This window comes from Anguilla rostrata, chromosome 7 (assembly GCF_018555375.3).
Source record: "Anguilla rostrata isolate EN2019 chromosome 7, ASM1855537v3, whole genome shotgun sequence".
NCBI classification, from domain to species: domain Eukaryota; kingdom Metazoa; phylum Chordata; class Actinopteri; order Anguilliformes; family Anguillidae; genus Anguilla; species Anguilla rostrata.
The window spans coordinates 9,974,949-10,089,715 of NC_057939.1; the positions used below are offsets into that span (position 1 = coordinate 9,974,949).

Consider the following 114,767-nt stretch of genomic DNA (forward strand, 5'->3'; position numbering starts at 1 on the left):
CTCCACAATAACAACATCTCTGTGTGTGACAGAACGCATGGGGCATTTTTAGCCCTCTAAAAGTGAAAGTTCTGAAAGACGAGTTGAAAATGAAGTAAAATGTTGAGTCACGGGTGAGGCTGTGAAGCAGAGAGATTCCAGTTTCTCTCACTCGGGTGCACTGGCTGCTTTAGACTGTTCTGGAATAATGAACTCAGCCCAGTTCACTGTGTGTGTCTGAGGTTGGAGAGGGACTATGCTGGAAAGCCTGAACGGGAAGCGAGCTCTGGGGAGCCATCACGCGCTCGTGACGACGTCCTCGCGGACGTCCGCCAACACCCCCACTTCAGCGGGCCGGGCGCTGAATTCCTCCGGAGCCAGACGCTCAGGTAGTTTTAATTACCGCCGCTCCTGACAGTGATTAATTGAGAAACTGTGACTAATGTGAACATCAAGTGAACCTTTTTTTCGAAGCCAAAAAAAATGCTGCGCCCAGGATACCTGTCTAAATATACACCGCACGGGAGAAGAGCTGATTCTGCTCTGGCACACATTCAGGCTTTCTAACTTAAAGCTGAAGGACCACAAAAACAAAACAAACAAAAAAAACTACATAAGCAACTTTTTTTCTTGGATCGCAGTTACTTTTATTAATCAAGCATAAGCACAACTTGGGGAAGTGATCTTAGGATTGTTTAAGTTTACATCCAAGAACATTTTTATAAACGAGGCCCCTGAACTTTTCGCAGGGTGGAAAGGTTTCACTGTGAATTTAAGCTGCAGTAAAGTATACTCTGTTGGTAAACACAGTGAAACTCAGCAGGGAGTGGTCTTTGCAATGTCAGGATTCCTCGCCATCCATTTTGGAACTCCACAGAGCGGTGGTGCTAACTGGGGCATAGACACAGATCACATGGTTGTGTTTCCGGATAATAATGGGTCACATGTGGCCTGGTCTTCTGCTTCTTCCTGATTGCCCACTGCCAGGCTGCATGACCAGCTACATCATCAGATGGCTCGACAGCAACTTGCGAGTGAAAACAACCTGAGATACACAATTACTACCCAAAAGATGGACAGCTAGAGGGACAATGAACAAGTAAAGGACAATGAACAAGTAAAATAGTGCGAAGAAGAAGAGGAATTATTATTACAATTATTATTACTATTATTATTATTATTATTGCAATAAATAGAAGCAATGTGTATATCTGTATTTGCACTGATTCTGTAAGGGCCATCAAAAATGATCCAGTTCCCACAGTATTATTAAAACTAGCACACAGTCCTGTTGGGGAAATGGGAAAGCAGTGCTCTACACAGGTTTATATAAGGTCACATTTTTATATATAACTTATACAAGTCTTCATCCTGGAGCCCCTCCTTCCATGCTTCGTCCATTTCACTGCTGGTTTTTCCTCATGTTCAGTAACACAGAAGCAGGGATAATGGTGGGTAACTGACACCCTCTCTTTGATTGGTTCAAATCAGTCAATCATTAAATAAGAAATTAGCTTAATTGGTTCCACGCGGGTTGAGAGCATTAGGACACTTCGCTTGCATCTGAGCCTCTCGAAAAGACGACAACCAGCACTGTGCAGCTGTTTTTCCGTATTTATTTCAGCATTACATCACAGCCACACCAGGACAAGACCAGACTTTATCGTTATTCAATATAACAACAAATGAGCTTTTAAGTTCCAATTTTTGGTATACCATTTATTCTTTCACAGAACATGAGACCCATGAAAAGATTGAGTGATAAAAACAATTTCTCACAAGTACTTTATTTAAAGTAAAAAAAAAATTCACAAAAATCTAGGGTGCACCATTTGGCATTTTCCTGAGAAGAAGAAGCTTAGTGGTCACATTTTTTCATAGACACAGAATCTCTCAGTGGACTGAGGCCATACAAGGAATACGTTCAGACCCACTGTCAGTCATCGAGGTGTCAGATGTCAACCAAGTCCTCTGTGCGAAGCAGGATTGTCTGCGCTTGCGTGGAACATCCAGTCAAGGTCCAGCTGTTCAGCCATTTTAATCACCAGTCACACTGACATCATTACCCCTACTCCTAACCTTAAAGGGATCGAATCCCTAACACAAACACTGCACTTTGCTGCAAACTCAGCTGACATCTTCTGACACCGATTCCTTTTGGTATGACACAAGGGAACCAATCAATGTGTCCTCCAAATCCTCCCAGAGATTAAGGCCTTACATATAAACACGTATGTTCAATTTCCAAAACTAGAATTTTTGGAGCAATTTCTTTAAAAAATTGTTTAAAAATGTTTCAATAATGACACAGACGGGAGCTGTGTTCGTGCAGTTCATTTCACAAACCAATGTTCCTCCTCCTAGGACTGAATATGAAATGAGTCTCCATACTTGTTTTAGAAAGTACACTAAAGTTTTGTAGTCTCGTATAAAAAGTTACATAAACGCAGTAGTTATGTAAAACATTTTTGTAGTGCAATCAAATTATTCAATGTTTATTTTTTATTACATTGCATGGCTTTTTTTATTGAAACCTGATTCTCACTGTGGGTTAAAGAGTTACGGAGCAACTCGTTAAACAAGATAGAAAAGGGACCGTTAAACTGTAGATTAATAAAGTAAATGCGAAAAATGGTAATCAAATAAGCACCCTGGTTTTCCCATGATATAAAACACCCAAGCGCATGTGTGAAACCTCATTTAGTACCACGTGAAAATCATTTCTCTCCAAAAAACGAATTTTCACAAATCAGCAAATAACCTGCTAATAAGGCCACTGGATTGCACATGGTCAGCAGAAATATATAAAATACCAACATATATTCATCAAGCACATAGACTCCCCTCCCATGCATGCATGAATCAACACTGAGCCCAACGCAGGCCTTACTGTGAAACATTAAGCCGCGCGATGTCGTCCACATTACAAAGTGTTCCGGAATGATCTTCACAGTGTGCAGAGTACTTGGATATCAGAGGCTCCCCTCAATCCACCTTTCTCAGGACGTACAGGATTCCGATGGTGTCGATGGTGACGAAGGTCTTGAAGTCAGGTGACACGTGAATCCCCTTCAGATTGGTTCCCGTGGTGTAGAACGTCTGCAAGGCCTCCCCGGTCTCCAGGTCCCACCACTGAAAAAACACCAATAAATCAAGCAATCAACCTTTCATTTGTTTAGAAGCCCCTGAAATTAGACTGCCACCATGAATAGAATCAATTTGAGCCAATGTGGAAAATTATCCTGACCACTTATCAGGTGAAGTTCTGGGAAAGCAGCAGATGAAATAGAACAGAGCATTAACACAGTGAAGCAGAATAAAACGCACAGTCACGGTTATACTCATATGAGACGTGTACAGAGTGCAGCCCCTGATCTCCACCCCCTCAGTCCCAGTCATTCGGTGTCTCAGCAGGTTCCGTCTTCCGACTTCCGACTCGATCGCACTCTAATTAAAAACACCCCGACGGATTAATTAACTGCCCACCCGTCGCGCGGTCGTGTGGCTCGGCATCGCCATGGTGATGGATGAAACGTCTCGGCGGATCTCCGGCACGGGTCAATGAGCTCCCCGATTAGCCGGAATCAGTGCCGTCAGAATGGATGAATGGAGGATGGAGCACAAAGAAATAGCCGAAACAGTCCAAGCGTCCGCTGAACCAGAACAGTGTCCTCTGCTGGCAGTTCATCAAAGGCACCGGTGACTTGAATGACATTCCCTCACACACAGCACATTTATATTCCCTTCCCACAATTCCCTAGGTGATACCCATGTGTCTGCTGCAGGGCAACCTGCAGTGCGGAAGATCAGAGGCTGGGCCAATTTAACTGGGCCTTTTTCTAATTAGGAAGTCGCAATGGTTAGATTCAGTATTCCAGCTAGAGAATGAGGTTTCATGGTTAACAGACGAAATTATCAAATGTGTGATCCGAAGAAACGCAACAATTTTTACTCTGAAACTAAACTCATTACAAAGAAGTCAACATTTTTGCACCGAAAAGCATGCTTTTCTTCAATTAACACATTTCTGGAGATAATAAGCACGAGCAGCCTCTATTTTTTTGTCTGACGATCTGCTACTTATCACTTAGGGTGCGCATTCTTTATTTAACCGTATAAACCAATCAACAGCAATTGTGCTCAAAAGCAAAATAGAAATTCTTCACATCTGCGAGTTACTGACAGCACATTCTTTCATGCTTGAAGAATCCTTACTCTACCATCTTTAATTCCAGCAGTGTAATTCTGTCTGTGTCAGCATTGCATGTTCAGTGAGAAAGGGGTTCAGCAATTTCTCTGTCAGTATGGGGACGGCCATGTGATCACAAAGCTCTGGGTTTTGAGGGAAACCTTCAACTGCATCCATCCATTAGCTATACCCGCTTATTCCTGATCGGGGTCGCTGGGAGTGCTGAAGCCTATCCCAGCATGCACTGGGCGAGAGGAAGGAATATACCCTGTACAGGTCGCCAGTCTATCGCAGGAACCTTTTAACTAAGGACAGGGCAACTGAAGCACTTCACATAATGTCAAGTTGTAAAAAGACAAGTGATTTGTAATGGCTCTTTGACCGAGGTTCAGGTGGAACAGAGCGACTGCTTTTGCATTTTTGCTGAGTTTCCACAGACGTGCTGCAGACACCCCGTGACACACCCGTGACACACCCCGCTCTCTACGCCCCTACACGCCAGCTGTTAATAAAGTGTGAAGGTCTTGAGCTTGAGCAAATTTCAGTTTTTTTTTTTTCTTTTTTCCCTTCGGTGCGAGCGTGTGTGAACACTTTCTACAACGTCCCTGCAGGGGTGAACCGTCTCTCTGAGTCTCCTTCAGGTTTAAATTTATCTGAAATGACAGAGACTGAAGATGAAGTGATTAGGCCCCTTCTCGTGGTTTATGAAGGGCAGTAACCTCCTTCCAGGGCAAACAAATTGGCTGATTTAGTGCCCATTCTTCTTTGTAAAATCACTCACAGTAACAGCTAAATGAAAAAAAAAAACCCCAATATATTCAGCGGCGCTGTTTATGTTCTGTACGTGCTTTTGTACTCACACGTTAAAAACTGACACGTACGTACATATACTAGACAGCGCAGAAAGAGTTCGGTCTCCTCCAAGACCTTCCTGCGGAATTTGTTGCTGCACTAAATCTCCAATGCTGAGGTACTGCAGAAGGCAGGCTAAGCGTACTCTTCCAATAAGCTGTTATTGTGGGGGGGGGAAGGGCACAGCAGAGGACGTATTAAAATTCCGGGGAGTCTCCTGTTCCATTCCACAAAACAAACGGCTGCTTTAACCGAACTGATTCATCCATTCATTATTCCGATGCGCACAAAACTCAAACACTGATGGGGCGTGTTGGGGGAATTACGGCATCTCCTCCAGCAAGGATTTCATCTGAACTTCAAGTGCCCTCTCGAAAGATGTTTGCCTGAGCTCCGCAACACAACATCTCTCTGTGGTGGGTCGGGAGCTCGCACCCTGAAGCTGACGGGTTCGAAACCTGTGTGGGACTTTTAAATGCGAGCCCACGAGCGATGCGTTTAAACCCAACCGCGTGAGCAAACATCCAGCCGCACAAATGCGCGGCGTGTGGAACGTAAGGGCGTGCAGGCGGTCCCTCGTGGCCGCGTATCACGCAGCTGGCTGTGCCGTATTTGCTTATCTGTATTCTGTGCCGTATCCTCTAAAAGCTCCGCGCGTGGCCTTGGATAAGGTCACCCGCTAAACTAGCAATGTGATGCAAGGTAAAGCTCATTGCATGCAGCCGGGAAGTTCCTCCCACCTTTTTTCCCCTCAGTGACAGATTCCTGAGCACGTGGCACATGTGTGGCCTGTGAGTGTGAGCGTGAGGTGCACAGGTGTGAGGGATCGTGGTGAAGTGTGAGAGGTGTTTCTGGTGAGTTGCGTGAATTTTAAGGTGTGGGTATTTCTGTGAGTTGAATGTTGCAGGTGTGAGGTATTTCTGTGAGTTGAATGTTGCAGGTGTGAGGTATTTCTGTGAGGGACTGCTGTGGGTGTGAGGTATTTCTGTGAGTTGAATGTTGCAGGTGTGAGGTATTTCTGTGAGTTGAATGTTGCTGGTGTGAGGTATTTCTGTGAGTTGAATGTTGTTGGTGTGAGGTATTTCTATGGGTTGAATGTTGCAGGTGTGAGATGTCTGTGCATCACCCCAACACAGGAAACTGGTTTCTCACTTGAACATTCCCAAAGGAGCAGAATCACTGGAAGGAGGGTTAGTCAGCATCCTGGTGCAGATGCAAGCGCCTCAGTTCAGACCAAAATGAGGCCACTGCTCCATCTTCCCTTATGACGCGCAGAAACTGCAGCTCTCGCCTCCCTGGTGTCCAAGTGATTCATTAATCATAGATCTGTTCATGCAGATAAATGTGTCTCATTTGCATTCAACCAGTTAACTATTACATTCTGTTCAGCAGGGCAGCTGTTACCCAGAGACAGAGCAGTGCGCCCCCTATCTTCAAATAGAGTGAACTCACTCTGGACAGTGCGCCCCCTGTATAATAATAATCTGTACATTATTTAATTTCGTGCTAACGTGGTCATTTTCTATTTCTAGGTTATAATGACTTTTATCCATTTAATAAGGACTTTTTTCCATTTCTAGATAGAAGCAAACAAACAAAAAAACCCACTAAGGATCCGTACAAAGGCACGGCACTCTGATCTGCAACGTGCACCACCTTATGCTTCGCTCCTCGCCGGTCAGAGGGGAGTTAAACGCGAGGGGCTTTCGGGCTTCCCCGGTTCAGACCGACGCCCCCCCCCGATCTCGAGATCCCCAGCGGAGTGCGGGTGTGCGTGCGAGGCTCAGCGTTACGCAACCTGGAGATGCCCTAGAAGTGCCGGCTGATATTTAATAATTCATAAGGCCCGGGCCTCCTCCCTGCTCCTCCGGCACCGCGGTCTCCCCGAGTGTTTTTCGAGCCGCCCGTCATCCGCCCTCATTCCCGACGCGCTCCGGGAGCGGGCCCCGACTGCGCTCTGTCCTGCGGCGAAGGGTTGCGGAAGGTTCCGGAAATGTTAATTGGTAAAAGGGTACTCGCAGGCTCAGCAAGGGGGCACTGGCCAGTGAGACCGACCAATGACTGTCAATCAAATACCTCCTGCCTGCCAGAGCCGCCCATAGGTGGTTTGACTGCTGTGACATGCACTGTAATAGCAGCACGTCTATGCTCCTTTGTATGAGGAGAGCCAAGAGGTCCATGGCCTTGCCAAATACATTAAAAAGTACATTTGGATCAGACCAGAGACACAAATTCTGGATAATAAAGGGCAGTCAAATACTGACCCAGGGTCTTATAAAGCACCCAGCTCTTCCTGAGCAGACACCCTACTCCTCCTGTTGGCCCACAGCCAGAAGAGGGAACAGCTCCAAGGACAGGCCTCTTTTGTATTCCTCCCTCCTCTCTCTCTCTCCCTTTCTCTTTCCTCCTACTCGTCCCTTTCTTTGCTTCCCACTGTCCTCTTCTGTTCTCCCTCAACGTTTTAGTGCATTGCTCTATTTTTAAAAAAAGGAAATGAGCAACAAACTCTGGGCACCAAAGAAAGGGGAACGCTCATTGAAAAATGGGCCGCCATCGCCGCCAACTACACTGAACTCAAATTGGTGGTGACCTTAAGAAAAGGCATTCATTACCGAAAAGGAAACTTCATCTAGTTTTAAGCGATGCGAGCACAAACTTAATAGTTCCTTGGCGCAGCAGGTAGGAAGAAACACCTGCCAGCCATTTGTCAGTAGCAGCACAGGTAGCAGGAGAAAGCCAATGCATTTTACACAATGATACTACATGAAGCTGAATGTAAACAGGCCAATAACCTTGTTCAAGGGTGCAACAGCAGAGTTCAAGCCAAATTTCTAAAACCTGTAGCCTTCTGGTTCCTTCTTATTACCAGAAGTAATGCATCAGTACCAGTGGAGATTTAGTTGGAAGGAACACGAACACGCATACAGCAGCTAGACAGGGTGTGCTCGAACCAATTTGTTTCTTCACTGAAAGAATCAAAATGGAACCTTTTACTCAAACGTTCCTGAAACATGGAACGTGAACAATGATCACATGACCACTGCCCCTACTGCCCTCTTTGCCCATACAGCTGATTATGGGTCAATCCCAGAGATAAAACCTTATCTTGGGAGAAAAAGCGGAGTGCTTGCGGGAAGAATCCATCGACACGGACACGCTCCAGTTCTCCAGAACGAATTCTGTTTTTTGCAGATGCGAAAATTAGATTAAAACCTCGTTCCCTGAAAGAGACTAATTCAGGTGGAATGTGGACAAACATGAGATGTGGGATTACTTCAGAAAAATCACCGGGCCATCAGTGGAGTGCAGTGGTCTAGTTTAGATACAAGTCAATAAAGCCCAGTACTGAAAACTGCCAATCTTCAACCCAGTTAAAAACTGAGAGCTTTGCACTGCAACAGATTTCCACCCTCAAATTTAACAGGTGAACTATATAGTTGCGCATAATGTCACACATTCAGTTTCTTTTTAAAAGAGAGAGGGACATCCTCCATCCTCCGTTTGGATTTTATTGGTCCAACTGCAAACTATTTTTGAGCGAGGTCTGGTTTTTGAAGGGCAGGACAGCCACTTAAGAGAACGGGTTTATTTTCGTAACAAAGTTACAGCACTTTCTTTAAAAGGTAAAAATGGGGCGACGTTTTGAAAGCACTGCAGGGCAATTCAGGTTAAATCCATGGACCGCAGAGGGTGACAAGCACAAAACAAAGCATTCTTTGTTCTTTTTTGCCTTCCGTTTTTAACTGGATAGGAATTTTTCTTTTCTTAAATCTCTGAAATAGGCGAAGGGTTATAGTAACCATATATCACCGGATGGATATTGTTACGAGGATACAGAGCAGTATTGTTTTTAAATTTGGTTTGTATGAACAAAAGGAATACAATATATTCCCATTTACTAAGAAACTGTGGTATGTCTGTCCATTGGCTAAAAGCAATATTCTTAAATACAGAATACTGTTGAGGTGTACAGTTAGCCCTGTCAACCAATTTAAAAAACAGGAGTTGATTTGATCTAGTTGGTTGGTGTTTTCCATTTTGGATGCACTCAGTGCTTTTGGCTGGAAACCAGTTTTTTTTTGCTTAACATAACTTGCCAACAGTCTAGCAGAGTCAGATGGGCTGTTGGAAATTTACCCATCACCAATTTTCATTTAACAGTAGCTATAAAAGGATGCTTTCCTTGAGGTGATACTGTACCCTAAAACAAAAGCTGTTTACAATAAAGACAGGGCACTGTTGTTAGGGCCAGGGTTCCCTCTGCACCCAACTCATAGCCAAAATGTGCATATAAACTCCCACTGAAGGGTTTCTTTCTCTCAATTTTCAGACAAAAACCAACACTATGCTAGTAGATTTAATGACCCAGATGTTCATAATTGTGCATTCTCCCTTCTCCAGAGATCCAGTATCCACATAACAGGTTTGACAAATTTAAGATTAAATACATTAATCAAATTTCGTCTAAAATTACACACACAAGAACGCAGTAATTGCTTAATCAATCAAATTAACATTAATTGCTATAGCCCTATTGTGTCTATACAGAAAGACACATGATACTATGCTACTACAGCTCTGTTACTGACATTTTTGACAAGCTCCTGAAATTGCTACTCGCAGCTATACATTTACAACTAAAAGGAACTTTTTAATTTATTTATTGATTGACAGGTCAAGCTTTTAAGTCGTAAAAGGTTAACCATGTCCGTTTGTAATTGTGTAGTGGGGGAAACGTAGCCAGAGAGAGAGAGAGAGAGAGAGAGAGAGAGAGAGAGAGAGAGAGAGGAGAAGCGGGTAAAATCAATAGCGAAGACAGTAATGCACAAACATTTTATACGGCGTTGAAGTCTGAATGGCACTGTAAGCTCTGAGCGTGTTGCACCCGGGATAAAAGCCAATAGACCCACACTTAATAACACAGGCAGCACAAGAGCCTGTCACTCAAAGACTTACTGAGACTGACAGGGGATCAAGGGGATTGGACAAAGAGAGAAGGGGCGGAGACAGAAGAGGGGCAGAGAGAAGAGGAGAGTGGGGGTCAAGGAGAGAGAGAGAGGGAAGAACAGTTAAAAGAGCAGAGAGTGAAAAAGATGGGGGGGGAGGGGGGAAATATTATTTCCAAAGAAACTTCAGATCAGTGTTAAATCAGTCCCCCATGTAAAATGTTTGTGTGTCAGCTGGTCTAATTAGCACTAAACTGTGCACCGGAAATTGGATAAACATCTTATTGTGCGTTCCAGATAGACTCCCAGGCCTTAATGAGACACAGAGGGCTTAGTGGAATTATCTCTCAATGTAGCGCACTGTAGACGCAACAATTCCCAGCTCCATATTTCAGGCAAACAGTGAGGCATCTGTTCGATGCTCTGTAAACTCGTCGAGTGTGTTCCACATCTCGCAGGGTTGGGCGATGCAGCTGGTGTGGGGAAGAAGTGGCACACGTCCTATTGAAATGGGAGTTCAACATTGGAACGCAATCAGAGTGGGCTGAGAAATACTTGATAATGTATTCAACTCTTTTCAACTGAGGATTTGTACCACTGCGAATGTGCGGAGAGAGACCGAAGTCACACAAACACACTGTACTGCAGGCCTGGGGGAGAAGATATCTTACCCGCACACGCGTGCACACACAACACACACTCACACACACATACGAGCACTCGCGCACACACACACACACACACATACACAACTGTGTAGGGAGCAGAGACAAAGTGTTAAAAAGAGGGGAAGAGAAAGAGGGAGGGAGAGCAGGACAGAACAAAGGGAAAGAAAGGGAATAAGGACGGAGAGAGGAGGGGAGGAGCGAACGGCGTGAGAGAGGAGGGAGAATGCACTGGAGACGGCAGCGAGCATGATGCACTTCCCTCATCCGCCAGCCCGGGACCGAGAGAGAACACAGAAGGCCGTTTTTTTACCCTAATCACGCGCACGGTAATGCCTTTCTGTTATTCCAGGCGCCTGAGGAGCCATCGCCCGCCCCCAGCCCCGCCCCCCCGCCCACCCCGGGGCAGAAGCGCTGATGTTGGCGTCACCTGGCGCTGGCCAGGAGCGGCGTGATCCCTCACAGCCTCGTTAATGCCCTCCCGGAGACTCTAACGACGTTAGAGGTGCGCTGACGAGCAGTCAAACTCGCCCCGGGAGAGAGAGAGAGGGAGAGCGGGGGGAGAGAGCGGGGGGGCATTAAACAGATTTACGATCGCCATGGCCACCACCGCTCTGGGGCTAACGCGGCGCCGGCCTGCCGCATCAGCACAAAACACCGCGCCCGCCACCGATCCGCTCGCTCCCCCAGCCCCCCCCCCCCCCCACCCCCCCACCCCCCCACCATCCAGGCTACGGGACGCTGCCCATTAAGCCAGACAAAACAACAGGACGCCGGCGGGAAGGAAAACAAGGAAGTAACGGATTTAAACGCCCCGGCGTGCTTATTTATTCTGTTTACGCTGCGGCCGAGGCGCCCTTGATGGTGCGAGAGCAGACGGCTGACGAGGCCGCTGGACGGCCGGCCCTGCCCAAACCCTGCTGCTCTGCGTGTGGCTGTGCCACGCGGTCTGGGGTCGAGCTACATCCAGGCTGGTGCACGGCTGGTAACGGTCTCATCCAAGGAGGGAGACGTCTACCCTTCCCAAAACCACAAGAGCATCCTCTAGGGGGTCTAGTGCCTGTGGTGGCTGCAGCATACATCGCGGAAGAGAACGGAGGGGGATGAGGAATCCGGAAACCCTGGTCCGGGAGGGCCTGGTTTTCGTTTTCACCTTGAAATCAGCAACCGATCCAAACCCAAGAAACCAGGAGAGGCGAGTTGCCTGTGCGATGCACTGCTTCAACTGACCAGTTTAATGCTGAGTTACAATGAAAAGGAGCACACTTCTGAGATCCCTGGAGGAAGTAGCCAGGAAGTATCCACCAATTACAATCTGCGTTGTTGTACTGCTTGTTACCAATGTTCTCCATGATCGGTGCAGCTCCTTTGTTAAGTAGAGTGAAGTCATGACTGTGAAGCCTTATCTTGATTCTATTATTCCAACAATATACTGAAGGCATTATTACCACACTTCCAGAAGGCATTGTAACCCAATTTCTCCATCTATTCTGAACACTCCATGAAGTATTATTTCTCATTTCCTGTGTATTTTTAACATTTCAGTAGGCATGAAGTAATAATCCTTCAGGAATTTTCAACATAAATGCAAGAATTGAGAAACACTTCCTTTATTCTATGTCCCTGACGGCATTCTACTTCATTTCTGTATTTATCCGAAACATTTCAGAATGATTATTACTTTATGATTTCTGGATTTCATAACAAAGGAAGCAATTTTTGCATTTGTGTTGAAAACTCCAGAAGGCATTGTTACTCAATTTCTGCATATATCCTGAACGCTCCATAAAACATTATTACTCATATGTATGCTGAGCATTCCAGAAGGAATCTGTGCTGAACAATTCGTAAGGATCACTACTTGCTCACTGTGTGGGCTGAACACAGTCTCCCAAAGGAATTTTAACTCGCTGTCGGTGTGGACCATCCCCAGCAAGACTACTGCTCGCCCCCTGCTGGTAGATGAAGAGCATTTCAAGTAACATTACTACTTGCTTACAAGGAAACTGGCATGGTATTGAGTCAGCAATACGGACACACAGTAAGTCAGGGAACTGGGCTTGTATTCCACCTTGGAACGGCAGAGGTTGAAGGCAACTTTTCCTGTAAATACTCAGCTGCTCCATAAACGAACCACATGAAAAACGGAAGCCACATACACTGGCAGCAACAAGGGTGTCTGCTAAGCTAATAAACAAAAAGGCATTGTTATAAATGGCTCAGTGTGTGGTGTGTGGTAGTTAAAAACTCAACACCAGAGGCTCGGTGAGTGCTCTCCTCATTTCGCTCAGCGCTCTGAACGGAGAGAGGAACGCTGGCGGCCGGTTAGCGGGAAACAGACTCAGCGCCAGAGCGGCAGAGACTTGAAGAGCAGGAGAAATGACACCAGACCCTGCGTGGAGGCCCACTGCGGCTGGCCGCACTGCAGCTGCACATAAAACGGCCCCTGAGATACTGTCGGGGGGGGGGGGGGGGGGGGGGGGGGGGGGGGGGGGGGGGGGGGGTGGGAGGGGGGGGGGGGGGGGAGAGACAGAGAGAGAGAGAGGAGAGAGAGGGGAGAGAGAGAGAGAGAGAGAGAAAGGGAGGGAGGGAGAGAGAGCCTGACCTTTAGGGAGGTGATAACCTGCCTGTGCACAGACCTGTCTTTAATGCCAGACCGTGACACACATCAGGCCACAGTCTCCTCACTAGAGAACAAAGGGCTGTTTTTCCACAGGATAACCGCACACACAAATCTTCCACAGAACAGAAAGCGATGTCACAATGAACGAACTGCAAACGCAGCTTAAAAAGACAGCAAAGGCAACAGAAACCTATTTGGCCCTTACTCGTACTCTGATTGCCCTGTCACATGACCGCAGGGCCCATCTGTAGTTCTTCTGCGCGCTATTACAGCTCACCGCAGGTGCAGACCACAGAATCGGACCGCATTTCCCTCGCAGGGCGCTGACAGGTGCTCAGGCAGACCGATCGATAACCTACCGTCACCGCCGCGGAGGCCAGCGAATCAATCATCATTCATTTCCATCCGCAACATCCACACCGACTGATCCATCATCACAAACCACTGCATCATCTACACGGGCCGGCCCATCAGTCATCGCATCACTGCGCCCACTGAAGGAAAGCCTCTCTCCAGCCTGGCGGGGAAGAGACCGCGCTACGCGCTACGCTACGCTATGCGCTGCGATGCCTCGCAAAGCGCTAATTTAAGCCTTTCGATCTCGTTAAAAAACAAATCATTCCAGCGCGCTCGTTTGCGCTGAATTTCTCCAGTCTTTACTGACGACTGCCAGAATAAACACTGAATAATCTTCATAAGGTAACAAGTTAAACCTGATGGAAAGCAAGAGAGAGGAAGAGAAAGGAGGGGATGCAGCGGGGCGAAGGAAGGAGAAAAAAAATAAGCGGGCAGAATCGTTCATCGTGGATTAACTAGGCGGCGAAAACAACGAGGTTCCTTTCAGAAATAATCCGATTTTTCTCGGGGGGTGAAGAGGGGCTGGGTGTGCAGGGGCAGATCGATCGCACGGTAACGCGAGCTCACCGGAGCATTGCAATGAAATCATCTCGACCCATCGCTCTCAGCGTTACCTCATCGGGTTATTAAGGCGGCCAATCGGACGGCGGCTCCCCGTGACCTCGCGGTGACCCGTCCTCCCGCGTCGCCGGCGGCATCGGAGCTGGGATTTACGGTCCCGTTTAATAAAAGACACGGAGCATATCCCCGGCGCCTCTCAGAAGATGAACAGCGGGAATTAGGCGCTGCCAGAGGCCGTGATACTGGTCTAGCGGTCTCATTGATATGCTGCGTCCAACGTAACCCCAGCCAACCGGCTTCCCTGAAACGAAACAACCGCGTAAGGTTCTCGCTGACATAGAATCTCATTAACCACGGTTAATTGGCCAAAGTTCAGCTGCAACACCAGTTTTCTGGTGTCTCTCTGACTCTGACAAGCTACAATGACACCACACTGAATGGAACATCCGTTTACTGGTCTCTGTGACACAGTGCTGGGTCATAATATCTATTTACTTATCTCTCCAGCAAACATGCTGGATGGGAACATCTGTTTACTGTTACTCTCTGATATACCAGCAAACGGAGCTTGGTGTAAAAATGGTCCAAGGGGTGTCCACGCTGTGTAAACTATTAAACTCTCCAACCTGCTGAGTCACTCAATAAAACATAAAACTGCTGATGGTCTCAGACACACTATTTGGTGGCACCTGTTTGCCAGAATGTAATACCCATCTGCTGTTCCCCTTAGCATCCAGTAATGGGTGCAACCGATACTAATGTGTAGATAATTCCAACCCTCTCTGCTGGGTATACTATCTTGGCATAAGCGATCAGGTCTTTGTCTGGGTGTGTGTGTGCGTGCCTGTGGACGTACAGTATGTGCAAATGTTTCCCTTGTAAAAGTGTGTAAGCATATCTTTTTCCGGGGGGTTTATACTAATATTCTGCATCCACTGAAACTCTTTATGCCAGTATTAGTGTCATAGTGATTAATGTTTCTCTGTTCATGGTCACGTACTACATTTTCCACAGACAATTTCAAGGTTGTTATAAGAATACATATAATAAGATTGTGGCCATTAATTCGATCATAAACCTTCCAGGAAAGCATAATGTTCCCAATGCTTGGCAAAGCGCGGTCTGAAGTCCTGAAAGATGAAAAAAGGAGTTATTAAATCTAAAATATATCCCTGCCTCACGGTTAGCGGCTAATGTATGAACCCGACTCCTGTAATTTAGTTTTAATTGCACGTGACCTTTGCTCATCAATCAAATACACTTTGGCACGCTCACAAATTAGACAAGACAACCAAATTAGATGGAAAATTCTGGAACATTCAAAGCAGACCACAGTTTAGATGATTTTTCTGTACTTTTCAGAGACAGGGGAAGCCATAAAACAACGCAAAGAGCGGCAAATCAACATAACAGCTCACTAACTGGAGTATGTAACTCATACAAAACAGAGCAGACGTACCACACACACCTACCAATACATACGGAACGCAGTTTCTGGCCTGAAGCCAATGACAGGCGGACATGGGACGGTCATATGGAATGATGTCACTGCAGTTACACTGGTTTGTCGATTTATTTGAACTGGAATAAGAAGCCAGTTTATTACTGCACACAGGGCACAGTGGTGTTGTTCTCACACAAGCACAGGGGTTATGATTGGACTCTAAGGAGATAAGCTATACATTGTGCATTTATATAAAATCACTAAGGAAATGCATTTACTGTATGTCAGCTAGCACTGAACAGGCTAGCATTTTCACAAGCAATGCAGAAGCATTCTTTTTTATTTTCACTGGCGATTCGAGAGATTTCTTTCATTTTCCAAAATTGTGTCCAGATGGGACTTTAATACACAGGAAATAAACCCCGTTGGCATTTTAAAAATACTGACAGCACAACTATTGCAGGTGATCACCCCTATATACAACCCGTCCCACCTTAAATGTAGTTTGTACACTATGTGCAAGATGGTGGTCATTATGTTCTGACAGGAGAGGTGGCTGTTTTGTTTGAACTATTTTTGACTGGGCTGTACTCTTTTAATAAAATATGACCATGGCTGGACAGCCCATGCGCATAAAGAATATCTCCTGCTCCCTAAGCTGATTTCTATGAAACGCCCTTGCTGTGTGACAGCTAGAACTATTTGAGCTGCCAACTTTGATTTGAGGGGGCTGGCCAACCGCCTTAGAGGACTGTATGTGACTGGCAAGCCTGAGGATTGGCTTTAAAAAAAAAAAACCTGCGAAAGAATTCAGGGCTCTGTGTATTCTTGCAAATCGGAAAACAGAAAACTGTCATATTTGTTCTTGTAACGGTTCAAAAACAATATTTTTGTGTCCTAGCCAAGGTAGCGAAATAGCCTTTTGTCAGCCCAATATAAAATGTGTGTGTGTGTGTGTTTGCGCCTACATGTGTGTGTTTGTGTGTGCGTGTATGTGTATGTGTGTGTGCGTCTGTGAGTGTGCGTGTGCGTGTGTTTGTGTGTGTGTTTGCATGCATGTGTGCGTTTGCGTTCTGAGAAATAAATAGCGCAGTGTGATGCTGCCAACACCGCTGAAAAGCCCTCACCCACCCCCCCCCGCCCCACCCCCCTCCACCCCCCTCACAAATCCCCCCGCAGCCCGTGTGAGGGATGTGAAATGAGCTTCTCCACACCGGCAGAGCATCCCGGGCTTCGGTGTGCGGCGGAAGCCCCCGCGTGAGCGGAATGTTCCAGAAGGCAGAGGACAGATGGGAGAGGTGCAGGAGAGAGAGCGCGCTGTTCTATTTGTGTTTCCCCTCTGCCGCGGCTCTCTCTCTCTCTAATACCGTTTCACCAAACAGACCACGCGGCCAGGCCTCGGCTAACTGACACCAGAGCCCCGGCTCCTTCCGCGGTAAATACGGTGAAGGAGGGCGGGCGGCGGAGACGGGCCGCGCGGTGGAGCGAGGTCCCGTTAGCGCTGAAGAGAAGCGCACGGGGGGAGAGGCGCGGGGACTGCGCCGCGGATCAGAACCGAACCTCCCGATCCCTCACAGTCTGTGACAGGACTCTCTAATGCGCAGTGCGTCGCAGTCCCCTGCAGTCAGAACAGAGCTGCGCGCGGGATGAGCAGGGAGTCGCAGTCCCCTGCAGTCAGAGCGACGTGGGGACCCGCTCGTGACGAGATCGCGGGCTAGCGCCGCGTCGCAGTCCGCCGCAGTCGGAGCGCAGCTCGAAACAGACAGCGTGTCGCATTCTCGCTGCAGTCAGAACAGATCTGCGCGCGGGATGAGCAGGGAGTCGCAGTCCCCCTGGTCAGAGCAGCACAGCTGCGGCCGCAACGAGCAGCGCGTCGCATTCTCGCTGCAGTCAGAACAGAGCTGCGCTCACGAGGGGAATCGCAGGGAATCGCAGCGAGCAGCGCGTCGCATTCTCGCTGCAGTCACGATGCTTCAGAGCTCCTGTCACACTGCGGAGTGTGTCTCACACGTTCAAGCAGCTCTTCAGAAACTTTCCAATCTTAACTCCGTTCAGAACTAAGCACCTCTACAGAACCAAGTGAGCCAGGGAATTGCTTCTGTCCGTCTCTTAAAAAAAACCCAGCTCTGGGAGAGAAAGACGGATTAGAGCAAGAGTGTCTGCTCCTCCATCAATCGAAGCGGGCCGGTGTGGGTGCAGGTTTTTGTTCCAGCCCAGCACAGAGGGACCCGATTCGACCGATCAAGCTCTTGATCGAAGACCGTGATCAGTTCATTATTCAAATCAGGTGTCAGTGCTGAGCAAACAATACCAGCGCCCACACCGACCCCTTTCGGATAAGATCGGACACCCCTGGATTAAAGTGAGATGTTTGCCAATGGGTGCATTTCCATGCGCACCAACACTCCAGTTTACCCCAATTATAGCAATGGACAGGTTATTTAAACGGTCATGTAACTGCCTTTATCTGATTATCTTTATCGGAGTAAGGTCATAATGTGCATATTCAAAACCCAATAAAGACACCTGCATTTTTCCCGTCTTTCCATTTTTTGGTGCATGTAAACGCGTTACTGTCATGTCATTCGTCTTCTTCATACGCTGATTATGGAATTAACGAATCATATAAACGTGGCTATTGGAGAAAAACTCATATTCATGTTTGCACAATCTAATTACTGGCATAAACCGATTATTCCCAATAACCGGGGTACTGGTGTGCGTGTAAATGTAGCACGTAGCTAATGCTAACAGCAGCCGTGGAAGGGCGGAGCCTCACCTTGATGTAGCCGCCGGTGGACACCAGCGTTCGGCTGTCTGGGGAAAAGTGCAGGTCGGTCACCCAGCCCCCATGCAGGGAGTCCAGGGAGTCCTTGTTGCCAGGGGAACAGATGCGCAGCAGCGAACCGTCCAGGGCGCTCCAGAGCTGAGGGAGATGGGAGACGTGTCACACACAACTACTACTTCCTGTGGACCAGATTCTTTATCTGTAAATGGTGCCTACAAGCCAAATGCTTTGCATACGCTATTTATAAAAGACAGAATGCATAAGATGCATTTCTCGCATGAAAACATGCTTATTGCTATAATTTATTATTCTCTTACTAGTGGTCGCTATGCCGACACAGTGCTGATGATGTAGACCAGGAAGTCTTGTGACACCAGTCACAACTTTCAAAGAGGCTGAAGCATACTTTTTCCTCTCAGTGATCAAAGGGCCAAGAGTTTGTCCCTCTATATCCAGCTCAATAGCACTGTTATAGCTTCTAGACAAGAGAAGCAGACTGCATCCTCCAAACCAGGCTAGCTCACAGCATACCTGTCATTGGTTAGCTCAGGAATGCTAACACGTATGAGGCTGTACTGATGAGACCTGAAGCAGTGACAGGATACAGTTAGTTACAGGTCCCTAACGGCCCTCCCTTCACCACTCGTCGCATCCTTCCTTTCTTCCCTCTTTCCCTTCCTCCTCCCGTCGCTCCTCTCCCGGCACTCACTCGGATCTCGCCGTTGTCGTCGCCGGTCGCCAGACGCTTGCCGTCCCAGGAGAAGCGGCAGCTGCGGACGCAGTCCTGGTGTCCGTTCAGCTCGTGGAGGAGGGACCAGGACTCGCAGCTCCAGATCTGGGGGGGTGGAGGGGGGGGAGGGCACAGAACAGGGCCACGATCTGGAGAGGGTTGGCATGGGACTCAGGTTCACCACCTGAGGGACAGCTGACAGTGATGGGCCAAAACAGAAGAGCTTAAATTCCAGCAAGCTCAAGCTTTTAATTAATGACCCTGTGCAACTGCTTTTTACTTACTTAAGTTTCAATTTTAATGATATTATATAATTATGATTTTTTACAGGGTCATTAAAACTCAAAACACCACTGTAAACATAAAAAGACCATATTCTCAAAGTACAGCCCCAACCTCACCAGTCAGAGGTCAGATAGATGAGCATAGCTGATACAAGTCAGACAGTACAGTTCATCTTCATTTCCTACCTCAGTACAATGATTATGTCACGAACATCTCAAATCAAACTCATGTCTCATACTTTTTTAGGCAATTGATAAAGACCGCTGAGGTTGCAATTTATTCTAATTATTTAAATAAATTCAGACAGAGCTGGCTGATCTCCATTAGAAAAGCCAGTGGTCCACAGTCGATTCTGATCGATCCATTGTTAAAATACTGTACCGCATGCATAAATGAGAAGATTCTATTCAACTGCACAGTGCATGGCATAATTGAAGACAACACAGAAACTTTAGCTGGGTTCTTCAATTCCACATTAAAGACCACACTCCATTATGCTATCCAGAGTACTGTAATCCCTCCACCTATTAGCCAAACCTAAACACAATGCATAGCCCAACATCTCATCCAAATAAAACCCAAATTCTCAGTCATTTCATTTAGCACATTGCCAAAACTCCATTATTCAATCCAAGTAAATCCTCAGACCTTATTATTCAAACGCTAGCACAGTCCAAAGTCCCATTGATAATACAAGACAGTGACGGACCATTTTCCTATAAGCAAAATGCGCTTTCCAAAGAGGACAAATCACCCTGTTAATCAAAAGCCTGACCAGAATTGTACAAAACCTTCCATGGAACCCAGAGTGGGCGTAGACAGAGCACAGATAAAAATCTGGGGCCACATTCCAAAACATTTTATCTTAAAACTAAGAGTTCTCCAAAGTGGCACTTAAAGTTCTTATTTAAAAGTTTTCTTAAAACCTTAAAACCTATTCACAAAACCAACTTTTACTAAGGAATGGGGAGAACTCTTAAGCTAAAAGAGAATGGGTTGACCTCATTGCTATGGATGACCTTGTTGCTATGAATCGTGTTTCATGAACTAGCTTACTGACTATGCCCACAGTGATTGGTTGACAGGGGATGGGTCTGCGTCAGCAATTCACCATAGAAACACCGTAGCGGGATGTGCAAATCACGTTCCCAGATTCAAATAAGGATTTTTACGTTAAAATGTAGGCCATGCGTTGTTGATTTAACACGAAACCAAAAATAATATACTGAGAAGTAAAGTCAGTATGTTTAGCTAAGTTTCAGCCTCTTACATGTATGGCAGCTCGTAAAATAATTAGCGGACCAGCATTTAAATAGCCTTTTAATTATTAAGAATTATTAAAATTATAAAAAATTTAGAGTTTCTCCTAAATCAGCAAGATACGAGCTACTTCTAGCCTGAAGGTGTTTGGTGAACACAGCCCCTGATGTTCCATCTGAACAAGCGAACTGCATTCCCTCCTCAGCGCTTAGCAACAGCGATCTGCGCAGGCCGTCCGCACGAAACGGTCTCAAAGTCGAGCAAAGTCGAGCTCACAGCAGAGAGCGGGCGGCTCTGCGGGCGGCTGGCGGAAGCGATGACGTCTGCTGGCGGAGGAAGCGACGCTGTGGGTGGCGGCCTGAGGTAGTGACCATCGCAGGCTGAGGTAATGACCATCGCTGGCTGAGGTAATGACCATCGCAGGCTGAGGTAATGACCATCGCAGGCTGAGGTAGTGACCATCGCAGGCTGAGGTAATGACCATCGTAGGCTGAGGTAATGACCATCGCTGGCTGAGGTAATGACCATCGTAGGCTGAGGTAATGACCACCGCTGGCTGAGGTAATGACCATCGCAGGCTGAGGTAATGACCATCGCAGGCTGAGGTAATGACCATCGCTGGCTGAGGTAGTGACCATCGCAGGCTGAGGTAGTGACCATCGCTGGCTGAGGTAGTGACCATCGCAGGCTGAGGTAGTGACCATCGCAGGCTGAGGTAATGACCATCGCAGGCTGAGGTAATGACCATCGCAGGCTGAGGTAGTGACCATCGCAGGCTGAGGTAATGACCACCGCAGGCTGAGGTAGTGACCATCGCAGGCTGAGGTAGTGACCATCGCAGGCTGAGGTAATGACCACCCCAGGCTGAGGTAATGACCATCGCGGGCTGAGGTAGTGACCATCGCAGGCTGAGGTAATGACTACCGCAGGCTGAGGTAATGACTGTGCAGTTTCTGTTGGCTGAAAGCCGATGGTGGCGGAGTGTTGGCGTCTGGACGTCAGAGACACGGCTTTACCTCCGAACAGAGGCAGGCAGAAAACCCACTTCCGAGCATCATGCAGCAGCACAGCTGGGTGCCTGTGGAGGGTGTTACTCTCGCCAGCGCATCAGAGAAGGGAGTTTCACCCTGTCAACCGCTTCCCCGCTCGCGTATGTACAAATACGAGCGCCCCGCATATGGACAACCAGACGCATCCAGTGTGATTCAGTCAGAAGCCCGGTGTCTTGTGCTGGGTGTCATCAATATTCATGAGAATTCAGCGCTAATGCCACTTAACAGCTCACACTGGAAGTGTTTTAAAGATAGCAAACAAAAACGGGTCCCTTATTTCCGCTGTTTAAATGCTAAGCGCCAAGCAGTTTCCAGGGAGATGCTTTTTCGATATCTTAAATTCAATCGATCGTTCCCCTCTAATAGGTCGCAGAGAATTCAAATGCCCTGCTGCTCTGTGGCAGGGCCATTTACCCCTCAATGTCATTCCACTCGATTTCACATTTCTTACATCACACCGAACCCATGGTCATACCCCTCTCTTCCAGAACACACCCCCCGGGCCCCGCCCCACCCCGCCCCCTCAACCCTTGATTCTGTCCCACAGAGAAACACCCACCAGTGGGACTATGTCGCTAATGCTAACTCAGGCCGTTAATTCCACATCCCCCCCCGTTCCCGCCGAACCCGCGTTACCTTCGCGGTCGTGTCTGCCGACACGGTGGAGAACATCCGTCGGTCGGGGGACACGTCACACGACAGGACGGCTCCCTGGTGGCAGGCCACGTCCTGAATCTTCTCCCCGCTCGCCACGTTCCACACCTGGAGCGAGGGGAGAGGTCAGGCAAGCGCGTTCTGAACACCAGGCTCTGTGTGTCATCTTCACACTGATCGTATGTATCCACACACACACACACACATACACATACACATACAGGCTGAGCAGCACACAGTGCAGAGCCACTTCTGCTCTTGAGCCACTCCTGGCCCTGACACTCATCCTCTCTGATCACATGACCTTCACCTCCAACTGTCAGCACTGCTTTCTGTACTGTCTAATAGAAGGAGGGTTGGGGGAGTTATGGTCCTGATGCTACCTCCAGTAGCGCAGCCACGTTCAACGGGAAGGTGTGGAAGGAAGAGCACACCTCCGCTCCCAAAAATAAAAAAGCAGACGTGCGAGCTGACTGCGACGGTTGTTAGCGTTCTCTCGCGCGCTCGAAATGAGAGACACGAGACGAACAGAAAAAAAAAAAAAACGGCGAATCGGCCGTTTCCTTTTATGGCGCCGCTCGGCGCCCGGTTGCCGTGCGCTCCCCACCAGACGGCAGGAAGAGGGCCCATCTGGCCGCGCGGCTCCGCCCCCGCGCGCGAGCGCGGCGGTAAAAATAACCGGGCGATTCGCGTTCCCGGAGCTCTGACTGTAACCGTCACGGTGCAGAGAAGCAGAGAGGAGCCCCCGGTTATGCTCAACACTTCAATTTTTTAATCGGGAAGGGGCTCCCCCACCGGAAATGATCCCGTCTTCTGTCAGGCGAAAGGACAGGAAGAGCGGCTGAGTTCCCTCAGAGCTCAGGCTGCGCGGTTTGCGCGTCGTGGGGAACGTGGGCTTGGAGTCCCGTGGACCTCTGTGTTGTTCGTTGCGTTTCACAGCTTGCAAAGCAAACAGAGGGAGTTAGACCGACAGGCTGGTCTCTCCTCGGCGCTCCAGACTGCAGGGGCACTGGGCACGGCTACAGCTCCTGTGCCACCCATCTCCTCCGTCAGACGCAGCGCTAGTCAGGAACGCAGAGAGCCCGCCTCTCTCTCTCTCCCTCTCAATTCAAATTCATAATTTAGGTTACGTTACTGCATTATATATATAATATGTAAAATAATAATACTATTCAATTAATAATAATAATAATAATAAATGTAACAATATATAACAATAACGGCAACAATAGCATATCAATAAATACGCACATGTTTATGTTTGGGGTGACAGGCTCAAAGAGTCTCTTTCTCTCCTTCTATAGGGAGGAGGTGTGCCTACTGTGGATAAATTTCACCCTGAGGAAGTTCTAGCATTTATAATTAAAGTCCTTGTTCAGAGTCTGGTTCTTAGTGCTGACTGAGCACTGAGAAAGCTCCCCTCAGAGTTAATTCACACACAAGGTCAAGGCCAAATTTCTGGATCTTAAAAGATTCAACACATTAATGGGATAACTTTCTTTCTCTGAGGAAATTTAGAACGACATGATCCGGCCCCTCACATCGCTCAGCCAGTAACAAGTGGGGTAAAGTTGGAACAGAAAGTCATCGAAGCCAGTAAGGACGCAGCGTTCCCGCAGCTCGTCTCCAGAATTATCACAGAGTTGCCGTGCGCCCACAACAACGCAGCAACATTGTGTGAATTCCACACGTCGGCGCGCAACTCCGCACTTGGCACCTCCGTCTAACGTTCGCACGTTCTCACCCAGTTTTCCAGAACATTCCACACTGCACCCGAGTCTCTTCCTGAAATTCACCTGCAAGTGAAGGCCCAAGCACAAATCACCAGATTCTGCGTCAGACAAGGGTCAGAGGTCAGGGCAGGGACAGTGGGCGAAGTTACCTTGGCCGTGCCATCGAAGGACCAGGACAGGAGCCGAGGGGGAGAGGGGGACGCTTCTTCCAAAAGAAAGAACTTCCTCACTCGCTCGGTGTGACCCTTCAGCACCATGCACTCCCCGGTCCTCCACTTCCACACCTGCAGGGGGAGACAGAGAGCACGTACCAGTTATAGACCAGCAGACAAAGAGATAAGTAGACAGACAAGAGAGGAAAAAGAGAGGAAATGAGAGAAAGAGAGAGGGAGGGAGGACCTACCCTGATGGTTGCATCCTCAGATGATGTGATAAGTGTGTGTCCATCAGCACTGAACTGACAGTGAAGCACTGTCTTTGTGTGACCAGAGAGGGCGCACAGGAGCTTCCCTGAGGGCACCTCCAGCACCTGGTTAAAAAAGAGGTGAGTTAGAGAGAGACAGGACAGTTACACCTTACACAGGTACAGGTACAGATATAGAGAGAGAGGGCGGGAGAGAGAGAGAGAGAGAGAGAGACAGGGCAGTCATACAGGTACAGAGAGACAGGGCAGTCATACAGGTAGAGAGAGAAAGAGAGGATAATTACTTATCCATACTTTCAACAAGCAACAGAAGCATGAAATATGAGATGTGACAACAGTAATGAAGGACCGAATGTCCACCAGGGAGTGACTGACACAGAGAGAGGAAGAGCATGAGACAGACAAACAGCACAGAAAAGACTGACAGAGCGAGAGAGCGAGCACGAAAGAGGGAGGAGGGAATTGCTGTGACTGGATGACAGCAGTAAACAGCATGGGATGACCCATAACTACCATAAATCTGCTCCACCAGCTTTATGTGCAACCTTAACTAAAATAAAGCCTCTGTCTAATGAAGGATCTTTGCTTTTTGGTAAAACTTCTAGATCACCAAACACGTTGGTTGCCTCATGTTTGGTACTGGAAGCGGTCTATGAGCGTACAAACTGTTCCGCAGCTTCGTCTGATCACAAACGGAGGAACAGCGAGAGTTCCCGTACAGCTCAGTGATAAAGCCAGAGGACTGTTCTCTCCCGCTCCTCCAGTACGAAGCCTGCAGTCGGCTCTGGGATAATGGATGGCGTCTGAAGTGAGGTGGAGATGTTAGAGTGTCAGATCCACGTTTCAAAGGGGAGAAAGATAAAGGCTTTAGAGACTGTGTGCCCTGCTGTGTCTGCTGTGTGTAGCAGACAGACAGACAGATTACAAAAAGCCATCTGCTTCTTTCTAGCCCTACTTCCATAACTAACTCAGTACTGCAGGCTACACACGCCATGCACAAATGGCCAAACACACACACACACACACACACATATACACACACACATATATATGGGGTGTACCCCACCTGTACCCTGCCTGTCTCTAGTCCTAGTGCCATGATGAACCCCCAGTTTGGGTTCAGAATCTCCAGGGCCCAGCAGCTGATGCTCCTCAGGACCTGCCTAGCGCTCATCCTCCCTGCCTGTGACAGATAACAAAGTCACATCCCTTATACCTGTGAGAGATCACAGGAAGTCACAACCCTCCTGCCTGTGAGAAATCACAGGAAGTCACATCGCTCATACCTGTGAAAGATCACAGGAAGTCACATCCCTCCTGCCTGTGAAAGATGACAGGAAGTCACATCCTTGCAGCCTGTGAGAGATCACATCCCTCACAGAAACTCCTCATTATCATCTGGCTTTTTAACTCAGTTAAAAGTGAGATGAGATGACATTGCCAAGATGCTCTGACATCTCACTGCAGCCCCTCCCTTTTCTCCATCCCTCTCTTCTCTCCGTCCCTGTCATGTCTCAATTCCTCTTGCCTCCTTTCCATCTCTGCTGTTATCTGTGGAAACACTCGCAAGTTGTCAGCCCTGGTGTGGTTTACGGCTTTGTGATAAAGCTCCATCTACAGCCTGTTTCCCACCTGAAATCAGCACAGACCGTGTTTATCACCAGAGCTTCCCAACAGAAAGTCTGCATTCCAACCTGCAAAGCATCCTTCCTGCCTACATTTCATGTTACTATCTTTCCACAGGCCATCTTTCTCACCTGCGTTTCATGTTACAGTCTCTCTCACCTGCGCGTCACGTTACACACCACAGTTTTCAACGGCAGCTGAGGAAACAACCCGACTGTTTCTCACCTGAACTCGAGGACAAAAACAGTCTGTTTGCCACCTGTGCTGACAAACCAAAAATGGCTGTTTCACACCTGCAGTTCAGGGAGCACACCATCTGTTTCCCACCTGTCCTACAAAACAGCGCCCGTTTCCCATCTGTGCTGCAAAACCCAAAAATAGCCCTTTCTGACCTCCCCACCAGGCTGATCCACACCTGCGCTGGACAGACAAAATGGCCGCTTCTCACCTGGAGCTCAGAACACCGACCATCTCTTTCTTTCCTGCACTTTGGCCACAAAACGCCTTCCTCTGTAGCCAAGAGAGTCTGGCACATCTAATGGGTCTGCAGGGAGACAGGGTTTGCCCCAGGCTCCCAATAGTATTTCTAATATTAATCCCCGGACATTTTCAAGGACACTCAAGTCCATTTTTGCATTTCAGGGACCTTATTTGTACACGAATAATCTCATGCTGAAAACCCCACAATTACTTATCAGTTACTTATTGTGCTTTGGAAAAAACTGCAAAGTTAAAAATTGGTTATCCATCCAAAGTGATGAATCAAAAGTCCCTTCTGTTTTATACAAGTTGCGCACGTCAGAGAAACAATCACTGCAGTACTGTAAGAAGCCAGACAGTAAATTCTGAAGTGGTAAGTGATTCACTGTTGCTAAGGGGAGCCAGAACAGCGACGATATAAGAATACTAGAAAAAGGACGTTCAGAACGTACACACGGGGACAGGGAACACATCCCTGTGGGGTGTCGCCGTTGGATAAGACAGTGAGAGACATTCTTCCGTTAGTTCTGACAGACTGAGGCCTATGGCCTGAAAATCCAGGGAATTAAAACAGGAAAGGGATTAAGACTAAACCATAACATGTCACTGAATGGTATTCAAAGCTAAGCTGAAGAATGAAATTTCAACATAGTGCCATAAACAGTCAGTTGTGGCACAACCAGTGGAATAACGCACAATGACAAGTGATTAACTAAATACCCTCACGGAGTGCAGAGCAGAAAATGACTTTAATATATTTAATCGGATTTAACTTCCTGAGTTATTCAAATGAGCCAAGAACACCTACTGTAACACGACAACACTTCACAAACGAAGCATAAATTCGTTTTTAAAAATTCAAAGACAGAAGATTTAATCCTGAGTAAAAAGTGAAACCATGAAAGACCTTCAATCTGATAGTAGTCCAAAAAGGACATTTTTGAGAAGAGGATGGTTCTAGAAGGTGAGAGTAAATAGTGAAGGGTGATGGATGAGGGGGACAGTTCTGTTTCTGAGGGGGTCGTGAGAATGGAACAGGTGATCATGAGCGTTGATGAGAGAGTTAAATCTTGAAATGAAAGTGAGCTATAAAAGAGGAAGATGAGCTTTAACAGGTGAGGGTTAAATATTGTAGGTGAGGATTAAATACGACAGTTGAGTGTTAAATATGACAGGTAAGTGATAAATATTGCAGGTGAGGGTTAAATATTGCAGTTGAGTGTTAAATATGGCAGCTGAAGAAGAGCTATCACAGGAAAATTGTATGGCTGCGCTGTGTCGGGTGAGGTTTAGATGTGACAGGTGAGATGTGGCAGCTACTCCAACCTTTACAGTTCCGTCCTCACATCCCAGAACAGCGGCGAGCGGTTCCCGACAGAGGCACATGCAGCGGACCCGAGATTCCTGCTTTTCGGACCGGAACATCACCTCCCCTGTCCTACCATTCTGCACCTGAGAACAACACACACACACAGACATTCACATACACACGCACCTGCCATCCTGTTGTGTACCTGAAAATACACCATCTTGTTTGCCTCCTGAACACCCATCTGTACACCTGCCAGCCACATGGGCAACACAGAATGAACCCCTGACCTGCACATGGTTTCTGTTGTCAGCGGCAACCACTATGACATCATCCTGATTGAAGAGCACATCGCAGTCCCTCTTCAGAGAGGCAGCAGAGGAGATGTGGACTCCCTTTGTGTCCCATAGCTGCACAGAACAGGAAATCAGAAACAGGAAGTGACATAATTGCTGGAATGGTCATGGAAAACAGCTCCTTAGTGTACAAGTGTGAGCCCCTCTGATGGAGAGAGGGATTAGAGCACAGCCCTGCTCTTGTTCAGACCCAAGATGTGGAACTTTTGAGGCCACAACATCAGCAGCATCTGAAAGAGCTACAGAAAGGAAAAGAGAAAGCAGGAGGGGAGGAGGGAGAGATACAGTCAGGGAAAGAAAGAGAGAAGCGAGGTGGAGGAGAGAGTGAATTATTCATCTTCCTGCCAGACTGCGTGTGGCTCCTAAGGGAAGAGGTCTCCTCGTTGGACAGGGGAGGACCAGAAATGGATAAAGGGATGAAAGAAGAAGAATGCAGGATTAATGATGCTGAAGGGAAAACACTGGAGGGGAGAGGCGGAAGGGACGCTCTGGGTGCTTACCCTCACTGTCTGGTCATCGGAGGAGGAAAGCACGAGCGATCCATCGGGGGAGAATCGGACGCAGCGGACCCAGCTCAGGTGCCCGCTGAACTCAGCCACCTTCTTGTTGGACATGAAATCCCACAGCTGGGAGGACAACACACAGGAGAAAAGCTAAGAGATGCAGCCAGCAATCGACAGACAAACTGTGAGACAACTTGGTGCTGACACCTGAGAATCGCATCAAAGTGGTGGGGGGGAAAAAAAGATCAGAATCTGAATAATATTTGGGGGCAGATTTTGGGGGAGAAAACATTCGGAGAGAACGCATGATCCGAGTGTTGGCCAATTATGGCATTTGTATTCGGCGCCGTCCCTAAGTGTACACTGTGTACTGCAGGCTGTGTGGTTTCTAATGGTGTTTCATGTTGGCTGTGTGACTTGCGCTGTCCCTTCTCTGGGGTTTGGGAGAAGGGATCAACCGAGCGGCGTACCTCCACGGTGTAGTGGGACAGCGCGAGAGCGACCAGCTGGCTGTTAGGGCAGGTGTCGCAGAACTGCACCGTGCTCAGGGAACTCGTCCGAATCTCCGACAGGAACTCCGCCGTCTCCACGTCAAACACCTGCCCAAGGGAAGAGAAAGCCACGTCAGTCACCGTGCCACACACCCTGAAAGGCAACCACAGAATTACACAAGGCGTGCAAAATGGACAAACGGCAAGATGATGCCATTCAAGGCCTTTTTGTAGTTTTTCATCTTCATATAACTGTGAGCAATTTGGTCTGGAAGGATCTTGCAGGCCCTAGCTCCACTAGAAATTTATAAAGTTATACACGTATTTCAGACACCTGCACATTAGCTGACCAGCGAGATACTAGTAGTCCTACTGGAGGTAGTCAGCTATCTTCATGTAATAAGTTAGCTAGTTAATTTGCAGTGGTTTCATAACTAGATGTTTTGGCTTGAGAGTAACTTACTGCCTAATGTAGTATTGCAATGTAAAAGACTGCTTTCAAAGTAGTGTCGTTAGCACCGCTTGCAAATCATTTCCTAAAGCTCCCAGTGCAGTAAACGTTGACGGTATCGAAAAAGACTTTCTTGTTATTAAGCTAAACACCTCCCCCAGAGTTTTCCTACTAGGATAATTTAGGATAATTCCCCTCTCGACTCAATTTTGGGGGCAATTTGTAGCTGTCTTTGGAAATTCTCACAGCAAAACATTATGCTGCATTTGCATGTCAGTACAGCGCACAGTAAGAACTTGTGAAAGAAAAGTGAAACGTCAAACAAAACAAAAGCGCGTGAGAGCGTTTGTTTCTGTCAGAACGTTGGCTCCCTCCACCCCACCACACCCTCTCCAAGCCCAGCTACCCCTCCCCCCCTCCACGCTCCCTTTCATTTTCTCTTTACATTTCGTACTCTTAAAAAGACTTACCTGGGCTGCCCATTCTTTGATATGCGTAAAGCGAAGCTAACACAATGAAGACTTTCAATGCAAAATTGCGCTGGCGTGTGTGTCAGTGCAGCTTAGTGCTTAGGTCACTGAGATTACAACCACATGCCTGAACAACTGCTGTTGTTCCCCTGAGCAAGTTTCTTTGAACCTGAATTTCTTCAGTAAAACCCTCATCCGTATAAATGGATGATATGCAAGCTCTTTATGCCACCTTGTTTAAGGGCATCTGCTGGGAAAAATCAATTATCAAAGCTCTGTCTAACGCCAGGTGGCTTCATAACTGCGCAGGCTCTAACTGACTGCCTTTGTCAAAAGGCCAGAATCTGTACTGGTGACCCGGCAACCATCAGTATCGGTTCTCCATTATATTTATGCAACGTTCAGACACAGATCAGCAATATAAGGGTGTGGTCATATACTGCATGCCTGGAGAATTCAGATGGAAAAGGCACTTTGTCCTGTCATATTCTAATTGTGTAATAAATGTGTATGAACAACAGCTGCGAAAGTGCAATGTAGACAAAAATGAAGAAAAAAACAAAATGCGTTCCTCTTCATCCACATTTTCACCCTTATTTTCTGGGATATATTTTTGCTCATTGAAATGTGTGAAAGGTACCACACGCTCCAGTAAATGTGAGCGGTATAACTCAGGTTTGCTCTGGAACAGGATGAGGTGAGAATTCACACAACTGCCATTCACTTCAGAAACGAAAATAACTGCAGGTTTGCATACGTTAACAGGACTGGGGAACAGCGAGAGAGCCCTAGTACTGGGTGGACCTGTCAGGGTCACCTGGCAGACGCATATATAAACACTGACACTCACGAAGACGGTGTTCCTAGCACACACACACAGACAGGTACAGACACACACAGACGGCACAAAGACAGCATTCCTGGCAGACACAAACAGAAACACACAGACAGGCACAGACAGGAACAGACACTCACAAAGACCACGTTCCTGGCAGACACACACAGACAGGCACAGACAGGTACAGACAGGAACAGACACTCACAAAGACCACGTTCCTGGCAGCGCAGATGATGCGCTTCCCGTCGGCTGACCAGGCGCTGCACTTCACCGGCACGCCCGTTTCCTCCGCCTGCTCTGGGAAGAAGCTCTGCACGTTGATGGACTTCCACTCGTTCGCAGTGGAGACCTCCCACAGCTGGGGAGCAGACAGAGGGACGCAGTTATTCCCACAGCACAGAGACAGACAGACAGACAGACAGACGGGCAGAGATTCTCAGAGCAGGGAAACAGACAGACAGACAGACAGGTACAGAGATTCTCAGAGCAGGGAAACAGACAGACAGACAGACAGGTACAGAGATTTGCAGAGCAGGGAAACAGACAGACAGACAGACAGACAGTGCAGAGATTCTCAGAGCAGGAAAATAGGCAAACAGACAGACAGACAGACAGACAGTGCAGAGATTTGCAGAGCAGGGAAACAGACAGACAGACAGACAGACAGGTGCAGTGATGCTCAGAGACAGACAGCAGGCGGAGACGGCGGGGCGGAGCTCATACCCTCAGCGTCCCGTCGCTGGAGGAGGTGGACAGGTACGTGTCATCGGGCGAGAAGCAGCAGTGGTTCACGGGCTCCGTGTGTCCAAACATGGTGTTCTGAGAGGACGGCTTGTTCACGTTCCACAGCTAGGGAACGGAGAGACACAGAGAGACACAGACACGTCAGTAATCAGGCGGATGTGGGGTCTCGTGCCCCACGCGATGCACCTGGCCGAGGCGCCCCTCACCTTGGTGTTCACGAAGGGGTCGTTGGAGCAGGTGGCCAGGAGGATGCGCCGGCGGGTGTTGGTGAACTGGCAGTGGTTCACCTGCTCCTCGTACTCCTCCTCAAACACCCGGATCAGCGTGCCCCGCTGCGCGTTCCAAATCTGGATCAGTCAACACGTGGAGTTAAACCGGCATCACACACAGACGACACACAGATACGCACACACAGAAACGCAGGCACACACACACATACACACAGAATGTACACACACACACACACACATACGTACACGCACATACATACATACATACACACACATACACACAGAACGTATACACACACACACATACATACACGCACACACAAACACACAGAACGTACACATACACAAAGATGTTGGACCACACAGCCGTTGTGACGTGGTGATACAGTGACAGAGATGAACGTGTACGGTCGTTCCCAGGGCTGGAGGGGTCTGATCCCATGCTCTAACAGGCCCTACCTTAACCTTCTTGTCGCTGGAGCAGGTGGCCAGGAATTTGTCATCGGGAGAGAAGGCGCAGCACAGAACTTCGTCATCGTGGGCCTCAACTTCCAGAATCTTCTCTCCTGAGGTGGTCTTAAAGACCTGCAGACACACAGAGACTTTACCAGATATGCATGCAAATCTGTCAAAGGATTCAAACACACACACACACAAACTAGTTCTGCAGTAGACCCTATTAGCGATGCGGACAAGCAAACGTTCAGAATGCAGCCTTTTTGCTTCCCTTCAGGAGAGTGTGACCTCTAGTGGACAAAATGTACACAGCATGCTTTCTGCAGCAGTCATGTCAAGGCAGAAACGAGAAGTGCAGACGATAAATCTTCTATGGAGGCTATTATGATGTCATTGCTAAAACATTAGCATCTGCTACCGATGCATCAAGAACCAACCAATAACATCGACTCTTATGGTCTCTGGCTGAAAAGGACCAATGACAGTCAACTATGCATTTATCTGCATGAAAAGGACCACTGAAGATCCACCTACAGACTATCTCCGTGGGAGAACATGCTGATGGCCAGCCCACTCTCCATGTCTCACTCATACCTGCACGGTGCTGCCGGACCCACAGGAGGCGATCTTGTGCCCATCCTGGGAGAAGCAGGCGTAGAAGATGGGTCCCTGCTGAGGCTGCACCACCAAGCGAGACAAATTCTCCAGTCTGCTCTTATTTCTGACAAAAAGAGAAGATCCAAGAGCTATCAAGCAGACAGAACATCTCAATAACTTCTCTGTTTGCAGATTAACACCAAGAACAGTACCCAAGCCTTTATCAGTCAGCTTGGAAAATCAAAGACTACCAAATAGCCCCATCTTACACACGTATTCAGACTCAATGGGTTTAAATCAGGCCCCAAAATAATATGTAATAGCGTGCAACCTGGGAATTAAAAAACAACACTTGTGTTTTTACATAATTGCCGAATGTGCAAAGCAAATACTCCAGACAAGCGAATCTTCTTTTCGCTAAAACGAGAACATCTGCCACGATGTTGTCTCTGAGGAGCTCCTTAAACGCTTCAAACCGTTCCGCTTATTTCCGTGTGGAAACGGCTAGCTTCATTAATTCAGAAGCCCGGCTACCCCCCAAAATACTGCAGTAAATTACTGCGTCTGTGCGTGCTCAGCGCACACAATCAAGCACTTCCTGTGGAACATTTTTCCGTGAGGAGTTTTTTCCGTGTGGAAAAGCGACAGCGTGAGAGGAACCCGTTAGCGCTAGCGGCTTACGTCCAGTCCAGGTAGAGCGCCCCCCTAGTGGCCTGCGCCTGCAGCAGGGCCTGCCGGTACACCTCCGAGGAGCCGGGCTGGGACAGGCCCAGCTGCACCACGTCCGGGAGGGGCCGGCGGTCCAGCTGGTGTCCGTTCAGAGAGAGGAACTCCTGGAACTCCCCGCGCACGCCGCTGTTCTGCAAAGAGAGAGAGGCGCTCTTTATCCTGACAAATCGCCCCCCACCCCCCGTCGTCGCCGCGGCAACGGACCGTCCCAGCAGTACATCTCCGACGGAAACGCTCCGTCATAACCGCGGTGGTGATGGACCGAGCTACTATGACCGCACTGATGGACCGCTCTGTCACCGCCCCCCCGAAACGGGCCGTCCCATCATGACCGCTCCATCCCAACTACCGTGACTGATTGTCCCGTCGTCGCCGTGGCGATAAACCACCCCATCCCAAAAGCTCAGATGGACCTTTCTATCATTATCACTGCGGTGCGATGGCGCGGTCCGTCGTTACCTCTGAAATATGCCATCCATCTCAGAACTGCTAAGGATCTCTCCCTGAGTCGGTGCGGGTTCAGAGATGACACAGAGACGGCGTGCCTTCTGGGCACACCGCCGCTGACGTTTCTATCCGCCGAAGCGGAGCGCGAGCGCGAGCCCGCCGAGCTGACCTCTCTGTCCAGCACGGGGCCGTACTCCACGTAGTCGTTGATCAGGTGGGCGGCTCCCATGACCTCCGCCTTGATTCTGACCCAATCCAGGGAGAACATGAGGGAGCACAGCTCCTGTATGAGAGAGAGACAGAGAGCAAGAGACAGACAGAGAGTGAGAGAGAGAGAGAGACAGAGAGACAGAGTGAGTGACACTGTGTGTTATGTGGCACAAATATGGCAGTGTCTTAATGTTGCTGTTTATGTCATATGTGTATAATATGAACAGGACTATAGAACACAGAATTTAACACAAAGGCAAAATAAGCATAAATGGCAATATGGCAATACGTCTTTTACCTGTGTGAGGCCAGCATAGCTCATGTGGTATGCTATGGGTGTGCTTTTACCTGTATGAGTTTGGCATGGCTCATGTGGTATGATACGAGCATGCTTTTACCTGTGTGAGGTTAGCATGGCTCATGTGGTATGATATGAGCATGCTTTTACCTGTGTGAGGTTAGCATGGCTCATGTGGTATGCTATGGCTGTGCTTTTACCTGTGTGAGGTTAGCATGGCTCATGTGGTAGGGCAGGTATCTCATCCAGTAGAGGCACTCTTCGTCCCTGGAGGTGGGCGGGCCCTCCCTGTAGTGCTGCTGATACTGACGCACAACCTTGGTGTGGAGCTCCTGAGCAACACACAGCCACACAGAGGACACAGGAAAATTTGTTACCCTGCCGCACAGTCAGCTACAACTGGAAACACCCTTCTGCACCTACAGCACAGGCAGCTACAGCAAGAGTCCTGTACAGTAACTTATATGGCATTTACATTGTGTGGAAGATATGCCCATGGCATGACTGCTATTATTCTCACCCATTTTCTCAGTCGTTTTCATCCAGGGTGACTTACTGTCTCCAATATAACAAAGACAAACACAGTTTGCCCGGAGGAAGAGGGCAACGAAAGTAAAATGTTTCACAGTGTGAGAGGTCCATGTGTTGTGTGAGGACTGTTTTACACACCCGTTGCTAAGAGAAAGTGGTTCTGAACCGTAATGACCGTGTTATGTGTGTCATACTTGTATGCAGGAGCGGTTCTGAGCTGTAATGCTGTAATGACCGTGTGTTATACCTGTATGCAGGAGCGGTTCTGAGCCGTAATGCTGTAATGACCGTGTGTTATACCTGTATGCAGGAGCGGTTCTGAGCTGTAATGACCGTGTGTCATACCTGTATGCAGGAGCGGTTCTGAGCTGTAATGACCGTGTGTTATACCTGTATGCAGGAGCGGTTCTGACTTAATGCTGTAATGACCGTGTGTTATACCTGTATGCAGGAGCGGTTCTGAACCGTAATGACCGTGTGTTATACCTGTATGCAGGAGCGGTTCTGAGCTGTAATGCTGTAATGACCGTGTGTTATACCTGTATGCAGGAGCGGTTCGGAGCTGTAATGACCGTGTGTTATACCTGTATGCAGGAGCGGTTCTGAACCGTAATGACCGTGTGTTATACCTGTATGCAGGAGCGGTTCTGAGCTGTAATGCTGTAATGACCGTGTGTTATACCTGTATGCAGGAGCGGTTCTGAGCTGTAATGACCGTGTGTTATGTGTGTTATACCTGTATGCAGGAGCGGTTCTGAACCGTAATGACCGTGTGTTATACCTGTATGCAGGAGCGGTTCTGAGCTGTAATGCTGTAATGACCGTGTGTTATACCTGTATGCAGGAGCGGTTCTGAGCTGTAATGACCGTGTGTTATGTGTGTTATACCTGTATGCAGGAGCGGTTCTGAGCTGTAATGACCGTGTGTTATACCTGTATGCAGGAGCGGTTCTGAGCTGTAATGACCGTGTGTTATGTGTGTTATACCTGTATGCAGGAGCGGTTCAGCTCGGTCAGGAAGTCCACCTGCAGGTCGTGCAGGTAGTACAGGTAAGGCCTCCTGTTGCAGTCGCGGAACAGGAGAGATTTGTTTACAAACTCCTGCAGCACGTCCTCCACCTCCTCTGGCTCCAGGTCCCAGAGGACAGACAGCACCTGGCCAATACACGGGACAGATCAGCGCTGGACGCAGAGGGAGAAGTGGACCAGAACCAGAACATACACAACAGAAAAGGGTCATAGCAGTGCTCCTTATGCCTGGTCTTCAGGACACCGAGGGCAGCGTTCCACACAAACATTTTTTCCCAAAGAGGGAAAGAGACCGATGACCGCTGTCTTTGAGAACTTCCAGGGAACTCATTCACCCTGCAGCTGAGCAACCCCAGCACCACCAGCCGGTTTCAAGAAACTGCAATAACAGGACATTCCACTTCACCACCCAGCTCAATTTCCATGTTTTCTCCCCCCAGAGTGTGGGCTATACAGCATCAAATAATCCACTGTGGCTTGCCTGGTAAACCACTTAGATAACCAGACTATCAGGCCTGTGAAGATATACCACTTTATTTCTGTACAAAATGAGTACTGTACCGTATTGGACCTGTGTTTTCGTAGTGGTTCCAATAACCTTTGGTATGCACTTATTGAACATTGCTTTTGGATAAAAGCGTCTGCCAAATAAATATAACGTAATGTAATGTACAACGTGGTGACTGAGGGGGCGGGGTCTCACTTTGGCGGGAATCTTGACGTCCTTCTCCAGCACAGTGAGGTCCCTGTAGAGCTCCTGGTGCTCGTGCGGCAGCACCTGGAGGCTGGCGGCCATGGCCTGGTCCAGGGCCTCGTAGTCATAGGAGGAGGACTTGCGGATGCGCTTGAACTGCTTGCGCTGGAGCTTCTGCAGGTAGTAGTCCCAGCGGTCCGGGAACTCCCGCAGCAGGGCCCCGATCAGGGACACCACCAGGGGGGACCCTGCAGGGAGGGGGGGGGGGGGACGGGGGAGGGGGGAGCCATCAACAAGGAGGGATGGGGTCACGAAGAAAGGAACTCGTAAACGGGTCTTTCAGCTTGACCTTTACATGCACACAAAATGGCGCACAACCAAAGGTTAGAGAGGTGCAAACTAGCGGAGTGTAAATATTAAGAAATTGAGGCGCACGCTCAAGTTCCTCCTTTGCTGTGGTTTATTGACCAACGTTTTGGCAAAAGGTGCCTTCCTTGTGGTCGTCGCTGTGATGAAGACATCTTTTTCCACAACGGTGCCCAATTAAACACAGCAAGGAGGAACTAGAGTGCGCAACTTCCTCTCTGAGTTGAGTTCCTCTCTGAGTTCCTCTCTGGACATTTTATCTAACGGGAATGGTGGGGTAGTCATTGCCAGGTCTTTGTTAGGCTTACAGTAGCACATCTCCTTAAATAACAATGTTCCTCTCAGTCTAAGAACATCCAGCACTACAGTTCCCATAAGCATGCCTCCAAGGGTATCAAAGTCTTCTGTCACAGTAATATACAGTGTTTTATACAGTTATAATACAGAGGAATGATTTTTGGCGCTTTTTAAACAAACTCAGATGTTGGAAGTCTGGCATGACAGTGGTGAGCAGACACAGCTTGAGGCCACAGTGAGAGAGCGAAGGTGTGATGTCATACCCTTGCATTCCTTGACGATGCTGCGAGCCTGCTCAGGCAGCTTCTGCTTCCTGTTCACAAAGAGCGCCAGGATCTCCAGAGCCTTGTCCTCCTCCAGCCCGCTCTCCACCATCACCTCAAACTTCTGACCTGGAGGGAGGAGAGGCAATACGCACACACACACACACACACACACACACACACACACACACACACACACACACGCACACACACGCTGAGTGGTATTAATCATAAAAACTTGAAAGACATGATCACAAACACCGGAGGACTACACTGCACATAACAACAGATCATACACTCGCACACAATGAAACTAGAGAGTGACACACACTGAAGACTGCACAGGTCCTGAGCTGACGAGGCCTGTATTAAACTCCCAGGGCAGAAGAGCTGAAAGAGAGGAGGAGGAGGAGGAGGAGGAGGAGGAGCTCACCGCTGACCGAATCCGGCAGGCTCCGGTCCCGCGTGGTCAGCAGGACCCGGCACTGGATGTCAAACGCCCGGAGCACCGCACTGTCCCACACGTCATCCAGGATCAGGAGCGACCTGAGAGAGAGGGAGAGGGAGGGGGAGAGGGAAAGAGAGAGGGGAAGACGGAGAGGGAGAGAAAGAATGACTTAACATACAACAGTCTCCAATACTATTATGCTCCAATACTAAACCTGTCTGTAGTGCAATATAAGAAATGTATTTATTGCTTTTGGCAAAAAAAACGAATTTAAAAATGTAAAAAACTGGAATAAAATAGGCTCTTCATAATAACATTTCCTGACGCAGTTTATATATAATAAAACCTAAATGCCGATTTGAATTGTAGGCGGTCTTTAAATGCAGTGTTGAAGTTCTCAGTGTTGGTGGTTCTTAGATGGTTAACTATCCCCCACCAGTTAATGAGCGTGTGTGGAACACGTGTTATTTGCATAGCGTGAACATGTGAACGCATGAACACGTGAACATGTGAACACATGAAAACGTGAACGTGTGAACGCATGAACATGTGAACACATGAACATGTGAACGTGTGAACACATGAACACATGAAAATTTTAAAACGTGAATGCATGAACACGTGAAAATGTGAACTTGTGAACACATGAAAACGTGAACATGTGAACGCATGAACACATGAAAACGTGAACGTGTGAACGCACGCGTGTACCTGGGGTACCGGCGGAGCATGAGGAAGCGCAGGCGCTCCTTGGCCTCCTCGACCGAGCCGCGGGGCCTCCTGCTCTCCTCGCAGTCCTGGACCTGCTCCAGCCGGAAGCACAGGCTCTGGATCTTCACCAGAAGCCCCGCCTTGTCCACCTGCCCCACAGACAGCCAATGCACCCCTCCCGGGAAACAGTCTGTGAGAGACCAGAGAACGTGAAAGAGAGCTCCTCATCACAGGGAAACTGACTCATAACGAGACTGATAGACAATGTTATGCAATGAAAACCAGGGACGGTGCAGCTGAACAGAGTGAAAGACCACTAAGTGCTCACAGAGCAGGCAACAAAACAATGATGGCCAGACAAAGATCCACCGTGGATCGAAACGTTGTTTGATGTTTGATACCAATAAAAGACTGATATGGAGTTCTGGTTTGCAGGCTCTACTTCAACTCTAACGACGTTGTGTATGCCAGGGTGGTCGATGTGCGCTTTTCCACATTTTCCCACAATTCCAACAAAACACTCACGTCCAAATAAGCAGTGGTTTTGTTTCCGGAGCTTTCCGGAGTTATATATGAGTAGAATGTGGCGGACGGACTGACGGCCCACCTTTGATGAGGGCCTCGTGCCTCACGGCCTCGGCTGCCAGAACGGACTTGCCGGACCCGGCCATGCCGTGCACGGTGACCCAGCCCCCCGCCGTCTCCTGCAGCTTGTACAGCTTCTGCCGGATCCGGTTCAGCTGAGCCGGCCGGCTGACAAACACCACGGGCCGCTGGGGGACCCCGCCTTCCCTGAGCACGGTGTGGACTGGGACACAGACACACAGAGCACTGAGCACAGCACAGTGTGGACTGGGACACAGACACACAGAGCACTGAGCACGGTGTGTGCTGGGACACAGACACGCAAGAGCACTGAGCACAGTGTGTGCTGGGACACAGACACACAAGAGCACTGAGCACAGTGTGGATGAGGACACAGACGCACAGAGCACTGAGCACAGTGTGGACGAGGACACAGACACACAGAGCACTGAGCACAGTGTGGACGAGGACACAGACACACAAAGCACTGAGCACAGTGTGGACGAGGACACAGACGCACAGAGCACTGAGCACAGTGTGGACTGGGACACACATACTCAGCAGTGTACTGTGCGAAACACAGTCACACAGACTTATCATCCACTGTGCCACACAATAACTGTAACTCCGCCCCCAGCGGGATCTACCACATTCTTCAAAACCCCAGTAAGGAGCCACGTTTATGTGGGTCAGTAATATAAATGCAAGGGTCTCCCTCCCACTGTGCTTAAAATAAACATTTCCTTCAGCAATAACCCACATATAAGCCATGAAAAGAAAAAAAAAAACAGAGCAGATTCACAGAGGTAGCATACAGAGGAGCACCATAGATATCCTATATAGCACACAGACTGCAATGTAAAATTTCACAATGTGGTACACTACATAAAACTCATACACAGTATTATTTAACTTCTGACCACAGCTAGCGACTAACTCAAATCTGAAACACTAGACGCTGATCTAGCGCTCAAAATTCGGCACCGCTGCCTACCGTACGGCGTCCCCCCGTCCGCAAAGCTCTTCTCCCCCTCGGGCGACGTGAGAGGCAGGCTACCCTGCAGCGAGGACGCCAGGTCCCCGTAGCTCTCCCGAATCAGAGCATTGTAGAAGGAAATGTAGGCCCGGTTGTCCTTCCTCAGAATCAGCTCCAGCAAGGCCGTCGCTTGCTCCCTTCTGGTGGGCTGAGAGAAAGAGGACACAGCTGGGGTCCGACAGGGCTGATGGGGGATCATGCACTGGAGAAGTGCCCTGGCTTACTGACAGGATGCAACTAGTAATGTAGTCTACGTAAACTAATCATGAAAAGGTGCACCATATTCAAGCCTTTACATACTGTACGTGTTGATGTGAACTGGAATGATTTTCATGTTCATTCGCATGTGAGTGTAAGGCCTTAAACATGGTCTGTGTTAATGCCTTCTACAAGGTCAGTTTATGAAATATTGAGCACTTCAGACTGAGGCAATCAATACCAATCATTGCCATAGCTTCAGAGACCCACTGACCACACCCCATCCCTTCAGATACCATACCCTGCTCCTGACCCATACTGCACCTGACAACACCCCATCCCTCCAGATACCACACCCAGCTCCTGACCACACCCCATCCCTTCATACCCTGCTCCTGATTTTCTCCTCTTCATCCACAGTCAGCGCGCCATCGCTGACCATGTGATCCATGAGGTAGGAGGCCTTGATGTCCTGCTCCAGCAGGGGCCGCAGTGTCAGGAGACAGCTCCGTGCCTGTTCCTCCATGGCAGGCCGCGCAGGTGGAGCGACACATGCAGCTCACTCCAGAGGTGACAGGCAGAAGAGGCGCAGCACAGCACTGAGGCACAAGTGAGGAAGCAGAATATTTCAAAAGAGCTTCTATGTAGCCTACACCCAGACATGGTAACACTGTCTCAATGGGCAGAATGCATGTATTATGACAAAGTACAAAGCTTAACTTGGCTGGATGGCATACCTGCCTTCCCAATGTATCCACGCAACCTCACCAGTCTGGGGGTTATGGAAATGCAATTTTGTGACTTGACGTAGGCAACCACTTATTGATAGTACTAGATTTTATCTGAAGAATGTTAATATAGACAGCCTTTCTGCGTATCTCTGCAAGCTATACGTTGAGGCTGGACCATAGACCAACACATTCGCAACATGTCACGTGCTATCTTTAATCGAAAGTATGACTTGAGGTTTCGTGACAGTTGCACAATGTTCATGTCAAAATGCGCACCAGGCAGATCCATGTACGTACATGACATTTTTCAGAAACGAAAGCTATAATTAATCACAAGCATGTACGATTAAAAAATAATCATTTAAAATCGGACGTCGTAAATGAGGAAAATAGGCGGACGTGGTTAAAGTCCAAGAGCAACCCTATATCAAACTAGTAGTATGAATCACTTAGATTTAACATTATTTAAAGAAAGAATGCCGCTAGCTAGCTGCCTAGCTTTTCAGTACTTTTTGTTCTGATCTGGACAGTGGCTATTGAGTTTAGCTTACCAACTTCTCAAACTGGACAAGACAGTGACGCAAGCTATCTTTGCTTAGCAATGCAATGATGAGAAATAGATACTTGGCTTGAATAAACCATACACCTCGGTAGAAATCTAGCAACTAAAACAAACCAACCGATTAGCATGGTGAATTTAAATTTCCCATTCCACACTACCTGTGTAACATTAACTTGACGAATTTGTAACAGATAGTCTGTCCACCTAGGGAGTTACAGTATATTCCACGACAACACTATGAATGACAGTTCATTATTGTTTCAAAGACGGAGACACGGATACTGACTGTAAACTAGCCTGAATGCATGATTTGTCTTTTGCTAGTTAACTAGCTACAACTAACTCGTACAGACAGAATAGGCAAGGTGTGTAAGTTACTGTAAGTAAGTTACCTGTAAGTTACCTGCAACACAATAATTGACAACAACAGCTCCGGTAGACAGCTAGAATTTTGCTTTAGACTATACTAAAAATAAAGCTCCCAAAAGTGCCCCAGGAGGATAACTTACGAATATCGCCTTTTCAAAATCCAGTTCTGGATTTCACAAATTCTTTTCCGACACTTGCTGTTCAGATTTGACAAATTCAATATCCTCCCGAATTTCAAACGTGCGCTTCCTTACTCCCAACAAAACAATTTCCTGGTTCCTGTACAGCCAATGGCGTTATATGTTACAGTCACGTGGAATACATTTATATCTCGCGCGGTGCTGTAACCAGGCAGACTTGTGCTGCGCCAGAATAACATAATCCTCATTGGATCAGTGGGTCATTTGGTTATGGACAAGGTAATTAATGGCAGTTATGAACACTAAGAATCTGAAGTTGGAGTAGGCCTATATGTGAAATGTTTCAATTGACTGTTTGCCAAAGCAGTAATATAACCTAATTTACAGTACGTTCATTGTAACAATACAAGCATACGTTTAGACCAATAGTAACAGAACCTACCTTCCATATTGCCTTATGGTATTCCTGATTCAGATATCCTTGTCATCCTCTACTCTTTCAAGTAAATTCTAGCATCATGTAAAATCTCAAGTATTTCAATAACAATGCTGGTGGCACCAGTATCTTAACCAATTGGTTGGCTACTTGACCACCACAAATGCTATGTTGCCTTCTTTACAAAAAAGAGAAACTTATCTGTTAAAAATATATCCCTTTTTATTTTTATTGCATGAGTAACAATTGTGAACTAATTGTTCAACTGCAACAGAAAAAAGTGAACTCACCACATATTCATTAATACATATTAACACACCACAAACATCTTGGAACATTGCCTTGCAAATAAAAGGCTAGAGGGGTTGATAAACAATAAAACCAACACACTGAAGATACTGAAAATACTAGTATTCATTGTGGCACAAAAGTGGAACACTTGGGAATTATGCAAGAGTAGTTCAATAACAATGCTGCTTGTGCCCCTGTGTTTGGAAAATCTCTGTCCACCACAAGCACTAGATTGCTGTGTTTCCATAAAACTGAAAATATTTTAGGTTCAAACATCTATTTCATTTTGATTGCATGAGCAACAATTGTATTTTGCTGCCACCTACTGCCAAAAAGAAGAAGTTCTTTGAAAATGTCAATGGGTTTACTGCCACGCCTATAAAGGATCTATCCATTTTAGAAAAGATAAGAATGGGGGATAGTGGTAATCCTACAAGCATGGTGAAGGAAAGACTAGAATGTAACTGGGCAGACTATCTACAGACTTATACAAATGGCACTGAATATCTCAAAAGTGGAAAATCAGGTTGTGTTATCTATATCCCTTGTCTTAAAATTTGAAGTGGTTTCAGTCTTTACAACCACAGAATGCAGACATACATTCAGACACAGTCTCTGTTCTGATGATTCTAAAGGGAGGTAAATTAGGCGACCATTCTGAGCTCTTATAGATAGAGCTCTTAGTTTTACTACAGAGAGCTGAGCAGGCTGGGAGCTCAGTGGGTTTTTCCAGGTGGGGGCACATGTTGGTGTGGAGGGCAATGAGATAGAAGATGTGGCACCAAAAAAGACACTGAGGAGAGGGGCAGATCTAAAAATTTGCCTTGGGATAGCTGAGCGTAAATCAATTGTGAGGAAAAACCTAACATCTCAATGGCAGAGAGAGTGGGAGAATACAATACACAATACAAGAGAGTATTAAACTAGGCCATCGTTACTCAGGGAATGAAAGAAGGGACCAAGTAATCATGACCAGACTAAGACATGGGCACTTTGGATTGGAATGGGATCTAGCATGTAATTAGAAAGCACAACAGCAGCTTTTTGGGGAATGTGTGGAAAGCCAGAAACGGTGAAACATGTTCTTGTGGAGTGTATTAGACATTCAGAAGAAAGAAAAAGATTAGTCACAGCGCTATCAGAAGTGGAAATTACATGCAGTCACAATGAATGTATAATCAGCCCTGTGGAAAATCAAAATAAGATACTTTACTTTATTATTTTATTTTACTGGGGCCATGCCCAACACAACTGAAGTGCCAGAGTTAGCTCTATAGGTTGTTTTCATCCGTGATCCCCGGGCTAGATAGTAAAATCGGCTTTAGTTTGATAGCCTCCACAGGCTCACACCTTTCAATGTCGTGACAAGTGCTTCGTTAAGCTGTAATTCACATTCCAGACTGCGAGAGGCAGCATTATACCATTATACCATTATATCCAGCCTGCTGGAACTAAAAAATCAGAAGAAGAACAGCAACGGTTGTATTTTGCCGCCATCTACTGCAAAATAAAAGAAGTATCTTGAATAACATGTAAATCCAGAGCAAGGCTTTCACGTAAATTACAGCAGGCGTGACTAAAGCGCAAGGTGAGAACTTCAAAACTTACCGCACATTGATCAACAGGCATACAAACTGCAAACATCTTGGAACTTTGGCTTACAAATAAAAGGTTAGCGAGATGATTAAACAATAAAACAAACACATTGGAGGTAAAAGCTCCATGCTAGTATACATTGTTGCACAAGAGCTGAAGACTTGCGAATTATGCGAAATAGTCGTAGGTTATAACAACGCTAATGTATAGCTACTTGACTGCAAACGCTGCACTGCAGTCTGTCCATAAAACTGAATGCATGTCAGTTTCAAGCCCAATTGTCTTTTTCTGCCATTTACCGCACAAGGAAGGACAAGTGTTTTGAATAACACAATTTTCAGGTAAAGCTAGTTCAAGAGTTTTGACAGTTTAACTGCTTTGGGAGAGTAGCTGGTTGGACCCAATCTATTTTTATACGGTCTATGGACCCAATACTCACAGTCCGACTCTCGTAAAATAAGGTTATACAGGGTAGATTTGGAGCCCCTGTAGTATACCACCATGGATGATGCCCACACCTGTACTAGATCTGACCATTTTAAAGTAGATAAGAATGGAGGATTGTGGCAATTCTATGGGCATAGTGAAGGAAAGACTGAATTGAAAAATGCCTAGACCACCATAAACACGACATTGCTATATTTCTATAAAAATGAACATGTCAGTTTCAAACATATCCCTTTTTATTTTCATTGCAGGAGAAACAATTGTATTTTGCTGCCATCTACTGCAAATGAAAAAATTCTAGTTCTTTGATAGCATTCACGGTTTAACTGCCACACCTGTAATAGATTTATCCATTTCAGAGAAGATAAGAATGGAGGATAGTGGCAATCTCTGGGCTTGGTGAAAGAAAAGACTAGAAAATAGCAGGGCAACGCTCTACAGATTTATACAGACGGCACTCAAGATCCCAAAAGTGGCAAATTAGGTTTTGCCTTCCATATCCTTTGCCTTCACATTTTTAAGTGTAGACGGCTATCTGAGGCGGTTTGAATCTTTACAAGGGAACTGTTAGCCTATCTGGGTGTTACAATGGGTTTAAGATGTGAAACCACAGAAAGTAGTGATACATTCAGACTCAGTCTCTGTTCTGATGGCCCTTATGGGAGGTAAATTAGGGTGCCTGTCCTGAGCTTATGATGATAGAGATCTTTATACACAGAGCTGAGCAGGCTGGGAGCTCCGTGGGTTTTTATGGGCCCTGGCACATGTAGGTGTGGAGGGCAATGAGCCAGCAAAAATGGCGCTAAGGTAGGGAAGAGGTAAAGTTTTACAGTATGTCATTTTAGTGGCTGCCAACAACATCATGGCCTGTATGAACTGGGAAAATGGAATCACCAGGCATGCGGTATAATCCCACACCTACAGGAAGTGTCTGAATCATGGCTAAGCAGTGTCTTGAAATCATGTTAGTTTAATTCAATAACTACACAAAATCCTCACTTTTCAAACTGCTCTAGATATATAGCCCCCTTCAGCTGCAGTAGGAGCACATAGCTACAGAATCCTACAGGGACAATGACAATGGCTAGCCAATCAGTGCTCACTCGCTATGATGCAGTACTTCAACCTACATGGTTGCTACCTCGTTCAGTTAATAAATAATTCACTGAAGCCAGCCGATGACGCCAGAAATCTCTCTTCTTTCTTGTCCTTGATTTTGTCTCAGTCTAAGAAGATATGAGCATTCAGTTAAGCATTATTAACACACTGCAATCTAGTGATGGACAGAACAAAGCTTTCCGAAGCGATGACGCCTTGAAGCGATTGCCTTGGTTGAAGTGTCTGTGTCATGAAGCATTTGACAAATGCCTCTCTGGTGAAATCCCCTGGTCAATAAATCTGACTGTCATTGCTCTTTACAGTGGTGATAAATTATAATGAACACTAAATCAGTCCCAATTCAGTTTCTGAATATTAATGCTGTTGCCATGTATTCTCAAAGCACTCCCCAACTAAGTCTATTCATGAAAGGTACAAATTAAACATTGTCATGATGATGAGATGATGACAATTATCATTACTAAAGTGAAGTAAAAAGGTATTGCGTGTTTCATGAGAATAATCGACCAATACCTCATATATTACCTTTCCCATGCCTGGAAAATGAGAGCACACTGCAACAATGAATTCCAATGATTAAGACTTGTTCACCATTTACTCCCAGCTCATTGTAGCATTGCAAAAGGAAATATATATTCAATAACACACAGGTACCCATATTTTTAATGTTGTTATTCTTATTGGTAGGACACAGTTCTTGTAGGCCTACCCTACGTTTTCAGCTCTACCTTGCCTAATAGAATTGCTACCTTTGATGTAACACAGTTAAATAAAGTGTTGTGCGCTCACGTGTGTCTGGAACTTCGAACATAATTTCTTTATCTTACATTATTAAAACTTGATGTGTATGTTTGATGCTCTATTTATACCTCGATGGTGCAACTTGAGTACAGCAGCATTCCATGGTGATGCTGTAATCTCGGAATCGGTTTACCCCAAGCGGCGAAGCAGAGAGATGTTATTTGAATAAGGCAGGTGCCGGTGTTCTATCGATTTGTCCTACCTTGTCGAAATATCCATACCGGTAGCGAAAATTTACAGGCATAAATTTACAGGCTCACACCCTATCGAGAAATACCACCGCGAGTAAACTGCGCTACTTTAATATCCAGAAAAGTCAATAGGTCTCATCAGAAAATAATTCGAAGATAACATTTTCATTAATTCATCCAGCAATGAATACAGGGTGTAATCCTGATTCTCTAACCAAACGCATGCTGGAATAGGCTCCAGCGCCCCCCCGCGGCCCTGACCAGGAATAAGCGGGTTAGACAATGGATGGATGGGTGATAACAATGAACTGGTTTCGTATAATATACTTGGAGAAAGTTTGAAATAACTTCACAACCGAAATAAAAGTTTAAGAAAAACTAAACACGGATTATGAAAAACATGCAGTTAAAACCTTCAGTCAAAAAACCGAACGTAGGCTAGCATAAATTTGTGGGCGTGCCACTAAGCACGAGAAAAAAGACGGAGGCCTAGTTAGTTGTGATGTGCGCAATACCCCTTGGTAGGACAACTTGATAGGTAGGATGAAATGTCAGAACACCGGTTGCAAATCATGCACCACACCTTCGACGGGGTCTCGTTGGAAATGATCCCATAGGGTGCAAAATACGCCTTACGTTATTAACAGTATCTCTACAAAATCTGAAACGCACTCTCAAATATATCTGACAAAAACCCATGAATTCTGAACCATTTGTATACATTTTGTAAATTTGTGGGTGGGAAAGGGGGGTAGCTGATCTGAAATAAGAGATTTTGCACAAAAAGGCTACCAAAGAATCCCGTGTATTTCCACGTGGCCAACACCCGAATACAGGAATATTTGAGTGATCCCAGATCTGCCATAGTCGACACATCAACAGGTATTGGTTGGAGACATCACCCAAAATAACAGGTGTCAATGACGAACAAAGCTTCGGTTTATGTGATCACGTGATTTGAAGCAAGCATCGGAGCAGGTGCTTCGAAACATCAGTGATTTCAAAAAAGCTCGACACCGTATCGACACGACTGACAGATAAAAGGCTAGAGAGGGGCTGCCAAAAAAAGAGTATATTAGTATCAACACTGGTGGTGCCCGCGCGTTAGCTAAGTGACTGGATAACCACCGCAAACGCTATAGCCTGTTGTTCCTTTAAATTAAACGCAGATACATTTCAAACAAAACCTTTTTATTTATTTATTTATTTATTTATTTATTTATAAGCAACGATTGTATTTTATTGAATAATATTTAGCATTTTCAGGCAGAGCAAGGCTTTTGCGAAAAATAAGCCTGACTAAAGCACTATAGGCGATAACTTCAAACCGCATATTGATTGACAAGCATTATTAACACACTGCTCGAACACTGGCTTACAAATAAAGGGTTTGAGAGGTTACCAATCAACAAAGCGAACAATAAATGTAAATGCAATAGGCTATACAGTAGCCTATAAATTGGCGCAAAAGTGGGACACTTGGGAGTTATGCAAGAGTAGAGTAGCTTACTTCAATAACAACACTGGTGGCGCCAGTAGTTTAGCGGTGCGTTGAAATCACACTTGGATTAATTCTGCTCGGCACGCGCTGTTTCTTTTTTCTTGCTTGAAATGTATTCACCAATTTGGCTATAGGCTACCAAATCCTTATTCTTAAATTGCTCTAGACATTAGCCCTCTCACCTACAGTAGGAATATACACTAGGCTACTTATTCCCTTTATGATGCATTTCATAAGTAAATATTTAGTTCAATTGTGTTATCCGAAGTAGGCTATTTTGACTAGGACTTCTGTCAAACGTATCAAATGACCAAGTGTTACTAGGCCTACTCTCCCCAACAGGCTTACACTTAATGTTATTAAACATGGCTTAGATCGTGAAGCATGTTTAAACATTTCCTGGATTTTTGATATATACCGTAGCTATTGTAGAACATTGGATCTTTTCTGTAGCCTGTTGAGCTACGTTGTCTATTTGTGCATTCGAGACGATTCACTTTGTCATGAATGAACTGAAACAAACCCTTTAAAAATACGCGGTGAGTCCGGATGCCGAAGCACATTTGTCTATCGGAAGCGTAGTCTATTGTCTACAGCGTTTTGACACAAGCACATAGCCAAACAGGCTAACCACATTTACTGTGAAAATACGCTCGCTTCCGCACCGAGGTAACGATTTGTGCTGTTGTGCTGCTAAGGTAGGCCTACTCTTGTTGAGTTTAAAAGATCGTTCGTTCACATGGGAATGTCCCGCTACACGCTGGGTGTTTAATTGCGACGGTTAAGTCAGCCGAAGCGTCTTTGGCTAATAACCCGCCCCTATCTGTGTCATTAGCGGCGCCTTTAAGAATGTAGCTGGCCGCTGACATTGACGAAATTTCCTGGTGTACTGCTTGAGAGCTCACTAGAAATCAACAAGCGGGACTAGTGGACAAGCTTTCCACAGAGGGCAAACCTTCATCTTTGTAGTACCCAACGAAATCAGTCCAGACTGTGAAATAAGCATCGCTTATGATTACCAAATGGTCTGCGCGTTTTGGAGATTAATGTTCGCTTTTGGCTGTGAAGAAGACGGATCTTCGGAGGATTTTTGTGGAAGCGGTCAGCAGGTGGAAGTAGGAGGCAAATCGCGTGCACAAAGCAACCTCAGTGTTAATGAAACTTTGCTACGATTTACGCGCAGGGTAAGAAACTTTGTTTATATTAATTAACCGTCTGATATACTACGGGCATCTATCTAAAGAAAGCAACAGGCTTGCCATATTTTTATTCTGCCAGGATTGTTATGATACAGTAGGTCACTGCGCAGATATAGTCCGTCGGTCGGTCGAAACAGATCGGTGGCGTAGCCTATTTCTGCAAATACTTTGGCGTGTTATATGTTGCTACACGTGAAAATAGTATATAGCCTACGAATTAAACAAGACGCAGGTTTGTCATGTTTCACCAACTCAGTGGTGCTAATGTAACCGGATAATTTCTGCGATAGTTAAGGAAAGCTACATTGTACATCTGTATGCCCGCTTTATTGAAAAGTAGGCTGTTGTAGCCCACATTGAGTCTGATTATAAGCAGATTCATAGTTATGCAGGTATTTCGAAACCCGTTACAAATAGCGGATGGGAGTGTGATTTTGTTTGTACCGTGTGCTGGCGTTATGATCTTAAGTACGCTACTCTTGCATTGAGAGTGAAAGTGGCGAATGCATTTTTTGGGGGGTGGCTGTGGGTCAAGGCTGTCGTCGCGATTGTTAGCGTAATACTTTCCACACTAACTGCCGCCAGTAATGCTAACTAAATCCAACATGGATTTTAATTTTGGTTCTGATGTTGGGCCTACTCAGACATTATATTTTAAAAAATGCATTAAATAAGCGTAGGTAAATTATTGTCAACATTATCATATGCAATAATACATTTCGGCGTTCAACTGAAATAAAGAGCTCTTTGTTGATGGCACCGTTCGGCTAAAATAGTAACAAATGTTTCATTGAACAACAGGGCTTTCCTAATGTTTGGCTCGGGGCGAGTTCACTATTGTGTTTTGAATCGACTTCAAACGGGAAATGGGGACTTCTTGAACTAGATGAAGTTTGATTAAGTAGAGTGTCAAAGTAAATCTTGTCCGTATGATCACATGTGCGATCACACTTGGTCATATGACCATATAGCCTAGTTTTCTCTGACCGGAGTGTAAATTACTTAGCAGTTCTTCGACATCTTACATTTATTATAAATTATGGTGCAATCACGTAACAAGAGAAGGAATCATGAATCATTAAACTAATTTGACAGAATAAGCTGTTACGCTTTTAATTAAATGAAAGTTAAGACACTGACAGGTTCTTTCCGTCCGGTTTTCTCTGGACCAGGAGTCCGCTTGATCACATGCGTGTGAAAATCAATTTGTTTTATTTTCGAGGTACAATTTGGTAAATGTTTAAAAAAAAAAAGTTCCCTTTGTAGAGCTGTCATAGAGCAGTTAACATAAAGCATTTTAGCTGCATGGATCGAGGCCTCGGCCTCTTTGTGTATTTGGCTTGTGCTGTGAATATTGAGCTGTTTTTATTGAATGTCTGACAGCTGTGCCGAAATATTGTCTCTCAACAAAAATTGACCTCCTTTTAACCACATACTGCGCAGGCAGGAGGTGGAAATAGCGAAATCCGGACCTCAGAATCCTACAGGGCAAGAGCTTATCTTGCTTTCTGTTGAACAAACAGGCTTGATTTGCAAGCACACACCACTGGGTGGGATGCTGTCCTCCTGTAGGACACTTACCCCCCAATTGTTATCCTTCATGCTTAATATAGAGTGCCAAGCTGAACCTTCAGTACAGGTCGATTAGGCCTCTAACTGACTGTACTATGGACTCACAGCTCTTGTTCATCCATAGATGTCCTCCTCAAATCAGTGGCTACTACACACATTTTAGCCTTTGCAAAGGGTTGTTACATAACACAAAATACCAACTATTTTAATATGTCCTTCCTATTTCCGCTGGTGTAGTCCTCTTTAGCTTTTTTCCTAAATGCATGTCCGTGCTCGGCTACTGCCTTCAAGCCTTTCCAAGACGTTGCCATGTTAGGATTCTGCATTCTCATTTATTTAATGTTGCCAAAATGTTACCCTTAAGCTGCAAGGGCAGGTCAGGTTGTACAGTGAAAAAACGCTCATCAATAAAACAGATGAATTTAATCTGATGCACGTCTCTGTGCCAGAAAGGGGCCGGGCAGGCATTGGATAATCAAACATTCACTCAGGACACACACGCACACACGCACGTACACACACGCGCACACACACACACACACACACACAGACAAACAAACATTCACTCTGGGCAGGTAGCAGACCGTTCCAAGTCTGCATGCATTAAAAGTGGGGGTTCATTTTCAAGGTTAACTGGTGTGCTTGCCCAAAAAAAAGATTTATTGAAGTCAATATTGTAGCCAACAAATGAACTTGTTGCCTCTCTCTACATAGGAAAGGAAAATGGCACCTTTTGTGTGGGGTGTTTGAGAATGGGGAAACATTGCCGTGGTCCCTGAGGGTGGTTTGACTGTGGCAGTAGATTGGTGTTTGTGTGCTGACCACCATGCACTTCACCCTGATCTCGGGGAGGTCTGTTGCATGCTCCCCACTTGTTCCTCACTGAATTCAGAATGCTCTCCCACTGAACTCTGATTAAGCGGGTGAAAGCCCCACTGCTTTTGATTGCCTTGTCGTGTCACTTGTGTTTTCTCAGTTTAGACTCTTGGCTTGGCCTGACTCTGCTTCGTGTGTCCCGGCCTGGTCAGTTTTTAATCAGAACAGAGGAGGGAATTTCGTGTTAAACCTCTGGATTTGAGATTGTGCAGGCGGCCTGCTGTTTGCTGGTGAAATATGTAGCTGTCAGATTTTTGCTGAAGACCCCAGCTCCCTTGAAATGAGGTGGGGCGTGCCTACTCTCTACATAATGCATGTATATGCACATCTTCGGTATATTTTCTCTCTCAAATGAAGTGTGAAGCCTTGCGTGTATGGACTCCATTGTCCAGGCTCCTTTGTCGACTCCTTTGCCTTGCGCGACTGTGGATAAAGCAAACGGCCAGCCACAGAGGGCTGTATCGCAACTTAAACCGGACGAATGGGCTGCTTAATAGCTTACATTTGTTTGTCTGACACATTATCTGGGCAAAGCAACGGGCTGATTACAGGTCCTTGATTTAATAGGGCTTTGATGCAGAATTGCAACGGCCCTCCTGGAGCTGGGGCCTTTATTACCTGCTCACCATGCAGAGTTCACCTGAGTTCTGTACTGTGGCACACTGAGGAACGGTGTGTGTGTGTGTGTGTGTGTGCGTGTGCGTGCATCTGTCTGTATGCATGCATGCGTGCGTGTGTGTGTGTGTGTGTGTCTGTGTGCACATTACCTTACTGACTCATTCAGTCAGCATTCAGTGGTACCATAGAATAATGCTTATTGCAGTGCGGGTCTGCGGTGTTTTGGAATGGAGGTCCCCCTGTCTGTTCACACATGCCTGGGAAGATCTGCAGGGATGAGGTCCTCGCCGCACTCATCCTCATCCACAGCGTGTGTTGGAATAGCTGGGGCTCCGGGGGTCTGTGTTCTCCGCCCACGCGCCGCCCGGTGTGTAAATATAGGGCCGAGCGAGCGCCGGGAGAGCGGGAGCTGCGTCTTCTCTCTCTTCGGCTGCGCCGCGCGTTAAAAATATGGCGGAACTGAAACCGGAGCCTTTTTTTTTTTTTTATTTACGCAGACGCAGGGGCTGTGTCTCTCAGCCTGCTGCCAGTCCCACTGACACAGGCTCTGAAGCTCCGTGCTGCTGGAGTCACGGGTTCTATCATTAGCAGAGACCTCTGTGTGCGTGCGTGCGTGCGTGTGTGCATGTTTGTTTGTTTGTTTGCTTCCTAGTGCTGTCATCATACTAAAAGGTTGCCTGTGATATCTTACCAGTACATGTATCGTGGCTCTTGCAATCATCATGGTACTTCTTTCTAACAGGAAAACAAATGGAACAGAAAGGTTGGTCACGTATTTTTGGCATTATGAAAGGACCAGGAACTGATCTTTTTTTTTTGTACTGTCATTATGATAAGAACTAAGATCATATTGCAGCAAAAGATTCATGCATGCCTGACAAGCAACAAAAAAGGGAAATTGAATGACTGATATATATTACAGTGTGACAGAAAGCAAAAAAAGGAACAGGAGAAAGCATTGTTTTCTGTTTTTCTGTTAGCATTACAGCCATTAATTCTCTAATCTTCTAACCATAACTATTTCAAAGGATCATACTGTCCTCCTATCTAGATGACTCTATTTTTAAAACAAATTCCTTTTGGCTGAGCTTCTGTTATCATTTAAATGGCCCCTTGACATTTATTTTGAAGCTGTAGGTTCAGTAATTCTTTCAAGCCATTTTTGAAAGCATTCTTCTCCACGCACTTCTTCTAATACAACGATTCGTCCAGTGGCTGCCAAGAACGGTCTGGAACAATCTGACTGGTCTTAATGAGGTATTTTGTTAGTGGTGATGTGTTTATTATTGATGTTTTTAATAAGATGTTTTCCACAGTCGGGGCCTGTTCTGATTGATTTGGTGGGATGAAAGCAGCACATTATTGTCTGTGATTAGTCGTCGCCCTGAACAACGTCTCTGTTCTGTACAGTAGTCTGTGTTTAAAACCCTGGGAATTTCTAAACCAGGCCAGCTGAGCCAATAACGGGTAGTGTTGGTTGCTGCTGAAAACGACATTTTATCTTGGGCGGGGTGTCTCTGCCGCGGTTGTTGTGATTGGTTTGACGTGCCTTAGTTTTGCATGTCCTTCAAGTGTGTCAGTGGGTGTGCGTGCGTGCGTGTGTGTGCGTCTGTGCGTGTGCTGTGTATGTGTGCACATGCATGCGTGTGTGTGCGTGCACCAAACCTTAGTGACTCCTGCTGTGGTCATCTGCATTCATTGGTACCATAGAATAATGCTTATTGCTCTGTGGATCTGCAGTGTTTTGGAGTGAAGATCCTCCTGTCTCCACGGTTACCTCGGAAAATCTGCTTGGGTAGTCTGAGTTTATACCACACTCATCCTTCAGTTTTCTTAATTGAGTGAACTCAGTTTGACAAATGACCACGGTGTAGTATTTCAGGATTTTCACTGATCCTGCAGTATTTGGCACTTCCACTGAAAAATGTCTTGATTTGTTTATCTTGAATAATTCTCAAATCTGCAAAAATATAGATGTTCCATTGCATTCTTATTACACTGGAGACAAAGGATGATGCGCTGAAAACATGCTAACATTACAAAATGTACTAAATGTACTTTAAGTGAACACCAGCTTAGCTTTTGGAAGAATCCTTGATTTATTGTTCTTCAGAAAGACTGAATTACACTGATCACTGCCTGCCATTGTGAATGTGCTTTTGGTCCAGGTGTGGACATTCTGCTGTTGCTGTTGTTCAGGTTCTGTTGGCAGTGCTGGGGGGGTGGGGGGTGGGGTTGGGTAATTCTCCAGCAGTGCTGTGCTCAGAAGGAAGAATGACTGGAGTGGCATGGAGGTAGGGTCTAGTAATAAGGCTGGGAAAATGAATTCGTGGGACAGAAGAGTTTCTAAACTCATCTCAGAAAACACCTTACAAGAACTTTTGGGGTTCTTCTTGCTGCTTCATTCTATCTCTCTCTGTCTCACTCTCTCTTTCTCTCTCTCTCTCTGTCTACCTCTTTCTCTCCTGCTCTCTGTCCTTTTCTTTTGTCGGTCTCTCTCTGATGGTAATGGTTTACATAAAGCCCAAATAGCCTGTCCGGGACGGCATCCAGCTACTTTAGTGGGACAGGTGACCTCAGAGATGGGCACTGCTGGGTAATCTGGGGATTATGAGAGAATGGGAGAGCAATGCCTAATCCCTGCCTAAATGGCACCTCATACGAGACCATAGAACAATAGAAACACGACTTGAATTTATACAGTCATCTTTCTGCCACAAGCTGCATTGCTTTAAAGTAAGGTTTCAGACAGGTGCTGCTAATGCACACTGCAGGTATATATTTTCAGATTTAATCCTCCCCCTCAGATTCTAAGAGATCCAGTCAGAGTGCTTTGTTGTGTCTGTGTGTGTCAGCTGACAGATAAGCTGTATGAGTCAAGATTTACATTGTGTGAGTATTTATCAGATTGTGTGGTGTGATAAATATGATGTAATGAGTTTGATAGGGGATGAGGGAGAGAGGGTGAGGGGTATGGTGGTGTGCTCATTCTCTTTCATTGCAGTCATTCATATGGAAGAATTGGCCCATTTTCTCCTGAGTTAGGGTCCGTGTGTTCAGAGGGTTGGTGAGGAGGATTCCCAAGTGGAACGTCCCAAAAGTAGTGCTATAATAAAGGTGCAGCTTGGGGATCTGTTTGAGACACTATCTCTGGATCTCCGCATGTAGACATACACACACCCGTGGACTCCATGCACACACCACTCTCGCACATACGCCCACCCACACACCATGTGTGCATGCACATGCGTATACACAGTACGACAGACACACACCCTGTAAACATATGCATGCGTGCTAGGCCTGTGTGAATTGCTCTTCAGGGTGGGTATGTGGAAGGATATGCAGTAACTGTTACAGTAATTGTTTGTCTCACAAGAATAATTTCTCTTGTTGATGTTTCACAATACATTTTTCATTTTTTTCATTTTTGTCATTAATGCCAGAAAATTATGCAGTTATGTTTTACGAATATATCACTAAAGGGATAAGAGGGAAAGATGGAGCTCTGAACTCTAGTTTGCTGCACTGGGTATGCTCACAAACTCGCGGAAGATTTGTTTTTGTTAAAAAAACAAACAAAAAAAAAAACTGCCTTATTCCGCTCCAGACGACGGATTGTTTGTCTGACATTCTCTCTGCCTCGGGGTCCGCTTATTGGATGACTCATCTGATGCGTGCTTTCCTTTTCATTTACAGGTAAAGTAATGAAAGTCTGTAGGAGAGGGCTTAAATAATTGAAAGCTGGACTGTATCCATTGTGAACTGACAGCCGCTGAGAGAAAATGCTGCTGTTTTTTCAAATGTTCCTGTCCCAAATCCCAACGTGGTAATGCTCATGTGAGTTTTTTTGTCCTGTTTTCGGTCTTGTGATCTTGTCCCTTTTGTATTTTTTTCTTATATTCTGCAGGAACGCTGTTCATCATGTTAAGATAAAACAGAGGAACCCTGTGTTGAACATGCTCAAGCGCTTGGACAAAATCAGGTTCAGAGGTCAGAAGCGAGATGAGTTCCTGGACCTGGCCGAGTCCCCCAACGCGTCCGACAACGAATGTAGCGACGACGTCCTGAAGCCTCGCCCGTCGCTCCGGGATGGGGACGACCCGAGAGACCCGGTAAGTGCGCCCCCCCGTGGCCCGGCTGAGCTGCGTCATCCCAGGCTGTCCGTGGCTCACTGATCTCAACGGCACGTTGGTGTCACGTTTGGAACAATGACACAGAAATGTAATTCTTGTGTAAATCTTATTATTAGGCTTGCTGTTTTTCAGAAGCCTCTTTTATTAAAGTAATAAAACGCTGACTAGAATTTTTTGGAGGGGGGGGTGGACATTCCAAAGAACGTACTCTTCAAAGGGTTAAGTCAGTGATTGGCTACCGATGAGAACTTGGGAAGGGTTTCTCCCAGGACTGCTTTTGATGTGCAGCATTTGCGCTGCTTCTTCCTGTCGATCTGGTCCTGGGCATACATAGCAACAGAGGGCATCACATATGGGCAGGGTTACTGATGGTACCCTGTCCATGGCCGGTTGCCAACACCTCTGTCACCTGGGCACTCTTCAAGCTTCCCTTATATTCCACATGCAAGTGTTCACCTTACCGCTTGCATTTATGGTATCTTTCTGATGGTGTCTAAATGGTTTTGAAATCTCTGCAAGGCCAACCTCTAGGGATTTTTGTATACTTGTGTTCCAGGATTGTAGTTGCAACATCTTAATTTTATTTCATTGATTTCACATTTTAACCTTATCTCACGAGTGAACCATAAGACAATTTGCTTGATTATATTAACTGCTTAGTTAAGCCTTATTTCTCTTATCAGCGAAACTGTTTGGTAATTAGTAATGAACTCTTAAGTCCTTTCCTTAGAGCTGTGCTGTAGGCTAGAGAGTATACAGTGGCTCATAGAAGAACATCCTGTAATTCTGCTGAGACGATTAGTTTGTGGTTGCGTTTGGCGCCCACCTTAGCCTCTGCCGTGACAGCAGTGGCTCTCGGAGGTGATGTCAAAGGTCACCACCGAGGAAGGCCTTCTGGGATATGCCCGCTGGGCGCCAATTGCTCTCTGTGCTCCCGACTGTTCTTCTGTGGCTGCGTAGCTCTCACCAGCTGCGCTGTGAAAGGCCATTGCTGCTGGATAATCGGAGATGTGGAAGGAAAGAACATGGTCAGAGAAGGTGTTTTTCTAGGTGCTGAACACTATGTGTGCCTGTAATTTCCAAAATATGATCTCTGATGAGACCAAATCCAAGTGAGGCTCCTGTGCTCCTAGAATCCTGCTATAATGCCTAGTGTCATACCATGACTTCATCTGACCTCTGACCCTAGAATGTAGCTGTGGAAAGGTTTCCCTAACCCTGCCTGTTCAACTCTGCTTGGTGGCTTTTGTGTGTGTGTGTGCTGTTAAAATAATTTCTCTCTTCATTTGTCTGATCATATCCTTTTTAATTAGAGTCAAAGCTTCAGAAGGAGATGTTGGACACAGCTGTGAGGAAATGGTTTCCATTAAGTTGTTTTTGTTGCGGGAGGGCTTGCTAGTAAACACACAATGGTTATGACACAAAAACATGACCAAGAGTGAGTACTTTTAAGGAGAGATTTGTGAAATCTGGTCCCATGACACATCTGGGCCTATGGAGGTGTTACCGAGAGGCGAAGACATCATAAAGGGGCTGCTTTGCTGCAAAAGCTCTGTACTGCAATGTACCTGGTACGAGTAATGCTAAATTACCCTTATCTTTTCACTCTGACAGTAAAGCTTTGTGGCTGTTCCATCGTGGGCAAATTGTATAAAAATGCACCTTTCTGTCTGTACTTGTTATTGTACCGGGTATTTGTTCATCTGTTCACATTATGTACAGCTTATTGTGCTCTGTCGTCATTGTGACATTCACAACATGGCATTCTGTTATCATTAATATGAAAATTGGAGGGATTGTTTGCATAATGGCTTCGAGGGATGTTCGCCGTTTCTGTAAAGAGTTTCTTCTCTTTTGATTGGATGCCAGAATCACTTGCAAATAAGTGCTTGTCTGTGCTTATTTTATGTAATGTAATGTATATTCTATTGGCTGAAGTCTGCTTTTTTCTTGTCCCTGATACATTGATACGTGTGTTGCTTGTCTATGAGCATGTTGCTATAGGGAATTCCAGTGTCACTTTTATATATTAGTAGGAGCTTCCCCTTTTCCAGTTTACTGGAACTCTTGCCTATCTCTGCTGATTTCAGAAGGCCAGGATTTGCATATTATTCCTGTGACTGAGGAAGTAGCTTGCATACAGAGTTCCTGTGCCTGAGGTAGCTTGCATACAGAGTTCCTGTGACTCAGGTAGCTTGCATACAGAGTTCCTGTGCCTGAGGTAGCTTGCATACAGAATTCCTGTGACTCAGGTAGCTTGCATACAGAGTTCCTGTGCCTGAGGTAGCTTGCATACAGAGTTCCTGTGCCTCTGGTAGCTCGCATACAGAGTTCCTGTCCCTGATGTAGCTCTCATACAGAGTTCCTGTCCCTGTTGTAGCTCTCATACAGAGTTCCTCTGCCCCGAGGCTTGTGATGCAGGATGTTTCATTTTTCTGAGTAAGGGGCCCCTGACCTGTTTGGGATTGGGTTTGTCCTGGGCTGCCGTTTTACACCTGGCCCTTGGATGTGGAGAAAGTGTGGAGCGGAGGGATGAGTCATTCACTCTGTACTCCGGTACCTTTTTTCTCTCCGCAGTGTGCGGGCTTCTCTGTCAGACTCAAGGTCTTCAGCACTGTCTCTCCCCGGAGCCTCGGCTTCCCCCAGCACTGAAACTCAAGCGCAGCGATGCCTTGTCCTTTTATTTCGTTTTATTCACCCGAGTGAAAACGTGCTTGATTAAACAATCTATCATTTAACGGTCTGTAAAATTCGGAAGGTCAGGAGCTGAATTTAGATGCTTGTTTCAGTCATTTGCTACTAATAATTTTCCAGCTATGGTGTCAGTTTTTAGTTTGCTGCTGCATGTGAATTAATTCTATACATTCATATCTATTATGGAGAGACATTCAGAAATGTGGAGATGTGGATTTCTCAATCTCAGCGATCCAAACAAGTGTTCAGCTAGGCAAGTGCACATTGTTTATTATGGCTACAGCATTGTCTCTTGAAATGTAACAAGGTATTTCGGGATGATTGTAATGTATTTCAGGATGATTCCTTGGGTTTGTCTGTACTGCATGGATGTAGTCTGTAGTTGGATAAAATTCCCAGGTGATCCCACTTTTTTGTCCAGATCACTTTGCCAGTCATTTGAAAGCTTGAAATGATTGATGACACTGCTGGTAAGGCAGGTTTGTGTTGACAACCCCTACTAAAGTTGAACGTTTTGAGAACAAAATGGCATCTCAGACAGGAAATCCTGAGTTATGGTGACACCATTCTAGGCATAGTAGGTGATATAGTTGTCACCTAGGGCTTCATCTGTGTGGGAGGGTGCCGCATGAAAGGTTAAAAATTGGAAAATGGAACATGCATTCATCATTGTCAGCAAAATCCCCCACCCCCCTCCCCCCCACCCCCAGATGGTGATGGCTTCCTGCAATCCTCCCTCTGCCCCCACTCCACCCCCCTCCTCTAACTGACGTAGGACAGCACAGAGGCTAAAGCAGGACATGACACCAGTGCTGTACTGCAGCGAGGATTCTCTCTCACTGTCTGTCCCAGAATGCACTGCATCGGTGTCTCCACCCCATGTTTGTTCTGTGCCGTGCTGCAGTGGTTACTTTTAGACCCCATTTCCTGTTCCTCCCCAGTTTACCATCCCCAGCTCTCTCTCTTTCTTTTTCTTCTTTCCTTTCCCCCGCTCTCTCTCTCTCATGTGAGCCAGCCAGTGCCTCCTGTACGCTCCCTCTCTCTCAGACGACAGACAGCACAGTGAATTAGGCATGCTGCAGTTTCACTGCCTGTCTGGATTCTGCAGGAAGTCTGCTGCACTGTGTGTGTGTGTCTGTATGTGTGTGTGTGTGCACTTGCATGCGTACGTGTTCTGTGTGTGTATGTGTGTGTGTGCCTGCATGCGTGTTCTGTGTGTGTGCGTGTGTATGTGTGCATGCGTGCATGTTCTGTGTGTGTGCATGCATGCGTGCGTGTACTGTATGTGCGTGTGTGTGCGTGCATGCCTGCATGCATGTTCTGTATGTGTGTGTGTGTGCGTGCATGCCTGCATGCGTGTTCTGTGTGTGTGTGCATGCGTGTGTGTGAGCACATGCGTATCTGGGCCATAGTGACAGATACCGGGAGACTTAAAGGGAAATGCTGTCAAGGTCTGCAGGTGTTTTGATTCTGAATTACAACTGCCCCCAAATTTCAGGGCTCCACCTGTCTTTCTCTCTCTCACTCTTGCTCTTTCTTTCTCCCCCTCCTCTCTCTGTTCCTCCCTCCCTCCCTCTCTCTGCTGCACATGGAACAGCAGAGTCAGGAGGAATCGTAAATGAGATGACTCAGTCAGAGACATCGATTCATCTTTTTCTGCGCGCTAGTCGGGCTGTGGGGACTGCACTGCTGCTGTTTTTAAGCCTCAGTTCACGGCTACAGCGTAAGCTAGCCGCTCGGTTTGGTGCCTGTCTGTATGCAGATGCTTTTTTTTCGGGGCTTTGCGGTTAATACCTTTTCTCCCCTGCGTGTGTGTGTGTGTGTGTGTGTCCGTACAGGCTGGTCCAGGCGCTCTCAGCATGGCTGCAATCCAGGACTTCCAAAGGAGTGAGACGGACAGGCTGAACGAGGTCAAAGGTCATCTGGAAATTGCCTTACTGGAGAAACATTTCTTGCGTGAGTAACTTGCCACCTGCCTGTGCGTATGCTGGGGGGGGCCGGGGGCTGGGAGGGGGGCGGATGACTGCAGAGATCCCCGGGTTCCTTCCCTGTCAGGGCACTGCAGAGATGCAGGGAAGCCCGCGCGTTGCAGCATCACCGCTCGGCTCTGTTTGAGGGAACAGGGGGGCTGTGCGGAAGCTTCTGGCGCGTTATGGGACTGTCCTGTCCTGAGCGGGGTGTCCCGTTAGCATGCGGTGCGGTATGTTACTCCTCTGCGCGCCGTGCGATGGGTAAGCTAGCCATATTTCAGCAGGCGCTGCGCTAATGCTACATGGCTAAAATCTTGCCGGCTAGCACGAGATGCCTGGACCGTGAGGCTTTTCCTTTCTGGTCCATGCCTGCGCTAACGCTAAATTTAGCTGCAGCTCATTACCTGAACTCTGTGGAGATTTGGTGGGAATGCCTGCGTGGGGCGGCCGTATCGGGTGTTGCTGCTGGATAACAGATGTGAGCGAGGTGCGTTCTCTTCGGGGGAAGACTGCCGCCTTATCAGTGTGAGTTTTGACAGCTGTGGTGGCTCTCGTTCAGGCGCTAAAATTATCTGCGTCTACGTGGCTTAGTGTTGGTTTGCTTGTTTTTCCAAATAGTGTTTGCTTGCTGTAGATACTACATAAGACTCGCAGAAGTTTTAGGGTATTTCTCATTGATTTAGAGAAATTGGTGAACAGAACAAGCCATCCTGATGATGGAAGATAGTAAAATGTCAGTCAGTCTGAGCAGTGTTGAACCAGTATTGCATTGCCTCAGGCCCTATGTGGACAAATGCATTGGGGCGGTGGTGGGCTTGTGAGCACTGGCTAGCCAGCGGCCACAGTGTTGAGTGCTTGTGATGTGTTATGACATGGCGCATGACTTCAGACCGTCTGTGTTGCCAGTGGCAGTGACCTTTAGAGGCAGGGTTACACAGTGCTCCCTCCACAGGATAGGGCAGGTTTGAGGCCTAGAGGCCAGGTATCTAATGTCCTTTCCTAAGAGGCCACACCCACTTCTTCACTGGCATGAGCTTCTGCTGTGCTTTCCATGCGTGCGCGCGCGCACACACACACACACACACACACACATATGCAATATCTCACCTACACACAAAGGTACATTTGCATGCAGGCACAAACCCATTGCCACAGAACATTATGCCTCCTGGCACTCATACTTTTTATTGTGAAAAGCCTCCTGTGTCAAAGCAGCTCTGAAGATGAGACTGCTGAAATTGAAGTCTCTCACCTATACAGTAGCATCTGTGATTCTGTCTGTCAGCACTGCTGTCCCATAAATATACTGTGTCCTCTATGGAACTAGAAGCATGCGCTCTAAACCACTGCAGGACTGAGGGAAGGCCTCTCATTCGCACGTATGCAGGAGGTTTGAGCTGGTCTCTCTTTCTCTTCTGCATTATTCGTAGGTTTAGAGCTGGTCTCTCCCTATATGCTAACTTACTCTCTGGTTTAGAGCTAGTCTCTGCCTGTTTGCTAAATTACTCTTCGGTTTAGAGCTAGTCTCTCCCTGTATGCTAATTTACTCTTTGGTTTAGAGCTAGTCTCTCCCTGTATGCTAATTTACTCTTTGGTTTAGAGCTGGCCTCTCCCTGTATGCTAAATTACTGTGGTTTAGAGCTGTTCTCTTCCTGTATGCTAAATTACTCTCTGGTTTAGAGCTGGTCTCTCCCTGTGTGGTAAATTACTCTGGTTTAGCGCTGGTCTCTTCCTGTATACTAAATTACTCTCTGGGTTAGAGCTGGTGTCTCCCAGTGTGCTAATTTACTCGTTGGTTTAGAGCTAGCCTCTCCCTGTATGCTAAATTACTGTGGCTTAGAGCTGTTCTCTTCCTGTATGCTAAATTATTCTCTGGTTTAGAGCTGGTCTCTCCCTGTATGCTAAATTACTCTCTGGTTTAGAGCTGGTCTCTCCCTGTGTGCTAAATTACTCTCTGGTTTAGAGCTGGTCTCCTATTAATAAAATGTCTCAGTGTAGGAGTGCTGATCTTGGATCAGGTTTTTCTCGTCAGTAACCTAACCTTATCTAGTATAAGCTACAAGGCTAAACTAATCCTAGAACAGTAGTCCTACTCTAAGACCCATTGTGAATACGGGGCCTGGTCTCTCTTTGGGTGCTACAGTACCCTCTGGTCAGAGCCTGTCATGGGGCAGTGGGTGTACTAAAGGGCAGCGGGATATTTTGCTTACGCCAGACTCGTCAGAGACCTCCCTAGTGGTCACTGATATTACTCAGTAAAGAGTCGGTCTCAATTGAGCAGACTCTGGGGAAAACAGTGTGCGTGAACCATTTTAATTGCTCTCTGTAAATAGTTTCATTCTATCGAACATGCACTTCCCAAACCACAATTATGGGCACGCACATCAGTGACATTATCTGGGTGATGTAATTGGGCCTCGGGGAGCCCTTTAGCATTAGCCTGCGTTAGAGTCAAGTGGAGTTGCGTTTTGCTTGATTGTCGAAGATCGTGGATGCTACTGATGCAGGAAAGATAATGAGGAGTTGACATTTTATGCCTGTGGAGTTGCTGAGGTTCATCAGTAAGATTCATCTGGGGATTCTGTGTCTGTTCTAGGCTGGGATTACACTGCAGTCAGCTGTGTCCGTTAGGCTGGGATTACACTGCAGTGAGCTGTGGCTGTTAGGCTGGGATTACACTGCAGTGAGCTGTGTCTGATAGGCTGGGATTACACTGCAGTGAGCTGTGTCCATTAGGCTGGGATTACACTGCAGTCGCTGTGTCTGTTAGGCTGGGATTACACTACAGTGAGCTGTGTCCGTTAGGCTGGGATTTCACTGCAGTGAGCTGTGGCTGATGGGGTGGGATTACACTGCAGTCAACTGTGTCTGTATGGCTGGGATTACAGTGCAGTGAGCCGTGTCTGTTAGGCTGGGATTACACTACAGTGAGCTATATCTTTGTTAAACTGGGACTATATTGCAGCAAACTATTAGGACTATTAGTTTCTGTTAGGACTGTGACTACTGTTTTTGCTATTGTTGCTGGTGCTGCCATCGTTAATTGGACCTCTGGAAACTTCAGGAACTTCTTATTTTATGGTGATAAAGATTTTACAGTTTTTGGGCCGAAAGAGGTTGGTTTTTTTCTTTCCGTTCTTTACCTGTAATTCTGCTTGAGTGTAAGACTCATCATATTCATTAGAAGTCCTCTTGCTGAGATGTAGCCTACTGAGCGTGCACTCCGTCTGGATTTGAGGAATGAAATCGCATTAAATGGGAGAATCTTGCTAATCCCTGTAACATCTTATGCTGTGTCAATTAACAAGCCGACCAGTGTGCTCCCTAATCCTGTCAGAGTAGGGATGTGTAGTTCTGTAACCTACACACTATACTGCTCCACAGCATTGCCAATGCCTCAGAGTCTGATGCCTGTCTGTGGTTTAGTTCTTTCCTGTTTGTGTTTCTCAGTTTGTGTCTCACTGTCTGTAACTTTCTATGCCTCGCTCTATGATTTTGTTGTGCTTCACTGTCTGTACCTGTCTATTAACTTTTCACAGCTGTCTGTGCCCTGGCCCTTGTGTCTGTACCAGTGTGATTCACTTATTGTGCCTGCGTGCATTTTAGTCCGTTCTTCATTTATCAGTATCAAGCACCTGTGGTAACATGTTTACCATAGTCATATTTGTTAACATATTTTTGAATACTCCCCGTTCACTGTTTGCTGTTGAATATTATTACTGCGTGAGGACCTTTGTATATACATCTAAATAATTAACTCATAACCGGATTCATGGATAAGGTGGAAGTTTATTTTTTAAAACCAATTTGTTTAAATACTCAAAACCAGGGGTGTATTTCAGAAAGATCGATATGAACTTCCCTGTGAAATGAGCATCACCTTTAAAAAGTTAAATGCCAAGATCACCTTTACACTAATGTCCCACTGAGCAGCTATTATTGAGTAATCATGAAGCGAGTCAGAGAAATCCTGTGATTATTTCATACGAGCGAGCGCGTAAGGAGCCGGTTCACAGTTGTTGTGGCTGTTTGTCGAACAGACGCAGCCCTGCTTCTACGCTGTAAAGGTCAAGCAGGGACTTTCTTACACGGTTCATAAATCGGAGCCATAATTATAAATAGATTGTTACGTAACCATAACGATTCCAGCTGAGGGGGTGGGTGGGTAACTGACGAAACACCGCCTGTCCAGGTTGATGAGCTTGACGAAAAAGGGGGCGGATCTGAAACACTGAAATCCCCGCCCCGGTGATTATACTTCTGAAGTTGTCTGACCTCATTTGCAAGGATGATTTTCTATAATAGCACACGGGAGTGCGGTACAACCGGTTATGAGGATGCATGTAGACGCTTTAGAGAGTTACTCTGCGTCACGGTGGGAAAGGTTGGCGATGTGATGCCTAACCTGGGATAAAAATCCGGAAAGAATGCAGTCCTGGTGGAGCACCACCTTTTTTTTTTCTTCTTCCTCTTTTCCACTTTCAACCGAGGGCCGATTTGCAGGTGCTGTTGTGGGATGTAGGGAAGCAGAGGTAATACGTGATGCAGTGTAGGTATCTCCGAGCCCCAACATCACGTCAGATAGGCGATGCTGAAAATATCATACGTCTGTATTTTTTTCCAGAGGACCCTGTTGGCGAAATTTTGGCCTGCCCCCCCATGAAAGAAATCCTTTGTGCCTGGTAGGTCTGGAGAACGCACTCGGAAGCTCACGTCGTAATTCCCCCTCGTTGCGCTTTGTCAAACAGACGGAGAGCTTCCTCCCAGAAAGCAGTGGCTTACAGGAAATGGCTTGCCCTTGTGCGTGAGGCCTGAGAAGCCAGTCCTGACCGATAGTACACCCCAGCCTGTCATCTGACTAGCAGACCAAAGTGGACGGGGGCTATCACTCATCCTTTCCCTAATGCTGGTGGGAAGTTCCACATATTTAAACATTTAGGACAAGCGTGGGGGTTCCCCCCCCCATCCCCCCTCCCGGGTTGAGTATGACTCAGGAGGGGTAGCAGTTACAGTTTCAGTAAATAAACGCAGGCATCAGTGGTGTGGCTGAGCCATCTCCCATGTCTGTTGCATGGACATGTACTGTAACTGAGCTATGCAGTATGCTTCATTTGGTTAAATGTGACTATGTTACCTGATGCCAGAAGCTATAACTGGTGTGATGCTGACCTGGATCCTCCTGTAGCCTGTCCGCCAATGCCAAGGCAGTGGGTGGGGGAGGGGGAGGCGCGTGGGGGTCACATGGTGGCCAGCTTGGTCATCAGGGCTATGCGAAATGTCGCAGCGATGTTGCAACCTGATGCTTTTTACACTTCCCAGAATTCCCAGGGAGATTCCCGGGAGATTCCGAATGCTTTCGTTTGGATCAGCGACAGACTGCAGTATCCGTTTAAGGGGTGTGTCAGGGGGGTTCTTGCTGCGTAGCCGTGGTAGAGGCGTTCTGTTACAGAGATGTCCTGGATGGAGTAATTGCCTCGTAATGATTGATGGGTGCATGAAAATTCTATTTAGCTATAAATAGACTGAACAGATTTTAAAAATGTAAAGAAAAACGTAGGCCTATACCCATCCTTCTCTGAGTTAAGGGGGGATTGTGTGCTGAACATACTGTGTTGAGGCGCACCAATTTGTGCTATTTTTGATGGACCCGATGTACCAAACTACTTTAGTTTACGCCCACAACCCAGCAAACTTCTTAACCTCAGATTGTGGTATTTTAAAGTTTTGACAGAGGAAAGTATGGTTTAAGTGCGGATACAGTCCTAAATTTGAAACTAACAGCCTTAATGAAATTGGAAGAAAACCTGTGAATTACAGTCTTCCCGCTTGTGCAATCTATGGGTCTAGTTCTATTCCTCTGTGAAATATCAGGGTACAAATATGGCTGAGACGGTTGACGGAGTGGTTGAGAACTGCTGGACTGTGTTTCATATGAGTCTGATGGTTGTGTGTGCAGGACGAACCATCTGTCTGTCTGTCTCATGTGGTCTGGAGATCTGTCCTTATCACTGAGTATTTCAGAAAACTTCTGTCCTTGATTCAAACCCTTTATGTCTGAATAAAATCAAATGGAAGACTTCCTCAGATTGTAATGAACTATAAACATGCAGTAAGCAATAGTTTGGAGTGAGCTTGCTCTCTTGGGACAGGTTGGGACAGTCCATCTTCTGGGGAGGATCTGAGAAAATGGAGTGCTGCCTGGCAGTCCTTTACTGGTGACGTTAATTTGAGTAGGCGTGGTCACTGGGTCACCTGACTCAGGTGAGCTCTGCTCCTCCATGGGCATACGTGGTAGTGCAGGTGACCCCTTTCTGTGCTGTTGCTGTTTTAGTGAAGGGTGCTAGGAAGCCCCGCCCCAGCTTGGCTCAGATGTTCAAAGCCCTCCGTGTCCTTGTGCCCGAGGGAGTATTTCCTGCAGGCAGAGAACAGGGGCAGCCTGTGTTTATCTGGGGGGGTCCTAGAGCCTTGAGGAGTTATATCAGAACATTCCTTTATATGATTAGATATCCCACTCTTTGTGCCTTTGGAATTGTCCTTCTGGAAGGTTCCGGTCAACAATGGGAGTTTTGCCACAGTCTGCATTGCTGTGCTAGTGGTGGATGTTTTTCTCTTTCGCACACCCCCTCATAAATATTTATAGCGGGACGGTAAATCTTAACACGTTTTTCGCTTCAGCAGTGGCAGAGGTGGAATTGTCAGCAAATGAAACCTGAATATCTGTCTGCCAGTAAGCAGGAATATATACTGCATCACTGTATTGAGCTGTGGCCCATTTAAAAACCCCACACATGATAAAACGGGAAACTGTGTATCTGTAAATTATGTAACCCCTTTGGTTCACCGTGCCCAGTGCAGACAGAATCCTGCAATGTGTGGCATGTTCTTTGGTTATGTACGCGGTCACTCCCTGGACGTACAGGAAGATGTCATGAGAAATGTCCCAATGATTACCTTGGCATGGGGTGGGCATGTCTTGCCTCACTGTTTGTCTTCATTTATTGCTGGAACAGAGATTGAGAGAAAAAAAATAGAATAACAGAAGAAATCTATATTTTCTGCACTTTTTCCAGTAATGTTGCTCGGCACATGAATGTCTTAAACCTTACAATAACCATTACTAGGAATCTTATTACCCTTTTGCCCTCATTTCAGTGACTTTGTTTGAATGCTGTGCGTTTTATTACCAAAATGAATTCCTCTGAACCATTTTTTTACGATTCTTCTAATTTGGCTTCCACAAGTGCAGTAAATTGGTGTTGTAGTTGCCAAGGATGATTTGATAAGAAGGGGCCAATAAGATGTTTTCAAGAGCGGAGCTTATGGTGTTTTATTGCTGTTAGCTGGCTTCCAAACCAGCAGGTCATATTCTGTAGAACAGACTGCAGTTAAAACACTGGTGATTATGCCGTCAACTTCTCTTTGGTGCCTGACAGAAAAATGAAAGATTGCCTTTTTTTACGTCCTGTTGTATTTTTGTTATGAGTTCATATGTATCATTATGATTTGCTATCATAGTCTACAGTACTGTAGGTATCAGTATGTCCTGTAACCCTGTTCACATCCATATACAGATAGCGAACAAGAAAAAGTTAAGGGTTCTGTGGGTTCTGTATGGTGTTGTGCCCAATATCCCTTTTAGACTCATACCATTAGAAGGCCAGGTTGATATCAGTTGTTGCTTAATGGCACTAAGCGATCATTACATTACATTTGTTTGGCAGAAGCTTTTAGACGCCACGATCATCTTCACTCCACTTTATAGCATTACTTTTCCTGTAGAGCGGGGTGTCTTTCCAGATGACCGGTGCCCCTATCCACAAAGCAGGAGCACTATCCCAATGGTCCGAAGTAGGCTACGTGACACAGGTGTTATCTGCACGTGCGACGACTTCTCATTTATCAGGTTCGAAGCCAATCGGGCAGCCATGGGATATTCCGGAAACAACGCCCGAGGTAGCGTTATCCACGTCTATCAGTGACGCCGGAGTTCATTGAGTTTCCCACGGGAGAGTGGTGTCGTGTTCCCCCCGAAAAATCGCAGATGCTGATAGGCTCCGTGCCACCGCACGTACGGGCCGTACCGGTCACATGTAGCGACCCAGCAGCCTATTAGATTACTTTACAATGGCGTGTTTACATGTTTCGTTCATCAACTGAACTGTTCAGTTCAGTGTGCAGTCATTTTTTACAATGCTGGCCTGGAATACAGAAAAAAGTGGTACAAAATGTGCTTCTGTTCGGTTATTACTATGAAAATTGATTGGTGTTCAACAGCTAGGACAATCATTAAAAAAAAAAAAAAAAAAACAATTTTTACTCGGTAACGTTAAAAAAAAAACGAATGGGGGGAGCTAGGTCACGCAGAGCCTTTTAGCACATTTAGTGAACAGGACAGCCCAACCTTTACCCGTTGGCAGGACAACTATGCTCCCAGAGACAGACCCGTGTCTCTACTGCTATAAGGGATGGTTTCATAACTGTATTAAAATTGATAGTGAGACAGGCGCTGGGGTTGGAAACGGGCCGGTGCTGTCTCCCTCTGCGGCAGGCTGATATTGATTTTGTGTCATCGTTGGGCCAGAGTCGCCCCAGTCCTGAGCAGGGAGAAATAACACCCTTTCGGCAGCCAGATAAATAATATATCTCTTATCCTGGGGAGCGCAGGTTTTGTTCGCTGTGATAAATGGAATTCGACTGAGGGTACATTCCCAGGGTTGCAAGGCTTGGCATGGCTCGGCATGGCTCGGCCTGGCTAAACCCGTAATAGAGTATAGCGTGTCCACAGCAGAAAGGTTTTTTTTTTTGTTGTTGTTGCTTTGGGGCTTGTGGCAGGCTTGGCTAACCATGCGCATGATGTGTGGATTCTTGCTTTGTGAAAGGCCTGTATGCAAATTGTTTACTTGCATGACTATGTGGGACGCTCCTGTTTGCCGGTCGCTCCCTGGGAGCCTGCTGGCATGGGCTAGCGTGCAGCTGGGACGGCATTGAGCAGCAGCGGCGCAGAGCCGTCCCTCTGAAGTGATTTCGTGTTGTCAGGCTCCTGTGCCGGGCCAGGGCTATTGTCCTTCTGAGGCGCTGGCACAGGCTGAAAGGGGGGAGGATAGCTTCTCGCCAAATGGAACACTCTGTTAATTGACAGGAAGATCTTTATCCTGCCCCGTACTGCCTGCAATACCAGACTGCGTGCTGGCGGGGAGATCGTCGTGAAGAGACGTTTGTAATAGTGGTTGAACTTCTAGTCAATATAAAACGGCACATTTTTACTAACGTTGTCCAGAAAATACATTTTTTTCCCTCCCTGAAATTTGGGTTTTCCAGGGTGTGCCTGAAGTCACTGGGAGGCACGTTTGTACCCACAGTGGTAGTAACCCAGCTGAAGCACATGCTCTCTGCCGATGTGCTTACCTGTGGGTCTGTTGGTGGCCCAACTCCCACGCTTCCCTCATGTTTGAGCATAGTGGCCTTCCACATCGAGACATTTGTCTTTCGTCTGTATTTCTTTGTGTTTATTTATCACATGTATTCAGTGAATTTGTTGCTTGTGGGTGCATGTAAACTGTGCTGCTCTGTGTGCAGTTGCTTTTGTTCTCTCTTGTGTGTCTTTGAACTATGATTCTTATGTAAGCTTCCAAGTTCTTTTCTAAATAAATATTTTTAAATGATCAGAAGAATGTGGAGCTTGTCAGAGGCAGGCTTGTGTTGGTGTGTTCTGTCCGTCATCTACGACATTCACCTTTCTGTTCGTCTATCTTTAAGGTTACGTGTAGTAGCCATTTTCTGACTTTGTTTACAAGAGAAAATCTAGTTTCTACTGGTTGATGGCAATGTTAGTACATTTTGCCATTTTTGTTAACAATTGAGTATTTTTAGTTGTTGTCTTGTTTTTGTCATAGAAAAATGTCGATGAACATTTTAAATCTAGTTTTTAGTCAATGAAGTTGACAGTACCTGTGCCCCCACTGGGAACAGCACTGCAAAAGTGCTCTGCTGTCAGATTGTGGTCTAAGGTAATGTAGAAAATTGTGTTCTGCAGTTTTACATGTGGTGCTGCAGACTTTGCAGGCGGTAACCATGGTACTGCCAAATGTTTTCCCGTAGCTGCTACTCAAGGAAGAGGGGAGGCAGAGAACTTTCCTCTAAACCGCTAATTGCTACTTCTGTCCCCCCATTGCTCCCCCCCCAGCTCCCCATCCCCCCATCCGCATTTATATAATGGCGCTAATACAGGAGCTTAGTTCTCTTTTTGCTCCTTCATGTGACATAGCATGTTTTTCCACTGTTCCAGTGAGGTCTGTTTTGTTTCAGAGGCAGTTTTACATTTGAAAGGATGTTCTTGGAGATGCTATTTTAGAACCCACATCTATTCATTGCACTCCGAGGATAATGAGTGTGCGGAGAGAGGTCTCCCACTGCTGCCACTAAGACACAGGATGAGCTCGACGGGTCTTTGGCCCGACCTCGATCTCTGAGATCGCGAAACGAGGGGCGACGGGCGGACGTGTGCCGCGCGGACGCTTCCTGTGCGTCACTCGATGACTCACTCCGCTGTGGTTTGAGGGTCTCCAGAAATTGGCGGCTCCTGTGGCAGTTTCAGTGACAGCTCGTTTCAGACTGAGCGTGCGATGGCGTGTATTTGCGGTGGGGTTACAACTTGTTTCATTTGACAGGGTGGCGCAAGAACTACCTCAACGCAGCATTCAAAATGGTTGCTTTGGTTACGTTATTGTAGGTTGCTTAGACACAGCCAATCACTGGTTAAATGAGAGGTAACCATGTTATTTTCTTATTCAGGACTCAGGAACATTGTAGCTGTCAGGGTTAGCAAAATAATTTTAAAAGAATGTGATAGCAGATGAATTTCATGGCAGAGGCTAATGGCTATCTATCTTTGAAAGAAGTATCTCCTTTTAAGGATGAAATCTGTTCTCATAGCTGGCTAAAATCTATTTCTTAAGCTCACTCTAGCTGCCCGTACAGGTTCCACAGCCGGCAGCCATTTTAGCTACAGGTATAACGGCTGAAGAGCCTGTCTGAGTGCAGAGCTGCACTTTGGAGAGTTTAAACTGGCGTTTGGGATTCGGCATGGTGTAAATATACCTTAAGCTGTAGTAGACCTGTTGACAAATGCCTTTATTGTCTTTCTCTGGCTTTTCTTTGCATTACATTACTGGCATTGAGCAGACGCTCTTATCCAGAATGACCTACACAACATTTATACAGCTGGATGTATACTGGTTAGGTACCTTGTTCAAGACCTGGGAATCGAACCCGTGACCTTCAGGTTAAAAGACCAGCTCCTTACCCATTACACTACGCTGCCGGCCCATCCTTTTCTCCCACGTGGTATTGACAGTTGCACTCTGCCTCCCACACAAAGCACCCTGAAGCTCGAGGGCATACGCTGCAGTCAGCCCTGAGTCGTTGTCTCTGTTTACATACTACACACAATGGCTTTTACCTTCTTTTTTTTCAAAATAGCATTTATTTAATCTCTGGCCTTATCTCAGGATGGATAAAAATGATGTGCAGTCTTGTAGCGCTGTAACAACAGAAACGTATGCAAGAATATGTAATCCCTGCTCTCATTGCTTGAACCGTAATAATATTATGATGATGATGATACATTTGTGAGGTGCTTTTCTCTTGCTCAGAGTGCTGTACAGTACATTAAAATGAACAATGCAGAACATAACAAATACAACATTATTAAGAAGAGCAAAGAAATAGATACTGCATGTACAAGAACCTTTTCCACCATGTTGTGATAGAAGTTCACATATCCCCCCTATTGGCTTGTCATGGTCGTAGGCCAGTCTGAAAGGAAATGCCCTGTTAGTTTATTTATTTATTTATCTATTATTATTATTATTATTTGAATAATAATAAGAATATTGTTCTAAGAATATTATTATTGTTGTTATTACTCTCTGTCCCAGCACTTCCTGCATCCTGGCATTCTGTGAGAGGGGTGTGGCCTTCATCTCTGGAATGCATTGATCTCTTGCCTGGGCGGAGTTGTGATGGATCGATCCTTTCTCCAATAGCTGCTGGGGACCTTGTGAGAATGTACAGTGTGGAAGCTGGGGATCATTATTCACATTAATGTCGTGCAGCCTTCGCAAATTGAATATTTGAAAAACTGAACGGCAGTTTTTGAAACGATCTGAAATTCGGGATCTTGTATAAATGCTGACTCACTGGCATTATCTTGTGTTTTGGTGGATAAGGTAATCACAACAATTCGATTCCCAATAAATTGATTTGAAGTTCTTTTGGGTCTGCTTCGAGAATATTCCGAGAGAGAATAAAGAAGTTTGTGTTAAATGACAAGCTAACCCATTTTAATACCATTCCATGCAACGCATTAGTGACCTCATGGTGATGCAGTCTTATTACTGGCATTAACACGCTGCCTGCATGTCAGTATTTATCATCTGTCTCTTTACTGTCTGTTGTTCATACTCCCCCATTTCCACTGCTTGCCGCTCCACCTGTTGGCTCAGTTGGAAAACACTCAAAGGGACACTATGATGACCTTCAGCGTGGTTGCAAACACTGTGTGCCAGTCTGCTTCCTGAATGTATAGATCATCACACTTACAACATTTATTAATTTCAGTTTATTTTATTGAAGTGGAGTGGAGAGAACAATAAGAGTGGATTCATGGTAACTGTAAGCAAAGCATTCGCCACTGTGAACATGGGCATGTGCTTTGTTTGACTCTTGTCATGGATTTTGAATGGGAGGGGATTTATTTGGTTTGGGCCGTGCAGAGGTTCAGTCGGGACGTCCTGCGAAATCCGGGATTTTCAGCTGAATGAAATTCCGAGGCCTCTTATAATCTGAGGCTGCACCGTGTGACCGTCGGCTGCTGTTAACTGCGTCGGGATTGGCCATTTCAGCTGTCAGTTCAGACCGAGCAGTTCAGTTCAACACAAGAGTGTTGCATTTTTATTATTTATTGTTACTGTATCAGAACAGTCCATTTCAGTTTGGTATGGCTGCTTGCTTCAGCTTTTTCCTGTATTAGAGTGGTGCACTTTAATCGGGCAGAACAGTATCCATTTAAGCTTTTAAGTTTATGGTTTCATAATAGCGCAGTGTCACTGAGCTCAGCTCTGGATGAGATTTGATTCTGCTGTTCGCTGTATTGGGTCATTTCAGTTCTGTGTAGTCGGTCGTGGCTGCTTTACTTTATTAGAGATGGCCAGTTCTGTGTACGTTTCTGTTTCTCGATGGTGTTTACAGCCCTTTGGAGAAGTTCAGCCGCAGCTGTGTACCGTGTCTGTAAGGTTCAGCAGTGCCGTGCACACCTTTGGCACAGTGCACGATGGACACACGCAAAACCTGTCACATTTCTGACAGAGGGCAGCGAGCAGGAGTCTGCAGCTCGAACTGCCCCACCCATATGGACAGGAATAACAGTCACGAGAGCAATCTGGACCTCATTGAGTCACTGCCTCTCATCGTCTGTGAGCACTGCGACTCACCGGCTAACGCTAATGCTACGACCGCTCTGCGCCCGTTACGTCCTCAGATTGACTCAAAGTACTGCAGTCGCCCAAGATGCACAAAGAAAGGCCTGCTTTTAGCATTTACAGTGTCTTTGGGTGCCATTTAGGAGGCCATGGGTAAATGTCACACTTATTTTCCCCTGTGGCATTTGAGGTATTTTTCTTTCTCTCAGTTAGTTTTATGATGCTTTAATGTATGCGCCTGTAAGGTGTCCATTAAGACACCTCTCTGTCTGTAGCCCAAGTTTCAATGGTTTCAATATTCTGTTGTTTGTAGTATTGCTGCTCTTAAGTTATTAATAGAGCTTAGCTAAGCACCACTGCTCTTTCTTTTCAGTGCAGGGAAATGCCAGAGTACTTAAAGCATGTTTCTATCGCATTTTCTTTCCTCCATTTTAACATGGCCTTTTGAGGTTGTCAGTGTAAAATGTCATACGTTTTTGCAACGGCGTTGCACTGAACACCAGCGTTTTTTGTGCCGGTTCATGCGGGTGCAGCACAGGGGTCTGTAACCCTGCAGAACTTGGAAAGCCACGGGGCGTGCTGGCCCATCGAAGCGGGCGATTGCACAGTCAGCCCGACTATAACCAGCCCAGTAACCGGCGCAATAGCCAGCACTTCCTATGGCTCTCTAGGATCTGTTTTATTGAGCCCCTGCTCCAGCAGGAGTCAGGCAGGTGTAGCCACTGGGTCAAGCAGCGAAGAGGTCGATGTGCACTCAGAAATGCATCGATGAAAGGGATTGGATTATTCGCCCCATGTGGGGTGCAAAAACAAATAAAATTCCTCCAAGAAATAGGAAACAGAAAAATACACTTTGACTAAACTCGAATTTCAAGACCGATTTCCCACGCAAAAAAAGAAAAGGGAGGAGCCCGTAGGCCTCTCCCATTGGACGCAGCAGGCAGCGCTGTAAGCACCAGGCATGATGGAGGGTAATGAGTAAAAGCTGGGCTGAGTCAAATCGATCGGCCAATCCGCTTCAGCTGTACGTGCCCGTAGGCGATACGGCCGCTGTCCGTGGTCCTGGAGGACTCCCTGGGTTCGGCAAACAGTGGGAACATTACATTACATTACAGGCATTTAGCAGATGCTCTTACCCAGAGTGACTTGCACAACTTTTACATAGCATTTACATTGTATACAGTTATACAGATGGATATATACTGAAGCAATGAAGGTTAAGTACCTTGCTCAAGGTTACAACGGCAGTGTCCTACCAGGGTGTTGAACCTGTGACCTTTAGGTTACCAGACAACTCCTTACCCTTAGCTGCAGCCAGAGAGACGGGAGCTTTCTGCTCTACCACCCCTCCACACTGCCAGTGTGTGTGTGTGTGATACTGTATAAAGGCGGCCGGGCCATTTACACTGGATAAAGGTCTATTGTGAGTTTCAGTAGCTTGCACTGATGTCACACTCTGGCCATATACTGTCCTGCTGATTCATTATCACTTCTTGTTATGGGTTAATGCAGTGTATTGTCCAGGGAATCTCACGTTCTTCCTACTTTTCCATTTGCACTGCTGGATGTTCGCTAAGATCTGATTACGTACTTTCCTCAGGGGTGTGATGGCCGTGATGCTTCTGGGATTTGACCCTCCATCCATCTGGTTGCAAAACTGACTTGCACTGCTAGCCCATAATTAGGGTTTGGTGATTTATAAAACAGGCCCAGTCAGAAAAATGGGCAAATCTTGCTGTAATTATCAGGATACATTGACCCAACCGTTCTTTCGTTTTTCATTTGTATTCCTGCGAGCACGCTAGGTATTTATTGATTGTGCTGTTGCTTGAGTAATACAATCGTTTCCGGAAGAGGAATGCAGTGCTGTTTAAGAAAAAGCAATGCAGTGATGTTGGATAGAGGAATGCTTTGGTGTTTAGTAAAGCAATACTGAGTTTGGTACAGGAATCTGTGGGGTTTGGTAAAGTAATATAGTGGTGCCTGGTAAGTTAATACAGCCGTGTTTGGTATGGTAACTGTGGTGTTTGGTACAGGAATCTGTGGTGATTGGTAAGGTTGACACAGTGGTGTTTGGTAAGGTAACACAGTGCTGTTTGGTAAGGTAACCTAGTGCTGTTTGGTGAAGTAGCACAGTGTTGTTTGGTAAGGTAACCTAGTGCTGTTTGGTAAGATAACCCAGTGCTGTTTGGTAAAGTAGCACGGTGTTGTTTGGTAAGGTAGTACCACAGCGCAGGACTGTGGGAGCTGACCCTCTGGGTGCTCGGGGGAGCGGTGGCCTGGCTGACGTGATGGGGGGTGACGGAGTGTGACCGGGTGGTGCTGATTACGCCTCTCCGCTCGATGGCGGTTACACAAGCGCGGAGCGGCTGCAGCGGGAGCGTGACTCGGTCAGAGTGAGCAGGGTGTGGTTAAACCGCGGACCTCCCCCCCCGGTGGGGTCTTGTGGGTTTGCGATACCAGGCCGGAACGGCTCAGCCACGCTTCTAATAGGTTTATTTGCATTCTTTGGCTTGGATTACTGAGGGGGGCGGATAATCTACTTACTGTAGTTGTACCTCTGGTATAAGAATGAGTGGGCCCGTCACCTGCTGCATGGTCTCACTGTCGTTCAGTCAAAACACCCCTGCTCACCCTGCTCATCCATGCTAGCAAGAGACTGGTCCTGCTCACCCTGCTCATCTCCACAGTAACCATGCTGTCCCTGGTCATCTCCATAGTAACCATGCTGTCCCTGCTCACCCTGATCATGTCCATAGTAACCTTGCTGGTCCTGCTCACCCTGCTCATCTCCATAGTAACCATGCTGTCCCTGCTCCACCTGCTCATCTCCGTAGTAACCATGCTGTCCCTGCTCACCCTGATCATCTCCATAGTAACCTTGCTGGCCCTGCTCACCCTGATCATCTCCATAGTAACCTTGCTGGCCCTGTTTATCTCCACAGTAACCATGCTGCTCCTGCTCACCCTGCTGAACTCTGTAGTGACCCTGCTGCCTCAGCTCATCTCCATAGTAAACCTGCTGCCCCTGCTCATCTCCACAGTAACCATGCTTGTCTCCTGGTGTCTGTAGCTCTCTCAGGCTTGTCCCTGCAGTCAGAGTGCAGTTGCTCAGTGGAGGGCAGTGAGTGTGCTGGAGTTGCCCTTTGTGTTGACTGATTGAAAGGCGGAGCTCTTACAAGGGCCTGGGGTTACTTAGTGGCAGCATGGGACACAGCTGTACACGCACGCAGCCCCGGCGCTAAGCGACCAGCCAGCCAATCACGCCGCTCTTAACCTCTGCTGCCATTCCTGGGGTTTAAACCAGGGTAAAACCCTCGATGTCGCAAACGGCTTCTGCGAGCACGTGCGTCGAGTTTTTACACAACCACGGGAGCACGAGTGAGGAGCGCGCGCTGAGGTCGCGTTTCAGAACTCGTGATTGGATGGCTCCACCGTGTTGCCGTGGTTGCGGTGCAGTGGTCAGGCCTGAGAAAAGCACAGGCTTGGCTTTTCCCCTCCCCTCTCACCCAGTGGCAGGCTCAGCTGTGCGGTTGTGGGGAAGTGAAGCCGTAATCTCGGGGGGGGTGGGGGGGGTGGTTGGAGTGACCTCTCTCCCAGACAGCAGGCTCGTGAGGACGTTCTTACCGCTGAGGCCGCTAACTCAGGCCTGCCCACGTGAATGCTGGGCCTACCGCACTCCCCCTGGGGTCAGGCCTGTGAGCTGGGCTGGGCTGGGCTGGGCTGGGGGCGTGGAACTGGGCTATCGGGGAAAAAACAACAGTGAAGTAATTTTCAGCATATGAACTGCATATACACTGACCGTATTGTGAGCTGATTACAGTAAATCAGTTCATGACTGAACTATAGTAAATAATGAAGGGGCGTGTCCTCACACAGACCGGTTAAAGCCCCACCGAGCAGCGTTCAGCTCACAGCGTTACCGTACCGAAGACCTTCTCTCCTGACCGCTGATGGTGCTCAGGAGTTGCTGTTATTTGTTTGTTTTTATCTTGTGACCGGGAGCGATTCAGACGGGCGTCGGCGTTTCTGGCAGAAGAGACTCGTTTCCCATTTTTCTTCGTTTTCTTGCGCACGTACAGATGGCAACGATTACAGCATGTGTGGGCGTCTTGTGGATATTAATATTTCATAGCAGGTAACAGGTGGAAGCTAAATGAGATTGTTCCCCGGAATATTCTTCTCCCGCTATCCGTCCATTCCACGTACAGCCTGTAATTAGAAGATAATGTAGAAAAAGTCCTCTGAATTATAAATGCGCCATGTCGCCGTGCACCCGTGTCCTTAAACCTCCGGCCTTTAAAGGACTCTGCAGTTTTCCCTTCCTCTTCCTCGCTCTACGCTGTCCTGCTGTTTCTCTCTCTCTCCCTCTGTTCTTCTTTCCCTCCTTCTTTTTCTTCCTCATTGTTTTAACTTTTGACCGTTTTATTGGCGTGACAGAGATGCATTGCCGTTGCCGTGCACGTCCCACACAATGCAATGGAAACTACCCACTCTGAAACCATTACAGGTGGCTGTCATATGCATGCTTACATAAGATGTTAATACAAACTCACCATTCTCTGATATTCATGTCAACAGTCATGGATACTGATGAGTGACTGTATTTTCATGCAATGTCAAAGTTCTGTAGTCATGTGTCAACACATTGTATGTGCATTCTTTTAAAAAAAAAAAAAAAAAAAAAAAATTTTGGAACTCTAGGAAGTGTCATTAATGATTGAGCTAGACATTTACCTTTTATTTAGCTGTTCAAATGTCCACTCTGGCCTGAAGAAAATTCAGTTCCACAGAGAACCAGTTCTCCTGAACTGTAATCCGTTGGACCGATTCACACTACACGGACATTACGTTCTCAAATGAAGCATCGAATGAGATCAGTGTTTCCCTTTCGCCTTGCATGGCCTTAAACTAACTGGACTCTCTATGGCACTTTACCATCAGTATGATAATTGAGTGCACAGGGGTCTGTTATCCGTGCTCTGTAAAGATTCATAAGGACGTCCGAACGTGCAAGTGGTGTTTGACCACGGCTCTTCAGCGACGTCCCTACAATTGCTGCAAATTTGAGTTCCACCTTAGGTACTTAGAGGTGCTTCACATTGAAAGCGGTTTGCCGTTCCCATCGAGAGTTCTGTTCCCTCACAGAAAAATGGCTCCACGCTCCACGAAAGTCTCGCTTTTAGGGGTGATGACTGCTCATTAGCTGCGTGCCTGCCCATCAATTATTTACCACCATTTCCTGGAGCTGTTGCGCAGGGACACAAAGTGAGGGACGTTTTCTGCATAATTTTCAAATAATTTATTTGTCCTTTTAAGCTAGACGCTGTAAGTAGCAGCAGAGTGCTGTAAGTAGACTATTGTTTGCTGGGAGAGCACTCTCACATTTGATATCAGTTTGGACAGTGCGTAGAAATGCTAAAGGGCTACGCTTATGTATGGACGGCAGCCAGGTAAGGCTACTGTACGTGTGACGCTGACATGAACACTGACCCTGAGCATGGAAAGCAAGGTGCTCCAGTGATCAGGCAGGCTCGGCTTCGGTCTTAAAGGAAGCCTCTGCCACTGGCACCTTTAGAGCACTCATCTGCTGAGATTTAGCACCGGACCTTATGAGCGTTCAGAGTAATTACACAGGCCGCCGTTTGCCACGTCCAAGGTCATTTAACGTAGCTGTCACTGATACCAGGGGACGTCTGATAAAGCACTTTAGTAATGAGTTTGTTGTCCTGCGTAGGAGGGTGTGGGTAGGTGGGGGTGTGGGGTCGGGGGGTTGGTGGTGCTTTGTGGGCGCCCCCCCAGAAAGAAAGAGAGCTCACTTTTCCTCGACCGCTTTTGTCCCCTTCCCAAAAAGAACCAGCACCCGCCTTCAAATATTAACAACCCCCAGGAGGGGAACAAAAGGTGAGGACAAACGATCGCTCTCCTGCCACTGGCTTTGGGCCTGGCTCGACATCACCTGACCGCCTGAATTATGCATCAGCCAATGAGACGCAGGGGCCGCCGTGGGAGAAGAATGAGCCCTGTGCAGTTTCCTAAACAGAGGGACGGCCTCTAATCAGCCGCTCGTTCGTGTGAAGCCCCAGACGCAGTCAAGCGCCTGTTGAATAAATGAACTTTCTGGGGGCTGGCTGGGCCGTGCGTTTGCTGTTCTGTTGGACCTGTCGAGGGGGGACTGGGAACTGGGGACCTGGGGACTTCCACTGACTGCAGTAGATATATGACGTTAATGCCTATCTACATGTGCCTTCAGTGTGCTCTATTCTTATCTCCTGGTGACAGTTTCATTACTAGCGTGTATGTTATGCCATGTTTCCATGTTAACGTGCTGCTGCATACATGGGGGGGGGGATGATGTTGAAAAATAACAGTTCTCTTGAGTGAAATGGCCTCTTTCTTGACCTGAATGAGGCTGGGGTCAAAATATTTTATTAAAATTATTTCTATTGTCCTGAAACTCAAATAAAACCAATTGGAACTTATTTAGAAACATTTCAGAACAAGACAATCTGTGCCTTGAACCTTTAACTCATTCAGTGGTGGAAATATATGCTTGCGTCCAGTGTTCAAATATTTATTTTGTTGCTCTTGCATTTTGTCTCTTTCAGAGGAAGAGTTGAGAAAACTCAGAGAAGAAACCAATATTGAAACCCTGAAACAGGAACTGGAAAGAGAGCGATCAAAGAGACTGGACCTGGAGCAGAAGATGAACGAGGTGCTCAAGACCAGGTGAGAGGTTTCTGGGAACGCCGTTAGGATTACTCCGTACTACATTCGGGGTGACGCAGCAACCTCCTGCTCCTGGCCGCAGGCCAGCTGCTTCCCGTTTAAAACTGCTTCCTCTGATCGAGAAACCCGGTCACGTGACCGAGTGACGGCACAAGCTGCAGCAGCGGGGTGTCACCCTGGAGACGGGCCTGCGGGTTAAAAATAGAAACCCTTGGCGGCTGTACGGCAGAGAGCGGGAGTTTCTCAAGGATCTGTGATGCGGTGACGAACCGCTCCATGTGGGTCACCATGGGTCGCGGTGCGTCGGAGCAGAGCCACAGCCGCTGGCCGGTGCCCTTCCGGTCCCGTCTTTGCATAGAATTAGCATCTTAAGTGGCGTGACTGGAGGAGATCAGCGCTGAACGTGACCTCCCGTCAATGATTTCCCAAACTGCGTCAGAACCCAGGGGTGGCTCATGAGGAGGGCTGATGTGGGTCACGTGCAGCAGTTTGACCCTTCCCGCAAACACGCTCTCTAATCAAATTCAATAACTTTGACATATATAGGCTTATAATGTTTTTCCCGTAGTTCAAAATTTTCATATGGCGCCATGCAAGATTTTCATATTGGGACGGCCACAAAAATTGCATTGAGATGTTAAGTTGTTTCAGAGATGGTTTGGAAAGGTCTGCTGACGCAGGATGTGCTTGTAGTACAGGATTATGTGCTAGTGGTATGCGAGTATAACACTGCTACTTTGAACCTGGTGTGTATTGAGAGACAGATGGTGAGATAGAAGCTACCCCACATTTTGCATGCTTGGTGATGCAGAAAAGATGTCGGCTATGCTGGGACAGGGGTCCCCAGCTCCACTGTGAACAGCGCCGCCCTGCTGGTGAACTGAAAGTTGGGCCTGTCCCCTTTTCTCTCTGCTGCAGACTGGAGGACTCGCCGCCCCAGCCTCCCCCGAGACAACAGTCGCCGACTGTGAACGGCGCGGGTAAGACCGAGGAAACGCCGACCTCACTTCCTGCCGACAAACTTCACAGCGCAGAAATGTGTTCCGTTAGACACGTCTGTGTTTTACTGGTGTACTCTTCAGATAATGGGCCCCCAAACATTTTTTCCCCAGATGTATGCTGTACGTACCGGCATTTGCCAGAACAGGGATTCAGTTTGATTAATGGTCTGTTTTGTGCCACAAGTGTGTGCTCTCATATTTTAGAGCACATTGCTGATTGGGCATTGGAGCGGTAGGAGCTAATCTAGGGGGGCTCTGGAAGTTCTGAATCTGTGATTACCAAAATATGGATTTGGACCAAGGTGTGGGTCACGATGTGGCACGAGAGAAATGAATTTATTGTAACTGTAAAATTATGTTTTCTGTTGATCGCGCCTGGTCGACTTCCACAGCGAGCCTGTTAGCGTGTGCTACGCTTGTTTCTGAGCCCGTGCTGTTGTTTTGACATATGCCTAAACGGTTTAAATCCACATTTGAATATATGCCAGGCTGAACTTTAACGAGAGGATTGTGTCGTGGAAATGCATTCACTCATTGGCTGTGAGCTCTGGAAGCTTAAAGACTCTGGAAGCTTTTAAATGGCAGGCAGAGGAGGAACTCTGGGTGCTGTAGAGAGATTCTGAGAGATGGGCGGGGACAGACCTGGGACTAAGGGACCAGGCACGCCGTGGAGGAGTTCCTAAAATGAACCTGTTAGCATATCTACAGCCCGCTTCCCTGGAGGGGCGGTGCGGGGGTTGGTGTGTGGGGGTGGGAGGGTGGGAGGAGGGGTTAGAAACGGGAAGTGTGGCTCAGTAGGACTGTTATGGAAGAGCACAGCAGCAAAAGTGACACTCTCAGTATGATGAATTTGTGTCACCTTTTTTTCTGAGATATTAATGCCTGTTTAATTAGTGTTATTGAGCGGACCAATTAGCTATCAGAATACACTAAGGCCTCTGGAAATTAGAGAAGCTCTATGTCTTTTTTGAAGTGACATATTCACACCCCGGTGACAAGCTCTGGAGACAGAAATGCATTATGGGTGCGATATTGGTTGTTGTTTTGAGGACGATAAGAGCGTGGCGCGTGCTGACGTCAGTGGCCGGCTGGGTCAGCAGTAAATGGGGGAAAGGGTGCGGCAGTGTGAAAACAGAACAGCAGTTTCACCACTGGACAGAAGAAGCTCATTCTGGTAACAACAATGATGTCAGTGTGATGTTTTGGGGGTTGTTTTTTTTTTTTCTTGAGTTGATGAGCTCATTTTTTTTTGGAAGTGGGTTGAAGTTTGCAGATAAGTAATCTGGGGCAGACGGCCCTTTTGTGGCTAAGCAGAGAGTCTCCTCCGGGGATGCGGAACACGTGCGGCATATTTCCTGCCGACGGAGGAGCGGCATCAGACCGCTCCGCGCGCTTAAATTAGGTTAATGGGCCGCGGGCATTAGCGGCAGATCACGCCAGTGAGCGAAGGACGCCGTTGCCGCCGGCCGGCTAAAAAGCCTCTCCTTTCCCCCCCGGTGATGGCAGAGAAGCGGCAGGAGACGCTGCGCTCCCGGATGCAGAAGTGGCTCTACGACAAGTTCGGCGTCTACATCGAGGATTTCCGCTTCCAGCCGGAGGAGAACACGGTGGAGACGGAGGAGCCGCTGAGCGCGAAAAGGTGAGGGGGGGGGGGGGTGGGGGTGAGGGAGGAGGGGGGAGCGGTTACGGCTACCTGGCTGACTCAGCAAAATATAAAATCATTTTAATGGTCGCTGCATTTGCAGAGGCCAAAGTCATTTTGGTCAGAAACGTTTTGATAACGCTGTTGCTGATCTTTTAACGTTTATGTTGAATCGGGGTCATGTTTGAACAGCAAGGGACAAATAGTGTCACACGCCCGCCAGACTTGACCAGTCAGCAGTAAGAATGTCTTTTCTTTTGTTTTTAACATTTTGTAATGCACTAGAAGTCTGTGGAAATTTAATTTTAGCAATAAGCAAACAACAAATGCAAAAAAAAAAAAAAAAAGAATCAAATCCATAATATTGCTAAAAACGGTGTACATCATAATTTGGCACCTTTCTGTGTTTGGCAGAAAGAGATATGTTTGTGCCAATTAGGAATTATTTGTGGCGGGTAGTTATGATAGTTTTTTTTTTTTTTTTTGCGCAGCTGAGCGTGCTCTGCTTTGTTCTGTCAGCTTTTCATTTCCCAAGAAATTCAGACCCTGCTGAAAAAATGTCAACGCACAATAGATTTTTCTGCATGACTTGTGGTGTTTGTAGGTGCCCAGAGAGCTGCCTGTATTGGGGGGGGGGAAAAAAGTATTTCTCCATTGACTAATGAAAAGCTCTGACTGCTATTGAGGCTAGATTACCTCAACGGGAAAGCTGGGCCTCAGACTTGCAGGACATTGTTAAGAGTCCTCTAAGGTGCCTGACGGTGCTGGAGACGTATAAGAAAACGTGTTAAGTTTATTGTTGTTGACGCTTCTCGTTTAAGGAACACGGGAGCTCGGTTGTTAACTCGAACGGCTGATTTGTGCTTGATTTATGACTCCGCCCTCTCACACGGCCTCTGCGGTGAGTAGGCATTCTAACGCAGAGGCTGTGAAAGTCAGCAGGGGCTGAGGACAGTGGCTGTTACCTCATCACACTTGAATGTACCCAGAGAGGCATAAAAACGCTCGCCCGTCTCTTTCTGGTTTATTGCTGACGCCGGCGATGACTTTCTGGGTGCCGTCATCTCGGGGAGAGACGTTTCCATGGCGAGATGAGCTCACAGATGTTTCAGGGCCGTTTTTTTTTTTTGTCCGGCTGTCCCTGGCGCATTACCGGTGACGGCGCCACATCGCTAGCGGTGCTGAAAAAGCTGGAGGCGCCGCGGAAACCTGGAAACTTGTTTTCCAGTGGCGTGTCTGCCCTCTGCTGGTGGGTTTGCCGCACTACACGCGAGGTTTCTCATGCGTGCCAAAAAGGATGACCTCAGTTTTCACGAGGCTGCGGAGCTGTGCAGGTCGCCGCAGAAGAACCCCCGCCCCGTGGAATCATGGGTAGGCCCAGATCTGAGCATGCTGACTTCACTTTCACAAGGAAGAGAAGTTCATCTGAGAAAATCAATGCGAATAAGTTGACCTTGCAGAAGCAGATTGAAACGAAAAGAAGAAATGAGAAAGCGTGCGAGGGAGGGAGGGAGGGAGAGAGGGGGAGACGGGGAGGGATAGAGAAAGCGAGGGGGCGAGAGAGCAGGCGATGATTTCTCGGGCTGTGCTCGAGTGCAGAGTGACTCAGAGCGCAGTGACTGTGATGAGGTCTCACGCCTTTCAGACACACCAGAGGTCTGATCACCCTGAGCACTGTCCTTTCCTCTTTTTCAGATTAACAGAAAACATGAGACGGCTCAGTAAGTATTGTCCAACCTCATATCTGGTGTTCATAACTGCAGAATATGCGCATCATGCCCGCACTCACATTTGACCAATATAATTACAGCTTTATTTTTAAATGGATATTTTCCGAAGGTTATATTTCAATATCTCATCGTCAGTGGAGACTCTAAATTGCACATAGGTATGAATGTGTGGGTGAATGGTGAGTGAATGGTGTGTGTGCCCTGTGATAGATTGGCTACCTGTCCAGGTTGTGTCCTGCCTCTCGCCCAGTGCATGCTGGGATAGGCTCCAGCACCCCCCTGTGACCCTGCCCAGGATAAGCGGGTATAGATAATGGATGGATGGATGGATGGATCTGATCTTCGGCTGTTTTTGAGCTGTGCCTTCAGTGTGAGGTGCGAGGCAGGTGTGTGTGTGTGTGTGTGTGTGTGTGTGTGTGTGTGACGTGTCTTTTTATTTTTGTCTGTTCTCAGAGCGAGGTGCCAAACCTGTCACGAACTTCTTGAGGAACCTCTCGGCCTTATCCAACTGGCACTCGGTGTACACGTCAGCGATCGCCTTCATAGTGAGTGCGCCCGCCCTCCCCCGAAACGGCCCAGTGTTTCTCTCTCTCACGTGTTTCCAGAAAGTTCTACCCAGTTCCTCATCCGGATTTTCAGAGCGCACGAGAACGCGCTCGTGTAGAACACTAGAACACTGTGCGTGCGAGTAAACGTGCGTATGCGGTTCACCTGCGCGGAAAAGCCCCTCCCTTTATTTGCTTAGGGAAAAGAGCACAGTAACCACGCGTTTCTCTCTCTCTCTCTCTCACTCTCTCCTCTCACAGATCTACATGAATGCTGCATGGCATGGCTGGGCCTTCCCCCTCTTCCTGTTCTTAGCCATTCTGAGGTTGTCCTTGAATTACCTCATCGCCAGGTAACATTTCATTCACCCCCCCCCCTCCACCCCTGCCTTCTACCCTTCCATAAACAGCATGACGCTGGCTCTTCAGAAGGAATTTCGATTCAGTGGTTTTATGTTTTGAAGCAGCCTTTGATTGTCTGCACGCAGAGTACCTGCTATGACCCAGAGATTTCATTCCATTGTGAAAAAGAGAAATTGCTCCTGAGTGGGCGGGTGGGGGGCCAGAGGAGGGGGGGGCAGGGCTCATGTGACTGTGACCAATGTCATGACTGAACTGGGGTAGGCTGAGTAGAGTTAGCAATGTGGGGCGGGGGGGGGGGGGGGGGGGTCGCTATTGATCAGTGCTCCTGTGGGGGAGGGGCATTTGAGCGCCCCAGGAAGCTGTCGATTGGCTGGATTCTTTGTGCTGCGTTTGTATCTGAGATGAGTTCTTTAATAAAAGGGTTGCTGTGTTCACACCATGCAATAGCAAACCGCTTTTTTCTCGCTCCAGGGGCTGGAGGATACAGTGGAGTATTGTGCCTGAAGTTTCTGAACCTGTGGTAAGGGCTGTGCCGTGTCACTTCCTGTCTTCTGTGTGCAGGCAGTGAACCTGTGGTAAGGGCTGTGCCTTGTCACTTCCTGTCTTTGCTTCTGTGTGCAGATAGTGACCGGTCATGTGGTTCTGCAGGAGCTCACGCTGTTTGGAAGATCAGTTATTAATTCCTCATTTTCACTTTTTTTTTTTGAATGTAGGAACCACCAAAGGAAGACCTGACAGTATCAGAAAAATTCCAGTTAGTCCTTGATGTTGCACAGAAAGCACAGGTAACACAAAGGTGTTTGAACCTGCTTTTGATGACATCATCTTACAGTAACATCTTATGCACACACACATACACACACACCTGGAATTGAGTGTAAATGTTATTCATATTTCTCTTCGTAGAACCTGTTTGGTAAGATGGCGGATGTCTTGGAGAAAATAAAAAAGTAAGTTAACTATGATTTTAGGTTTAATTTTACATTATTGTTTTGATTGTTAGTTTATTCTAACATTTTATACACAGTGGGCAGACGTGTGTGTGTGTGTGTGTCTGTGATTATGTGAACTTCAACCTCTCACAAGTGCATATAACATGTTTATGTGTCTGTATGTTTGTTCGTATGTGTGCGTGTGTGCGTGCATGTGTGTATGTATGCACTATGTGTGTGTGTTTGTGTGTACTGTGAATGTGTGTGTGTGTGTATGTACTTTGTGTGTGTGCGTGTTTGTGTGTGTGTGCGTGTATGTACTGTGTATGTGTGTGTGTGTATGTACTGTGTGTGTGTGTGTGTGTATGTACTGTGTGTGTGTGTGTGTATATATGTACTGTGTGTGTGTGTGTATGTACTGTGTGTGTGTGTGTGTGTACTTCAGCCTCTTCATGTGGGTGCAGCCTGAGATCACTCAGAAGCTGTACATCGCTCTGTGGGTGGCCTTCATCTCCTCCTGCGTCCTGCCCTACAAACTCGTGGGCTTCCTGATCGGTGAGAGCTCTCACATTAGACACTGCACACACACACACACACACACACATACACACACACACACTTTCTCTCTTACACTTACACACACTCTTTGTCTCTCTCTCACACACACATACACACACACTCACTCATGCACTCTCTTACACACACACACACTCTCACTCATGCACACTCTTACACACACACAGCACACACACACACACTGCACACACACACACACACACACACACCACTCACCTTGACACAGCAGCGTTCTCAGAAGCAAGCACGCAGGCTCTGTGCGCTCTAAACAATACAGCCTGAATTAGCCTGCCCTGCTTGGCTGGGGAAGCATACAGTTTAGGTATTTATATCCCTTCATCAGCATCAGTCCTTCCCCACTGCCCTCCAGCTTATCTCTCCATAGAGTGTTGGAAAGGGAAGCTTGGGAGCTTGCCCTCCTGCAATCTGATTGGTTCTTTGAAGTTTTAGTCGGTGTTATCAGTCATTGCATGAGTTGGCTTAAACTGCCACCTCCATTTGGAGCCCCACCACATCAAAAGACCGAACGCTAGTTCTTTATTTCACAAAGCGCACCCCCCTGGCAGTCGGGTGGACTAATCTCTGGGCAGGTGGTCAGAATGTCTAACCGGTCAGGCTCGTAGTGCCGTAGGCTAAGAGCGTGATGATTGAAGCTGCCTCAGAGCTGACCCAGCATGGAGGGTCTTTTTTGTTATTTTGACTCCTGAGAATCTGACGCCAGGGGATTGCTCCTGAAATTCTCTTTCTCTTCTGGAATCACGGTTCCTGCTTTCCGTCCGCCAGGGCTGTACGCCGGGATCAAGTTCTTCATCATCGACTTCCTGTTCAAGAGCTGCCCGAAGCTCCGGGACAAGTACGACACGCCCTACACCGTGTGGACCAGCCTGCCCACGGACCCGCAGCTGAAGGAGCGCTCCAACGCCACTGTGTCCAGACGGGTACGCCCATCCGCCACGCCCCCCCCCCACCACCTCCCATTGGCCCCTGACACTAAGCCCCACCTTTCTTGCTTTTTTAAAATGTATTTCCATATTTGTGTTTTCAGACTCTGGAGAACACTCTCCCTTGCTTGGTTTCTCACACGAGTCTCTTCCTTTGCATATTTCTGTTTGTTTATTCACTGATTGGATATATATATATTGTTTTTAATCATTTGTGTACATTGAATATTCATCCAGCAGATTGAGGTGCATGGTTGTTTTTGTGTGCAAAATACCTCTTTCAGTAAGAGGAGGACAGAGGAGGTGTAAATATTCCGTCACGTCCTCTCCTGGGTGTGTTTATGCCTGTGCGTGCACGCATGCTGTGTGCATGCTGTGTGAGCGTGTGTCCATGTGTCTGTTTGGGGTGCTGTTGTTTGTGCACGTGCACTCGCTCGCCATTGGTTGGTGTGTATCCGAGCGAGGGCGAGCGTGTGCCGTCTTTGGAGACTAACTTGGGGGTGCACCTTCGGAATGGAGCGGCGCTCGCGGTCGTGGTGGCCCGCTTTCCGCACCCCGTTACCCCCCCCCACCCCCCGGCAGTGTGCAGTGGCCCCAGTCTCAGGGGCCGATAGTGACTGTTACATGTGTGTTCTGTTTCTCTCTCAGCTGTCTGGCTATGAGAAGGTAGGGTCCCCGGTGTGCCTGTGTGTGCTCTGGTCTGAAAGTGCCTGCGTGTGCTCCACTAGCCCACGTCTGCGTGTTTGTGTGTGTGTGTGTGTGTGTGTGTGCGGTTAGAGAGACCGTCCTCACAAAAAACCCGACTGCGCATGTCCGTGCACAAATGGATCGAAACATGAGCTTGCTATCGCTCGCTTGCTGACTCAGCGAGTTGGGAAAATAAGGGGCTTGCTGAACGTACCCGCTCAGGCCTGGCTGGTCGCAGAGACTCCAGCAACTGCACAGAATGTCTGAACCCTTTGGCCGCGGCCACATGAGAACACAAGTCTGTGGAGCCATTCTTTAGCCTCGTCCGTCGGCGCCAGAACAGATAATAGGGCTGGGATTTCAGCTATTTTTAAAGCCATCGATGCGTTGAAAAAGCCACGATTGGACAGGCTCATTTGTGATACAAAGAGAAATTAACAAGGACCATCCTGCATAAATTTTTATTGCAGGACATTTTAATTATTAATCACTCCTTTTGATATGAAGTACACAGTTCATTAGCTTTCTGGAAAGCTGCCAGCTAACAGTACTAGCTAGACTGAGTTTTTTTTATATTGGAGAGGATTTTAAAATCCTAATTCAGCAGTAGAGACGGCTGTAAATTAGCTTGCTAGTTGCGTTAGACTAAATGCCTTCTTTATGGGTGATTTCAGATATACCAGCTCCACAGACCTCCGGTGAGTGCTCTTGTACTCCGCGATGGCGCTGGTCTGCTCGTTCAAATTAAGCTTTCAGCTCCTCTCCGTCTAGTTTGATTTGCCTCGTACAAAGACTTAACACGCCGTCCCTCCGACTTCTCATTAAAAACCAAAACGCCTAGGACAGCGAGTCTGATTTTTTAAAAGGAAATTTATATTGTGTGCTTAAAGGTGAATTTGTTTTCGCTGCGCTAGCCATCTCGGTAAGTGCAGTCACTATGCACAATCCTAGCTACGTTATGAAGTGGTGAGATTTTTTTTTGTTGTGCAGCGATGGAATTTTAAAACGGGGCGTCCCAGCCCAGCTAGCCTGAGAACCCCTGTGGTGGTACCCCATGTGGAGATCCATTTTCATGGACATGCCTAGTTAGAACCCCAGAAGTTGTGATTGTTTTGTTGGTGTGTGTTGGGGGACACGTCTGTGCAGTCCAGAAAGTAGCATTTCAAGTGCGTAGATCCAGTGCCATGTCTAGATGTAGTGTGCTGCAGTACTTTCATTCAATAGCTTTTAAAAAAAATGTAGTGTAGATAATAGGCATTACTGTAGTGTGTAGGTTTATGCATGAATCATAACTCTATGCATTTAAAAACCAAAAGAATATGGTGGTGGTGGGTGTGGGGGTGCAGATCTCCCAGTATCTATCTGTTTTCTGCCCTGTGGGGTTTTGTATTATAATCTTGAACATTGTTCTGTTATCTTTTACCTTTTCTGTAGTCTTTAAACCACACTCTTTATCTTTCTTCCTGTTACAGTTTATGAAGTCAGTATCTGGTGTGTTGTGTGAAACCCCACTAATCGTCCCATCTTTGAGATATTGGAATCCATTCCTTGTTTGTGTGTATTGTTTCAAACATTGAGTTTGTTGCCATGGTATTTTTTTCAACAACAGATCTATCTGCTCTGTTTATTTCCCCTTCTGAATTACTCTTGTGGCATACTTGCTTAAATGTGTTGTCAACACATTACTGTGGATTGCATTTGCATTAATATAGCAGAGTGACTTAGGATGCAAATGAAAGGCATTAATTATTACACGAGCGATGGTAACCACAGTGAAGTCTTGTAACGCCCCACTGTCCTACTAAACTATATTGTTTGCATAACCGACTGTCCAGTCAGTCCTAGTCAGTTATCCTATTAACATATGAAGTGACAAAGTGACTATCTACGGCGCTGTGTAGTATATTTTGGAGAGTTTTTGAGCGCTTAAGAGAGACGAAGCCAAGATGCTGACGCCTTCATCTTAGCGCTGTGACGTCTCGGCTGGCCTCGAGCCCGGCCGGTCACTTCCTGTCACTGGACCAGCGAGCTCGGCCAGGGAGGAGTAAAGGCCTCGCAGCGAGGCAGTCAGACGCCCCTGTGAGGATGTTAAATACGGGGGGATGCCAGTTGTGTCAGTGCTTTTTTGTGAAAAGTTAAACACTCATATTTGAGTGCGCTGGGCTGGAATGGCATGACCTTTGTTTGGCACTTGGAGAGGGAGGGAGAGAGACACAGGCAGCACCCTTACTGACACCCACATAAGTAACCAGCTGACATGGTCATGTTGTTTGTGCTGTATTGATTGACACCAGTGTACTAGTACGTGCAGTATCTGAGTGACTGACACATTTCGTTGCAAACATTATTGATGCTAGCCTGTGCATTAAAGGCACAGGCACCCCTGTACCGAATTCACTCATGAAGTTCAGGGAACAGCAGTCACCTTAGATGGTGGTTCTGCAGTTCTTTGTTTGTTCGTGGTGGCATTTGCTTTAGGATATTGACTTAACAAAAATAAAAATGAAGAAATCTTTCACATCTGTTCTGGTTCGGCTTCAGTATATTAAGGAAGGGAATTGTGCATAATCCCTAAAAGACTTATAACGTCTTATGACATCAGTGTTCCTCCCACTGTGACACCCCGTATAGCAATGAGTTATAAGTAGCATGCTGTTATCTAACTTCCCAATTGTGTTAAATTACATTGACCTGTGTCACAAATGTAAATAGGTAATTTAGCATCACCAGAGCCATCACATTAGATTTGAACTAATGCTGCGTTCCAGACTACTCGGAAAGTCGGAATTTCCAGTCTCCTACTCGGAAAAGTGCAATGGCATGCCACACGATGTCGGAGTTCCAACTATGAAACTCAGGCGGAATTCAACAACCCCAACTTCAGCGAGAGTGTCATGTGACGTCAGGCAAGCACGGCAGCATGCATGGCGAACTACACCGTGAAACAATTGGCAAACAGTTGTCTCAGCAATTTTAAGCTATTAAAATTGAGTTTATGGCATGATAATAAAACATGTTATGCTTGCAGAGACAGGTGTGTAACAGGTTAATCCCTAATAAAAACATATATTTTTTTTTTTTTTGCTTAAACGTCATCTTCCGAGCTCCGGTCACTGGCACGCTGTGTGGTCAGGTCTGAAATTCCCACGTCCGACTTTGTCTGGGACGCTGCATGAAGCTCACCTCTTTGAGAGAGTAAACCGTCTTTGTAACCGACAGCCGATCGCCGTTGAGAAGCAGGGTTATGGATTTCCCTGAGGTCTCCTTAATCTCGGTGGAACTGATCCTGAATCATCCCATCAAAAAGGGGGTGCATTTTAAGAGCTGCCCTATGTCTGCCTGTGCGGGATAGGTTTTAATCACGAGGCCCCGCTTTGCGCTTTTGCCCCGCCCACCCCAACCCCCCCTGTGTGCTGGCAGGCACAGCGGGAGAGGCGAGGAGGCTCGAGTTTGCTCCCCCATCCCCCGCTTTGAAGAGATGGCGTGCTGGAGTACTGTGCCGGCACGTTTCGTTTGACAGCGAGCGCCTTGTTCACCTCCCCGCCCTGAGTAACCTTGGCCGCAGACGCGGGCCCCGCCCGTCCCGTAACCCCGCCTCCGCGGCCCGACTGACACCTGCATGGCGCCGCCCCGCTCGTCCACGCACGGGTCTGCTGACGTTTCCTCCTCCCCCCCTCCCCCCTTCTCCCTCCGCTCTCCAGATACAGCCTGTGGTGTCTCGCGGTAGCCTAGCAACCAACGTCCCGTGCGGCCTCAGCCGCGAGGAGGAGAGCGGCAGGTCTCACAGCACCAAGAAGGGCGCCTTCCACGAAGTCTTTAACCTGTCTGAGAACGAGCGCCCCCTACCAGGTGAGCACGGAAACGCAGGCTCATTTTCGCCTACCAGAAACACAAGTCTGTTTCCGCCTTCCAGAGTTATTAGCATAGGGTTAACCTGATTGGCTGCTGTGAATATCTGACCGTCTACAGGTAGTATGCATAATGAGCTCTTCTCAGGGTTCTTCTGCTGATGGTGTGTTTTTGCACCCTCAGTGTGTGAGAATGGATGGAGATGCTGCTTGATTAACAGAGACCGGAAGATGCCCACCGACTACATCCGCAACGGCGTACTCTACGTCACTGAGAAGTACGTACCCGCCCATGAGTTTGTGTGCGTGTCATATGTGTGTGTGTGTGCTTCCAAACCAAGGCTGAGAAAACCCCTGTTATTTTTACTTCCTGATCCCACTGTAATGCGATGTACTGTTATTGTGTATTTAAAATGGCTGCAGTGTTCTGACCTGATTGCTCCTTCTCCCCAACCCGCTACCCCTTGGACACATCCTCCCCTTCTTCTCTTTCAGTTACCTGTGTTTCGAGAGCTCCAGCTCCAGGTCCAGTTCCTCCAAGAAGAACAAAGTCATCAAACTGGTTGACATCACTGACATTCAGAAGGTTGGCATTTTGTCTTCCCTTACATTTTATGAATTATTAAAATCTCATTTTCTAAAGGGATCTGATGAGATGGTAGAGACTACCTTTCCTTCTGTTTTTTTTCTTGACAGTACAAAGTCCTGTCCGTGTTACCAGGGTCTGGGATGGGAATCTCCATAGCAACACCGTCCACACAGAAGGTATAAAAATGAATAAAGCTCTCTGTCTCTCTCTCTCTCATCTTTTTCTTCAGCTCACTCCTTAACTCCTTATCTTCTCTCCCTCTCTCACGTTTCTCCCTCCTTCCCTCCCTTTCCTAATCCCTTTCTCTCTCTCTCTCTCTCTCTCTCCGCCACAGCCCTTAGTGTTCGGCGCCATGATCCATCGAGATGAAGCATTCGAAGCCATCTTCACACAGTACATGAAAATAATGACCACCAGCAACCCCGAGACCTAGCAGCAGGGGGCGCTCTCCCCCTGACCCCCCCCCTCCCCCCGTTTTTGCCCCCGCCCTGTCTGGTGTTGCGACGGGGGATACAGATATCCCAACACCCTGATGTGTGTGTGTGAGGGCGGGGGTGGCTACATTCCTCTCTCCCCCACTGTAGCTGGAGCGGGATGTGTAGGACATGCTTCCCTTTGCTGTGTGTGTGTGTGTGTGTGTGTGTGTGTGCATGTGTATGCGTGCGTGCGTGTGTGTACACGTGTATGTGTCGTGTCTGTGTATTTGTCTGTGTGTATGTGTGTCTGTATGTGTGCGTGTGTGCACGTGTGCGTGTGTCTGTGTGTATGCATGGGTGAGCCATTAATTTCAATGTTGACATTTCATTGTGGGGGAAGGGGGGCTGGGTCTCCTTACCTGCTGGATAGTCCCCTTGTTCACTTCACTGAGAGGTGCAGACTACTGTACAGACCGGGCCTCATCCTGGCCTGCTGAAGGAACTCTCTCTCTCTCCTGTTTTTAATTCAATGTCGTTATCACTGAAGGCCTTGCATTGGGGGGGTGAGTGTTGCACTATGGTGTTTTAGAAGAGTCTGTGAGCTGCTCAACCTATGGCAGCAAAACAAACTGAAGCCTTTTTAAAATTCCTTCATTTTTCCTGTTTACATAATCACCTTGTGTTGAACTGACTGCACACTTTGTTCAGAAACTCTACACTTTAGGTGTTCTTTTGTAAGTCAATATTAACGGCGGCATCTGTGCATTTATTTTAGGGTTCCCAAATGCCACTAGACTGTAAAATATTTAAACAGCAGTTTTTTTTTTTTTTTATTATGGGGAAAAAATATGACAACACCGTTAGGTGCTTTTCTCCAAGATAAGTTGAATGAAATAAATACCGGGTATAAGAACTGACATTTAAATGGAAAACAAAAGCTTGTTTTTACCAGAACGCAAACAAGTAATATTTAAAACCGATTTACAGTCTGTATAGAACCACAGCTCCCAAAATTGGTCTTATCAGTATTTCAAAAAGCTTTAGCAACGAGTGGAAATGGCAGTCTGCAGTACTTAAACCTGCACACTAACTTTTTCAGTAGTATTGACCCTTTTGCCAGTGGAAAATTCCACTCCCGCCTCCCATTGGAGGAAAACTAGTGGAGAACCGTGGGTGGCCTTCAATTGGTTACCAGGCAACCAAGCATTTGAAAATGTAATCTGAGATAGATGAGTACTGTTTGGCTGTAATGGACAGGGTTACAAGTTTGCATAAAGTTTGGCTTTTAATGACCAAATGGAATGCTTGAAGTCACCCGCCCAGTCACCCTGCGTGGTTGGGTGACCAAAACAGGTAACAGCATAGTATAACTATTATGTACTATACCACCTTCAGTAAACCACTTTTTATTATCTTTTCTTCTGTCTACAACTGAATTCAGTGACTCCGTTGTCTGTACCGTCGGTAATGCAGAATTGATGACTTCAGTTGCCCCTTTTATTATGGTTACCACCATTCTGAGTAAAAGCTGGACTTTTTAATTTCAGGAAGGTTTCATGTTTAAAGATGCAATGCCAAACCATGTTCTTACTCCCTGTGTCTGACGACTTAGCTACTGGGCAGGTAATGTTTTAAATCATCTCCCGTGTTGCCATGGTCACCGGGTAGATTGGGTAATACTGGGTGTCTGTGGGTTGGCGTTGTGCGATTGGCTGCTGTGGTGTCACATGGGGAAGTCGTTCTCGCTGTGTCAGCTTCAAGGTGCCCCACTCTGTTTTGAATGTACTGCTGGCTGATGTAGGGAACTGTAGTTCCTGTTGCACGGGAACTCAGGGCCCGAAGGAGAAGAGCCCGGGTGCTGTGATTGTCAGCATTCTGAGGTGTGATCGTCCAATGACTGTCTGCGGTTTGGCACCCAAGAGATGTGTGCGCCTCTTCAGACTGCAGGGTTCATGTATCCGGGCTCTTTCCTGTCAGCTCACTGAAGCTGTCTGGTTTTTTCTTTTTGTTTTTTGGTAGAAGTAGGTAAGACATTTAATTTGATTATGGAAATGTACGTAAAGCAGAGACATACTGTGGAACTAGTAAAACAGGACTCGGCTAGAAACCTGAAGCCTTTTTAGTTGGTTCCACTAACTGAAACTGTGTCCGGGGTCTTGAGGTACCCTATAGAAGTTGATATGAATGAAGCACAGAATGTATTGCGGAAGTTATAGTCTTGCCAAACATTTGGTCCTTATTTTGCAGCTGTACTGTTTCCATGGCTGTAATGTTTACAGTAGTTTGGGTAAACTCCATGGATGGGGGAGGCCAGTTGGACCCCCAGCAGGATGGGGGAGGGGGATATGAAGACTGGACCATTGTTTTTTCCTTTTGAAAAATGTCTGCGTGAAGTATGATTTGAGTGGTCACATGACAATCTCCACACACCTCTTTCTGACAGCAAATAACAGCGCTAAGTCTCTGACCTGGTCTTATCTCATACTTTCTTTATATTAATTTTGTATTTCTCTTTCTATTAATTATGCTTAAATTGTGCATGAAGTCATATTTTTTTTCTCCTACCTGGCTGTGATTGGCTAATATGTTTGGCTGGAGCTTGAATTTTTTTTCTATGAGATCTCTGCTAAAAAAGTCTTCCAAAAATTATCCCTGGGTTAGTCTTTGGTTGGGCGTGCCAAGCATTTAGTCAGGTTGGCATGTCAAACCAAATGCCAACAGCAGGTGTCGATAGACTTTCCTCCAGAGCACTTGTAATGGCTTCCACAAACCTCTGGTGTTGCCGTGTTACTGCTGTCATTTGGGCTCATGTTCTTGTTCAGGTCCAGCCCAAGATATGCGCACAGCACACCTCTCTGCCCTCCGCCTGTCAGCTACCTTAACTGGACGATGGAAAACCTGACTGACATAGTGATTGGAAGTATAAGGCATCTAGACCAATGAAAATAGCCCTGAGCCATTTCCCAGAATTCTCCTGTTCGCTTTTGAGTCCAAATACAATTTAACACAACAGAGGCTGTTTTCTGTTCTTTTTGTTTTTCAGGCTGGTCTAACACACACACTCACACACACACTCAAACAGGGCTGTTGATGAAAGAGCAAAGATTGTCATGGCCATTCAAAGACGTTCACTGAGTATGGCTGTATATTTGTGTGGTCCTTGGTGTTAACAAAAGTATTAATTCTGACTGTGTGTAAATGTTTGCTAACTATTTTCATAATATTCCCCATTAGTGTGTCACCACAGATCACTGGTCATCTGAAAGCAGCGTGAAAACTTGTTTGTAACGCGTGTCGCTGGTGTCCTATGGCAGACGATTAAAAAAAAAAGAATTTATATATGTAAAAAGAAAGAGAAATCCCTGTAAAGTTTTTAAGAGAATGAAGTCTATTGTAAAAAAAACAAAAAACAATGAAAAACAAAATGTGATGTAAATTTTTTTAATTTAAGTAAATGAATTTAAAGTAATTGTGGGTGTTGGGTTGTCTGCTTTGACTTTCTCACTTGCCTTATTTGGTGACTTTGCTTTAGTTTAAAATTAGGGTGAAGCAGTGGACCTGCTTACTGGTTAAACTGTCTCCAGCTGCCTCACTACCTCCACCTATTCCTTGGAATGTTTATTGACTGTATTTGTCAAAAGGTATGCAGATCACAGTGGTAGGTATTCAGTTTCTCAGCACAGAAGCAACAGCTTGAGCTTGCAGTTGACATGACAGCCTTACAAGAGAATTGTAAATCCACGCCTGTTGTAAAAAGAACCACAGTTCTATAGAAGGCCACATGGTGTCACTGTAGGATAGCACTTCATGCCCTGTTATGGGGAATCCAAATTGTGTCTTGTGTTTATCTTATCATCTTTTTATACCTTTAACCCAAGCAAGGAGCACTGCAGCTGAAAGCTGTTCACTCTCCTGAAGCCAGTGAGTATTTAACACACTGCAAATCACACAGTACTACAGGAGAGCCAGCACCAATTGGTGTAGAGTTGTACTGCTCACTAATGACAGCTGTGGTCTTGTGGATGCCTGGTCTGTTGTTCGGAGGTATTCTATTGCAGCGGTATCCCAGGTCTAAACTAATCCCTGACTAAAACCTGCCCTACCCCTGGTGGGATGACAGCGGTTTAGCCCTGCCACTGCAGACTCGTGGCTGTAGTCGGCTGATGTCGTACCCAGAGCTAAAACTTGCTCAAGAGCCCAGTCTGCGCTTGTACCGAATGCCTTTACTGACCGAGCAACTGCGGAGCATGAAATTGCACGACTGTAGCCTCCAGCAGCACAGGAGAAGCCTCGCTTCAAAACCGACTGCCTCAGCTTGCTGTGTGATTGAGTGGGAAACACTGAGGCCCACAGGGTTCTCATGCATCCCCTGGCCTACGCCGATGACATCACACAAAGATCCTTTACACTCGGCACTGTTAAGACAAGCGCGATAAATCATGATACGGTCGGACCCGTCGCACTCGCAGTCTTCCCCGGAGACAGGACTGCGCATGAGAGGTGACTATTCAGAGGTGTGCACTGTCATTGTATATGGTATTCTGGCTGTTAGGCCATTATCACTTCCTGTCTGTCCTTCATTTGTATGTATGGGATTTGGTCTCCTCACTGGGGAACTTGCATACCATTTATGCTCCAACCCAGATTTAATGCAATGCATTTCTCCTTCATTTTGAGTAATTATCTTTGCTGGTTTTTTTTAAATACACAATCCTGTCGTAGCCTAAATGTGTTCCCAAATAGTACTTATCTGCATGAATTCAAGACCAGGCATCAACAATAGAGCAAGTGTCCCCAGTCCTGGTCTTGGCAGACCTCAGTGTGCTAGTTTTTGTTCTTCCTTGAACAACAGTTGCAATTAACAGCCAGTTCAGATCCAAGAAACCAGGTCAAACGAAGGTGAGTGAAGAGTAAAAGCCAAAACACCCTGCAGCTATCCAGAACCAGGGTCGGGGGAGACCTGATGTACTGCATCTATGGCAGTGGTCCTTGTTCCTGGTCCTGGAGAGCTACGGGGTCTGCTAGCTTTTACTTTTACTCACTTCAGTAGCACAGCAATTTATCAGTTAAAGCAGTCGATTGCAAGGCTAACTCCGATCACCTGGTTTCTTTGGTCTGAATCGGTTGCTGATCTTAAGGTGAAAACAAAAACCAGCAGACTACGGCTTTCCAGGATCGGGATTGAGGATGGCTGATATTGATATATGGAATATTGCAGAATGTGTTCCTGCTTTTAAAAAATATTCAGCCCATTGCAGCTATTTTTGAAGGGCACATTCATATTTAGCACCTGTGATGATTTATATTTGCAGTGTGTATTTAAGAGGGACTAGATAGACTGGACTGCTAGATTGCAGAGTATAGAGCCGGTCAGATTGTTACCCACAAGGTTGGGATACCTTCTGAGGTAATGACGAGCAAACTTTAAAAGACAGAATGATACCTCCTATAGTAGGCCTACACACTAACATCTACAGAAAGGCTGCCTTTCTGCTAAACCCAAAGGGCTACATTGCACTAATTAGTGGTTTAACTGAATTTAACGTAACCCTGAGAGGGATAATAAGTCAGGGTTTTTTTTTTTACACCTGCTCCTCCAGGTGGTGCACTATCCTGCCGGAACCAGCTGATCTCTTTGCTCTGCAGGGCCGTGGGACTTCAGCAAGATGGTGCACCTGATGATGATGATGTGAATCTGAATCTTCGCACCACGCAGGGAACACTGATCCCAGCTGATCCGCGAGGCCTGGCATTTTAGAACATTCTAGAATGGCTGAGTGCTTGTTGACTTATTCATTTTGTTACGTTATCCTGCTATCCGTTATCGCACTGGAAATTTCTTCTTCTGCTTTTCCCGGTAGCACGATGACCAGCTTCTCTGTCCTTTTGCTTCTCCGCCAGCTGATCCAGGTAATATTATCATGCTCATTATTAACTCAACCCTCACTTCAGGCATAGCAGTCTCCTGATCCTGCTGAAGAAGCCTGTGACAAATCACCTTTCAGTCAGATCAAATATTTTTGAGGTATTTCTTCTGTAGATTCTAAGTCCTCTTCTTTCATCCCCGATTTGCACCTTACCTTACCATGTACTCGTTGCATACATATTTTATATTTCAAAATTTAATCACAAAGTGGCGGAACAATCATCCATAACGATAATTTTACAGTACAAGACATTATTCATCATTCATCACATGAGAATGAAAGTAAATTTACTTTGGCTGATTGGTTCTGGCAACTGCTGCTGATAACAGGTTCAAATCACTTATTCTAGTGGCTTCACTAAAATTCAGGGCAGGCACCTCAATCAAGGACTGTATTTTATACTGCTTTCTATTATCCGTTATATTATCTCCATTAACTGACATTTTCCCACATATTTTAGGTACAAATGTTACCTAAATACAGAACATGACGGCAATTAATAGTTGCATTCAAAGTGATATACAACCCAATAAAACAATCCCCAGAAAGAACAAAAAAAAAAAAAAAGAAAGTATGATGGAGTCAGACATGCTCAACAATACTGAATAATAGATAGGACCATCTGTACTGTTGTTAGCATGATGGCTAGATATTTGCCCTGCCACCTGTAGATAGTTTCAAAGTCACGGGCTTCCTCCATTTAAATCTGTTAATAAAATACCCGCGCTATTAAATATACAAATCAATCACCGGTCTCTTTCCTTTAGTAATCTGGTAGAGAATGGACCTCTCCAGCATCGCACAGCTGAAAATGGCTGCTGCTGCTGCATCACACCCAATTAGTCTTAGCAGGGGAGATCCGTGGTAGCCTTCAGCACATACGGCAGGGAAATTAAATGATCTTGCCGGCTAATGTGATCTAAAGGACAGGATTTAATTGGACACCATTTTAATTTGCAGTTGTAGGCTAAAGTTGCTGGTAATGTGCAGAGATACCAGCGGGTAGCGTGCCAGACAGAAAGCTGTTCTGCACTGGGGGAACAGTGCACTCGCCAGTCTGCCGCACGCCGAAAATATGGGACAACCTGTAAGCTTTCATATACTTTATATTGGTACTATCGCAACCTACACATTGAATTAGCAGTTGTAAGATTCTCTTGCATCACTGTTATATCATTTTATCGGTTGTTATGTCAAATCCGTCACTGACAGCTAGATTACAACTTCTATTTCTACACGGCAGAGTTATGTTTTGAAGGAAAATGTTATAATCTCGTTGGTCACTAGGGGGCGGCGGAGTAAAAGATGCGAACAAGCTATAGAAAATATAAAATGTTTATTTCCTTGAATATGAGCCAATAATGAATAATAGAACAATTCAAAATAGCACTGAACACCAAGCCCCTCGCCCCTCCAGGGGACTAGACTATTGCTAATGTGCGTTTCTACTTCGGGCAAGTCACATTAAAATGGTGTAGGCTACTCTAAAAGACCATCACATTTGATTCAATAACATTGTTTAATAAAAAAAAACCGAGGTGCAATGTTCCAACAGTAATCTGTTTTTTTTCAAGAGGCAGAACACAGCCTACTGCCACCAACGCCTTGTGCCCCGGGGCCTCAAAGGACGATGATCGGTCCATGGTGGTGATGGTTTTAGACAGCCTGCTCTCTCACTGCCTTTCCAGATTCCGTTCAGTAACGCTTTTTGTGTAATATGTACGTTGCCTACCCACTTACACTTTCAGAGTTCTCTTTATCCTTTCTTTTTTGCTTAGCGGATGCCTATACGTCTGCGGTCACAGGAGTTTTTCTTTATGTGTTTATTTTGAACGTGCTGAAACGTAGGCTATTGCAGAATGTTTTGTTGCATTAAATATTTACCGTTTTTTTCTGTTTTATTGTCAACGGACTTGAGTAGAAACATGAAAATATGAAAATAAATAATATACTTTGGTTGGGGTGAACCTATATCAACTTCCACAGTACCACCTGTGGTCAAACTCCATTTCTGAGCGTAATATAGATCTACAAGTGCACCCATAAACGAATAAGAAACCGAAGAAGAAAACATTAGGCCTACACAAAACATCTATGCCTGGTTCATAATAAAATATATAGGACATGTCTGCAGGAGCACTTGACAGACTGGCTTTGTCTGTAGGCCAATAAAAACTTGATTTTTTTTTTTTTTTTTTTGAAAATCTGTTCGCTGTTGTATTTTAATGAAGGTAGTCATATTGCCCGGCAGAAAATGGATATCATTTTCTTTCTGGCTGTTAGTCAAATCAATATCAACTACCGAGATTTCTTTTGCTACAGTATGTCTGTTGAACGTAAATGTCATCGGAGTGGTGGAGGCTTTTCTGTTGGGTAGGCTATCTGAAATAGCCCAAATAACCTATACCCTATTATAGCTATCCCCAGATGGCATATCGGTGGGGTAGTTAATATTTCCACAACACTTCAACTGAAAACGAAGAAAGCTGTCAGGCTGATGTCCCGAATTAACAATGTAGCGCACTCGCCACAGTAATTACCGCGGGTAAATACCTCTCCCGTATTTACCTTGTAATAGGATTGCTTTTACAAGCCGGAGTCGGTAGACAGGACCGTCTGTTTAAATATCATACGCGCACCCAGGTGGTCTCTCTGTGAGGACAGATCTCAGGAGCGGCAGGTATTAGCTTCGCGTGAATAAACCGCATTTCTCCCCAACGACTGGAGCGGGATAGTCGAATACAATCATCTGGAAGTCCCAGTCAATTTGTGCAACAGCGTTCATGTAGGAGACCGGTGCGTAGTGTTCGTGACTTTCCTGTATTTGAGCGACGTGGAAATATCCCCGGAAATGTCTTGGTTGCCTTTTCGGTCTGTTGAAGCCAGGCAAACTGTGCACGTGACACTCACTTATCACTGCCTGAGAAGGGTTTCTACATTTCTTCGAAATGCAAAATAAATGCACCATTGATTTTGCGTTGTCTTCACTGTGATCTTCGGTAATGGAACCAGAGGAGAACGTGAGATTGTCTTGTCATTATATTTAGCTATATTTTGTCATGATGGACACATCATATAATTTTGCAGTTGTATTTGAGTGATGTTCCACAAATACTACGTTTTGTGTCTTTTTTGGCCACGTTTGCCTGCAGTTGAACCGAGAATGTAACCTCGGCGGCGAGAGAGATTAGAACGAGATTTGATGAAGGACTACGACGAATTGCTAGTCGACAGAGGCTAAAATGGACAACGTGTATTTTTGGCATTGCTTATAGAAACAGACCTGACCAAACTGCGTCGGCATGAGCTTGACAGAGCTGTTTGTTAATGGTGACCCCCCCCCCCAAAAAAAACCTGACACTTCATAACTCTCCATATCTGTCAGTGTTCTGCGTGCAGCGATTGGAGTGAGTTTGAGCTCCGTTTGGACTATTTCCCAATAGCCTACTCACCCCTGAGCGAGAGAGTCGAGACAGATCAGCAACTCATGACTGATGCAGCCAATTAAACTTGCTGGTAAAAGTGGAACCACTGCATATCATACTTTGACAAGTTACTTCTTTAACTTTGGTAGTTTCTGGTGTTATTCTCACCTTCTTTAATGCCTGAAATCAAACACTATTTATTTTGCCCCACAGCAAATAAACTGCACCACTTCAGTGCTATTTAAATATATCTGTCTCTCATTCTCTGTGCCTTCTCTTAGTCTATATGTTGATTATGTGTGGAATGAGGATTGTTGAGTCAACACCATTCCTGGCACAAAGTATCAGGGTTTTGTTCAAGATATGCAGAAAATGGATGGGATTTCCATTTTCTAAATATATCAGAATGTGTAAAATATTCAGATACTCCCATCTCAGGTAGACTAACAGCATACATTTATAACCACCTGAGATAATTTCACCCCCAAAAATGCTACTTTTTAGCTGCATATAATGGCTGTTATTAAAGTAAAACTGCATTCAGTTTATTCCCCGTTGCAATTCAAGCTTGAGTAAACACTTCCTCTGGTAAACACTGGTTTACCTTAAATCAACAACGAACACGCAGCACACTTGTTTCACCTCATAAAGCCACCAGTGAATGCCATCCACTCATCATGTGGTATTGTGCATCGTTAGTCAGGGTGATCTTTTCGGCTGTTGTGCAGGTAGACCTTACGGCGTGGTATCACTCCGTGCAGTGCACCTGCCGCACGCTCACACCTTTGAGAAAAGGAAGCGCTTGCTCTCCACGTTCAAGGAAACAAGGATGTGAACTGCGGCTCCTTCTGACCGGAATCCGCAAAGACAAACTGTCACAATTCCTCGCCGTGACAACACGCCTAGGAAACGAACATATGGTGTTTCCCAACCGCACGGGCGGGGCGTCCACGTTCACAAGTTCAGCTCTTAACTCGGGTGGAATAAAAACGGGAGAGCGAAACAAAAGTGTCAGTAAGAAAAACGAGTCCCATAAATTCTCAAATTGGGATGTCGAGAGTTGCATTTGGCCAAAACAAAATGTGCTTAAAAAGACGTATTATTTTTCCCCCCTCATTCTGTCTGCTACTCAGTGCAGCCCCATGCATACTCCAGCCAGTGATTGTTTGCAGTGCGGTCTCTTGCCTAAATGAGTTTTGTTAGGCGAGTACGGTGAGTGGCCGTTAAGTATCATTCCCCGCCACGGGCACCCCCACAGAGACCATGGCACCACAGTCACCCTTTTATTTAATGTTCAGCTGACACTTGAGGGTGCACAAGTGTGTAGGTGGTTATTGAGAGGTTTTAAATAGCCGGGCTCCATAAAACTCCCATTACCAACCCACGGGTTTATTCACCAGTCCATTCGGCCGACCAGACCTTGCATTACTCTCATTCTTGGCGGCTCCCCTCATCCAGGGCGGATGAATCCATTTGTGGAGCTGGATATTTACTGAAGCGGTTTAGGTGAAGTGCTCTAAACAACAACAATACAACCACTAGTGGACAAAACCTAAAACCACCTGACCCACCGCTCCATATGGCAACTCTAATGGCAGTTGTCCAGTCACAGATTCGTACTCTTAGCATAGAAGTCAATGAGACAACTAGTTTGTTTAAAAGGCAGTATGTAACGTATCGTGTGTTCATGCCCGAATGCCATTGTTCAGAAAAACCATTCCAATGTGCAATGGCAAGGAGACACACACCAGCATTATAAATGCATTGCTTGTCTCAGTGAATTCTCTAATCTCTACATCGTTTCAATCAATTTTCAGTCTGATTTCTTTCCCGTGTTTATACAAGGTAATGGACAATTCATTTATGGTTTGTTTTCAGATTCTTTTTTTTTTTGAGAGGATGTGGCATATGGTTGAGTTTCATCTCACAATCCCTCACTTACGCTCGCTTCAGTTATTTTGACCGTTTTTGCATTGGGCCCTTTCACGTGTAAAGAATATGAATTCCTTATTCGCGATGCACCGGCCTAACTCTTCCTGGGGAAAGGGAAGTGAACAGCCAGCTCGGAGTAGAAAAAAAAAAATCCCTCTGGTGTTAAAAGTTGACATTTCAGAGCCAATTAGACCCGGAGTCTTCCTCTGGTCCCCAGCTGTTCACGTTAATTGCTGTGTAATATATTCCTGAAGTTCAGGTCACCCGCGGAACACGCCGGCTCACCTAAATAAAGAGGAATTGGGGCTGTTAATACCAGATTTAGCATGTCTATGGCGCGGTAATGGAGGTTAACGTACCCTAACTTTTAGCCGCGATCCTCCGGGGCTCCTCCCTGGCTACCTCTGGGTGTGAGCGGGCGAATGTTTTTACATGGATTGCCTTTTAATGCGTGCCTGTGGGAGATCTGTTCGAATTACGGGCTTCGTTTTTCCGCCTCCCTCTGTGACAGAGGGTTGGAGATAGCTGCAATGTGAAAGGAGATGCCAAGAGGCTCGTGTTAGCTTGTTAGCTTGTGTTAGCTCCATTACGTTAGCAGACTGAATCCTCCACTCTTGGGGGAAAAATCAAGACTATGACCTTCCCTAGCTGGGAGGTGGCGCCTTCAAGAGTGTGGCCAAGTCAGCGCTAGTGTTCGTATGCAATATTAGCGGGTTATGATTTCTCACCTTGCTGTGGAGAAAAAGGTGTCGGCAGACTGATGTATTCTCTACTGGGTTACGTTGAGTTATGAACGTGTTTATATATTTATTATTTTTTTGGCTGACAGGGTGACCTCAAATGTTCTCAAAATGAGTTGAAGCACAGCCAGGAGTAGATGTACTGGGGGGGGGGGGGGACTGGGCGGTGGGGAACGCGTATTTTTAGAAGCGGGACCTTAAAATTAGCGGGTTGAGCAAAGAGCACTTGTGATGTTTGCCGTAGTCTGTCACTGCTCAGCGGCAATTCCCCGCAGGGTGGATCCCCAAGATGCCGCGTGCGAGCCGTACCTCTGGGAGCCTGTCTGGGGAGAGCGCTTTATTCACAGGCGACACTTTCCAACAGCTTTGATTTAGCTGGAAGCGCTCCCGCATACCCCCTCCACCTCCCCCAGGGCACCGTGTAAACACAGCCCCCTCTCCCCAGCCGAAAACATCTGATGATCGCTCTCATTCTGTTTGCTTTTGCGGGGGGACATTTTAATATGGCCCTCTCATCAATCAGCCCTCTCCCCACTCTCTCTCTCTCTCTCTCTCTGTCTCTCCCTCTCTTTATCTCTCTCTGTCTCTCTCTCTCTCCCTACCTTCCCCTCTCTCTCTCCCGCTCCTCTCCCCTCCTCTCTCTCTTTCTCTCCCTCTCTCTCTCTTTCTCTCTCTCCCTCCCTTCCCTCCTCTCTCTCTCTCTCCCTCCCTCCCTCTCTTTCTCTCTCTCCCTCCCTCCCTTCCTCTCTCTCTCTTTCCCCCTCCTCTCCCCCTCTCTCCTCTCTCTCTCTCTCCCCACGGGGCCCTCCCTGCCGCTGCTATGATGGCAAATGATTTCTGGTCTCTGTCACCTTCCAGAGGTGAACTTCATTGGCGGATGCTGGTTTTAATCATATCCAGGCAAGCGGTGTTTTCAGGGACACTGTATTCTTCCGAAAATCTCTCTCCCCCTTTCTCTCTCTCGCGCACATGCAAACACTCTCGCTGTGTGTGTGTGTGTGTGTGTGTGTGTGTGTATATGTGTGCACACGTGTATGTTGATATAAAATTCTAATCCAAATATGTTTTAAATATATAGCAATAGAAGCACTACATGCACAGACGACATTAGTACCAAGCCGCCATACACACGTCTGTTTTTCTCTTTCTCTCTCTCTCTCTCTCTCTCTCTCTCCCCATCTGCTCACTCACTCCAATTTGTCATATTCGCGCCTGTTCTTGAATTCTGATTGTCTTGCGAGTCCTCAGGGGGCCGGAGTTATTCCGACGGTTCCTCCTGCCTCTTCACACGCGGGGTGTGTAGTGCGCTTGGGGCCCAGACCGCTCCCCGGTGACGCGGTGACCGAGGGAGCTGTGTGTGTGTGTGTGTGTGTGTGTGTGTGTGTCGAGGGGGACGCCCTTTTGGGCACATGCGCGCGCGTGCGACCGCGAGGGGGTCACCTTTACCGCTGTCTCCCGCGCGTTTCGGCCCCCTGGTCTGGGCTGCGCGTCTCTGTCCTCTGCTTCTCCCCAGTGCCGTGTGAGTACGAGGATGAGAGAGCAGCGGGTGAACATGTCCGCCTAAGACTCAATTCATTTTTGTCGCCCTGTTCCATGCTGAAACCTACACAACAAGGGGCATTCAGTAAAAATAGAATAAATAATATTTAAAAAAAATATTTTCACTGCAACATGTTTCATCACCCAAGACGCTCATATGATGTAATAAAATGAAAAAACTTAAACTTTTTTTCTGCTGTGTCTCAGGAGGATATTATGATAATAATAATAATAATAATAAGCAGAGGAAGACTCATCATCATCATCATTAAATTACATTTATATCTCATTATATCATACAGTGAACAAACATCACAGCAGCCATGAGTAATGTGTGTACCCAGCCATGGGGAAAGGGGGAATTTAAAAAAACCCCTTTCCCCATTAAAAAATAAATTTAAACTTGAACATGTCTGTGCCCTGTCAATGTGTCACAATGTCTGGCACAGTATTGAGTTCCCTTGTTCATGGCCCTGTCAGGCCAGTCGTTTAGATGTATTCCCTGTTATTGTGAAAGCTGTTGATGGTTCACACTCAAACATTCTTGGCTTGATGCTTAAATGGTTTTTATTGACACACTAAAATATTCCAGCTGTTGCGGCCGTAATTATAATGTAATGCAAGACATGAAAAATATCCATAAAATTTATACAGCATTGACATTTTAGATATTTTTTTACTATCTCAGTTTGTGAGTTGTGTTTTTTTCTTTTTTTTTTTTAACCTTTCAGATAAGGTGCAGTCCAGATATCAGATATTAACCCCCCTACCCCAACTAACATTTACATTGTTCCTGGATATTTTCCTTGGTTTGTAAAGACTGTTTATAGGCACTAAAAGCTCATTTTTATCTCTGACGGATCTGCCCCCCCCACCCCCACACTTGAACAGTATGTTAATTAGAATGCCGATTGCATGTTAGGATAAATCTCGTTGCTCTTGAATCCTTGATGTTGGCATTAAGTAAAAGCTGTCAGATTGTCAATTCTAATTAGTCAGAATGTGTTTGCTTGCCGTGCCTCGTCAGTGGCTTGTGGGAGCCGGGGGGTGTGTGAGTGTGTGTGTGGGGGGGGGGGGGGGGGGTTGAGGGGGATGGGGGGTGGGGGGTTGCATGTTTTTAATGATGCTGATTTGTGGCGTGGTGCAGTTGAAGACTCTGATTCATTAATCACCAGATGTTAAAACTAAAGAGGCGATCGCACCACAGATGTGTCATAGCTCACGCAGGCATAGCACAAAAACAATCCTTATTCCTCTCCAGCAATCTGAGGAGGTCTCATTCTTAATTCAACACGTATGCAAGCAAGACAAGCAAAACCAATGTCAATGCTGTATATTTCTTTTTCGGAATGTCATTGACTGACATGGCTCTTTCTAAAAAATCAGTGTCACTCATAATGATCCAGACTGAAAAGGGAAGACTAATTATATAATTACCGCTTTAATCTTCTGTACTATAGTGATCAAAATTTTGAATTATGAAATGAGAAAATGAAGTGGTCTTGTAACAGTGTAAACACTTAAAATTGTGTTTCCCTGGCTGTGGTGTTGCACCAACATTGAAAAACACGGAAGAACGAATTGCCAAAATAAAAGTGCTTCGGACTCTGTTGACCTCTTGTATCTCTGCACACTGAAGTTTGTTTCAAAGTGGAGGGTTGTCTAATAAAACAGAACGCTGTCACTTCCTGTCACCAGAAAAAAGCATGTTGATCCGCACGGTGAAAACAGCCATTTGCCAGAGCCAGCGTTGCTCCTGTCACACTAGGAAAAAGAATTGGATTCTCTGGAAGAGAAAATAAAACAGCGGGTTTTCTTACAACAGTAAATATCTGGGATGCGAGGCCGCCTTTTGCCACAGGTGTCAGCACTGGGATGTCAAAATGCAGTAAGGGCTCTCTGGAGATGTACGGTGTTCAGTGCGAAAGACCACTGCGCTCAACAGGCGAGCGTGAGGGGGGTCAACAGGCTTTCTGAGCCAAAGGTCATTAGCTATCACTTCCACTTAAAAAGACTCATCTCGGAATCAGTCTCGCCTTAATCAAAATGGAAGCCGAACCTTCGCGCGCTGCTCGACGCGATGCTGAGAATAGCGCAGATCTGCAGCGCCGTCGGCTTCTGCTTTCAAGGGCGAGCGGCGGAATGGCTCAGTGATTGAACGCTGATTGAATCGGGGGCTCTCCATGCAAATGACATCACGATTCATGCGAAGCGCGGCGCCTAGCTCGGCGTCGCTTCCGCCGGCTGCGTCTCCGGGGCGCGAGAGCCAACATCAGCACCGGTCCCGCTCGTGCGAAAAGCGGCCGGAGAGACGGAGAGAGAGAGAGAGAGAGAGAGAGAGAGAGAGAGAGAGAGAGAGAGAGAGAGAGAGAGAGAGAGAGAGAGAGAGCGTAGGCTAATCCTCCTGCCCCTTCACGCCTCTCCACACAGATACAAAGCCTAATGACATGTTATTTCTGGACCTGCGTGAATTTCGTTTTTTTTTCTTTTCCCCTCTTCCATTTCCATTCCGGTGTGCGTCGTAAGATTTCCCCGCGTCCGGCGGCGGCTAATTCAATTACCCGGGGATTCTCGTACGCGCGCGGGGGGGGGGGGCGGGGGGGGGGTCTCCGCGCATCGCCGTGTAATCCGCCGCCGAGGGTAATCATATCATGTTGATTTGTATGCCTGGTAGGGAAAGGGTAAACGTAATTGCGACACGGTGAAAGCGCTCTTTGGGTAAGCCCCTGCTAATGACTGGCATTGTAATCCCATTTGTAGATGAGAGGAGATTTTCAGCACGGCAGGGGCATCGTGAATGATAAGGTGTCATTGCGAGCTGGAGGCCGAGTTTGGGGCGGGTGCTATGTGTGTGTGTTTGGGTGTGAGGGGTTAGGGTATTTGGGGCTGGTGCTGGGTTTAGGGGGCGTGAGCAGCGGATTTGGGGCGGGGGCGCGTGGATGTGCCAGGGGCGCCTCTGGCCCCGCAGCTGCTCCCCTGCTCTGGGCGCGAGGAGAACGAGGCCGCGGGGCTGGCGAACTTTCGTTCCTAACTCTCGCTTCTGAGTTTGAATAATTGTCGTCTGGTGAGGGCAGAAGAAGCATCGCTTCTGACTGTCCTCCATCCAAGCCCAGAGGAACTGGCCTTTATTCCCACACGTGCTTTTCCGTCAGATCTAGTAGACTTTTTTGGAGGCCAAGAGCTTCTCCAGCTTTTCAATAACTAAGTAGACCAGAGATAAATAGGATGCAGTAGGGCATCCAGTGGATTATCAACCAGATGAAGACGGTACATAAGACTGGGATTATATGCCGTCCAACAGATCGAAGGCATGTTAGGCCTGAACTGAATGTTTAAACCATGACAGAGTGAGACTCTTAACAGCGAGACACACTTTATTTAATGCTCCAAGAATAAAGATTAAATCCAGCACTGTGTTAATGTTTTGGCTGGCAAGCCTTCGTCAGAATACATCTGAATTAAATCTCTATTCTTGGAGCATTATATTGATTGCGTGAGTCTCACTCTGTCATAGTTTCGGCACTCTCTTGAATCCAGCATTCGTTTGTTCAGTCGGACGTTTGAACAGAACTGCTTGTTCCCCACACAGTGCTGTTGTCTGAGAGCTCTAAAAATGATGTGAATTGTCCCAGCTTTTAAATGGCCCCAGATTACCACTGTTCCTCGTCATATTTAACGGCGGAGAGAGGAACACCTGGGGCATTAGTGTGTGCCTGAACAATCGCATCACCCGGTGAACCACCAGCGGCTCCTGGGAGCTGTTAATTATTAGTGCTAAAATTATCAAACCATCTGGTCTGAACACTTTGAAAATAAGTCCATTCACACCACCATTAGAATGGCTCAGGACTAATTTATGGATAATATTCTTCTGAATAACATGAAACATAAAAGCAGTGAAGAAAGAAACTAATAACATCATTAAAAAACCATTAAAAATGTCTTCAATCCTTTTCTTGCGCTGCATTGGTTGGATTTAGATTTCCAGCTTTCTTTATGAGGTCATTCTGCATGATGTCACAGTAGATTCTGACTTCAGCATTCTGAAGTAATTCTGTATGATGTCACTGTTGATTCAGATATAGTCTTCCTCTGAAGTCATTCTGGACAGTGACGCAGTAACGCTAAGGAGGGGAATCTTCTCTTGCGGACTGCGAGCTGTGATCTGCGTGCCTCGCTTCATGAAGCTGGGCCGCGGGGGCGACTGTATGACGCGAGGGTTGATGTGCATCGTGATGGCGTGCGTTCCGTGCGGCTGAACCTGCCTCCTGCCCCTGGAAGCCTCCCTCTCCCCATCTGGATGCGCCGTATCGCCCATTAATCACCCCCGTCTGGAGGAGCTTCATTAAGCATTCCGTGGAGGTGCGCTTGGATTCCCCGCCCCTCCCTCGCTGCGCTTGTTTACACCGATGCGCTGGGAGAATGGAGCTGGGTCTGAGGGACGGCGCTGGAGGCGTAGCTCTCCGTCTCCTCGGCTCTTAGGACCAGCAGGGGGCGCTGTGTGAACCCGGAAGCCATGTAATTTTCACAGCCTCTATCCGCAGGGTGCCAGATGGAGCCGTTCTGTTCAGCAATGCTCTTTCTCCCCCCTTTCCTAAGTACTTCTATGGAACTTCAGTTATGCTCGTCATAGCAGAACCTTGACAGAGAAATTATCAACACGGTTTGAAAGGAAGTAAGCCGTGCCGCAAAGTAAAAAGCGCATTTCAAATTGAGACGTGCGTTCGCGGCGCTGCCTCTTCAACGCCATCTCCCTGTTGTGACACTTAAAGGAGAGAACAGCCTGTAAAAGAACAGATTACTTGTTCGCACTGTCAGTATTTTTGACAGAACACTTAAAGGCAAATTCAGAACCTCGGGTGCAATATCCCCAGTGCTCTGGTGCTTCTATCTAGTTATACTTTCTATTACTCCAGTAGGAATTTTTTTTAGTGGGAACAGAGTCGCACGTGAAAACACAGTACAGACCACATAAACATAAAATATACAAGTGAATATAAGCAAAGGACACACTCCAGTCAACCATGGTTCAGTGTAATTGAAAATATGAGTGTTTTTTTTAACCCCCCCTTCCCTCTACCACCCCTCAACCAGTGCTTGTTGGCAAGCAGCGCATGATTTCCTGGGTTTGAAATCCTCACTTCCTTTAATTAAACTGATTTTCACCCTCCTGGCTTACAAACGATTTATGGGATAATTAGTGTCTCAAAAAAGACAAAGAAAGCAACGGCAAAAGTGATTCATGGTTCTGACGCCAAGAAGTGAGGCGAAGAGATGAACTGAGCGGCGGGTGATGCGCTGTCAGCTGAACCAAGTGGAGTGCCCCCCCTCGCCCCCCCCCAGCTTACAGGTGCATGTGTCTGCTTGCTGTTCTTCAGCAAACCACAGAGCGGCAGCCTCAGTACAGGAATGGCCGTAACATAAACCTCATTAACTGCAGAAAGGCGGGGTGGTGGGGGGGGGGGTGCCTGCCTGCCTGCTTGCCTGCCTGCCTGCCTGCCTGCTGCATCTGGCGGGGGGGGGGTTTAGCTTGCAAACTATGG

General features: G+C 46.6%; 2 protein-coding genes across 7 annotated transcripts; one reads left to right on the top strand and one right to left on the bottom strand.

Moving 5' to 3' along the window:
• Positions 1–1,581: 1,581 nt before the first annotated feature.
• Positions 1,582–42,876, bottom strand: apaf1 (apoptotic peptidase activating factor 1). 3 transcript variants are annotated; one of them, XM_064342707.1, is made up of 28 exons: positions 42,738–42,876; positions 41,324–41,534; positions 40,696–40,885; positions 39,724–39,924; positions 39,117–39,306; positions 38,391–38,503; positions 37,958–38,086; positions 37,041–37,279; positions 36,296–36,463; positions 34,978–35,109; positions 34,439–34,552; positions 33,775–33,953; positions 33,091–33,217; positions 32,500–32,625; positions 32,017–32,157; positions 31,790–31,915; positions 31,272–31,424; positions 29,287–29,415; positions 28,814–28,939; positions 28,248–28,367; positions 27,975–28,100; positions 25,609–25,725; positions 24,522–24,647; positions 24,268–24,402; positions 22,368–22,493; positions 19,114–19,239; positions 18,396–18,542; positions 1,582–3,111 (listed from the first exon to the last, which is right to left on the bottom strand). In XM_064342707.1, the coding sequence occupies exons 2-28, from the start codon at positions 41,459–41,461 to the stop codon at positions 2,965–2,967; spliced, it is 3,891 nt and encodes a 1,296-aa protein (XP_064198777.1). In that variant the 5' UTR covers positions 41,462–41,534; positions 42,738–42,876; the 3' UTR covers positions 1,582–2,964. The 3 variants fall into 3 exon arrangements, with proteins under 3 accessions (XP_064198777.1, XP_064198779.1, XP_064198778.1); XM_064342709.1 differs by lacking the exon at positions 25,609–25,725; XM_064342708.1 differs by lacking the exons at positions 1,582–3,111; positions 25,609–25,725 and adding an exon at positions 3,121–4,821.
• Positions 42,877–49,368: 6,492 nt separating this feature from the next.
• Positions 49,369–99,130, top strand: gramd4a (GRAM domain containing 4a). 4 transcript variants are annotated; one of them, XM_064342713.1, is made up of 20 exons: positions 49,369–49,817; positions 57,295–57,499; positions 62,053–62,170; positions 82,271–82,391; positions 83,310–83,371; positions 84,899–85,031; positions 86,730–86,755; positions 87,218–87,309; positions 87,571–87,662; positions 88,144–88,192; positions 88,386–88,457; positions 88,579–88,622; positions 89,050–89,159; positions 89,964–90,118; positions 90,770–90,787; positions 94,510–94,657; positions 94,841–94,934; positions 95,152–95,242; positions 95,353–95,421; positions 95,580–99,130. In XM_064342713.1, exons 2-20 carry the CDS (start codon positions 57,344–57,346, stop codon positions 95,676–95,678), a joined length of 1,749 nt encoding a protein of 582 aa, XP_064198783.1. In that variant the 5' UTR covers positions 49,369–49,817; positions 57,295–57,343; the 3' UTR covers positions 95,679–99,130. The 4 variants fall into 4 exon arrangements, with proteins under 4 accessions (XP_064198783.1, XP_064198781.1, XP_064198780.1 ...); XM_064342711.1 differs by lacking the exon at positions 49,369–49,817 and adding an exon at positions 49,851–50,303; XM_064342710.1 differs by lacking the exon at positions 49,369–49,817 and adding an exon at positions 53,994–54,147.
• The last annotated feature ends 15,637 nt before the right edge of the window (positions 99,131–114,767 follow it).

Excerpts from the sequence above, each read along its gene's own strand:
- apaf1 (XM_064342707.1), bottom strand. The coding sequence starts at position 41,461 with ATGGAGGAACAGGCACGGAGCTGTCTCCTGACACTGCGGCCCCTGCTG. Across the intron at positions 32,626-33,090 it reads GGTCCGGCAGCACCGTGCAG|GTCTTTAAGACCACCTCAGG; the intron begins GTATGAGTGAGA and ends GTGTGTCTGCAG. Across the intron at positions 31,916-32,016 it reads ACCCCTTCGTGAACACCAAG|CTGTGGAACGTGAACAAGCC; the intron begins GTGAGGGGCGCC and ends TCCGTTCCCTAG.
- gramd4a (XM_064342710.1), top strand. The coding sequence starts at position 54,107 with ATGGTACTTCTTTCTAACAGGAAAACAAATGGAACAGAAAG. Across the intron at positions 83,372-84,898 it reads GCCGACTGTGAACGGCGCGG|AGAAGCGGCAGGAGACGCTG; the intron begins GTAAGACCGAGG and ends CGGTGATGGCAG. Across the intron at positions 85,032-86,729 it reads GAGCCGCTGAGCGCGAAAAG|ATTAACAGAAAACATGAGAC; the intron begins GTGAGGGGGGGG and ends CCTCTTTTTCAG.